This window comes from Sarcophilus harrisii, chromosome 6 (assembly GCF_902635505.1).
Source record: "Sarcophilus harrisii chromosome 6, mSarHar1.11, whole genome shotgun sequence".
In the NCBI taxonomy this organism is placed as follows: domain Eukaryota; kingdom Metazoa; phylum Chordata; class Mammalia; order Dasyuromorphia; family Dasyuridae; genus Sarcophilus; species Sarcophilus harrisii.
The window spans coordinates 81,825,326-81,969,504 of NC_045431.1; the positions used below are offsets into that span (position 1 = coordinate 81,825,326).

Consider the following 144,179-nt stretch of genomic DNA (forward strand, 5'->3'; position numbering starts at 1 on the left):
ACATCACATGGATAATAGACAAAGGCAGAATTTGCACCCATGTCCTTTGAATCCAGATCCATAGCTCTTGCTGTTGTACTACTATTGCTTCTACTTCCAACTGATTAAAAAGCATTTCATTTTTTCTTTTGTCCTCAATATTTTTATGACATTTTATTTTTCCCCAACTACATGTAAAAACATTTTTTTACTTTTTTTTTGAGTTTCAAAGTCTATCCTTTCCTTCCTTTTCTTCTCCCTCTCTGAGATGGTAAACAATCTGATAGAGATTATACATGTGCAGTTATGTAAAACATATTTCCATGTTAGTAATTTTGTGGAAGAAAACTCAAAGCAAAAAAAAAAAATGAAAGGAAGAAAATGAAAATCTGTATTCAACCTGCCTTTAGATTCTATCATTTCTTTCTTTGGAAGTGGGTAGCATATTTCATTATGATCATTATATTGCTGAGAGTAGTTAAACCATTCAGAGCTGATCACTACACAATATTGCTATTACTGTAGACAATGTTCTCCCATTTCTCTAAATACTTTAAATTATGATCTAGAAATTAAATAACTATTTTAAGTTGAATTATTGAATTCTCAGGAGTGAAAAGTTAGTTATTTTATATTTAAAGCTCACTCCAAAGACTGATTTTTGTATGAGAGCAATAATCTATAAAATCCTTTCTATATAATGATTAGTTAATTATGTTTAGGAAAAAAAGCCTTGCATTTTTCACAGAATGTGCGTTACAAAACTGACATTGACAAACTTGAGTTTCTGTTGGACCCATTCAGTACATTTTTGATGACTTTCTCTAGCAACATTTACTATCATGTAAATAGATAAAGGTGGAGGATGGATGTTTGTATATAAGAAGAAAATTAAGTAAGAATTAATATATAGATTTAGAGATTGGCATAGTGATCATGAAAGGTAGATCAAATGGGATAAGGGATTCTGGTATGATACAGAAATTTAAGACTGAACATGGAGTTTAGGCTGTGTGAAAGCAGAAGGAACTGAATGCTATATCTAAAAAGATGGCAAGAGATTGGAGGCCAGGATAAGAGAAAAGACAAAGCTCAATGAAAGAATATATATATATATATATATATATATATATACATCTCTGATTTTATTAATATAATGATTCTGAGATGAGAAAGCTCTCTCTGCTAATACAGATTGGCAATTACTTCAATTTGTAATATTAGAAAAGGTCTTTAGAGATATAACTTTCTCAGGATCATCCACCAAATGTGTGAAGGGCAGGACTTTTGCATAGGTCTGAGGTGTAGAACACTACATCTCAGGTTTTTGGGAGGAGTGTTTTATAGCTACTGTTTTTATTACACTATCTTAGTAAATGCTCTTGCTTAAGGCTAGTTGATTAATGATTGTTAAAATGAAGCATTTTAATGGGACTCATCAATTAGTAGTAAGAGTCTAGACCCCACAAATCCGTGGTCTATATACCATAGAACACGGGAAAACAATATCCTTTGGGGATTCAACATTTGAAAGGGTGTACAGGCAGGGAAAATAACATAGAGAGACTGCTGCATATTGGCTTTGGTTGCCTCTCCTTTATTAATCATTCTTCAGTTTACCAATCTAATTATTTTTTTCAAAAAGGAAGTGAGTTTATTTTCTGGTAAGTTTTTTTTTGTCTTTTTATGATAATTGTTTCCATTTCTAAAATTCTAATTTACTAAACCTTTATTAAAATAAGTTTTTGTAAGATTGTAAGAGAAACAGAAATTTAGTTCACTGCTCTATTGCTTTAAAATATTACCACCTTAATTTTATTTATTGTTGAAACTTACCACATTTGTTCTTTTTCCAGTCCTGTGCCCTCTTCTCAGTTTTTCAAAATCATTCAACCATTTCCCACATCACTTTAAGCAATCATAGCTAGTAAGTGTCAAAAATGGAATTATAACAAGGGTCTTTCCAGACTCCAACACTGTCCAACATTGAAAATAACCCGTTAGAATTTTCACATTTATAATAAACTGAAATTATAAGAAGTACTTTCCTCATAGTAGCTTGGGGAGGCAGAAGTACCTTTACTGTGTGACCCTGGACAAATCAGTTTACACTGTTCGCCTCATCTCCCCCCCAAAAAAATTAATTCTTGCTTTTGCTCTCTTACCAGTTTAAATCATGACTTGAAAATGATAGAATTATTCTCTTATAAGTTGAATTTATTGAACTTTTAGTAATTGAATGATCCACTGGTATATTCTCAATGTTGCAAACAAGGAAGGCTTCTAATATGCTGAATTGAGCTCAACACATGAGAGGCATTTTTCACATGATTGAGAGTAGTTTGTGTATTTTCTCTTGAAGACTATTTTTTTTTCACTTATCTACTTATCAACTTATCTAATAGGGTCTTCTTGTTTTTTAAATAGTTTTTTATTTTTATTTTTCCAATGACATGTAAAGATAATTTTTAACATTAATTTTTAAAAATTTTGAGTTCCAATTTTTTCTCCCTCCCCTCTCTTCTTAATAAAATGATAATCAATTTGATAGAGATAATATATGTGTGATCATATTTACACACTAGTCATGTTGTAAAAGAAGAAATGGAACAAAAGGCAAAAAGAAACCCAAGCTATGAAAAATAAAAAAAAAATAAAAATGGTATGCTTTGAACTACATTCAAATGCCATTGATTTTTCCTCTGTATGTGGATAGGATTTTCTTCTATTTTTTTTTTTTTTACAATTTAAATTTTTTTTCTATTTTTCCTCAGTTACATTTAAAATAATTTTTATTTGTTTTTTTTTGAAACTGGAGTTCCAGATTTTCTCCCTTATCCCCAGCCCAGCACTGTGAAATTATGCAAAACATTTCCATAAAAGTCAAGTTGTGAAAGAAAATATAAATCTCTTCTCCTTAAAAAAGAGAGAAAGCAAGTGCTATGAAATGACACCAAGTCTTTCCTTCCTTCCCTCCCTCTCTCCCTTCCTTCCTTCTTTTATCTTTTAACCTTTATGGTTCCAATAATTTCTTCTTTAATGGCTAGTTCCTCCCTAGTGATCAGAATCAGGTCCAGTATAACAGTTCTTTTTTTTTTTTTTTTTTAAATATTATAGCTTTTTATTTACAAAACATATGCATGGGTAACTTTTTCGACATTGAACCTTGCAAACTTGGAACTTCTTGAGTTTTTCCCTCTTTCCCCCCACCACCTCCCCTAGATGTCAGATAGTCTAAAACATGTTAAATATGTTAAGGTATATGTAAAATCCAATATATGTATACATATTTATACAGATATTTTGCCGCACAAGAAAAATCAGATCTAGAAAAGGAAAAAAAAAACTGAGAAGGAAAACAAAAATGCAAGGAAACAATAACAGAGAGAGTGAGAATGCCATGTTATGGTCAACACTTAGTTCCCATAGTCCTCTCTGTGGGAGTAGATGGCTCTCTTCATTACTGAACAATTGGAACTGGTTTGAATCATCTCATTGTTGAAGAGGACCATGTCCACAAGAATTGATCATCATATAGATTTCTTGTTGCCATGTATAATAATCTCCTGATTCTGCTTATTTCACTGAGCATAAATTCATGTAAGTCTCTCCAAGCCTCTCTGAAATCATCCTGCTGGTCATTTCTTACAGATCAATAATATTCCATAACATTCATATACCATAATTTATTTAGCCATTCTCCAATTGATGGGCATCCACTTAATTTCCAGTTTCTTGCCACTACAAAGAGGCTGCCAGAAACATTTTTGCACACATGGGTCCCTTTCCCTCCTTTAGGATCTCTTTGGGATATAATCCCAGCAGAAACACTGATGGGTCAAAGGGTATGCACAATTTGATAACTTTTTGGGCATAGTTCCAAATCACTCTCCAGAATGGTTGGTTTCATTCACAGTTCCACCAACAATGTATGAGTGGCTCTGTTTTCCCACTTCCCCTCCAATATTTGTCATTATCTTTTCCTGTCCTCTTAGCCAATCTGACAGGTGTGTAGTAGCATTTCAGAGTTGTCTTAACTTGCATTTTTCTGATCAGTAATGATTTGGACCATCTTTTCCTATGACTAGAAATAGTTTCCATTTCTTCATTTAAAATTGTCTGTTCATATCCTTTGACCATTTATCAATTGGAGAATGGCTTGATTTCCTATAAATTTGAGTCAATTCTCTATATATTTTAAAAATGAGGCCTTTATCAGAATTTTTGAATGTAAAAATGTTTTCCCAGTTTATTGTTTCCCTTCCAATCTTGGTTGCATTGGTTTTGTTTGTACAAAAACTTTTTAACTTAATATAATTAAAATCATCTCTTTTGTGATCAATAATGATCTCTAGTTCTTCTTTGGTCACAAATTCCTTCTTCCCCCACAGGTCTGAGAGGTTAAACTATCCTATATTCTTCTAATTTATTTATAATTTCATTCTTTATGTCTAAATCATAAATACATTTTGACCTTATCTTAGTATACAGTGTTACGTGTGGGTCAATGAATAGTTTCTGCCATACTAGTTTCCAATTTTTCCAGCAGCTGGGGACTTTGAGTTTGTAAAACACCAGATTGCTATAGTTATTGACTATATTCTAGTTTATACCCATTACATATGATGCTTAGGGATGTTTTTAAATAGATGCTACTGACTATTTTAAGAAAACGTCCATTTATTCTTATACTCTCAACTATTTTTAATAGGATGGATGTTGGATTTCATCAAATGCTTTTTCTGCATCTATTGAGATGATTATATGGTTTTTGTTAATTTGGTTATTGATATTGTCAATTATGCCTTTTGTTTTTCTAATATTGAATCAGCCCTGCATTCCTGGTATAAATCCTACTTGGTCATGGTGTATTATTTTGGGGATGATTTTTTGTAATCTTTTTGCTAATATTTTATTTAAGATTTTTGCATCAATATTCATTAGGGAGATTGGTCTTTAATTTTCTTTCTCTGTTTTCAACCTACCTGGTTTAGGTATTAGTACCATATTTGTGTCATAAAAGGAATTGGGTAGGAGCCCTTCATTCCCTATTTTTACAAATAGTTTATATAACATTGGAGTTAATTGTTCTTTAAATATTTGGTAGAATTCACATGGAAATCCATTGGGGATTTTTTCTTCAGGAGTTGATTAACAGCTTGTTCTATTTCTTTTTTCTAAAATGGGACTATTTAAGCAATTTACTTTCTCCTCTGTTAATTTGGGAAGCCTATATTTTTGAAGGTAGTAATCCATTTCACTTAGGTTGTCATTATTGGCGTAAAGTTGGGCTAAGTAGCTCCTAATTATTGCTCTAATTTCCTCTTCATTGGTGGAAAGTTCTCCCTTTTCATTTTTAAGACTAACAATTTCATTTTCCTCTTTCCTTTTTCTAATAAGATTTACCAAAGGTTTATCTATTTTATTTTTTTCATGAAACCAATTCTTAGTTTTATTTATTAATTCAATAAGTTTTTTTATTTTCAATTTTATCAATTTCTTTTAATTTTAGAATTTCAAGTTTAGTATTTGGGATTGAGATTTTTTAATTTGTTCTTTTTCTAGCTTTTTAAGTTGCAAGCCCAATACATTGGTCTTCTTGTTTTCTATTTTATACAAGTAAGCCTCTAAAGATATAAAATTTCCCCTTATTACCACTTTGGTTGCATCCCACAAATTTTGGTATGTTGTCTCATTGTTATCATTCTCTTGGGTGAAATTATTAATTGTGTCTATGATTTGCAGTTTCACTCATTCATTCTTTAGGATGAGATTATTTAGTTTCCAATTACTTTTTGGTCTATTTACCCTTAGCTTTTTGTTGAATGTAATTTTTATTGTATCATGATCTGAAAACTATGCAATTCCTATTTCTGCCTTTCTCCCTTTAATTTTGAGGTCTTTATGTCCTAATATATGGTCAATTTTTGTATAGGTTCCATGAATTTCTGAGAAGAAAGTGTATTCCTTTCTGTCTCCATTCAGTTTTCTCCAAAGATCTATCATACCTAACTTTTCTAACATTCTATTTATGTCTTTAACTTCTTTCTTATTTGTTTTGTGGTTTGATTTATCTAATTCTGAGAGTTCAAGGTTGAGATCTCCCATTATTATAGTTTTGTTTTCTATTTCTTCTTGCAACTCTCTTAACTTCTTCTTTAGGAATTTAGATGCTATACCACCTGGTACATATATGTTTAGTATTGATATTGCTTCTTTGTCTATGCTACCCTTTAACAAGATATAGTTTCCTTCCTTATCTCTTTTAATTAGATCAATTTTCGCTTTTGCTTGATCTGAGATCAGGATGGCTACTCCTGCTTTTTTGATTACACCTAAAGTATAATAGATTCTGCTCCCGCCTTTTACCTTTAATCTGTATGTATCCCGTTGCTTTAAATGTGTTTCCTGTAAACAACATATCATAGGGTTCTGGCTTTTGATCCAGTCTGCTATCCACCTCTGCTTAATGGCTCTCCCATTCATCCCATTCACAATTATGGTTAAAATTACTAATTCTCTATTTCCTGCCATTTTATTATCCACAGATTATGCTTTTCTTTTTCTTTCTCCCCTTACCCCCATCCCCAATATTTAATTTATGAGCACTACTTGCCTCAAGCAACACCCCCCTTTAGAGTCCCTCCCCCTTTAGAGTTCCCTCTCCTTTCTTATACCTTTCCCCTACTATTTGTTTTCCCTTCTATTTAATCTACCCTTTCCCTTTTCACCTTTCCCCTCCCAGTTTTCAGTAAGGTGAGAGAAGTTTCTCTGTTAACCAAGTTAATTTGGCTCTTTGAGCCAAATCTGATGAGAGTAAAATTCACACAATGTTCATTCCCATTCTTTCTTTCCCTTAAATATAATAGATTTCCTTTGCCTCTTCATGAGATGTAATTTCTCTCATTTAATCTTCTTTTCCCTTTTTTCTGGTATAATCCCCTTTCCACTTCTAGTTTTTTTTTTTAATATTTTAACAGTAAAATCATATTATACATGTACTCTCTATGTGTACCATAACAGAAATACAGTTCTCAAGAGTTCTTTTTTCATGCTTCTCTTGAGTCCTATATATAAAGGTCAAATTTTTTATTTAGCTCTGGTCTTTTCATCAAAAATAAATGGAATTCAGCTGTTTAGCTGAATACCCATCTTCTTCCCTGCAAGAAAATGCTTAATTTAGTAGGGTAGTTTTTTCTTGGCATTCCAAGTTCCTTTCCCTTTCAGAATATCCGATTCCAGGCCCTTCGATCCTTTGAGGTGGAAACTGCTAGATGGTGGGTAATCCTTATTGTGGATCCTTGGTATTTGAATTGTTTTGTTCTGCCTGCTTGTAATATTTTTTCCTTGATGTTATAGTTCTGAAATTTAGCTACAATATTACTTGGAGTTTAATTTTGGGGTCTCTTTCAGGAGGTGTTCAGTGAATTCTTTCAATGGCTATTTTACCTTTTGATTCCATGACATCAGGGCAGTTCTCTTTGATGATTTCCTGAAAAAATAGTTTCTAGGCTCTTTTTTTTTTATCATGGTTTTCAGGGAGTACTATAATCCTTAGATTTTCTCTCCTAGATCTATTTTCCAGATCAGTTGTTTTCCCAACTAGATATTTTAAAATTTTTTCTTTTTTTTTTTTTTTTTTGGTTTTCCTTGACTGATTCTTGATGTCTCTCATCAAGTCATTCACTTCCATTTGTCCAGTTTTGATTTTTAGTGAATTATTGTCTTCATTTACTTTTTTACTTTTTTTTTTTGTATTTGTCCAATTGAGTTTTTAAATGAGTTGTTTTGTTCTATGGAATTTTTTTTTTCATTTCACAAATTCTGTTTTCCTGGGAGCTATTTACCTTTTCTAATTCACAAATTCTGTTTTTCAGGGAGTTTTTTTCTTTTTCTATTTTGTCAAATCTATCTTTTAATAAGTTATGTGTCTTTTCTAAACCCTCTTGCAAAGTTTTCCTTTCCTTTCCCCATTTTTCTTCTAGCTTTCTTTTGAGATTTATTTTTTAATTTCTTTTTAATTCCTTCTAGGAGAGTCTTGTATGATGGGGATCAGGTTATACCACCCTTTGTAGCTTTATCTGGACATGATTTGCTTTTAGTCTCCTCAGGGTTTGAAATATGTTCCTTTTCACCATAAAAACTTTCTATGGTTAGAGTTCTCTTTGCCTTTTGACTTAATTTTTTTTTAAAGTTGGGATCTGCTTTTAGGGTAAGGGAGGTTTTCCAAGCTTCCTGTACAAGCCGCAAACCAGCCCTGGCTGTAATGGGTTTGTGCTGACTCCCTGCTGGTGCTCAATGGGTAGTGGCCAGGTCCCATGAGATTGTGGTGTTTCAGGATTCACTATTTACTTTTTGTGTCTTTGTTGGATGTTTTATAACTTTTATGCTGATCTACTGGCTTGTAGCCAGGACAGAGTGGCCAACACTGTTGTACATTCCTTGTAGATTCTCCACAGCCTGGAGTCTGTACTGCCCAATGGAGACCGTACCCCACCCTAGATCTGCACAATGGGCACTGGAGTCTGTGCTCTGCCTGCCTGCACCTGGCCACCTCTTTCTATGCCTTACCAAAATGGACCTTTTCTGGAGATCTTCAAAATTATCTTCTGCTGGTAATTTGCTGTACTCCCAATATTCATGGATTCTGCCAGTCCAGAACTAATTCAGAGGTTGGATTTGCTAATTAGTTGTGGGTTCTCAGAGAAGATCAGAAAGAAGTGTGTGTCGTTGCCACCATCTTGGCTTCACTCTTCCAGAAAACAGTTCATTGAAGGGATGATATTGTCTTTAGTATAAGTTGTTATGGGCCAGAACTTGAAACAAGGTGCTAAGTCAGTGGAATTGATAGAAACAATGGTTGTTAGCAGGGTGCTTAACAGTTCTCTAGAGGTACTTAGTACTTACTATAATTCCACAAGATTTACACCTTTAAGAGAGCATATATAAGCATATAACCTCAACCAGGATTCAGTTGGGAAGATTCAGAAGCCAGAGAAGGCTGCTCCCAGAAGCCCCCCAAGAAATCTGCTCCCAGAGAACCTTACATTTTAGAGACATCATACATTTCTTACCTGCATCAATTTATTGTCAATATATATTAGCTAATATTGTCAATATATATTACATCCTCTCCAATTATATATATATGTATATATATATATATATATATATATATATAAATTCCGTATATTTTCTTTCATCTTTTTTTTTGTATATTGTCTTAATATACAATGTCATTCTCTTCTCTTCTCCTATTTGCATGAGAAATAGAAAGGGCTATAGTAGAAAGAGTGCTGATTCTGGAGTCAGTGAACTTGGCTCCTACCAGAATCATTTTCCAGTTCTTATGGTAACTTTGAAATCAAATTTGCTTCCTTATATTTGGATCTCCAGTTCAAATTATTTATTTCCTTGACATTATGCCTTTTCATATAGATATCTGAAACCATGGGTTTTATTCCTGGCTTTTTTCTTAGAAATTGTATTGTTCTCTCCTGCAATTCTCCTCTTATCATATTTGGAATACATTAGTTCATATGAGTACTTTTTTTCCTTTCTTATTTTAAGGCTTTACCAATCAGATGCATAAGAATTCAGGTAAATATGTTTACATATGTGTGTATATTCACATATCATACACAGTAATTTATATATACTTATATATGTATATATTATTTATACATATTTATATATGCTCTCATATGTATGTGCTATATGCTTGCACTATATCTTTGACTGAGGGCATATCAGTTCTTTATTTTGAGCTGTATTCTCTAAATCCAAGTCCGCTTTTTAGGCACCATTGTCTTGATCTTTTTTTTTTTTTTTTAACCTAATGAAGCTTATTTGTCTAAATTCTATACTTTTATTTGTCAGTCTTGATGAAAACACTACCTGTACTCTTAAAGTTTTTGTTCTCTCCTACTATCTTTTTGACACTCTTCTCCCTCCCTTCCTGGATCTTCCTAACTTTTAACAATACTTTCTAGATTCCTCTAGTCACCTCATTTCTTCCTTACAAATCAACAAAAATGTGTAGTGTATGGTGTGACAAGTGACAGGTATAACAAGTAATGGGAAACTTCTTCCTGTTATAGTCATCATATTCCAGGAATATGTAAGTATTCTCCAGTCTCAGTTGAATAAATCTCTGGTGGACCTCAAAACTTCAGCAAGAATTCCCCAGCCATTATTTATCTTTTCTTCTTTGATAATTCTTGGAAAATCACTCATTTGATATCACTTATCAGTCCATATTATCATTTCTTGGAGTGCAAGATATTCCTTTTAGAGAATAAGGATTTTCTTGTGTTCCTTCTGTAGGAAGAAATTCATTCCTATTATATAGTGCCTGATGTGCAGGATCATTTCTTTGCTTCCTTCTCCAGGTCACATTTCCTAAGCAAGAACTTCCTGACAGGGGTCCTTTCTGCCACTTTATATTCTTTTTCATTTTTGTTTATTAATTAAAACAACTCTTTTATTCTTTTAAGTAGCACTTTATTTTCTACTATAACATGAACAGTAGAGAATTCTTTTATACTTACATGGTATAAGTAGATAAAGAGTTGATTATGAAGTAAGGAAGAGGCGAGTTCAAATCATGTGTGACAACTCCTACCTGTGTCTGTTTTCTCATCTATAAAATTGGAATAATAATAACACCTACCTCTTAGAATTGTTTTCATTTTTTAAAAAGATAATATATATGAAAAGTTTTGCAAACCTTAAAGACCCATCTATTATTATCATACAAATTTGTACCAGAGGTTTCATTTTCCTTATTTTCTCAGTTGGGGAGGGAAGAGAAGCTGGGAAAAAGAGAATGCGATTCTTCATAAAATTTAATAAAATTTAAATTTTATTTTAATAAAATAAATTATATTTATATATTTATAAAATAAGATCAAATTTAATTTCAAAATTGAAAAAAACTAGAAATACATTGTATTTATTTTACACTCTCTGCCAACTATACACATTAGAGACATTTCACTTCATACATTGCAAGTACTTTTTGGGAGAGACATGAAGATCAGCAGGAGAAACCTGCTGGTTTACTAAGGAAATCTTTTGTGTTTGTTTCTATTTTAAATGAATCTGCCTTGTTTTAGATTTTCTTCTTAGCCTTAACCTAAGAAAGAAGCTGAGAGTAATTTGATAAAAACACACATAAACCAGATATTGATGTTGATCTTTGAAAAGGGGTAAAATGTATTATAGGAATTATGATTTAGAAGACCTACAAGAATGAAACTTATTAGGTGTAACTGAAGCCACTACTAGTGGTTTAGTGATTTAGGCAAGATGCTCTGTCTAGTGTGTGTGTGTGTGTGTGTGTGTGTGTGTGTGTTAGTTTTGTTTTTGGTAGCTCTCTTGGCTAATCCTTGTAAATAAGTTGTCATGAGAGCATGGAGGAAATAGAGAATCAGGATATTGTAGACAAACACACTCAATTTTCTGTGCATATTTACACACTTGGGGAAAAATTCTAGGCATATGGAATTCAGTAAATCAATGTTGAGTGATTTGCATTTCTTATTTTTTGCATATATTCTGACATGTAAATTATAGCTACTTTGTTAGTTTTGGCTGTTTCTCCCTAAATGTCAGCCATCTGTTAAGCCTTCAAGGAATAATAAAATTAACCTTAAATTAGCTCTTTCACATTTCCAATATTCTTTTCAGGTGTTATTAAAATCTTCAAAAACTTGTAAGAATCTGTATATGGCAATTTTTGCCCAAGTCATAACAATAAAATTTTTGGTTATGATCAAATCAATTTAGGCTATCTTTTTCCTTTTTAATTGAATATAATACCAAATGGGAGTAATTTAAAATCCCCCCAGAATCTAAATCTAAAGTACACAATTTCTAATTTAGTAGCATAGGGATGGGGTCAAGATATAGTATAGATTTTAAAGTCATGGAATTTTGAAAGTAATTGAATTCCCATCCACCCTCCATAATTCATTTATATTATAAACTAAATCCCATATATTGACTCCCTTGATATCTAAATGATGTACCTCCATGAATCAAAACCCTTATTTAATCACTCAAAAAATTAAGAATATGCACAGATGATTTGACAGAACTGGAAATCATTAAAAAAGAGAAATGGGAAAAAATAGTGTAGAGAAGAAATGATTCTGGGAATAAATCATTTGTTTCCAAATATTTGAAGAATTATAATAAGAAAGAAAGCTAGAGTGGATGAAATTGCAATCATATTTGGATATAATTAAAAACTTTCTACTAAATAAATTTTCCTAATATGGAATGGTCTATCTTTGGAGGTTTTTAAGAGTTAGCTAGATGACTATTTATCAGGATTGCCAGGGAAGGAATTCCTGTGCAGATTAGCCTGGAAGACAGCTTTGCAAATCTTAAAATACCCTAAAGTGCTAATTATTATTATTATTATTTTCATTATTCATTCATTTATTTGTTTACTTGTTTATCTATCTTATTTATCCATTCATTCATTCTGTTATTTATCTTTTCATTCATTTGTTTATTTGTTTGTTTATTTGCAGCCCTCAGATTCTGGGATTCTGATAGAATTTATTAATGCTCTGAAAAGAGCAAGTGTTTTTTTCAGTGTTACTTGATTGCTTAGTCAGTGAGCAGCAATGGACATATTTCAGCCTGAATTTAACATTGGAAATATTTAATATCTAATATGATTATAATTGGGCAGCTAGGTGATATAATGGATAGAATGTCAACCCTAGAATCGGGAAGGCTCATCTTCGTGAAGTCAAATCTGGTCTAGGACACTTATTAGCTAGCTGTGTGACTCTGGGCAAGTCATTTAACCCTATTTGCCTCAGTTTCCTCATCTGTAAAATGACCTGGAGAAGAAAATAGTAAACTATTCCAGTATTTTTGCCAAGAAAACTTTAAATGGAAGTTATAAAGAGTCATACATCATTGCAATGACTGAACAACAGAAATATTTTTAATCACTTGACTAGCAACATCTTCCATTTTCCACAGGTTCACAACATTTATAAAATATCAACAAAATTATAATGGGATACTCTGCTGTAAATGCTGTTTCAAAATATATGGTATTACAATCATGTGTATAATTTTATAGAGCCAAGCATATAGAGTGAAGGCAGAGTGACAAAAATTAATACCTTGCTATTATTGATGTCAACATTCTTAGATTTTCAAATTTATAATCAGGAAGTTATATTGAAAACATCCAAAGAGAGATGCTTTAAAAATGGGATGATGAACAAATGCTAACATCAAATTCTGGTATAATAGTAGAAAAGAAGATACAGCTTAATTTTTAAAAGACATAAGTTTAGAACAAAAAAGAGAACTCTTATCTCCCAAAACATATGGATAACTACCTAGTATTTATTGATTTTTATTCAATACATATATTATTCATTACAAAGAATTGATAGAGTGAAAATTGAATAGCTTCCAAAAGAATTAGATAAATTCAAGAATGATAAATCCATATATTATAAAAAGTGAATATTCAGGAGACTATTCCTGCCTTTAAGGCATGGTCAAGAGAAAACTGAGGTCTGAACAAGTGTTGTGCTACATTCATATATAACAGAATACTATTGTGCTGTAAGAAATGATAAACAGATTTTAGAAAAACCTGGAAAGACTTACACAAACTGGTGAGAAATGAACAGAACCAGAACATTGTATATGATAACAACAGCCATGCACAAAAATCAAGTATGAACGACTTAGCTATTCTTAGACATATAATGATCTAAGACAATTTCAAAAGACTCATGATAGAAAATGCTATGCATATTCATGGAAAGAACTGATGGAGTCTGAATGCAGATTAAAATGTAATTTTTTCACTTTTTTTGGTAGTTTTTTTTTTCTTTTGTTCTGTTACTTCTTTCCAAAATGACTAATATGCAAATATGAAAAAAAAAACCCACAAAATTACTTTCTTTACAAATAAAAAGAAAACAAAAAGAACAGTCACAGGATCATCTTCAAGGACTGAGCTAAATGGATTATTTTTTAATTTTTAATAGATTTTTATTTACAAGATATATGCATGGGTAATTTTACAGCATTGACAATTGCCAACCTTTTGTTCCAATTTTTCCCCTCCTTCCCCTCACCCTCTCCCCCAGATGGCAGGATGACCAATACATGTTAAATATATTAAAGTATAAATTAAATACAAAATAAGTATACATGTCCAAGCCATTATTTTGCTGTAAAAAAAAGAATTGGACTCTGAAATATTGTACAATTAACCTGTGAAGGAAATCAAAAAATGCAGGCGGGCAAAAATATAGGGATTGGAAATTCAATGTAATAGTTCTTAGTCATCTCCTAGAGTTCTTTTGCTGGGTGTAGCTGGTTCAGTTCATTACTGCTCCATTAGAACTGATTTGTTTCATCTCATTGCTGAAGATGGCCAAGTCCACCAGAATTGATCATCATATAGTATTGTTGTTGAAGTATATAATGATCTCTTGGTCCTGCTCATTTCACTCAGCATCAGTTCATGTAAGTCTCTCCAGGCCTTTCTGAAATCATCCTGTGGGTCATTTCTTACAGAACAATAATATTCCATAATATTCATATACCACAATTTATTCAGCCATTCTCCAATTGATGGGCATCTACTCAGTTTCCAGTTTCTGGCCACTACAAAGAGGGCTGCCACAAACATTCTTGCACATACAGGTCCCTTTTTGTAGAGGCTGAAACTATTGAACAGATGCACTGAGATCAGGGCTGCCAAGCACTTGAGGCTAACTACCGATTGGAAGATACTCTATGGGCATATGCTTGGAAAATGGTCCTTTCCAACTATCCATGCTGGTTCAATGATTGGTGTATACAGAGGATTGTAGGAGGGACTAGGGGGTGGAGTAAGACTAGCCAGAGTGACACTTGGGTGGTAGACAAGGGAGAAGGCGGTTGCAGAGATTCGGCTTTCATCCTGTTCAATCCTGTGTCTAAGACCAAGAATAAAGACTAAGGACTTTTGCAGAATCAGCTGATTCTGGTGTATCCTGGGTGCTAGTGTGGTCATCACATTTGGCACCCAAGCATTAGGGCCTGAGGATCCTAACTTCACTGAAGAAGTCTTCAGTGACCAGGAAATAGGGTGAGTATATAAAATAGACAAACAGGGAACTTACTTTCTTAAGGGCTAAACTAGTAACCTTTTCTAGCTGAAATGGGACAGATATTGGGAAAAGATTCTCCTCAGCCCCAGCTCCAGCCCCAGCCCCACACCCACACCCACCCCAAGTGGGCACTATAGAAAGCATGCTTAAGCTGATCAAGGACAGGCAATAGTAGACAGGAGAAACAGAGACATTAAGACGGTCTCCAAAAACAAAAGAAAGGGGGAGCCACAGGTAACCCTAGAAAACTTCTAAATCTAGCTCTTTATACTATTAATTTCTTGATTTTTGACAAAGATGCACTGGCTCTGACAGACAGGTTTTATAACCTACCAGAAGGGCAGTGTCCAGTGTGAGCAGCTTCACTATCTTTAGATAATCACCAGGTGATGTGGAGAGACCCAGAAAGTGGTGACTGGAAGGGACCAGATAGGTTAACTGCTTGGGGGAGAGGGTTTGCTTGTATCTCCACAGATGGAGAAGGAATAAGATGGGTGCCAACAAACCATATTCACCTTGTCCATTGAGGAGAGACAGAGCAGACCCTTGAAACAAAGAAGAAGACCCAAGAAACATCGGATGGTTCCATTGCTGACTGTGCCCACCACTGAAAGGGCATGGCAGTTATGGTGTTTGACTCATGGACATCAAAAATTGTTAGATTTCAAAACCCTCAAAACTCATTGGATTCTCTGAGACATGATGAGATTGTTGTAGGACTTCAGAACCCTCAGGAATCATTATATTCTCTGAGACATGATAAGAGTGTTGTAGGACTTGAAAACTCTCAGGAATCATTAGATTTTCTGAGAAATGATAGGACTGTTTCAGGACTTCAAAATCTGCTGGAATCATTGGATTCCCTAACACATAAAAAGACTGTTGCAGGACTTCAAAAACTTGTGGGGATCATTGGATTCCCTGACACATGAAGCAATGGACAATAGATTGGTTTTGAACTATTTCTTGGCTGCTGAAGAAGGTGTATGTGTGACTGTTGTTTACATACCTTCCTTCTAGGACTTCTGGAAACCTCTTATAATGCCATATTGATTTATATTGTTTGTTATATCACCACTTGCATATACAATTCATGTTTGTTGCACCACATTGAGCCTGCACTGGTTGCGGGGAGAGTCATCACTAATAGCCTGTGCATTATTGCTATGTGCTTGTGTAATACTTCCCATGCTGATGGGTTTGCGCATACTTGTTTTTAATAAGAGCCAGAAACCCACTAGCAATCCCCACTTCCCTTTGATGCTGTTCATCTCCCTTCCTGAGATGTCAGGGAGGGTGTGATCATCTCCTTTTTAGTGCTTTTACCTCCCTTCCTGAGAAGTCGGGGGGGGGCGTGATCACCTCCTTTTCAGTATTTTCACCTCCTTTCCTGAGAAGTCAGGGAGAGCATAATCACCTCCTTTTGGGGGCTCTCACCATCCTGAGAAGTCAGGGATGGCATGACCACCTGTGTTCTAAAACAAAAGAAAGTGGGAAATGTAGAGGGCTGAAACTATTGAGTCAATGCACTGAGATCAGGACTGCCGAGCACTTGAGGCTAACTACCAATTGGACAATACTCTATGGGCATATGCTTGGAAAATGGTCCTTTTCACTATCCAGGCTGGTTCAATGATTGGTGTATACAGAGGATTGTAGGAGGGACTAGGGGGTGGAGTAAGACTAGCCAGAGTGACACTTGGGCAGTAGACGAGGGAGAAGGCAGTTGCGGAGATTCTGCTTCCATCCTGTTCAATCCTGCAATCTAAGACCAAGAATAAAGACTAAGGACTTTTGCTTATCGTGACTCTGGCTGATTCTGGGGTGTCCTGGGTGCTAGTGTGGTCCTCACACCTTTCCCTTCTTTAAGATCTCTTTGGGATATAAGCCCAGTAGTAACACTGCTGGATCAAAGGGTATGGACAGTTTGATAACTTTTTGAGCATAGTTCCAAATTGCTCTCCAGAATAGTTGGATGTATTCACAATTCCACCAACAATGTATTAATGTCCCTGTTTTCCCACATCCCCTCCAACATTGCACATTATCTTTCCCTGTCATTCTAGCCAGTCTGATAGGTGTATAGTGGTATCTCAGAGTTGTCTTAATTTGCATTTCAACTTGGAGCATCTTTTCATATGGCTAGAAATAGTTTCAATTTCTTCATCTGAGAATTGTATGTTCATATCCTTTGACCATTTATCAATTGGAGAATGGCTTGATTTCTTATAAATTGAGTCAATTCTGTATATATTTTAGAAATGAGGCCTTTATCAGAACCTTTGACTGTAAAAATATTTTCCCAGTTTATTGCTTCCCTTCTAATCTTGTCTGCATTGGTTTTGTTTGTACAAAAACTTTTCAATTTGATATAATCAAAATTTTCTATTTTGTGATCAGTAATGATCTCTAGTTCTTCTTTGGTCATAAATTCCTTCCTCTTCCACAGGTCTGAGAGGTAAACTATCCTGTGTTCCTCTAATTTATTTATAATCTCATTCTTTATGCCTAGGTCATGAACCCATTTGGATCTTGTCTTGGTGTATGGTGTTAAGTGTGGGCCAATGCCTAGTTTCTGCCATACTAGTTTCTAATTTTCCCAGCAATTTTTGTCAAACAGTGAGTTCTTATCCCCAAAGCTGGGGTCTTTGGGTATGTCAAACACTAGAGTATTAAAGTTATTGACTATTTTCTCCTTTGAACCTAACCTATTCCACTGATCAACTAATCTATTTCTTAGCCAATACCACATGGTTTTGGTAACTGCTGCTTTATAATATAATTTTAGATCTGGTACAGCTAGGCCACCTTCATCTGATTTTTTTTTTCATTAATCCCCTTGAAATTCTTGACCTTTTGTTTTTCCATATGAACTTTATTGCTATTTTTTCTAGGTCATTAAAATAGTTTTTTTGGGAGTCTGATTGGTATAGCGCTAAACAAATAGATTAGTTTAGGTAGTATTGTCATCTTTATTATATTTGCTAGCCCTATCCAAGAGCATTTAATATTTTTGCAATTGGTTAGATCAGACTTAATTTGTGTGGAAAGTGTTTTGTAGTTTTGCTCATAAAGTTTCTGATTTTCCCTTGGCAGATAGATTCCTAAGTATTTTATACTATCAGTAGTAACTTTAAATGGAATTTCTCTTTGTAACTCTGACTGTTGGATTTTGTTAGTGATAAGTAAGAATGCTGATGACTTATGTGGGTTTATTTTATATCCTGCAACTTTGCTAACGTTGTGGATTATTTCTAATAACTGTTTAGTAGAATCTCTGGGGTTCTCTAAGTATACCATTATATCATCAGCAAAGAGTGATAATTTGATTTCCTCATTACTTACTTTAATTCCTTTAATCTCTTTCTCAACTCTTATTGCCACAGCTAGCATTTCTAATACAATATTGAATAGTAATGGTGATAGGGGGCAATCTTATTTCACTCCTGATCTTATTGGGAATGGTCCAGTTTGTCCCCATTACATATGATGCTTACTGATGATTTTAAGTAGATGCTACTGATTGTTTTAAGGAAAAATCATAAATGGATTACTTTATCATAAAATCACAAGAAGGTAGATTTAGTGCTGGAAGTTCAGCCCCTCAGTTTTGGAGATGAGAAAATTGAGCAATAGTGACTTACAGAGGGTTATATAGCTTGATTCCAAGTCCAATGTTCCATGCTGCCTATAATCTTAGATTTTTAGCTCACCACTGACTTTAGCTAATTTTCCTTTCCATGTATCTTTTTTTTCCCTTTTTTTCTCTATGACATCACTGTAATATGCCATGTTCTAATGACCTTTTGCCAAAGTTAAAATAACAATATTTTATAGTTTCCTGCTTTCATCTTCTTCTCACTCTTAGTATTAGATTTTGTATTCTTACCATTATTTAATTTTAAGGCTTCATTTCTTTTTTTTTTTTTTTTTAAGTTTTCAACATTTATTTTTATAAGATTTTGAGTTCCAAATTTTATTTCCCTCCCTCTTTTTCCTTCATCCTCCACAAGATAAAAAACAATCTGATACAGATTATACATGTACAATTATGTTAAACATATTTCCATACTAGTTATATTGTGAAAGAAGAATCGAACAAAAGGGAAAAACAATGAGAAAGAAAAAAAAATAGAAATAGTATGCTTTCATCAGCACTCAGATTCCACAGTTCTTTCTCTGGATATGAATAGTGTTTCCTATCATGAATCTTTGGAATTGTCATAGATGACTGTATTGCTGAGAAGAGCTAAATCTATCATAGTTGATCATCTTACAATATTACTGTTTCTGTGTGCTATATTCTGTTTCTGCTCATTTCACTCAGCATCAGTTCATGTAATTCTCTCCAGGTTTTTCTGAAATCTGCCTGCTAATCATTTCTTATAGTACAATAGTATTCTATTACATTCATATATCACAACTTGTTCAGCTATTCCCCAACTGGAGGAACTATATATCAACTGATGTATATCACCTTAATTTATAATTCTTCATAAGGCTTCATTTCTAAAGAAGACAGGAAGTTTAAAACTCACAGTTGAGTTTTTAATTTAACTGACACTAAAAAAAGAAAATGATATGTTCAAAAGTTATATTTGGAAGGTGTAATTCATTCATTATAATGTCTGTAAAAAGATAAATGTGATATATATGTATAATTATGTGATAATAGTTAACTAGCTTTTATAGGATGTTTGCTATGTGCTGAGTGCTGTACTCAGTGTTTTACAAAGATTGTCACATTTATTTCTCATGACTACCCTGTGAGGTAGATACTGATATTATCTCCATTTTACAATTGAGGAAACTGAGGAAAACATAGATTAAGTGATTTGTTCAAGGTCATGCAGTTAGTCTCTGAGACTCATTTTGACTGTGAGTCTTCCTGACTCCAGCCTAAGTAGACTATCCATTGTACCACTTAGCTGTCATAAATTTGTGAAATTTCTTACAAATTTATGAAAATGTATGATACTTCTCCACACCCATGTTCTTCTTCTTTTTTAAAATAGCACCTTTGCCTTGAATTTGGGAATCTTCTTTGGAAACTTTAATCATCATTTATTTTTTGGCAAAAGCCAAATCTGACCATTTTGGTTAGTAATGTCCCCTAGTTATTTGCATGTTTACAAAATTTATAAAGTATTAACAAATGTATAATGGGACATTCTGCTGTGGGGTCTTACTGCTGAATGAATGGTAATTGCAATTGTAAAGAGTTAAACATAGAATCAAGACAAAATGGCAAAGAAAGGGAATTAGTATGAGAAGAAAAATTAAAAGTTCCAATTCTGGAATTTTGTAACAAGTTATATGGGAGTATACACATATCATACATGTGCATGTATATACAAACATGTACATATAGATTTCACATATATGTGTACATATATGTGTGTGTACACATAGAGATTCTAGAACCTGAATGTCATCTATTCCAAATCACTCATTTTATTTATTTTTTTCTTTTTATTTTCTCCAGTTACATGCAAAACTTTTCTTTTGGAAGGGGTTATACAGGTACATTTATTTTTATTTATTTTCATATGAATCTCCCTCATTTTACAAATAAAGAAACTGAGGGTTTAGAGAGGCTGATTTATTTAGGGTCATGCTGACTTAAGTAATAGAGGCTGGCTTTGGACTCAGATTCTCTGATTGTAGAACCAGAATTCTTTTCACTGCATAAGGTATAAAATGAATTGTTATAAAGGATATTTGTTCTTCAGATAAATATTATACTATACAACCTCTGAGGTCCCTTCCATTCTAAGCACATGATATGATATGCAATTACATAATTAATAAACCTATTTAGTTGGAGATGATGGTAAAGATGTATCATATTGAAATCATGACAATATGATAATAGAGTGACAGATTGCTGGATCTAGAGTCATAAAAACATGGATTTAGATCCCATCTCTGACACACAGTAACTGTGTAACTATGGGAACTATGGGAAAGTTATTTAACTTCTCTGAGCTTGGGGCAGTTCTTTAAGACAAAATTACAAAACCATGGTATATTAAAATATTAGAACCACATACTCGTTTTAATGTCCCATTGTATTTAATATAATTTCCTACAGGCAATGGTGTATTGGAACCAGACTGGTCTCTTAGAGCTGACTATTAAATTTTTAGTGTGAAGATTTGCATTTTTGGAAATGAAAAAGAAAATGCTCCAAATTAAGGCCCAAATAATTGTTTTGTTGATTGTCTAGAATGAAGAAAATGATAGAAAAAAACTAATAATTCAAATTAAGCTGAAAAGTCATACATATTTTTTCAATCACTTGTCACATTTATAACAACATACCTTTATCTGCCTGTAGATGATTCAAATGATTGTTGATGATTGATTAATTAATAGAAAAGTAATTAGGCAAACACCAACTCTAAATGCTCTTCTGTCATTTGGTTGGCCTACTAGGTATGTTTTGAAAAAGAATAATGTTAAGTAATTCACTTTGGTCTTTTTAAAGGGTCTATACTTTGAGAAGACAGCTCTGTGCTATGTTGATAGACTGCTAAGCATGGAATTTTATGTTACAAGAAGAACCAAATCATCCCTACCAGAATGGCAGAATTCAACAAAACATCTTGTTTTTCTAAAAATTCTTTACCACATTACAGGAAAAAAAATTCATCATCAAGCTCAAAACTTGTTGTTGTTTAGTTGTATCCAACTCTTTGTGATCATACAGTCCATAGGGTTTTTTTGGTAAAGATACTAGAATGTTTTGCTACTTCCTTCTTCAATGGATTGAGGCCAACAGGGGTTAAGACTTCCATAAATTTACTGTTTGCATTTTTGATTTTCTTCCCAGGTTATTTTTTTACCTTCTGAATCCAATTCTTCCTGTGCAACAAGAGAACTGTTCGTTTCTGCACACATATATTGTGTCTAGGCTATAAGGTGACATATTCAACATGTATAGGACTGCTTGTCATCTGGGGGAGGGGGTGAAGGGAGTGAGGGGGAAAGTCGGAACAGAAGTGAGTGCAAGGGATAATGTTATAAAAAAAAATTACCCAGGCATGGGTTCTATCAATAAAAAGTTATATAAAAAAAAACTTCCACAAATTTACACACCAGTAGGTGTCTGAGTCCAAATTTGGACTTGAGTTTTCTCAGTTCTAGCCTAGTCCTCTATCAACATGCTACATGGCTGTCTTCTATTCTTAAAGTACAGCCCTTAAAAAAGACCAAAATAAATTATTTAGCATTATTCTTTGTTAATACATGTCTAGTGGGCCAACCAAATGACAAAGAAGGTCTTACTAATTATTCTCCACTTCTAAACTCTACATGTGAGAGTGCCCTCCTCCAGATAATTCAACGTTTTCTACAGGAAAATACCTACTAAAACAAAGAAAAGGATCTCTGATCATGGCTACTACCTCCATTATGGCACAAGAGTATCATATTCTTGTCTTATGCAAATCTAAAGAGAGAACACACATATTCCCATGCCTAGAAACCATTATATGTTAGAAAAAGTGCTAGACTTGGAATCAGGGGACATTCAGGTTTGAATACTATTCTGACATTGTCAGTGACCAGGTACAACATACTAAGCCTAAATGTCCTTATCTGAAAAATGGGACTGATCAGCAATGATGAGCATGTAACAAAATCTTGTAAAATGCCTCATGCACTTTAATCACTTATTAGCCCATTAGAAATACCATTGCAATTTAGGTTACAGCTAGCTGGCACAGAGTATAGAATGCCAGACTTGGACTAAGAAGATAGGAGTTCAAATCTGCCCTTAGATACAAGCTTGATGATTTTGAGCAAGTCATTTCATCCTGTTTGCTTCAGTTTCCTCATCTATAAAATGAGCTGGAGAAATAAATACCAAACTACTTTGGTATCATTGCCAAGAAAACCCCACATGGGGTCCTGAAGAGTTAACACCAATAACAATGGAATCATAGAAACTTTTTTTTTTTAACAGAAGAGGAAACTGATGTCCAAGGAACTGCCTTGGTTAAGGCCACATTGCCATTCAGGTTACTTTATATATTCATAAGTACTTTGGCATTTTAAGCAAAACTACACTTTTAGGAGCTGAATTATCCCAAGAATTCCACCTGTATGATCCTGTTCTATCAATCAGTAAAACTACATTTTTAATCCCAAAGGGAGAACTAAAATTTGTTTCAAATTGAACAGTGACTTCTAGCTGGAAGGGACTGTCAACCTAAAATAAAGATTCTTGACTGTCAAAATAGCAAAAATGAGGGTCTTTTAACAGAGTCAAGGGAATTACAACCCAGGACTATCAAACAGCACCAAAGTACAGAGAGTGCCTAAGAGGGGAAGAGGAAGGGCAGAGTTAAATATATTTTAGCCCCAAGGGAGCTTTATGGGAAGCACAGACTGGAGCTGTTAAGTACGTTGTTGTGAAAATAGTAAGTAGAAAAGACTGAGGGAGTCTGGGGAGAAGGAGTGACTAAGTCAGAACAGCAGGGTCAGGCTCCAAGAGGAGCAACTAGGAGCAATCTGTTCCAATTACAGGGTCAGTTGGCACCAAAGTTAGGTAGTCTTATGATGTCTTCACATTTTTTAAAAATTGGCTTCTAGGATCAAGAAAGGTGAATAACTACATTCAATAGGGTCCAGTAGAATACTTGGGAGGTATGAATTAAGTATTTGCTTAATTAAAATGTGCTCCAAGAATTTTAAAGATGACTGCTAAGAGAAAACAAGTTTTATGAAGTTCTCTTTATATCTATATCTAGCATCATGTTAAATATATTCTTAATGGCAGAACATTCATTTTAAATCAGAATCCACAATGTTTTCCTACATTCAGTGCATTCTTCAGACACTTTGGATATAAGTAAAGAATCTTTCTGATTCCCACTGTAAAATGATATAATCTAAAAAAAAAAAGTAAAAAAAAAACAAAAAAACAAAAGGAGTGCTACAAACCCACTCTAGATCAACTATGGGGATGTTGCAGCTTTAAAATTGTGTGACTCTTCCTCAACTGCTGTAGTTATAAGTGGTAGGAGTGGACAAGCAGAGTGTGGAGAGATGATTGGCTGCTGCTGGGAGAGCAGGGTACATAAAAGACAGCCGTGATACAGCTGGGACATCAATCACAATATCATTCCAGAACTGAAACAATTAATTGCCTTTGAAAGACGAAATCATTACCATGAGTGGGTGTCCTTTTTTAGGAAACAGTATTGGGTGAGTATAAAGTGATACCAAGTACTCTGTGACCACTTTGAAGGGCTAAAGAAAATGAAGTGGGAAAGCTTAGATAAATAAGTTCTAGCTCAATTTTCTCATTTATGCGTGCTTTGGCTCTACAATCTTAAAAATCATGGTTGAATCAGTAAATCAGTGTTGATTTATTGAGTCAGTAAAAGTCCTTTTTCTCTTTTTTCTTTCTTTATCTCTGTTTCTCTTCCCTTTCTTTACCTTTCCTTCCTTTATCTTCCCTTCCTTTCTCTTTCCTTCCCTTCCCCTCTCTTCACTTTAACTTTCTTCCCTTCTCCTTTCTCCTCTTCTCTTCTCCTCTCTTCCCTTCTCCTTTCTTCTCTCCCCTCCTCTTCTGTTCTCTTCTCTTTCCTTCTCTTCTCTTGTCTTGTTTTCTCTTTCCTTCCTTCTTTTCTCCTCTCTTCTCTCTCCTCCTCTTTTCTTCCCTTCTCTTTCCTCCTCTTCTCTTCTTTTCTCTCCTCTCCTCTTCTTTTTTCTCCTTTCCTCTCCTCTTCTTTTCTCTTCTCCTCCCATTTCTTCTCTTCCCTTCTCTCTTCTCCTCTCATTTCTTCTCTTTTTTTCTTTTCTCTATTTTTCTTCTCCTCTCTTCTGCTCTCCTTTCTCTCCCCTTTTTTTCTTTCTTCTTTATTTATTGGGTTCCTAGATATGCTTGGAACAAGTTACACTTGGAAGACAAGGAAGAGGACAAATCACAGGCTGGGATTAATAAAGCCAGTAAAGGAGGACTTGTCTATGGAAACTACCTACATGTAAGTGCCAATTTTAGATATTCTACGTGGCTATGGCTGTTTGCTTGCCTTCCTATCTTAGCCACACTACATCCAGAACCATCTCCAGTCACACTGATCAACATTTTGCCACTGGATTCATTTGGCTACAGAAAAGACAGTGAGACTGGTGACTTTGCATAGCCCTCCCTCACTTCAATCCCACTCATTAGCATTTCATTGGACTTCCTCCCTGATGTCATGGTCCATTTTGAGAACTGAGGACAATCAACAATCTTAACCACCAAGTAACTAGACAGAAAATAGCCTTTAGAGCTAAGTCAGCACTGATACTTTTTCTTTAAATGGGTGCTTTTTTATACTCCAGATCTTAAAAACACATACACCCACACAAACACACACACCAAAGTCTAGAAACACATTTCAAAACTTTATCTAGAATGCAAACCAACAGTATAATAGCATGAAGTGATTGACCATTGGAGAACCAGGCATCTTATAACCACAAAAGTATCTACACTCACCTTACACAAATCTGAGATGCTATAGAAATGTAAAATTACATTAAGCATTCAAGTTTGTCAGTAAAGCTATCTATATTGCTAAATCACAGGAGTGTTGAGAATTATAAAGGGACAGATTGCTGAAGTACAGGGAACAGGTATTGCCCAATTTATGCAAACATGGCTTTGTCAATAAATCCCTGTCCAGTTTACAGAAACCATTTTCCCCTTGAGATTTTCTACCTGAAGGCAAAGAAAGTGAAGCTTGATCCAGTCTTCTCATTGTCTTCTAATTTTTAAGTAATGAGATTAAGCATCTGTTATGCATTAGGGAAAGTAAGAAGTAGGTAGGATAGTAAGGGGTAAGAATATTGGATTTGGTAAAAGAACCCAGATAAAAATGCTGACTCTGCTACTAAATACTAGCAGGACTTTGAAAAATTCCCTCACTTTTCTGTACCTCCATATCCTCAAATCTATAATGAGAAGTTGAGTTATATAGTCTCCATGGGGTGCCTCCCAACTCACTCCTATGATTTTACTTGTTAGATTTTGTCAGGATACAAAAGTAATAGACAAGAAGTGAATGAGCTTGGCTTCTATTTCCTCATTTATGGAGACTCTAATATCCTTTACAACTCCAATTTTCCATCATTCTTTTTTCCTATTCCTTTTAGGATATAGACAGGGACTTCTTATTTTTGTCCTTGTCTCCTAGGACCTAGCATAGGATCTGGAACAAATTAAGTACTTAATAAATGCTTGTGACTTGACAGATAAAGAAGTTAGCTATAAGTAATTTTGTCTGATGTTTTTCTTGGATGAGCAGATCTATTATTGCATAAGTCCAGTCTCCATATTTATAGGTTCAGCATGACTGTAAAACCCCTTTATCAAGCTGGAATCAGGGAACGGGAAAAAAACATACATTGAATTATCAAGCTTTTATCATGAAATATAGCTGAACAGATCAATTAATGGACTTCTTAATGATATTTTGCCATAATGAATATTATTAGGAAAAATGAAAATAAAGGCAAAGACATATTTATGCTACATTCATTTAAAAACAAAATTCAATTCAATTCCTTGCTTGATGAAGAGATCACTGTTCAATCATGCTCTATGAAGAGGAAAAAAAAGCTTCAATTCCTAAGGAGCAGTTGGATTTGTTGTATAAGTATTCTGCAAATACTTATATGCTTGTCATTACCATGTCTTTTAAAATTTGACCATGAACATGTTTAACACCAGATTCTCATGATCTTTGTATCATGATTCTTTCTGTTAAAGCTGGAAAAAATTTTGGATGCCCAAGAACTTCAGAGTGAAAAGAAAGGGAATAAGATTCATGATGAACATCTTTTCATTATCACTCATCAAGGTAAGCTACAACTTCATGATATATGGTCATTTCCATCACTCTAATTGCATCTGTGTTAAATAATACAAGTATTGTTTTATTGGTAGAAGAGGGAAGAAAACTGAGAGACTCTACAGATTTGACTCTTTCCAGTCTTAAATGTCTGGATATGCACTTCATTGTCATATAAATTCCTCAAGAATATCTTTCTGTGGATTTACAATACTCATTCATGTATGCTATTGGACAACCAAAAGAACTATTTATGAATGACTATTATTTTAATAGTAAAATCCCAACGGTAATAATTCACAAAGAATGAATTTTTATAATTTTCCAGCTCAGTAATTTGCAGAACTGTATTTTGAGGAAATGGTGATATATGACCTCAAATTTAATTAGGAAAAAACTATGAAATCATATGTAAGCTTGACTCTAGGCAAAATTTCAAAAGATGTAAAGCTACATTTTTAGCATTTTTCTTTCCTTCAGGTGCCTTTAATCATTTAAGGGATGCTGTGCCCTCATTCAATCCACTTCTGGCTTCTAACACTCAGCCCTCAGCCCCAGCTCCAAAGGTTGTGTTGAGATGCTCCACATGGAGTACACATTACAAATTTCAGACTTCATTTGTTATTTCATCAACATAGGAATCTCCCTCTACAGATAAAGATTTATACCTTCTCTGAAAGTTATAATTTTAGGGAATTTTTTGCAGTACTGAGAGACAACATCACTTTATGTCAGGTTTACCCAGCTAATTAATGTGCAACAGAAATGGTACTTGAGTATAGGTCTTCTTGTATTCAAAGTTAATTCTCTATCCCCTGTGACACTTCACTTTCATTTCAGATTTATTTCCTTTTTTTCCCTCCATAAAGTCCTTTGCCTCAATGGGTAATTTTAGATAACTGGCTGCTAAAAATCCAGACCAAAGGTTATTAATATGTTAATGATTGATATATTATATATTAATGATTAATATGTCATCCATATCTAAATAACAAGGCTTTCATCATTTTAGAATCAATAGAAGAAATACTGGGGTCTGGTCTGGGAGTGGAAATTTTTCTTGGTTAGCACCATGGAAGCTTCTGATTGCTCTGCTCACAAGAGCAAATATACAACTTCTTTTCCTCCTCATCCTTCTCCTTTTTAATATTGCTTTAGCAATTTCACTTTGATAGTAAAGATGATAGTTTAAAATTAAATATACTTCCTAGATGAAGACAGACTTCATACTGGATCAGTATGAATAAAGTTGTCAGAGAGGAGAGGATTAACGAAATTTTGTTTTTAGAGACATATTTAGTGTTATGTCCTATTTGACTCTTGTTCTCAGGCTTTTAGATAAGAATTAACCATTAATATTTTTTGTAACTTTTATTTTTACGTTGACAAGCATTTTTTTCTCTCTCTCTTATCCCACTACTCTTCCACTGGAAATAAAAAGGGGTAAAAACCTTACAATAAATACATACACTCAAGCAAGTTATATTCTCATACTGGCCATGTCCAGAAATGTATGCCCCGTTCTGCTTCTTTAGTCCATCTAAAAGGAAATAGATAATAGGTTGCATCATTTATCCTTAGGAATTGTAATTAATTGTTGCTTATCACATTGATCAGTATTATAAAGACTTTGAAAATTGTCTTTTAAAAATCTTGCTGTTATATAAATTGTTCTCCTGGTTCTGTCCACTTTATTCAGTATCAATTCATACAAGTTTTCCCAGGTTTTTTTGAAACTATCTTTTTCATAACAGTATTCATATATTTATATAACTATCTTTAATTTCCATTTATCCCCCCTCCAAACAAGCTGATAAAGTTTTTGATTGTGAGTGGGTTTTTATTGTTTGGTTGTTATTATTGTTTTATTTGTTTGCTTGTTTTCACAAAGAAACCCTTTTCCCCTTTCTCTGATTTCTGGGATATGGAAATAGTAGTACCAATGGGTTTGCACAACTTGATGATTTTTGAGGCACTGTTTTAAATAACAATAGTAGCTTTTAAAGAATTTGCATTTAAACATTTCAAAGCCCTCCACTGATCCTTATCTCTCTCTTAGATAGCTAAATCTACATTAGGCAACTTTCTTCCTAATTTTTCCCATAAGGACACTGTTAGAATTAGGAGAGATGGTTTTTGCCCCATGAACATGTAAAAGCCATAGAATAATTCTCTCTTTCTCTCTGTCACAGTTTCTGTCTCTCTCTCTCTCTCTCTGTCTCTGTCTCTCAGTGTGCGTCTGTGTGTGTCGTTCTCTCTTTCTCCACACGTCTTATACATATATATATGTGAAGAAGACAACAAATAATTTTGTCAGTAACCATGATTTTCTTATTACAGCATATGAACTGTGGTTTAAGCAGATCTTATGGGAATTAGATTCTGTCCGGGAGATTTTTCAACAGGGTCATGTAAGTCCAATTGATATTATACTATAATTTCAGTATGGCATTTCATTTCATTTTATTTTGTTTGGAATGGCTATGAAATATTTAGTAGGATGCAAAATTTAATCATTCTAATCTAACAAATACTTATATAATCACTTATTATATACAAAGCATTGATAAGAGAGGCTAACTTTAAAGAGCTTACATTCTATTACTTAACATGAAACTGTGGGATTAACTAAAAAGACCATCCATCCTTAACATCCTTAAATAAACAAGTCTGATTGTGGAGTCAAGTTGTCCTAGTGAGTATTCCATCTAGACTTAGAAGTTGCTTTATTCCTTTCTAGGGACTCTAAAAGCTTTACTTGGCCATACTGAGGTTTCAGTAAAATAAATATTACATAACCTCAAGGCGAACATTGTAGAACAACACCTAAACTACTTAGACTTTTGTCCTTGGCTTGTGACTTATTTTTGGAATACATTTTTCTATACATCAATGCCAGAAATGGTCTTTATGCTTCTAGGATGGCCCATAAAAGCTCAATGACTCATAAATAGTAGGTGTTAGATAAACATTCACTGACTCAAATGTTTGAGTTAGGTACAAAATATATTGAACCATATACAAATAGGACAAATCCTGGGGCTTAGGCCCTGGAAAGAGGAAATCAGTAGTTCTGAAAAAGGAGGAAGCAGAAAAGGAAAAGAAGGAAAGTTAAGAACTGGAAAGGAAAGGGAAGAAACAAACTTCTATCTACTTTCTTTCATATGTAAGAGATACATCTAGGCAAAATTCTTACTTGGTAAGCTTGACTTTAGTGCTACCTTACCTCTTTCCTTTCTGAATTCTTCTATCATCTTTTACTAAATTATGGTAGTATCTAACAGTCATGTCTCTAATTTTTTTCTCCATGCTCTAAAATTATTTAACTTTTCACATTTCCCTTCCTAGATCTTTCTGCTACTCCCAAACAAAACATATTCTTTCAATGCAGTTGATCTTTTCTAAATATTTCTTTCTTTTTTATTCTATTTTTTGGGAGTATGGACTGGACCTATAATGTCATAGATGTAGGGAATAGTAGATGATGAAACTCCTTTTATCAATGAAGACTGACTAATGTCCTGTGTTTTACAATTTTAGAGAACTTCCTAATAGCATAGAGAAGTGAAATAATTGGTATTATACCATCAATATATGTCAGAGTTGGAACTTAAACCTAAGCGTTCCTGATTCCAGGCTTTCTTGCTATCTGACCACTGTGATATCTGCCAAGTGTCTCCTTATTTGTGTTTACTTAAGGAAACAATTTTCTAATTTTTAGGTCTATTCCCAGGTGGGAAAAGGCTACTTTGAGTGGTTGTGGGGCCCCCCAACATTAAGCATCTGTGAGTAGATCTTGGATGATCACTTGTTAGGGATACAATAAAGGAGATGCCCTATCAGTTATGGATTAGATTAGTCTCCAAGATCACTTACAGCTCTGAGATTTCTTGAGAAGCTTGTGTTGAACATAAAAGTGTAAGACATATTTAAGATGGAATTTCACGTGATAATTGAAGAGTTGAATTCTAATGGTAGCAGAGCCAAACATGTGTTTTCAAAAAAATGAAAAGAAATTTGTCAGTGCAGTATAGATCTACCCTAATGAAAATTGAGGGAGTCAGACAAGATTAATGTATTCCTGCATAAGCTACCAGTGATAGATTTCTCTGCATTTCTGGACACTCTCAAATATTCACTCATTAGAACACACAAATATGTATGATACAAATTTTAGTGACAAGTTGTCTTGAAAGGAGAAACTCCAGGGATAGCATATGTATGATCACTTTGCTCCTAGGAATTTGCCCAGGTTTGGATCCCCTCAAACAAGAGCATACTTGATAGCTATCTGTGTACTTTGAAATGTGGGTGTTACATAAAGGAACTTGACCCTGCTTGAGTTAGCTAAATCAAACACAGGCCTGTCTAACTTTTAGATGTATTTTTGTTTTAATGATTATATTTGGTGATTTCAATAAAATGTGATATTTGAGTTTATTGGTTTGAAAAAAAGTCATTTTAAAGCCTAGCAGGCTAAGGGTAGAAGGAAATTCTCATATGGAAATTCTTCTACTAATGCAGAACCATAACCTGTCTCTAATTTATTGTCTTAAGGGATAGGCTAGAGAGCCTGGGGATATTGAAAAGTGAGGTGACTTGCTAAGAGTCACATAGTTATTGTGAATCAATAGTAGTTTATCCACATGGTGCAAATTGAATCTGAATTTTTTCTGAGCTATAAATAAATGTAAAAAAGGAAAAGTGAGGTAGCCTAGAACCCATTCCAGAACTTTCTACTGGGATGACTAAAATGAAGAAGAAAGTCTTTTTTCATTAAGTATCACCAGGTTTTTAGAAGACTTTAGAAGATATTAATGCTAAAGAAAGAAGGGCCAATTCACTTTTCAAATGATAATAGTGAGTCTGTGAAGAGTATCATAGTCATCTAGCTAAGGGTCTAAATCAGGCTTCAAACAAAAATCACCCAGTTCTAAACCCCATACTCAAAAACATGAAACCACTTATCATCATTACTATTTGATTTTCAATGTTATTATTTATTACCTAACTTTGCTCCCTACTCTTTGAGTTTAAGTTCCAAGGAAAATACTCTCTGTCACTGGAAGCTCTGCTTTCCTATTCAGTCACCAAGCAATTAAGCAACACAGGTTTTCCCTTCCCGTCCCTCCCTCCTTCCCCCCCCTCTCCTTTCCTCCCTCTCTCCCTCCTTCCTTTTCTCTTTCCCTACCTTTCTCCTTCCCTCTCTATTTCCCTCTCTCCTTCCTTCCCTCCCTCTCTCCCATATAAAATTTTTTCTCTTGGGATATTGTTCATTGACATTCACTAGAGTGTATTGGATCAGTGATGATTAAGTGGCTTTTTTTTTTTTTTCAATTGTATAGGGCATAATGTTGATAAGATTTACTTTAAAGATTATTTACCTCCACTTAATTTTCTGATATTTAAAGTTTTAAATTCATAATGAGTACTTCTATTTTAACAACTTAATGATATGCCTGTCATTTCACATACATTCTCTTCACACACACACACACACACACACACACACACACATAAACCTTTGGTTGCATTTTAAAATTCCAAAATTCTAAGTAGTCTTTTTATGAATGGAGAATAAGTTCATGAAAAATATACTCATTTTATATATTTTCTAGAAATTGCATTTGTTTTGTTTTCTCAATAACATTTTATTTTTCCAAATACATGTGAAGAGAGTTTTCAATATTCACTTCTGTAAGATTTCATATTCCAAATGTTTTCTCCCTCCTTACCTTACCTCTCTTTCCTCAAGACAGAAATAAATCTGATGTAGATTATATATGTACATTCCTTTAAAACATATTTCCATATTTGTCATATTGTATAAGGAAAATCAGACCAAAACTGGAAAAAATTATGAGAAAGGAAATGCTAGCAATCAAAAAAGATGAAAATACTATCCTTGGATTCCCATTCAGTCTTCATAATTCTTTCTCTGGATCTGGATGGCATTTTTAATCTCAAGTCTATTGGAATTATCTTGGATCATTGTATTGCTTAGAAGAGCTAAATTTATCATAGCTGATTATCACATAATCTTGCTGTTACTGTATACAATGTTCTGCTCATTTCACTCAGCATCAGTTCATACAAGTCTTTCTAGACTTTTCTGAAATCAGCTTACTCGTCATTTCTTATACAACAATAATACTCCATTATATGTATATACCATAACTTATTTAGGCATTCCCCTATTAATGGGCATCCACTCAGTTTCCATTTCCTTGCCATTACAAAAATAGCTGCTACAAATGTTTTTGTATTTATGGATCCTTTCCCTACTTTTATAAGCTCTTTGAAATACAGATCCAGTAGTGACACTGTTGGATCAAAGAGTATGCACAGTTTTATAGCCCTTTGGGCATAGTTCAAAATTGTTCTCCAGAATGGCTGGATCAGTTTCCCTCATCCCCTTCAACATTTATCATTGTCTTTTCTTGTCATCTTAGCCAAATTGATAGATGTGAGGTGGTACCTCAGAGTTGTCTTACTTTTCATTCCTCTAATCCAGAGTGATATGACTATAAATAGCTTTAATTTATTTCTCTAAAAATTGTCTATTCATATCCTTTGACCATTTATCAATTGGGAAATGATGTATAGAAATTGCATTTGTTTTAAATCTAATTTTATTCCTTAATTCTCAGGTAAGAGATGAAAGGAATATGCTTAAGGTTGTTACAAGAATATATCGAATTTCGGTGATATTGAAACTACTTGTACAACAATTTTCAGTTTTAGAAACTATGACGGCTTTGGACTTCAATGACTTCAGGTATGTGTTTCGTAAATTTTTTTTTTGTAAATTTTCTGGGTATTTGCCATTTAATCCATTCTGCATGAGAAGAGCATTTTGTGAAGATAGAATCATTGTATTTATGAGAGCACTGGATTTAGAATTAAAAAATGTTTTTTGAGGCCCAATTCTACCATCATTTTCTATGATAGTCACCATGTGTGTCTATAAAAATCTCTTTCATTCTCAATTTTCTCATTTAGAAATGGAAATGACTTTTACTGGTTTCATTGATGATCATCTTGGGAAATAGGGAGACTGTCTTCAAGTCAGGAAAACCTAGATTCAAATTTCACTTCAGTTACTTTGTGATCTGGGACAAGTTAATTAACCTTTCAAAGTCATAAGCCACTGTTTTGTGTTCCAAAAAAATTTTTTCCTTCCTACTCTTACCTCCATCCTCTTCAAGATAGCAAACAATCTGATATAGAGTATACATGTACAATTCTTTAAAACATAGTTACATATTTGTAAAATTGTGCAAGGAAATTCATACCAAAAGGGGAAAAAAGTGACAAGAAAGAAAAAGCAAATAAACAATAAAAAAAAAGATGAAAATACTATGCCTTGACTTCTCTTTGTAGAACAAGATATTTTCTGGGTTTTGGGGTCATTTCTGAGTTCTTATGTCATCAATTTTCTCCCAAAGGTTATTATTATTATGTACCTTCTTTTCATACACAGATAAATGAATATATCTACATTCATTCATCCATCTTTCTATCCATTTCATTCTCTCTTTCTCTCTCTCTCTATCTCTAAAGGATTGATAATAGCAGGATTTTTAAAAAATAATGTTTCATGGTTCCCGAAGTGTTTTATTTATATTGTCTGCCCCAGTCTCCCTAACCATCCCATAAAGAAATTAGTGTAATATTATTTTGATTGTATAGATAATGAAACCAAGGGCCAGATAACTTCTGACTTGTTTGAAGTCAGAATAGGTACTCCTTTTGGAGTAACAAGGTATTTTTGGAGTTTTTAGGATCTAGTTCTATGATCATTTTAGACTTTAAGCGCCATTAGATTTCCTCAAAATTTATTTGTTTTCCTTTCAGTTTGGGCTTGGACGAAGGACCACCAAATGAATAAATGTCAAAGCCATAATCTTACCTCCATCACTTAATACTTACTGTCTGTAAGACCCTGGGCAAGTCACTTAACTTCAATTGCCTCAGCAAAAATACAAAAGTTTTTAAAAAACAAAAAACTTAAAGATATAAAGAACCTAGCCTTTTTGACTCTATGTTCTGTACTTAGTCCCTTTTACCATATGGCTATTTTAGTTCCTTTTTTCTAGTAAGGACAGACAGTACCTACAATTCTCCAGATAGATGATGACACTAATTCTTGAAAATCTGTGACAGGAAATCTTTTTAAAAAATAATAAATTTTATTATTTCTTCCTAATTACATGTAAAAACAATTCTTAACATTCACTTTTTGAAAATTTTGAAATCCAAATTCTCTTCCTTTTTCCTCTTTCTACTTTCTATGATGGCAAGTCATTTGATATTAGCTTGTACATGCACAATCATGCAAAACATGTTTCCATATAAGTCAAGTTTGCAAACAAATACACAGACCAAAAACAAAACAAAACAAAAAAAATACCCAACAAAGTGAAAAATACTATGCTTTAATCTCCATTGAGATCCCATCAGTTCTTTCTCTGTAGGTAGATAGCATTTTTCATCATGAGTCCTTTGGAATTGTCTTAGATCATGGTAGTGCTGAGAATAGCTAAAGTTTACAGTTAGTTTTTGTACAATATTGCTATTACTGTGTACTGTATGCTATGTACATATTCTCCTGGTTCTATTCCTTTCCTTTTGCAACAGTTTGTATAATTTTTAAAAGTTTTTCTGAGATCATCCTGCTTGTCATTTATTGTAGCACAATATTATCCCATTACAAATTGCAATTGTATACCACAACTTGTTCAGCCATTGATAGACATCCCATATAAGAGGAAATCTGAAAACAGCTGATGAGAAACTATTTCAATGATTTGTAATGCCAGTCTATCAATTTGTTTCTCTCTCTTTTTTCTCCCTTCCAATTTGTTTACAAAGAGAGCACTTATCACCAGCATCAGGTTTCCAGAGCTTACAATTTCGCCTATTAGAAAATAAAATTGGTGTTCTTCAGAGTCTGAGAGTTCCTTATAATAGGAGACACTATCGGGATAACTTCAAGGGAGTGGATAATGAATTATTGCTGACGTCTGAACAGGAGAAAACTCTCCTACAACTGGTAGAGGTACATATTCAAACTTATCTTCCTTTGGAATTCAGAAACCAACACTCTAGGATTATTAATTGATAGTTAATACTAATTATTTGTGAAATTCAAACAGGAGTTTAATTGATAACCCTTTTCTTGGTAACCCTTTCCCATATCCAAATTAATAGAAAATAGAATTAGAAGAGAGTACAAATATTGAAGAGAACAGTCTTTCTAATAATTTCAGAAGTGTTCATTTTTGCAGACAGAATTGATTAATAAATTTTAAGTAATTGTTATGAATTTGTCAAAATAAGGCCTCTAAGGGCCACTAAAGCATGTGCTTTAGAAATAAGCAAAACTGCATTTTTTCATAAAGCCTCAAGTTTATTCATTAAATGGAACATTCTTTTTCACTATTCTGAATTAGGAAGATTTTACTACTTGTGAATTTCTCTTATACCAGGAATCCTTAAATTTCATAAATCATCTTAAAGAAATGCTATATTCATTTTCATGGTAAAAATTAGGGAAGAACAATTCTTTTAAAAGGATTTAAATCCTGGTCAGAAACTGCCTCATTCTGGAAGGTTCAGATATAAAAGACAGATTCATAGGAATTCATGTTTCCACTGAAAAGAATTCACTCTTTTACTCTCTAGTATTTTTGCATAGAGTAGAAAGCAAGGAGACACCTCAGAACAGTATCATAGAAGACAACAAATTACCAAAAATTGTGCTTTTTAAGTCCATCTGGTCTATACAAGCCAATGAACTTCAATTGCCATGAAAACTACAAAAGTTCCATTAGATAATAGTTGATGATGATCAATAACTACTTGTGGTTTCTAGTTATTTAATTATTAGAATATCATAGATTTCATCATGAGAAATATATACCACCACAAATAAACTTGATTGAGATACAAAATGATCAGGAATTCTAGGATAGCTTTCACTAACTTTCTCAGAGAAAGACTACATATAGATGTCTTCTTTAAGGTGTAATTAGCAAAGCTTTTAAGTAATAATTGATGAATAACTGATTTCATGTAGACTTAAAAAAGAGAGAAAAAAATAGTCTCTTCTTACTCAGAATCAGATCACAGAATCTTAAAAGCCTCCAAGGAAACAGGTATAACCCTTGATTTTTCTATAAGAAAAAGAATGGTGATTGGCCAAGTTAACAGAGTTTGAGGTAAATGAGATTGATTTAAGCAGGTCTTCTCTATGTAGGAATCAATTTTTTTGGTTCTAAAGAAAATGTCCCACAATCTTAAGTGCAGATTTAAGCCCAGTGAATCATCTCACAGATGAATGTCTAGAAACACAACAGTGTCAGGAAAAAAAAGGGAAAAATTTCACTAACATAACTAGGAAATAGTGAAGATGTATACCGTACCAGATATGTATAAATGGTCCTATATTAAGATTTTCAGGACAGTACAAAGGAAAGGTTTTTTTTTATTTTAGATTACTAAATAATATTCTTTCTGAAATTAAATTGATTTAAATAGATATGAATTAAAATATTGCTTTTAATTATCAATTAAATTAATATTTACTATTTAACATATTTTAAATATTAAGCACCTACTTAGTACTAGGAACTAAATTAAGAGCTGGGATACAAATGTTTTAAAGAATTAAAGCCTTATTTTTAAGGAATTTATACAGACTGAGGGAGAGTCAGAATCAATTTTCCTTCCTTACACAAATAAGTACAGCATAACTCAAAAAAGGGTATTTTAAAGAGGTAACAAAGGAGAAATATCTAGGAAAATATGAAAAGAGAGGGAATAGTTTCAGCACAGGGAAATCAGGAAACATTTCTTGGCATATTTGACGTAAACTTGAAAGCAAGAAAGGGATTATAAAAAATGGAAATGGGGCAGGAATTCATTTCAGTCAAGGAATAAAATTTAAGGTAGGGAGAGACAGCATATGGATAAGATAGGATGGCTTAGAAGTTTGTTGCTTGTTTGTTTTTTCTGGACCATAGAATGCATATTGTTAATAATGGGGATTAAGAGTGGCTGAATTCTGATGAATCATGATTAAAATAATCATTTTGGCCTAGGAGAATGAGGAAGTATATATATATATATATATATATATATATATATATATATATATATAAATAATATATAATGAGGAAGTATATATATATATATATATATATATATATATAATATATATATATATTGGGGTCTCTGTAATGTGCACAGAAAAGGACATATTTTATTACACACAGTTATTGTCTCACCTGGTTTTGTTGTTGTTATTCTTTGTTATAAGGGCTGGTTCAATGGGCATAGGGTACATCAGATGAAAAAGATTTTTTAAAAAAATTGAACTCCAGGTTCTTAGACAATAAACTGTTGTAATTGCAATCTTTATTGTACACTTACAAAAATGTTCAATTTTATTTAAGGCATGGCTAGAAAGAACACCAGGATTAGAAACTGATGGATTTAATTTTTGGGAAAAATTGGAAAAGAATATCATAAAAGGCCTGGAAGAGGAATTCATAATGATTCAGGTATTGTGTTTTTTTTGAAAACATAACCCATGAATGAGAAGAAAAACTGGTCATTCCATTTAAATCTTGCCTAGTTTTTCTTCTTATATTATCTCAGTCCTCAAAGCCTCAGACTTAAGTACTTTATACAAATCCTTTAATTCAAGGTTTCCTAATCATAGTAAAGCCTTCTTTACTATGTTTATATATATATATACATATATGTATATATACATACATACATACATATATGTATATATATGTAAATGCTTCTCAGAATAATTTTAAATAAAGCAAAAATATTTAGTTATAAAGAAAATCAATTTTATTGAATATATATATATATATACACACACATATCCATCCATACACACACACACACACACACATTTAAAGTTCACAAATACCAGATTAATAATTCCTAATTTAACTTGATCTCAATCCAAATGGAGTTGAAATGGTGTAAAACATTTTTTAAAGCCATCTATGTTTAACATGGAATGTGCTGGATCCATCCTAATGTGTTGGTAGCACTAACTCCATGGTGGAGTTCCCAAAGATTTAGATCCCATCAGGAATAGAGGCATACATAATCAGAACAAATTCCTGAGACCCTCTAGGACATTCTTCTAAACTGCCTTTGCAGTATTGCTTTTCAACTTCGAGGGTCCCTTTGTTTGGCAGATTTCAATTTCTGTGGGCATCAGATACATGTCTGTTCTATTCCCTATCCTCTGGAAAATCTCACCTGTCCTACCCAAGAAACTCTGATAGCTTGTTCAAGTCAGGGAAAAAGGAATTAAACATCTCTCTCACTGCCTTTCCTACCCCCTACTCCATTGTTTTCCATGGCTGGGCCTATAACTATGGTTGGTAGAGATAAGGGAAAGGATAATAAAAAAGTGAAAGGATGTGCCATTGATTACCAGTCCCTAAATTCCACCTTTGTTTCTTTATGACTAAGTGCAAGGTAGTCTGATTGGAAAGATGCTTTTTTTTTCCTTCAGCAAATATGATAAGACTGAAAAGGTTACTCTACCCTTTGGTTTATTTATATTTTTCACACAAAATTTAATTTCAAATTTCACACAAAATTGTTAATAATAAAAATGTGTTAAAACCTAGTTTCTTCAAATAAATATTATAATAAATAAAATAATGCCCCATTATGATTGAATATTCAATAGCTGTTCAATTAAAAAATATATGAATACTTTAAAACCTAATAAACATGCTGTGTTATCTAATTCTTTTAGGCATGATTAGGTCCCTAAAGAATAGTTTCTATATTATCTGTTCACTCCCACCCACCTCTCCCATCCCAACAACACATAAGTACATTGATAGCAGGGACTACTTTGTTTTTGCCTTTGTCTATCTAGCAATTAGTATAATGCCTGGCACACAGTAAGGATAAAAGTTTGTTAACTGAGTTGAATTGAAAATACAGTTGATCATGTTTAACATATAATTACAAATTTGATTAAGTAAAAAGTACATAGAACAGTTAGATGCAAGACAATAAAATTTTGTCAGCCATCTAACACCGACACACATATACAGGTTCCTACTACTCAATTTAGTCTATTAAGGAATCACAATTAATTAGAATGAAACCTTTGCCTTTATTCTGATCATTATTGTATAGTTTTTTTTTACAAAGTACAATTATTGAACTTCTTTTTTCAGTTATATTATTAATGTAATTTTATCATTGTTGATCTTGGTACTTATCTTAGAATTCCTTTGTCATCTTTCACTCTTTCATTTATTTATTCCAAGACCACAAAATTTTAGAGCTGGAAGAGTCCTTGGAAATCATTATTAAATCAGCCCCTTCTTTTTATAGATACAAAAAACTTAGAAAATCAGAAAGTTGAAATATCTTGCTCACAGTCACAAATTGTGTGGAGGAATTGGAAATAAATCTGAAGTTTTCTAATTCCATAGTCAGTGTTCTTTTTACTTTGCCAGGGCAAATAAACATTTGTAAGTAAAAACATCCTTTCACTGGACTATGTAGGTATGTTTAGCAAAGACTCCTCAACAATCTCTATCTGTTCATAAAAGGAATCACTTCAATCATTTTTATAAATTATCAAACTTAAATCACTTTTATATATAATCAATATTTCAATGGCAGGTGCCTTCTCAGTGAGAGGAACTTATTCTTTGCCATTTTATATATGAAATACAGGAGAAGCAATAGAAGGAAGAAAAAACAACTAACTGAATTATCAAAAAGAAAGCAAGAAATTAATAACCAAAATACCAATCTTTTGCCGACTGAAGAAGAGAGAAAAAAGATAGGGTCCATTTTACAAAGCATCTTAGCAAAAAAGGAATTTTGGGAAAGCCAATCATTTTGGATTACTTGCTTATCCTATCTACTATTTCTTTTCTTCCAAGACCAAAGAAGAATCAGAGGAAAAAGATGAACAGCTAGCTGAACTCCAAAAACAAAAAGAGGTGCTGATGTCATTATTTGATGAGAAACGACATGAGCATCTTCTTAGCAAAGGTGAGACTTCTATGCTTAAGGGACATTAGCAATGTGCTTGAATAAATAAATCCATAAAGTGAGAGGAATCTTTAATGATCCTGAGCTTGGAGTTCCAAGGATACAACAAATATATTGGCTGTAAAAAAGAACCTAGAAGGGCATTATGGTTTCGTGCATAAAAAGCCCAGTCCAAGTGCTATTTTGGAAATATTCTATGATACTGTCACAACTTCTTAGTACCCCAGACAACACTCTAAGACCATAAATCATAAAGGAATTGTGGATGATCTGCATGGGTAGAGGGAATTCTTTGAACAAACACATGTGGATGGTCCAAAATAATCTTTATTGTAACAGGTGTAAACATTTTTGGAGACTGCTGAAATCAGTTCTTTTATAAAACACAGTAATAATGGTTCAACTCTCTGAGCAAATCTTACCTTGAAAACTTAAAGATATAATTCAATTCCTCTACATTCAAAGGGAAACTGTTTACAGAAGGCAACAAAGTATAGTGCTAAGAATCAAAGACTAGAGTTTGAATCCCAACTTTAACATATATTAAGACTTTAGAGAGTTAAGCTTCTGAATCTCAGTTTTCTCTTTTATAAATGGGATAATTAATTGGTATTGCTATTTGTAAAGCACTTTATGCATGCCAGCTACTTTTTTTTTTATTTATGAGAAACATCAAATAAAAGTTGAGCAAACTTACTTGTAAGCTTAGAATTAGGGAAAACTGGGTTCAAGGTGTATTTCTGACATGTGCTAACTGTGATGGTCTTTTTTGGAGGACTGTGGAATGTTGGGAAAAGTAGCAAACTATAAAGCTAAATACAAGCAAAAAAGATGGATCGTCAACCATAAGGATGACAAAAGTATCTTGGAAAGTAAGTCATCAATATAAACATGCTGATGTATTTTGCAGGTGAAAGACGGCTGTCATACAAAGCTCTACAGGGAGCATTGATGATATATTTTTACAGGTAAGATGGCTTTAGAACAGGAGAAATCTTAGGTTATAATGCTAAAATTGAAAAAAATATGCAAGTAGTTGGGAATTCTAGCATCAGTTAGAAAATGCTTCCTTACTATTATTAAATGTCTAACAAACTGAGTAACTTCCAGCTAGGTTTTAATTAGTATTTATTCTCTTATATATTAAAAGATATACCTTATAACTGAGAATGTAAAAAAAAAACCTAGTAAATCAAATTTCTTCCTTCCTTCCTTCCTTCCTTCCTTCCTTCCTTCCTTCCTTCCTTCCTTCCTTCCTTCCTTCCTTCCTTCCTTCCTTCCTTCCCTTTCTCCCTTCCTCCCTTTCTCTCGCCCTTTTCCTCTCTCTTCCTCTTCCCTGTCCTTCCCTACCTTCCTTCCTCTCTTTATTTTTTTTTTCTCTTTGAACATAAAAGGAAATTCTGCCCCTGGTGGATGATTCTAATCACTTTAGAGGTGTGAGGAAACAATGATTTTATGTATCAAAGGGTTAGTTTGATTATCAATTTTAATCCATTTTTTAAAGAATGGCTTTAATGTTCATTCTATCCACCTTAATTAAGGGGAAGAGCATGAAAAGGGCTGAAGTAAGTAATTTTTCATGATCTTTTCAGTTGAATGAAGTTTTCAATATACTTCCACATACATAATGAGGAATTCTCAGTGAAAGCTAGTTCCTTTGTCACTGCATTAGAAGCCCCAAAGCCATGCTTGACGTTAAACTCTATTAATAATAACACTGACATTGATATAACATTTATTATGTATCAGACACTATGCTAAGCACTTTTACAATTATTAACACATTTGATCCCTATAACAAACATAGTAAGTAGGTGCTATTATTATACCCTTTCTGGAGATGAGGACACTGAGGTTAAGTGATTTGCCCAGAATCACACAGTTTCTGAAAGCATATATGAACACCTGACTCTTGGTTAGATGCTCTATCCACTGCACCATTCATCTGCCTTACAGATAAAGGCAACTTCTTGCCCTTATTACTTAGAGATAATATCAATCTAACTAACAAGACTATTGTATGGAAAATGCAACGTAGACTATTAAGCACCATATAAATAGGAATTGTTACAAGTATCCATAGCCCAATTCTCTCACTTCTGTTCCCAGAGAAGATACTTAATGTCAGATATTGTCACTCTTCTGCAACTGTTCAGGTTAGTTGGGATACATAGTGTAAGGCAAGTTGTTATGTGATAAAAGTGAAAAGCTGTGGGTCTGTTAATGATCTGGAAGTGAAAAAAGAAAGCTAGGGAAAATAATGAAGAAAAACAAATACCCTTTCCTCTCTAGCTTTGGAATATTTTTTTTTTCTAGCCAAGTTAAGGCCGCAGTAATAGAATAGCATTTGTTAAGGGACTGATAAAGAGAATGCCTTCAACAATACAAGTCACCATCTCCTCTGAAATTTAAAGAACTGCCTAGAACATAGATAGAGGTTAAATGTCTTGCTAACCATCTTATAACCTAGATGTGTCAAAGATGGGACTTGTCAGTCAAAGCTTACTAGTTCTGAGGTCAGCTCTGTATTCATCATAGCAGTTCTAAAATGCTTTGAAAATAGAATCCATTTCAGTTCTGAGTATGCTGTCTTTTCTTGTTTTCTTCATCAGGGAAGAACCCAGATTTCAGGTTCCCTTTCAACTGCTAACCTCTCTTATGGACATTGATACCCTCATGACCAAATGGAGATGTAAGCTTATTACTATTATTGTTATTATTATTTAAGTAGCTCTGTTACCATTTCTTCCAGTATCTTGTAATACTCTGCCTCTGTTGGTTTCCTTGGCATATTGACTCATACCTTACCAAGTATATGAGGGAGAGATAACATTTTCACAAAACAAAAGGGTGGGCCCAGGTTATCCTCAAATAAACACCTAACAAATATGAAGTGTGTGACGATCCATTACTCTTTGCCATATTGGCAACTAAAAAATAAATTTTAATTTATTTATTTTAAATATATATTTTTAAAAAGATTGAATTCCAAAATCTCTCGCTCCCTAAAACTCTTGCCCTATCCACTGAGAAGGCAAACAATATAATAACAATTATATGCATAAAATGGTGCAAAACATATTTCCTTATTAGCCATGTCACCAAAAAAAGCAAGGAAATTAAGGAAAATGAGAAAATTGTACTTCAATTTTTACTCCAGTTTCATTAGTTCTCTCTCTGGAGGTGGACAGTATTTTCCATCATGGTTCTTTCAGAACTGGGTGAACTAACAATTAAACATGAACGAAATTACTCCCACTTATAGTAGAGGAAGTAAATCTTTCCTAATCTCAAATTGTATGTTTGTCTAGATAATCACGTGTGTTTAGTACACAGAATGCTTGGCAGCAAGGCTGGCACTGGTGGATCCTCAGGTTACCAGTATTTACGCTCAACAGTGGGGTAAGTCTGTGAGAAAAATCACTTCATTTTGAATATTGATTAATGCTAATTCACTTAAAGTTGTTCCTTCACCATTGGCAAGTTTATACAAATGGATCACAATATCTTTTGTAGGTAGACCTGTTAGGTAACATAGTTTTATAAGCTATTAGAGAATCTTTTGCCAAAAATAAAATAAAACAAATAACAAAATAGAAAATAAGGCAATAGAAATTTATGATTTATGTCCTACAATGAGAGAAGACATATTGCTAATTCATAAGTGATCTTCCCCAGATATCCTGAGGGTGAGGGTGGTTTTAATTCAATTAACTTCAATTTGATAAGAATTTATTAAATATATGTGATGTGTCAAGCCCTAGATTGTGACTCAAAGTAGGGGAAAAAGCATTCCTTATCCCTAGGAATATGAAAAAATTTGTTCACAGGGATTTTACTCACCCTGACTGAACTCTACCATGATTGGGAACATTAATATAATTGGATAGACATGGCCTTTGAAAAACTATAGTTTTTGTTCTGAAAAATCAACAAAATGACTTTATCTTGCTTTTAAAGCAAATTATAAATCCTGCAAAAGTATAAAAAATGTTTTTCACTTTTAGAGAAAAGTCATAGTAGTGAATTAGTCTTTTATTTTCATTTAATATTTTTTCTGATTAAGTAATTTTTCTTCCAATTAAATATAGTTTTCATATGCATTTTTGTGAGATTTTGAATTCCAGTTTTTTTCTCCCTCCATCCCCTCTCCCCTCCCCAAGACAGAAAACAATTTGATATAGTTTTGTCTTTTTTTGTATCTCCCAACTCTGATACCTGAGATATACCTATGATATTTGAATACCTGATACATAGGAAATGATTAATAATTAGTTTCTGATGAAATGATAGTCCAAATGTCCAAAATATATCTTAATCATTTTGAAACATCCCTTCTGAAGCTGTCATCAGAATTGCTGGCAAGCTCCTAAACAGATTGTATTAAGATTCATGTGCTTTCCTTGTCCCTGCTGCAAGTGGTAGTTAAAAATACACACTAGTATATTTTTATGTATATATGTTTGTATATGCATAAATATTTTATTTTTCCAATTTTATATAAAGACAATTTTAAACATTCATTTAAATTTTTAAAAATATTAAGTAATTTGATATAGATTATATATGTGTAATCATGTAAATTAATATTTCTATATTAGTCACGTTACGAGAAAAGAACCAGACAAAAAGGAAAAAATAAACTGTTAAAATTTCTAAAAGAATGAAAAGAGGAAGGGAACTAGATAATTATCAAACTAAACTAAAATTAGCAAAGGATCTTGCAAACATTTTCTGATTTGATCCTTCCAATCCAATGATTTAAAAATTATGAGTACTATTATTTTCATTTTATAGATTAAGAAAACTGAATCTAAGGGAAGGGAAGGTACTTGCAGTTAGTTAAGCTTCAAGGTAGCATTTAAGCACTAGTTTTTTTTGACTTTCCTTCAAGGGTAGGCTGGACAAATCCGAGTAGAATTTAAGTCAATTCCTGTGACTCTCATAATTTGGAAGGGAGAAGAAGGACTCTTTGCAAAGTTGAAATTGTTATACAGATGCCAGATATCATGCTATTTTTCAGTATTTGTAGCATTTGAGATCTACCATTGACATTATTAAGTATAATACTTAATGAAATATTTTCATAGCTAAAAGGTATTTGTGGGGGGATGGATAGAGAAGTTGTCTACGAGGCAGAAGGAGCATGATTTGAGTTTTGCTTTTGAAAAATATAAGTGACCCTGGACAAGTCACTTACTCTTATGATGTTCTAGGCAAGTGGTGTTAAACTCTCCCCTGCAGACTACACATTGATTTAGAAAACTACAAATTAATATATCTATATTCTATTCAATTTTATTTTGTTAAACACTTTCTAATTATGTTTTAATCTGATTCATCTTTCAGCTGCTTGCACCCATAAATGCAAGCATAAGTTTGACAAACTGTTTTATATCAATGAGATCATAGCTCCAGCTCCTATTGCTAACTACTGTTGTTAAAGGATTATTTCACTAATTGTTTCTTCACCTCTTAGAGGAAGGCACCTGGAGAAACTTTATATCCTAAATAGAATCCTTTACCTCATTATCTTAACCAGTAATCTGAGAAGAAAAAAAAAAGAAAGGCTTGAGCAAATATTCTAGCAGGTATATAAATCAAAGGCATCTGGACAATTATGGCATGTTACTTCCATAGCCTTAAGAGACTTGGATTAAAACTAGACATTCCCTTTCTTGCTGTGTGACCTTGGGCAAGTAACTTAACCCTAATTGCCTGAGGAAAAAACAAAACAAAACAATTTAGACATCCTGAGTGGAAAATCTTATTACTTTACTTACTACACTATAACACTGATGTAAAAACTCTCTGTGTATGTGCTTCTAGTGACAGGTACAAAGTATTCGTAGACCTGTTTAACCTCTCAACATACTTGGTACCAAGACACTGGATACCCAAGATGAACCCGGTCATTCACAAATTCCTTTACATGGCTGAATACTGTGACAGCTCTTACTTCAGCAGTGATGATTCAGAGGATTAAAGCCAACTTGGAGAGCACATCAATAAGCCACTTTGCAGCCAGGAAGGCACAAACAGATCTAATGTACCATATGTATATATTTAAGCACTTCAATGTCACATTCAAAGCTTTCTGATTAGTTTCTTCATCTATAAAATGAGGCCACTGGAAAAGACTCTCTCTCTAAGGTCCTTTTCAGCTCTAAACCAAAGTGAATACACTGGGGAAATACTTGTTACTTTGGTTTTGTGATGATTTAATGAAGATGCTTGTTGATTTAGCTACCAGACCTTAGAAAACAGCCAGCTCATCATCCTCATCTGCAAGATTAGGAAACTCAGATCTACAGAGTTTGTGATCTGTTTGGGGATCCTGGGGGCCAGGAACAAGATTTGGATGTAGGCTACAAAGTCAGCATTATTTCCACTATTCTTTGAGATCACAACAAAATCAGCTAACATATAGCATTGTATACATGCAAATGTATAAAATATCTACGATTTCATCAATATAAGGCACTGCTGCTATAGAAAACTCTCTCCATCCATAGAGATTACAACCATTTTATAGCAATAAATGTCTACACTGGGATTTTTTTTAATATTAAGAAAAGATTCAAATAGAACACAGTGCTCATTAGGGTGTAAATATTTTATCGTTGCTTAAATCCTTTTGTAAATTGGAAAACTTCATGTACTATTTCAAATCATTTTTGTATCTTTGTATTGTATCTGATTCTTCATACATATAAAGTCCCAGAATTGACCATAATAAAAATAATTAAAAAAAACTCCCTCTTTACTCTGTTTTTGTTTTCCGGGGGTATAATAATGCTTAGGAAAAGTGATAACTTAGGAGTGTTGGACTAGAAACAGACATTCTTTTATTATCTCAAGCAGTGCTAAGTTATCAGCCCAGATCAATGCATTTATGACCATAGGAATGTTATATAGGTATGTTCACCAAGAAAATATGACAGTGTACAGCAACCCTGACCTATGGTGATAACCTTTCTGTTTCAGAAGGTAAATACAAATAAATAGCTAGTGTGCATGCTTAATCAATATCTTTCCTCAGGTATACAGTTCTGTCTGTAGTTTCTTTTTCTCATATTGAAACAAATCTATTTAGAGAGCAATTTCCAACTTCTGAGCCCTATGGAAGGGATAGGATAATCAAAAGTGATCTTTCTATTCAGATTTGAATTCATAGATAAGCAAACATATCTTCTGGAAAATGAGTAAACAGCATGATTTATAGATATGTGTATTTACTATTTTTCAAATGTATATGGATATAAATAATATTGATATTGCTATGAATTATAAAATACAAATTTATTTAAAAATAATGCCAGTCATAGTAGTTTTTTTGTTAAATAGTTTCTAAATCAAAAGATAAAAATAGTATCATTATTACACGGGGGCCTGTGATATAAAAAACAGTTTCTCTTGAAAAGATTGGAGACCACTATATTAGAGAACAAAATAAATGCTATAATTATTTGACTCAACTACTAGCAAACTTAAGTTTTTCAAAAAAAATCATACAATTGAGGTAAAAAAAACATCTTTCCAGTTACTCATAGATGCAACCATGGAGTTATCCACACTCTCCCTCATATCATATATTCAGTTGCCAAATTTTGTTAATTTTAATTCCACAACATGTCTTAAATCCAACTCCCTCAGTGTAGATCCTCTCACCTGGACTACTAAAATAGCCTCCTAATTGGTTTGTTTCCTTCCTCTCCAATCCATTTTACACATAATTATTAAAGCAAAGGTATGACCATATGACTCTGCAACTCAATAAAATTCAGTGGCTTCCTATTACCCTCTAGGATCAATCTCCTTAGCTTGGCATTAAGAGCACTTTGCAATGAGTTCCCACTTATCTTCCAGATTTGATATACATTGGTTTTTGTTTGTTTTTCATGCATTCTTTCCTGCTGCACAGCATTCTTGCTAATAGTAGACTTTCCTGCTATTATTCTTCACAAATACTTTATTTTCTATTCATTGTACAAGTCATCCAATCCTAGAATACATTTGCCCCTTACCTCTACCTCTGAGAATGTCTAGTGTTTTTCAAAGTTCAACTCAAAACACATCCTTTACATTGCATTTTAACAAGTGACTTTGTTCAGTTGCTAGTTTCTTCTATTAATTAAACTATTCTTTATTTTGAATATATCTATTTAAAAATTAATTAATTTTATTTTCATTTTATGGAATAAAATGAGCATTTCCATAATGCAGTATCATAAAAGATGATTGAACATGAAATTGTAAAACTGTTATATAAAACCTGTTATTTCTTTAAAGCATATAATAAAGTTATGATGTAACTTCCTTTTTTTCCTCTCCCCTCTATTTTGTATATATCTTAAATATGGAAAGAGGCTTGACAGATTGTCTTGAAGAGAGGATCCTGAAAATCTAAAAATTCTTAAAGGAGAAAATCTCCTTCAACTCTGCCTCAGTGAGGGATGCTGCCCTGAGGGACAAACAGTTTCATCTTTGTTATCTGGGTAGGGTTGGTTTAGGCCTGAAACTCATTGAATTCAATTCAAATTCCAGCTCAAGCTGAAACCCAGCAGTGAGCCAACTTAGGACTCCACCCCTGAGTTCCCTTCAGCTAAAGCTCTCATTATAAAAGAGCCAAACTAAAACCCTCTCTTTGTAAAGGTTCCAAACATGCCATGCTAGGCTATCCCATGCTATGCCAAGAAAACCTCTGCCCACTGGAATCATATTCTTTTCCAATGTTATCCTCTCTTTATCCTCACCTGTTTCCTAACCAGACTTTATGACTCTCCGTCAGGATTTCTAACCTTAGTTCCAATCCCCATAATAAACTCTTTTATCAATCTAGGTTTTCGGGTCTGTAAATTCTTTTACAGAGAACCTCTGCGCCACCAGAAGGGAGTCCCCAAAACTCCCCACCCTTGTGCCAAATCCCAATGGGTTGCAGGGGAACCAAACCTCTCCATTTGGTTCCCTGACCCCTGAACCTGCCACTAGACCTTATCATTTAACTCCCTGACCACCAGAAACCCTAATCTCATTTTGGTTCCCTAAATTTAAACCTTATCAGTCTGTCATGGAAAGACCCTAATTACCTAACCCTTTCCCACCTGAGTGAGAGAAGCTTCTTTTGGTTGGCTGCATCTTTAAAAGGAGCAGACTGGAACTGTCTCTCTTTCCTATAAGCTTCTTCCACCTGGATCCAGACAGCATGGATATCTTGAACTAAACCTGACAAGACGATACCTTCCTCCCCTCTTTTTTTTACTCCAGCTCTGAAATATGGGCTTGAGGATGTTTGTTTCTATTCTGTTCCATTGTCCTTCTCAGTTTTGTGCCAGTGGTAATCTACACTGGAGCTGGGAGTTTGACTTATGGCATCTTTGGGACCAAGATTGAAGGAGGGATAGATACTTTAGCTAGCTAGCCTGATGGAGAAGCCTTGAGAAACAGGGTGTTTGAGAATCAAGTCCAAGGTGGGGTTTTGGACTTGAAACTGATTGTACTGTATAGCAGGAACTGAGCTAAAATATGAATCTACTCCTGTTACTCCTCTTTAGAGACTGAGGGAAATGCAAGAGGGAAGGAGGAATTAAGCTCCCCTTTGAATACTGATTATATATTTGTAATTATACCTCTGTGTTTCTTTGTAGAAGCTAGTATGACCGTTGGGTAGTTAAATAGAACTGGGGAACAGGGGATCACACTTGGGGTAACATCACTGGTGTGTGTGTGGGGGTTGAGTCATTTGTAGAGAGCCAAATAGTCTAATCCTTCTTCAAAGTGACAGCCCTTAAAATATGTGAAGATGCCTAATAAGTTCTTCCCTTTTCCCAAATATATTAATTTTGATCTTACAATGGTTAAGTGCACAACTTACTCCTGAGCTCATGAGTTATGTTTGGTATTGTATAAATCTAAGCAAGAACTATAATTGTAAATATCTAAATGTATCTTTAAAAATGTTTTCTTTAAAATAACATTTTTATTCATTATTTAGTTCTCTCATCCTTTTTTTTTGTGGCAGGAAATTTATAGAACAACATTTATTTGAATTCTCATTGGACAGACCACCAATGTTTCTAATTTTTGCTCTCTCTCTTTACCCTCAATCTCTCTCTTCCAATTACATTAAAACAATTTTAAAAAAAGTTTTGAGTTCCAAATTCTATCCTTTCCTCCTTCCCATCCATCCCCTCTTCTCCTTAAGATAGTAAGTAATCAGATATATCTTACACATGTGCAATCATGTAAAACATTTATATATTAATCATTTTGTACAAGACTCCCAAGAAAAAGAATGAAAGTGAAAAATAGCATGCTTCACTCTCTATTCAAAAGGTAGTAGTTCTTTCATCATTAATCCTTTGGGATTGTTTTGGAAGAACCAAGTCATTGACACTTTTCACTGAATAATATGGCTATTCCTGTGTATAACATTCTCTGTTCACTTCTTTCCAGGTTTTTCTGAAATCATCCTGCTTGTCATTTTTTTATAGCACAATGATATTCCATTATAATTATATACCACAACTTGTTTAGTCATTCCACAATTGATGGACATTTTGATTTTCAATTCTTAACCATCATAAAAAGAGCTGCTATAAATATTTTTGTGCAAATAGGCCCATTTTTGGGATATAGACCTAACAGTAGTATTGCTGGAACAAAGTATTGAAGTTGGGAAGGGGGATCCCAACTTTGGAGTCACAGACTACTATCTCAAGGTGTCTCAAAAGAATTTGCAGGCTTGAACCCCTCTCCTTAGAAAAGGGGCAAAGTTTTGTTGTAATAGTAACGCCATTACAAGACTGAATTGTAAAGGAATTCAGCAGAGAAACAGAAGCAAGGAGACACATTTATTCAGCTTTTTAGCATTGATATGCTAATTCTACAGCTCATAGATAGGAAGGAATTTGGTTCTAATTGACCAGATTATCAGTCAGCAATGATTTGAGGAGTAGTTTTATTCATTATTGTCTCAGGAGTTTGATCTGTGGAACTATCTTGAGGCCAGAAACTGTCTAAGGAGTGGTCAGAACAATAACTTTCCTAGATTGGGTGTGGGGGGGCCAAAACCAGAGGACTTTAGTATCAGATAGATTTCCAGAACAGAAACCCCCTCAAATCAGGGGACCTCAAAAATCATATTACATCAAAAGGGTATGCATAGTTTTATACCTCTTTTGTTATAGTTCCAAACTGTTCTCCTAAATGGTTGGAACAGTTTACAACTCCACTACCAGTGTATTAGTGCCCCAGTTTTCCCACATGCCCTCCAACATCCATCATTTTTCTTTTTTGTTATTTTAGCCATTGTTACAGGGATAAGGTAGTACCTCAAAGTTCTTATAATCTGCATTTCTCTAACTAATACTGATTTAGAATATATTTTATATGACATATTTCTCTCTTTATAGTAGACTGGTATTCAGATGACCTGAATTTTTATGGAATTGTTTCCATTTATGCTAAGAGTGACTTTGAACAAGGGGCCATGATTAGCTAGATGTATAACCCAAAAACCAAACAAAGAAAAAAAAAACTTCAATTAATACAGCCACATTTGTGATAAAATTCAACTGGTAAGTTTTCCAAATAAGTAGTAGTTTGAATATCACTTTTTTTCAATCTGGTTTGTGTATAGAAATCTAACTTGAAAGTACAGGTAATATGATAAAGTAGAGGAATCAGAAATTTATCAGTATAGCTATCAAAGGGCCATGATATTTTTAATAACTTTATTTCATTATTTTTATTGGTTTCTGTTGTTTTTTGAATCCAGACTTGCACATTCATCAATGTAAGAACCCCCAGTGTGAGGAGCCCATTCCACTGATGTAGACTGGCAACTTACCATAGTTTATCTTAAGAGAGTTTAATCATGGATCTTAGAAGTTATGTAGTAGTATTAAGTATCTCCAGTTTGAAAGTTCTTTTTCTAGGAAGCCTTGGGTGGTTCTGATTGCTGGTCAGAAAACCAAGATTTTCATACTTTATTTAGAGTCATTTTGGATTTTTGCTTCCTTTCTTCAATCTCCCTTTAACTAAGTCAGTTGGGTCTTGGAACTTGAAACCCTCAGTCTCATTCTTTTTCTTTCTTTTTTTTTTTTTTTTGCTGAGGTAATTTGGGTTAAGTGACTTGCCCAGGGTCACACAGCTAGGAAGTGTTATGTCTGAGGCTCAGATTTGAACTCAGATCTTCCTGACTTCAAGGGTGGTGCTCTATCCACTGCGTCACTTAGCTGCCCCCCGCCCCAATCTATAAGAGTTTATTGCTGCCATCACACAAAGCATCTAGTGGGATGCCTCTCAATGTCTCTCAGTGGGAAAAATATCTTAGATTACAGTGTCAATCAAATCCATGCTGGTGTTTTCCTTTAAGCTTGCTTTAAATAGCTCAGAGTATTAGCAGGAGAGAAAATTTGCTTTTGAATTGATCTGTATGAATGTAATTCATAATATGCAAAAATGCTGATTTAAAATAGATTGCAAATGTTAGGTCCCCTCATCAATATAAATGCCCACTGTGATCATTTTTTATGGCGTTCACGTTCACTACTTTCCAGGTAGGCAGATAAGCACAGAGATAACCATCTTCATAAATACAAGCGTTTGCATACCTTTGTCTCAGAATATAAACCAGTCATTAAAATAAATTATCATATTTTAACCTTTATTACAAAGATAATCAAAACTGTGAATCCAAAAAAATTCCCAAGTAGTTCCTTACTTAAAAATTATTATCTCCAAAATTTTAAAAATCCAGAACTTTATAAATGCCCATAAAAATAAAAAAGAAGCAACAATAACAAAACATTAACAAATCAGTTGTATATTATAATACATGTGTGCTGTGCTGAATCAAGAAATGTTTTCCTGGTTTACCTGAATTGTAAAGGATTTCTACTAAAGAACCCCTGAATTTTAGAGGTCTAAGAGTGCTTGGAGATATCTAGTCCAAACTTTTTGGATAGTTTTTCTCTTTTAGTATAAAAAATTGAGCACAAACCCCCAATATGTATACTGCTGTAGTAATTATGTATACATAAAACTTATACAAAAGTAGAAATTTTTAAAGTATGAGATAAAGATTTTTTTTGAAAAACTGATTCTGCAGTCAACAGGAAACCAATGGAATTTACTAGGGAGGTGAGAGCTATGCCACTTTTGCAACTCTATAGAAGAGAAAGACTTGAAGCAGGGAGATTTATTAGGAATCTATTGTAAAGAGTCCAGGCAAGAGGTAATGATGGTCTGAACTTAGGTGGTAGCTATGTTAGCTATGTTAAGTAGAGAGAGGGGAAGAAATGCAAGAGAGATCATAGAGGTAGAAGAGACATGATTTGGTAGCTAGTTGGAAGAAATAAGAGTAACAAATGGAATGAGACACCAAAGTTGCAAATCTACAGGAAAGATGGTGGTGCTTTTGATAGCAAGAGAACTTCAAAAAAGGAGTGGATTTGGCTAGAAGGAAGAACTAATGAAATATGATTTCCAGTGCACCAAAAATGCCTGCTCATCCTATGTGACTCGGCAATTCACTGAAAATGAAAGGGATACTGGTAGTGGTAGGGTCATATTCATTGGCTGAAAAGAAGAATTGATGAAATACGATTTCCAGTGCACCAAAAATGGCTGCTCATCCTGTGTGACTCGGCAATCCACTGAAAATGAAAGGGATACTGGTAGTGGTAGGCTCTTATTCATTGGCTGGTATTTGAAGCAAAGAGTCAAAGGCTGAGGGATGCCTTCCCCTGGCCCAAGTTTATTTAGAGGACAAGGGATAAGAATAGAGGGAGTTGGGGGGAAAAGTAGAGAATCTAGATTGGCAACTATAATCCCACCCTCTACTGAGTTAATCAGTACTGAGTTAATCTCACTGAGTTAATAACAACGTTATACAACAGTCCCCTTAGTCTACTCTGGAGATTCCTGAGCTTATGCAAATTCTTCTATATAGAGAAAACTGGGATAATTATGTCAAGTCACAGTTTATTATTGGCAGGTTTAAAACCCATCTCTTGGCTAACAGTCCAAACCCCAATTATTTTTCACAATTCATCATTTCCCAAGACTAATAATTCTCCTGGCTGATTCTTGAGAGTATACCAATAAACAAACATATTCTTCCAAGGCCACTTTTGGCTAATGCAAGAAAAGAAGGACTGCCGAACCCTGATGATTTAGATTAAGGGAAGAAAAAACATTCTAAGGATGCAAAAAGAAGAAAGGATGAAATGTCTCTGTTTGAAAGTTATTGCTATTTAGAAAGTTTCATGTTGAAAGTTCTCTTATATTAAAGACTGATAGGGATTTATAGAAAAATACTTAGGGCACTTTAAAAGAGATAAGACTTTTTTCCTTTTCTTTTCCCAAAGGAAGATAAGGAATTAAGCATGGACTAGCTCAGGTGTCAGTGAGAGAAGACTCTGCTCTCACAGCACTACCAGGAAATACTACTATTTCAAATTAAAATTAGTATAGCTCAGTCAGCTAACAGACTCATGAAAAACTAATTACTGGATGAGAAGGACAATGACAAAATAGCAGGTACAAATGATCTACCAATGACCCTATGGAAGAAGGACATCACAAAGGGAAAGCCCAAGACTTCACAGGGTCAAAGAATGTCAGAGCAAGAAAAGATTGAAAGATCTAACTCCCTCATTTTATCTCTCTTTGAATCTTAAAACACTGCCATTGATGTTCCTACATCCTTATCACAGCCCATTTCTCATCATATTTCTATCTTGTTGGACTTTCTTCATCTCTGTAACTAATGCTTAATACTTGGACTTGCATGCTGAAGCCACAAAATAATGATTTGTTGAACTGAATGAATTGATTCACAGAATCTATATGTTGCAAGTCCACATAGTTTAACCTCCCACAAACTGCAGCAGGTAGAACATCGACCTGGTGTTTTCCCCTTGACTTCAGCAGGCCTGGTATTTACAAAGACACTCAGTCAATGACCACGGCTTTGAAAAACTAGTTTCTCTTAGTCCCTGTGTAGCTGAGTAACAGGACTTGAGAGTTTCTGAAGACAAAAATGTTCAGTAGTGAGGATTTCATTTTTGTGTTTCTTCCATGTATCACACAAACACTGCAGATACTGAATCTGCAATACCTAAAGGAGAAAAAAAAAGTCCTATTAGACAAACTGATTGATGAAAACAATTCTGCCTCTAAACTAACCTCTGGAATTAAATGTTTACTCAGGGATTTTTAAAAACTGGATTTGACCTTTTTTACACCAACCCACATCAGACTCTAACTGAAGCACTGGTAGATGATTAACTACTGTTATTTAAGAAAAATGACATAGCTTATTGCAATTTTGTGACTACATGTATTGAAACAAGTTGGTAGAACTCTGAGGAACAGCAAGGTCAAAATCAGGAATGTGTGTGTGTGTGTTATAAACACACACCCAAATAACAATAAAATACTTAAACAAATAGGTTTGACTAATTAAAAGATATATGGTTCACATTATCATTTAGATAATAGGACAATGAAAACAATTTAGAGGCAGCTAGTGAAGGCCTCAGTTTAAATCTGACCTCAGCTTAGCAGCTGTATGACCCTGGGCAAGTTGACCAATTTAAAAAAATAATACATTTTTATTTTTTCCAAATAATATAAAGAAAGTTTTCAAACATTCACCCTTGCAAAACTTTGTGTTCCAATTTTTTCTCCTTCCCTCTTCCCCTTCTCCCTTCTTTAGACAGTAAGTTAAATATATGCAAGCCTTCTAAACATATTTCCATATTCATAATGCAGCACACAAAAAAAATCAGAGCAAAAGGGGGAAAACACATGAAAAAGGAAAAACAAACAAACAAGCACATAAACAACAACAACAAAAGTGAAAACACTAAGCTTTGATCCACATTCAGTCTCCATAGTTTTCTCTTTGGATATGGATGGTTATTTCCATCAGTCTATTGGAATTGCCCTGAATCAACTCATTATTGAAAAGAATCACTTCCATCACAGTGATTATCATTTAATCTTCTTGTTGCTATGTACAATGTTCTTTTGGTTCTATTCTCTTCACTTAGTATCAGTTCATGATACTTTCCAGGCTTTTCTGAAATCATCCTGCTTATCATTTCTTATAAAACCATCATATTCATATACTATAATTTATTCAGATATTCTCCAATTGATGGGCATATATTCAGTTTCTAGTTCCTTGCCACTAAAAAAAGGGCTGCTGCAAATATTTTTTGCACATGTGGGTCCTTTTTCCTTTTTTTGATGTCTTTGTGATGTGATACAGACCCAATAGAGACACTGCTGGATTAAAGACTTTATTGCTCTTTGAACACAATTCCAAATTGCTCTCCAGAATGGTTACATGACTTTTCAACTCCAGCAGCAATGTATTAGTGTTTCAATTCTCCCATGCCCTCCAACATTCATCATTATCTTTTCCTACATCTTAGCCAATCTAAAGTGTGAAATAGTATTTCAGAGTTGTCTTAATGACATTTTCTTTAATCAACAGTGATTTATAGCATTTTTCAGATCACTAGAAATAGTTTTAATTTCTTCATTTGAAAATTATCTATTCATAGTCTTTGAATTTTAGTCAATTTTCTATATATTTTAGAAATGAGGCTTTTATCAGAAATGTTGGATATAAAAATCCTCCTACCCCCATCTTTCTGCTTACCTTCTAATCTTGTTTGCATTGGCTTTGTTTATGCAAAAACTTTTAAATTTAATGTAACCAAAATTATTCATTTTGCATTACATATTATTCTCTAGTTTTCCTTTGGCCATAAATTCCTCCTTTTTCCACAGATCTGAGACACAGACTATCCCTTGTTCTCCTAATTTGCTCATAATATTACCCTTTATGTCTAAATTGAACCGCATTTTAACTTATCTTTGTATAAGATGTTAGATGCTGGTTAATGCCTAGTTTCTGACGTACTATTTTCTAGTTTCCCCAGCAATTTTTGTCACATATTGAGTCCTTATCCCAGAAGTTGGAGTCTCTGGTTAATCAAACACTAAATTACTATAGTCATTGAATATTGTGTCTTGTGAACTTAAACCTATTATGCTGGTCCATTCACTACTCTGTTTCTTAGCCAGTACTGAATGGCTTTAGTGACTGCTGCTTTATAATAGTTTTAGGTTTGATACAGTTAGCCATCTTCATTTGCATATTTTTCATTAATTCTCTTGAAATTCTTGACCTTTTGTTCTTCCAGAAGAATTTTGTTATTTTTTTTCTAGCTTTATAAAGTATTTTCTTGGCAGTTTGATTGCTATGGCACTGAAGAAGTAAATTAACAAATAGAATTGTTGTTTTTATTATATTAACTCAGCCTACCCATGAGCATTTGATATTCTTCCAATTGTTTAGATCCAATTGTTTATTTTTGTGAAGTGTTTTGTAATTGTGTTCATATAATTCCTGACTTTATCTTGACATATAGAGTCCCAAATATTTTGTTATCTACAATTATTTTAAATGGAATTTCTCTATCTCTTGCTGCTGGACTTTGTTGGTAACATACAGAAATGTTGATGATTTATGTGGGTTTATTTTATAGGCTGTAACTTTGATAAAGTAGTTAATTGTTTCTAAGTAATTTCCTGTTATGAAACAAGGTGCTAAGTCAGTGGAATTGATAGAGACAATGGTTATTTAGCATGGTGTTTAACAGTTCTCTAGTTCAGTACATGTACTTAGTACTTACTATAGTTCTACAAGATTCACACTTTTGATAAGAGACCATATAAGCTTGGACAAACTCAGCCAGAATGAGAACGAGGGAAGACAGAGAAGTGGTGGTAGGCTGTCCTCCTTTGCTTCTCCACTGAAACCAAGCTTAGGAAGGCTCTCCAGAAAGCTGCCCAGCCCCAGGAAAGAGATAATAAAGGATCTGAACTATAAGAAAGCTCACTGGGCTCCGGGAAAGGAGACAAGACTTGGAAAGAGACAATAAAGGACTTTAACCTCTGGCTACTTGTATGGTGATTACTGAACTGAAACAAAGGCTGCTCCCAGAGAACCCCAAGAAAATCCCAACAAGAGAATATTACATTTTACAGACAACATTACAATTTTTTAGTTTATTCTCTAGAATTCTTTAAGTATATCATCATATCATCTACAAAGTGATAATTTTGTTTCCTCTTTACCTATTCTAATTCTTTCAATTTCTTTTTCTTCTCTTATTGCTAAAGCCAACATTTCTAGTACAATCGTATTGGCAAATACTGAGTTCTTATCCCAGAAGCTAGACTCTTTGGGTTTACTTATGAGGAATGCTTCTAGTTTATCCCCATTACATATAATGCTTGCTGATGGTTTTAGATAGATGCTACTTCTCATTTTAAGGAAAACTCCATTTATTCCTATGGTCTCTAGTGTTTTTAATAGGAATGGATGTTGTATTTTGTCGAACACTTTTTTTCTGTATCTATTGAGGTAATCATATGATTTCTGTTAATTTGATATGGTCAATTATGTTGATAGTTTTTCTGATGTTGAGCCATGCATTCCTGGTTTAAATCCTACTTGATCACATTGTATTAACTTGATGATAAGTTGCTGTATTCTCTTTGATAATATTTTATTTAAGAATTTTTGCATCAATATACACTGAAGAAATTGGTCTATAATTTTCTTTCTCTCTTTTGGCCCTCCCTGGTTTAGGTATCAGCACCATATATATGTATGTTATAAAAGGAATTTGGTAGGACTCGTTCTTCCCCTATATTTCCAGATAGTTTATATAGTATTGGAATTAATTGTTCTTTAAATGTTCAGTGAAATTCATCTGGCCCTGGAGATTTTTTTCCTTAGGAAGTTCATTAATGGCTTGTTCAATTTCTTTTTCTAAAGTGAAACTATTTTAAGTACTTTATTTCCTCATGTGTTAATCTGGGCAATCTAAATTTTTGTAAATATTCATCCATTTCACTTAGATTATCAGTTTTACTGACATACAATTAGATAAAATATCTTTTAATTATTGCTTTAATTTTTTCTTCATTAGTGTTAAGTTCACCATTTTCATTTTTGATATTGGTAATTTGGTTTTCTTCTTTCCTTTTTTCTAATCAAATTAACCAAAGATTTTTCTATTCTGTTGTTGTTGTTTTTCACTAACTCTTAGTTTTGTTTATTAGTTCAATACTTTTTTACTTTCAATTTTATTATTAATCTCTTTTGATTTTAAGAATTTCTAATTTGGTATTTAATTAGGGGTTTTAAATTTGTTCTTTTTTTCTAGCTTTTTTAGTTGCACACCCAATTCATTGATCTTCCATATAAAATTTCCCCTAAACAAGTCAAAACATTTTCAGCCTCAGTTTCCTCATCTGTAAAATGAGAATAATGTAGTAGGACCTACTTCTCAGGGTTATTGTGATGATAAAATGAAATGATATTTGTAAAGTGATTTGCAAACCTTTAAGTATTACACAAGTACTAACTATTATTATTATTAGTGGGTTGTCTTTTTAGTAAAATTTTTACGTTTATTCTTTTGAATTTGAATTGAAGCAAAATTTTAATAGTGACAAATCTACTTCTCTCCCCCAACAACCAAGAACATTGAATTAGACATGATCTGATGAACCTACAACCAATTTGAATGATTTACAAGGAAAAAAAAAAGTTTGCAATTAAATATATATAAATATATATATAACATACACACATATATATGTACATACACATAAAGGAATGATTTGCAATAAATATAGGTCTATATGTTTACATCTAGACAAATATATCCATCTGTTTGTATATATATATTTGAATAATGTTTATTTATTTGTTTTACCACCTGAGTGCTATTGCTTCTGCAAATGTACACAAAAGTTTATTTGTATATGAAGTATAAATACAAATATTAATACTTAAGTAATAATACAATTTTAAAACATGTAAATTCAATTCAATAAGCAAATATCACATGCCTAACATCAGGCCCTGAGCCAGTGAGGATACAGATAGAACAATCACTATCTGTCTCAAGAAGGATCAAAATTTTTGCAGATGATGAAATACAAGATAATTTGTGGCGGGAGGGCAGTGACAACTGTAAAGATTCAGAACACTTTTGTGATGACAGTGGTACTTGAGTCAGGAAGATTCCAAAAGGAACAGGTGAAGAGGGAGGCCATACTTGGGAAACAAGCACCAGAATTCTGCATGCAGCATTTATTCTTAACTGTAAAGGGAAAAAGCCTACCAGACCTAGTGTTTCATGGGGTAAGCTTTTGGCTGCTAACTCTGCACTGCTGAAGAAAAGAGGCAGGGACACAAAATACAAGATAAATAAGGTCCCAGATTCAGTTTTCAAAACTGGAGACTTTTTCTTGAGAACGGCATCTATTCTGGTTCTGATTCTCTGGAAGTCACCAAAGGTATTAGTGAATAAGTGGCCAGTTGTAAATGGCTACCACATGAATTATGACTCGTCTCTGGCAAACTCACAAAAGCCAATAAGAGGTCTTCTTATAAGAAGACCCTGAAAAGTTTGATCCACTCTGCATTTAGTTGGATTACATTGTGTTACTTTGAATAATTTAGTAACTATTTATTTAATGTTGACTATTTTAAATGGGGAATGATTAACATGACAAAACCACTGCTGTGGAAAGTTCAACTCAGTAGGATGAACTAGAAAGGGTTAAGACAGAAGCAAAATTCTCTAAACTGGAATAGAAATGATGGAGCAATGGGGAGAAGTGTCCATTTTGTTAAAGACTTTGCAAAAAATGAAAAGGAAGATCAAGTGATTTTGGTAAGACATTTCAAAGGCTTCAAAGTAAAAATAATAATAGCATCTTGGAGATTAAAAATTAATAGAGGGAAGTCAGAGTAGGAAGTTTAAGAAACTCTCAAGATGGAACTTTTTAAGGAAAATCTAAGAATTTGGCCCAGAACATTGAGAGTTTAAATAACTTGTCTTATGCCACAAAACCTGACACAGTTTATGTCAGAGATAAGAATTCATGACTCTAAAGGCAGTTGTCAATCTATAACACTGTGCTGTCTATCCCAAATATGTATAAAAATATAAAAGGTATCTATGTACTATTATTTTGAGAATATGGTTTAAATCAGAGATCCTTAAAGCAAAGACTGGAAACCTCTATTTGCTTTTTAAGATTTGAAAATGATTTCATTATAATCAGTTTTCTGATAAAAATTTTATTGTGATAAGAGCTTTTTCATGAGTTTCCACTAGACTGACCAAAGGCTCTATGATACATATTAAAAAGATTAAGAAGTCTTGTCTTAAATCAAAAGTCAAAGAAAAAAACTAGTAATATATTATATATTTAATACATTGCATTGTACACTATATATTATACACATATATATGTATATATGTACATAACATATGTGTATATAACATTTATAAATATTTTATATAAATATATGATTAGGCAAGTAATAAGCTAGAAATAATTTCTATATATGTATATATACATTCATATGTTATATACTTAGATATTTATACATTACTTTTACATATTGTTTATATGCTTATTTATATATTTATTTATATTACATATATTTATCATTAATATATTTATATATATTATATATATTTATAAATATTTCTGCAAGAAATAAGCTAGTAAAATTTCATATGCATACACATGTGTGTATATGTACATACACATATATTTATATATATGCTACAAAATATATAAATGTATACATTTGGGTAGGGAATACATTAGTAATCTTTTATATAAGCATATGTACACATATAATTATGTGTTATAAATAAATTTAAGCAAGGAATAAGTTAACAATTTATATATATATACATATGTATACATGTGATATATTTATATGTTGCATAATATATAGATATATATTAGGCAAAAGCTAGTAATAATTCATCTATATATATACACACACCCACATATAGATATGTATATCTACAAAGAGACAGAGACAGACAGAGAGAGAAAGAGAGAAAGTGTGTGTGAGAGAGTGAGAAAGTGTGTGACTGAGAAGAAGAGACAGAGAGAGAGAAAGAAAGAGAGGGAAGGAGGAAAGGAGGGAGGAAGGAGAAGAGGGAGAAAGGGAGGGAAGGAGAGGGAGAGACAGAGACTGACACTGAAAGAAAGTGACAGGGAGAGACAGAAAGAGACAGAGAGTGCAATTTAAACAGGTTAAATGACTAGACACAAAGATAGGGGGAGGAGAGGTAAAGACAAAGACAGTCAGACAGCAGAGCAGCGTTTTGGGGAAGTTCCTCCACACTTCACTCTAAAGTTAGATCTCCACAAGCACAGAACACTGAACATAGTAGCTATTTTTAAAACAGCTGCTGGATTGAATTAAAATGAAAATGTGGTCAGTGTGTATGAGTGATAACTCCTCCATTGCTTTGAGAGTAAACATGACATGACTGAAAATTCTGTTTAAAATTAACCATAGTAACTTATGATAGTGGTATTAAGGGAAAGATGGTTTCATCTTCCTCCCTGAACTTCCTTTTAAAGTCATTCAATAAACACTTGTTAAACACTTGCCTTGTACCAAGTACTGGGAATATAAGAAGCAAAAGACAGTCCTGGTCTCAAGAAGCTTACAGTTTAAAGGGTGAGACATAAGCAAATAAATATGTACAATCAAGCTATATACAGGATATTTAGGGAATAACTAACAGAGGGAAAGCACTAGAATTGAGAGATTGGGCAACATAGATCATGAGATTTTGTCTGAACCTTGAAGGAAGTTAGGAAGGTAGGAAGTGGAGACAAGAAGGGAAAGTATTCTAGGTGTGGGGGACAGTATTGAGAGATGGAGTATCTTGTTCTTTCTGACCTTTCCAACTATAGGAAAGATTTTACCAACTCTGAAAAACATACAATATTCATATTACAAATGCCTTATCTAGAACCTAGCTTCTTAAACTTTGGGTTATGATTCTATATGGAGTCTCATAACTGAATGTAGAAGTCACAAAATTATGATTTACTATCAACAAATTCTGATTTGTATACCTATATATTTGGGGTCACATAAAAATTTCTTGGGCAATAAGGGGTTGCAAGTGGAAAAAGTTTAAGAAACTCTGATCAAGAGGAAGGTTTTTGGGTAGAATAAATCCCTCTTCCCTTTCCCTCTCTCCTTTTTTCCCTCCCTCCCTCCTTCCTTCCCTCCTCTCCCCTCTATTTCTCTCCCTCTCTCTCCCTTCTTTCCTTGCCTCTCTCTCTCTCTCTGTATCACTGTCTCTGCTCTTCTCTTGTCCCTTAATTATCTGGTTAATGTATACAAATTAACATTCCTTAAAGTCTAATAAAATTAAAAAAATAAAATTTTGTAAACCAGAGTTTAATTAAAGAATGGATTCCAGCTTGTGATACAAGGGAAAACTTACTAATTAGAACTATCCAAATATGAAATGGGATGCTTTGGGGGAATTCATGTAAAGTCCATAGGATTACTTGATGGGTATTCTATAGAAGCAACACTTCAACTTATGGGATGGACACTAGAATTTGGTGCTCAGGATAAATTCATTTGAGAGAGAGGGAAGAGTTCAGATCTTAATTAGATGATCTCTGAAATCTCTCCCCATGGACAATTTATAGTTTCTATCCATTCAATAGATATAAAGACTCTGTCTTATCATTTAGTTTGAATTTGAGGGCATAAACATGAGACTTACCACAAATATTAGCTCCCATTTTAACAAAGGCATAACCATCTACTCCCCAGGAAGTACCCCATGAGTTCCGTACTATCCAATAAGGAGTATTTCCTATAAAAACAAGAAAGGAGAAACAATGCAAAAAAATGACTAAAACATTTTTAGGACAATAAAAGTGTTTTAAGGGTGGATAACTATATCAGAGCAAAACTTAAAGATATTAGTTAATGCTAATTTAGTGTTTTTTTCTCTAAAACATTTAGGATTAAGTAATTTGCCCAGAGTCACACAACTAGCATTGTAAATACTTTATAATAGTGGATGCTTAATAAATATCTTGAATTTTTTTCATTCATTTTTATTTCATTTTTCTCAATTACATGTAAACAAAAATTATAACATTCATTAATTTTTTTTAAAGTTCTGAATTCTCTCTCTCTTTTCCTTTCCTTAAAGATAGACAATTTGATATAGATTACATACACGAGATCATGAAAAACATTTCCACATTAGCCAAGATGTAAAAGAAAATGCAAAATGTCTTGAACTGTTAATAATGGCTTATGGTACTTTAAAGTTTACAAAGCACTTTACACATGCAATTTAATTTGATCTTCACAACAACATTATGAGGCAGTTGTTCTTTTTATCCCATTTTACAGATGAGGAGACTGAGGCTGAAAGTGTTTAAATAATTTGCTCAGAGTTCCATAGCTAACAACCTTCAAATTCAGATCTTACTGATTCCAGGTCTACTACTATATTCACTGTACTTCCTAGTCATCTACTGAAAATAGAATAAAGTGAAAAAGGAAAAAAAAAGAAAATTAGAGAGACCCAGGAAAGGGGAAAATCAGGCATTGCAAAGGATGTAACACAATACTGAGGGACTTGAGTATTATTATTGATATATTTCTATGAAGAATTACTAATTGAAAGCAGTTTTTAATAAGGAATTAACTTGGAGTTAGCGTCACTGTAAAGAATATACCCCTAATAAGAAACAGTTTATAGAAAACTGGGAAATTTCTGCTTCCTAAGAAAAGACATGTCAGATAGAAAGATATACCTGTTTTGTCAAAACCAGTTATGAGAACGGCATGATTGGCTTCTCCACTGGAACAGTGATGCTGGATTATTCCTCCGAGATAATCCTGCCAACTTATTGCATCCACTATCACAGCTAAGGGGCCATAGGCAAGGAGTACTTTGGCCATTTCATCCTCTTTATCACTAGGAAGGAAGAGAAACTATGGTACTAGTAGGTTTAATATGTCTCAAGATTGAAGATTTTTAATTCAAGATAACCATGAAAAAAGAATGCTGGATTTGATATTCAAAGATCTGAGTTTTAACAATGGCTGTATCATAAGAAATAACAACCGTAATAATGATTGCTTCTAACATTTACAAATTTGCAAAACATTTTATATATGTTACCTTACTTCAGCTTCACTACAATCAAGTGAGGTAGAAATTATTATTCCTCGTTTTGGTCATGTATACTTATTGTGTATCTAATTTATATTTTAATGTATTTAACATCTACTGGTCATCCTGTCATCTGGGGGAGGGGGTGGGGGGGTAAGAGGTAAAAAATTGGAACAAGAGGTTTGGCAATTGTTAATGCTGTAAAGTTACCCATGCATATCTCCTGTAAATAAAAGGCTATTAAATTAAAAAAAAAGAGGTTATTATTATTCCTAATTTACAAATAGGGAAAGTGAGGCTGAGAGATCAAGCAACTTATCTAGAATCATCTAGCTGGTACATTCTGTGGCAAGATTTCAACTACCATATAATAAAAATGATAATACATAAATTAACACATTTTGTCCTAAACCAACCAGTCTAACAAGGGGACACTAGACAAAGTAGACAAAATAATAAAACTCATTTGTTGAAGAAAACAAAAAAGAATTTATGAGAGAATAATGTATGTGTGTGTGTCAGTATGAATAAAGGGGAGAAAAACACTTTTAGTCCTCAAATTATACTATAAAGTAGTAACCATCAAAACCATTTGGTACTGGTTAATGGTAGAAAAATAACTCAGCAAACAGAATAGGTTAAGAAATATCAGAAAAAATTTGTTGTTTGCTATTTTTTCCCTTTCTTGTGGTTTTTTCTTTTGATCTGATTTTTTTTTCTTTTTTGCACAGCATCGTAAATATAGAAATATGTTTAGAAGAATTGAATGTTTAATCTTTATCAGATTGCTTGCTATCTTGGGGAGGGGAGAGAGGAGGAGAGGGAGAAAAAATTGAAATACAAGGTTTTGGAAAGAAAGAAAAGAAGAAAAAAAAATATCACAAACAAATTGTACCCTAGTGCTCAACAAAACCAGGAACATAAATGACTTGTTAAAAAGAACTTTTTACTTGTAAAGACTCTAGGAAAACTATAAAGAAGTTTGGAATAAATTAAGTTTAGATTAATCCCACATACTATATATCACAATAGACTCAAAAATGGATAATTAATCAATTAAAATATCTTATCAAGAGTAAAAAGAAAATTAAAATAATCAAATCAGGAACTTTTCAGAGTTATGGCTAGGGAAAGAATTTGTTTTAAAATTTTTACTTGGTATCTTTTGCTTTTATACTATTTTCACCATAAAGCAATTCCTTTTAAGGAGTAAAAAAATCAGTTCAGTAAAACCAATCCATACATTAATCAAATATGACTTTTTATCAGCCAGTGTAGTTACCTATATCTCTGGAAGAAAAGGAGGTATATTACTCAAATCTTTCATTGAGTTTTGAGTTTATTTTTTCAATTTATGTTGTAGTAGCTATGTATATTATTTTTCTAGTTCTGCTTACTTATTTTGCATCACTTAATATAAGTCTTCTGGTGCATCCCTATAGTTTTTTTTTAATTGATCTTTCTTTTATATCATAGTAATATTTCATTGTCTTTTTATTTTTTCTAAAACTATGATTTGTTTACTTATTTCCCAAGAATTAGTCACCTTTTTTATTTCTTGGTCCTTCAGACCAAAACAAGCAAACAAACTCATATTGCTATAAATTTTTTGATAATTATTTGACCTTTCTCCCCCCCTCCCATTATTACTTTTTTTGACCTTCTTTGGATAATAGTGCAGTCAAAAACTAGGGACATTTTAGTCATTTTTAATAGCATGATTCCAAATTAACGTCCATTTTTTGGGCCATTCATAGTGTCCAACTCTTAAGATAATGGAATGGTTTGCTATTTCCTTCTCCAGCTCATTTTACAGATAAGGAAACTAAGGCAATCAGGATTAAGAGATTTGCCCAGCTATGGTCACACATCTAGTAATTGAGAATAGATCTGAACTCATGAAAATGAGTCTTCCTAATTCCAAGTCCAGTGCTCTACCCACTGTACCACCCAACTGCCCCCAAATTACCATCCAGCATGTACTAATTCATTCCTTTTCCAATAACACCTAACTAAGTCTTTCCACAGTTGCTACAACATTGTCAACTCTCATCTTTTGCCTTGTTTGTCATTCTAGTGGGGATGTTAAGTCAAACCTCAAAGCAGTTTGATTTGTATTTCTCTTGTTATTAGTGATATGAAACAGGTAAGCTTTCATATAGTTCTTAGTAGCTTCCAATTCTTTTAAAAATTGTTTGTTCATATCCTTTGAGACAACTAAGTGGCACAGTGGATAATACTGGGCCTGGAATCAGGAGGACCTGAGTTCAAATTTGTATTTATCTAATAATAGTAAGAGATATGAAAGTGATATGAAACAGGCAATGGATCTGAGTTCAAATCCATCCTCACTTAGTTTGTGTCCCCAAACTTAATCTGTTTGCTTCAGTTTCCTCATCTGCAAAATGGGGATAATAATAGCACCTACCTCCTAGATTTGCCTTGAGAATCAACTGAGATATTAATTTCAAAGTGGTTAGCGCAGTGTCTGGCATGTAGTAAGTACTATTGTATGTATTTTATGGTTCAGTCAGTTTAGTCATGTTTTTCTTGGCAAAGATACTGGAACACTTTGCTGTGTCCTTTTCCAGATCATTTTACAGATGAGAAAACTGAGGTAAAAAGGGTTAAGTGAGTGCTCAGGGTCTCAAAATTGGTCTTTAAAAGGTAAAAGGGAAGAGATAATTTTCACTCTTTGTCTTTTGCATTCTACAGAAAATATGACAACTTTGTGGCATTTTCTCTTGAAGTTATTTCAGGAGCAAGGGAGACCTCTCCCCAGTAACCTATGATGGCTGGGCTGTTCCCGTATGGTCTCTTTCTTCTGCTCCATTTCTTCCTCTCAGGATGTTACTGAAGGACAATCAATAGTTCAGTCTTGGGAGTAATCTTCTGGGTTTGAGAAGTTTGAGTTTTTTCAGTAAAAACTGCCTGGAAGTTTTCCTCAACAAAATCATTCTTGGAGAAGATAATCACTGAGAGAAAGGTGGGCCCAAGGCTGGGCTTGACTTGGCAGATGATGTGGATCTTTAGAGAATTATTCAGATTGTGCAGAGCCAAGGTCTACTCAGCAGTCCTAGAAAACGTTTCATACTTTGGAGTTTTAACTTCTAAAGTACTCCTGGGAGATCATAAGAGTAATTATATTTTAATATATCAAGTTTTAAGTCTTTAACAACATTACATTTTTGAATCTTTTATGTCTTAAATATGGAATGACGGAAATGGGAGAAATAAAGACCAGCTTCTTTGTTGTTATTGTTGGTAATAGTTAGCTAGGTAACTCTGGATAGTAAAGGGCCTGGAGTCAGGAACATAATTTATATACAGACTCACTAACTATGTGATCCTGGGCAACTCACTTAACCCCATATATCTCAGTTTCCTCATCTGTAAAATGAATTGGAGAAGAAAATGACAAATCACTCTAGAATCTCTGCTGAGAAAACCCCAAATGGGGTCATAAAGAGTTGGGCATGAATGAAACTAGTGAACAATAAAATTAGGGGCTGGATCCAGGTTGTTTTTATGTATTTAAAGAAAAACTAGATCAGTTTGATGTAGAGAAGACTGGATAGAGGAGGTTGGGAGATATTTTGGAGGCTACTGCAATAGTTCAGGTAGGTAATAATGACAGTCTGGATAATCATAATAGGATAACTGAGGAGAGGATAGATGTAAGAGTATGAAAATGAAAAAAAGTATAAAAATGATAGTATGAATAGAACTTGATAACTATCAGTATGAATAGAACTAACTCATGAGAGAAACGGAAGTGTCAAAGACAACTCTAAAATTTTGCAGCTGAGAGAATAGTGATTCCAGTGCCAGAAATAGTTATGTAAAATAGAAAAATCTGTTTTGAAGATAAAGATCTTAGGCATGGACAGCCAAGTTATTAGGATGTATCAGATATAGTAATATGTTTTACAGAATTAATATAACAGAGATAAGTTACATGTACCTTTGTTGAATACAAGGAACAAAAAACAAAATACAACTGGGAATAGTTACCTGAAGTCATAAGAAGAGTAACCTTTGATGGAAACACCCGCATGTGATCCAGAAAAGTAATGACATAATCCAGTTTGAGCTTTAAAAGAATATTCTGAATCTCTCACCAATCTTACCTGAGTCTAAAAGAAAAAAAATCACAATAAATGATTGTCTTGAAACCTAAAATGATATGAACTTTGATCATAATTATTATAAAAATAATAAATCATGAGATTGAGAGCTACAAGGAATTTAGACTTCTAACTTCTTTATTTTATAGATGTTGAAAGTGATACCAAAAGGTGAGCTGACTAAGGTCACACAGGTATCAAGATGCAGATTCTTAGACTGCAAATTCAGTACTATATTTCAAATTTAGATACATTACATTTGTCAAAATAATTGAATTTCAACTTTGCCACTGTGAGCTTTTTACTGTTACTCTGATCTTTAGTTCTTTTTTTTGGCTGGGGTGTAGGTGGGAGAAGGAGAAAGGAAAAGAAATTAATCTGATCAGACTATTTTCTTGGTCTACCTATGATAAATTAATATTTTTTTCTAATTATTTAGATTGGACTTTATTTGTGCAAAAAAGTGTTTTGTAATTGTTTTCCTGTAGTTCCTGGGTTTTTCTTGGTAGATAGACTACCATGTATTTTATATTATTTACTTCTTTTTATACTTAATCTACAGTTAAAAGGAATTTCTCTTTCTATCTCTCAATGTTGGGATTTTTTTTGGTAATTGATAGAAATGTTGATCATTTATGTGGGTTTATTTTACATCTTGCAACTCTGTTAGTTATTTCAATCAGTTTTTTTTTTTTTAGTGACTTCTCTAGGATTTTCTAAATATACCATTATATCATCTGCAAAGAGTGACAGCTTTGTTTCCTTACTGCCTATTTTAATTTCTCCAATTTCTTTTTTTCTCTTTTTGCTACAGCTAACATTTTTAGTGCAATGCTGAATAATAGTGGTGATAATGGGAATTATTTTTCACATTGAATTTATTGAGAAGGGTTTTAGCTTATTCCCATTACAGACAAAGCTTGCTGATGATTTTAGATAGATACAATTTATAATTTTAAGGAAAGTTCCATTTATTACTATGCTCTCTAGTGGTTGTTTTTTTCTTTTAAACAGGAGTGGGTTTTATTTGGTCAAAACCTATTTCTCCATCTACTGAGATAATTGTATGATTTCTGTTTATTTTTGCTATTTATATAATCAATTATGTTGATAGTTTTTCTAAAACTGAATCAGTTCTTTCTTGTGTAAATACTACCTTATCATGATGTAAGATTTTAGTGATATGCTGCTATAATCTCATTGCTAGTATTTTATTTAAAATTTTTGCATCAGTATTCATTAGGGATATTAGTTTATGCTTGTCTTTCTCTGTTTTGGCTTTTCCTGGTTTAGGTATCAGTACCATATTTGTATTCATAGGAGGAATTTGGTAGAATTCCTTTTCCTATTTTTCCAAATAGTTTACATACTATTGGAATTAATTGTTCTTTAAATATTTGGTAGAATTCATTTTTGAATCATCAAGCCCCATGGACATTTTCTTGGTAAGTTTACTAATGGCTTGTTCAATTTCTGTTTCTCAGATGGGTTTTTTTAAGTTTTCTATTTTCTTTTCTGTTAATCTGAGGAATTTATATTTTTTATAAAAATTCATCCATTTCAGATTCAGATTGCCAGATTTATTGATATGCAATTGGACAAAATGCCCCTAATTATTACTTTTATTTCCTCTTCATTAGTGGTGAATTCACCCTTTTCAATTTTGATACTGGTAAATTAGTTTTTTGATCATTTATTTTGAAAATTTGAATTCCAAATTGTCTCTCTTCCTTGCTTTCTACCTACCTCTCAGTGAGAAGGCAAGCAATTTCAACATAGGCTATTTATGTGCATTCATGCAAAACATTTCCATATTAGCAATGTTATGAAAGAAAATATAGACAAAATAAACCCTCAAGAAAAATAAAGTTAAAAAAAAGTATGCTTCAATCTGTATTAGATACCATCAGTTCTTTCTCTGAAGATGGAAAGCATTTTTCACCTTAAGTCTTATCAAAGTTTTTTGGATCATTATATTGCTGAGAATAGGCAAGTCATTCACTGCTGGTCATCCTATAATATTAATCCTATAATACTGACCATCATATGTGTGGTACATTTCACTTTTTTTTTGCTAAGGTGACTGGGGCTAAGTGATTTGCTCAGGGTCACACAGCCTGGAAGTGTTAAGTGCCTGAGACCAGATTTGAACTCAGGTCCTCCTGACTTCAGGGCTGGTACTCTCCATTGCACCACCTAGCTGCCCCAGTACATTTCACTTTGTATCAACTCATGGAAACCTTTCCAGGTTTTTCTGTTTCTCTTTTTAAATCAATTTAGCCAATGGTTTATCTATTTATCTATCTATTTATTTACTAATAAAACCAGCTCCTACTTTTATTTATTAGTTCAATACATTCAATTTTATTAATATCTCTTTTGATTTTTAGGATTTCTAATTTGATATTTAATTGAGGATTTTAAATTAATTTTTTGTGGTTTTTTTTAGTTGCATGTCTAACTTATTTATCTGTTCTTTCTCTGTTTTAAAGATATAAGAATTTAGAGTTATAAATTTTCTCTACATGCTGCTTTGGCTACTTTCCATAAATTTTGGTATCTTGTCTCATTGCTGACATTTTCTCTAATGAAATTGTTGATTGTTTCTATGATTTATTATTTGACCTACTACTTTAAAATTAGATCATTTAGTTTCCAATTAATTTTAATCAATCTTTCCAAGGCCCTTTAATAAATCTAATTTTAACTGCATCATGATCTGAAAAGGATACATTATTTCTGTCTGTTTGCTTTTGTTTCTAAAGTTTTTATGCCTTATTATATGATCTTTTTTGTGTGTGCAGGTGCCATATCTTTTTCAATCAGATTTATTTTTGCTTTTTCTTTGAGATCATGACTGATAATCACCCCTTCTTTTTTTTTTTTTTTAACTTCAACTGAAACATAGTACATTCTGTTCCAGTCTTTTATCTTTCCTCTGTATGTGTATATTGGCTTCAAATGTGTTTCTTGTAAACAATATATTACAGGATTATGGTTTTTAATTTAGTCTGCTATCTGCTTCTATTTTATAGGTAAACTCATCCCATTTCCATCCCCTACCTCCCTCAATCTGCCCTCCATTCTATCAACTTCTCATCCTTCTTTTGTTCCCCTCCCCTTCTACTTCCCTATAGGGTAAGATAAATTTCTATACCCAAGTGAATGTGTATGTTATTCCCTCTTTTAGTCAAATCAGATGAAAAAAAGATTCAAACAATGCTTACCCTACTGCCTTCTTTCCTTCCTTTGTAAAGGTCTTTTGTGCTTCTTCATGTGAGATAATTTATCCTATTCTACCTTTCCCTTCCCTCTTTTCCCATCTCAATCTTTAATTTTTCTTTTGTATCATCCCATCTAAATCAATTTATATCTATACCCTCTGTCTATCTATATTCCCTCTAATTGTCCTAATAGTGACACAGGTCTTAAGAGTTACACATATCATCTTCCCACATGTGGATATAAATAGTTTAGCTTTATTGAATAACTTACGTTTTCTATTTTCTGTTAACCTTTTTTTATTCTCTTGACTCTTATATTTGAAAAGCAAACTTCCTATTTAGCTCTGGTATTTTCAAAAATTTGAAAGTCCTTTATTGACTATCCATTTTTCCCCCTGAAGGATTATGCTTAGTTTTTCTGGTAAGCAATTCTTGGATGATATTCAAGATTCTTTGGCTTTTGGAATATCACGGTCTAAAATTTCTATCCTTTTTGCAGAAGTGCTAGATCCTATGTAATTCTGACCATGTGGCTCCTTGATATCTAAATTGTTTCATCCTGGCTGCTTGCAATATCTTCTTGAGCTGAGAGTTCTGAAATTTGGCTCTTTATATATATATATGTATCAAGGAAAACTGTCCTTATACCCTAGAGCCACAGGATAAAATAGTAATATAATTAAATATAATTAATTTAGTAATATCTTTAAGTGTAGATCTATGTATATGTATATAGACATATGAATATTTGTATGTATATAGCTATATAGGCAGATTTTTTAAAAGATGTCATCCAGACTCTTATTTTGATCACTGCTCATGCTTTAATTTTCCAGATTAATTGTTCTTCCAATGAGATATTTCACTTTTTCTTTTATTTTTTCACACTTTGATTTGGTTTGGTTGATTCTTGATATCTAATAGGGTCATTAGCTTCCACTTACCCAATTCTAATTTTTAAGGAACTATTTTCTTATACTTTCTTTTCAATTTGGTCAATTCTATTTTTTAAGGAGTTGTTTTCTTTGGTGAATTTTTTCCATTTTTTTTCTAGCTTATTACCTAGCTGTTCTCTCTCTTTTTTTTTTCATGATTTTCTTGTATCACTCTCATTTCTTTTCACATTTTACCTTTCTTATTTAATTTTTGAAGTCCTTTATTGAGTTCTTTTTGGGAGTTCTCTTTGGACCTAAGACCAATTCATATTTCTCTATGAAGCTTTGCATATAGGCATTTTGACATTGCTGTTATCTTTTTAGTTTTTGTTATGATCTTTTTTCTACGCTCAAGGTTTGTTTGTTTGATCTGTTTTGATTTTTGCTCATTTTCTCAGCTTATTTCTTGACTTTTAAAGTTATTTGAAAGGAATTTTGGGAAAGTTCAGGTAAATTCTCCTTTTCTCCACTATCTTGTCTCCACCCAAAACCCTCATTTTATAGATGAAAAAACTGAGTTTGAGAGAGATTAAGTGACTTCCCAGGTATAGTATCAAGCCTTATTGATTCAATGTCCAGCATTCTATCCATGTTTCCTTTCTGATTACTACATAAAGGGCCTTAACCAATCACAATCTTCTGGACAATGTCCAATTATGCCCATCCTAAAATGTGGTAGGGATTGAAGTGAGCAGGGCTGGACTGTGGTCCTTATCTGGACGTAGTCTGATCAGGGAACAGGTCAGCAGGACTATCCTTTCATGTGCTTTAGAACCAATGACTCAAGTTTAGCAGAGCCCATATGCAAATTCTGTAAATTAAGTTAATGACGTGACTATATGCAAATTGTATTTCTATATGTTCAACAAATAAAGTATAGCAGTAGGTAATAATCAGGAAGAAGTGAAAAATGGCATACCTTATTTAGCCAGTTTAAGGCATTAACAGTAGACCCACCACTGCAGCCAAAATTATTATACGAACAGTCAATGACTTGTTGGACACTTAAGTCTTCCAATGATTCCCCTTTGATTGCATAGGCAGATTCGATTCCACCCACGACACTAAAGGCCCAACATCCTCCACACTATTAAAAAAAAAGAGTATTATTTATTACCAGCTCAACCCATATTCTGAGCAAAATTAAAATTTAAGTCGAACTACAGAAATCTGTCTCAAGTTCTGTCCATGGTGGCCATATGCTGAAGAAGACCTTGGATACATACAGGTGATAATGTATTTGAATGAGAGCACAGCAGCTAGACTAGGGTTCAGAACAGATTGGTTCTGTCACTATTTGTGTGATCTTGGAAAGTGGGTTTACTTCTTCCTTTTTTCTTTTCTTTCTTTTTCCTTTTCAATAGTATTTTATTTTTCCAAATACATGTAAAGATAGTTTTCAACATTCATTTTTATAAGACTCTGTGTTCCAAATTTTTCTCCTTATTTCTCCTCTCCCCAAGCCAGCAAGCAATCAGATAAAAGTTAAATGTGTGCAATCCTTTTAAACATATTTCCATGTTTGTCATATTGTACAAGAAAAATCTTATTTAACTTCTTCATGGCTATTATTTCCTCCTCAGCCAAATGGCGGTAATATTTGTCCCATCAACCTCACAGAATTGACAAACAAAGAGAATTGAGAAATGTAAAAACTTACGAAAAGATTGCTGGGTCTTTCCACTATAGTACTACCTGTGTTCTCCAAGTTGATGCTGATTGAATAAAAACTCATACAGATTCTCCCAAGTTAGAAGGGTTTTGAATATGAACTTAGCAACGGAACAATCTGGCTAACCTCAGAAAGGAGGTGATCTACATTACAAGGAGTACCACAGATTATTTTTTTTAGTACTAAAGCTCAACATATTGTTTGCATTATTAATATTTGAGCAGATACTGCCAAAAACAATAACAAATCAACTAACCATTGGGAAATCAAATCTTTACACATTTTGCAGAAGAAACTGTTTTTTATCTTTGTAGTCATGCGTTTACACTTAGAATTATTCAGATATAGATACATACATCTATGATAACTCACTTTTTTGGAAGTCATATAGAAAACTTTCTTCATAACAGTCCAAAGAAACAGAGCAAGTAATATTTGCTTTATTATATAGAGAACAGACTAATTATACCAGACCCACAAGTTAGAATAATGAACATACTGTTTTGAAACAACCAAGCTACACATAAACACTGTCATATCAGCCACAAACCAGAGAATTAGTCTTTCAATTAGAATCTTTCAGATTATCAAATCTTCTCCTCTAAGGTTTTTTCCATTAAAAAACTTACAGCAAATGTTTTGGAAGGAGGAAGAAATCATTCTGAATATCCTTAAAATCATAAGCTGGTATCTTCCAACTCTACCCAGAAATAAAAAGAATTGTGAAATTCATCAAGATACTTTCTTCTTTTTCTTTCTCCATTCTTTACTTTAGAGAAGAGGCTGATGACAAAGGTTCTAGGACAATTAAAATAATAGATGTGGTGCAGAAGAAAGAAAATTGGCTCTGAAGTTAACACTTAATAATCTTAACCTATTCTGACTTCCATGTTTCCAGTTGTAAATATAAGGGCATTGATTTACATGGCCTCTGAAGTAACTTCCAGCTCTAGATTTTTTCTCTGCCTATGACATAATATCTTGATGGTTTAGCTTCTTTTACTGTGTGTCTCCTTTCTATCAAGTTGAACACTTTCAGATCTTCTGGTTATATGCAAATTCTTATATATTCTATGTTTTGACAGATATTCTATACTGAATAATTTCAGTAGTAACCAAGATTTTGTTGTTGTTGGTACTTCCCCACAAGCATGAATACACATGTATGTATATATTTCATATGTTTCATTTTTGCATACATGTGTGTATTTGCATGTGCCTATATGTAGCACACATCCATATATGTATATATATACATAAAAGTATTTATATGAAACAACAAGGTGGCTCAATGGATAGAGAGCTGGGCCTGGAACTGGGAAGACCTAAGTTTAAATTAAGTCTCAGATAGATACTCACTCTGTCTTAATCCACTGGAGAAGGAAATTGTGACTCAATCCAGTAACATTGTCGAGAAAGCCTTGTGAACAGCACTGGTGTGTTATGGCTTATGGGGTCATGAAAGTTTGGATGCAATTGAATAATAATTAATAATAATTAACTATAGAGAAGCTCATCACCAAAAGATCAGTCCCTCAGTCCTAAACCATTAAATCCATAGCAATCTAGGAAACAAAGAAAAATATAAAATGGTCCCTAATGCTAGGTGGTTCTCTTCTGTTTCTGCAATGACAATGGCAGTTTGGTAGAAAAGGCTGCTAAGCTGCTAGTGTTGAGGTGTAGACCAAATGTTGAGGTCTAGATTTGGGGTACCTAAATGAAATTAGGGTTTAGTTAAGGTCTAGTGGCAGGTTTGGGGTACAGAGAGTCAAACAGAATTCCCCTGCAACCCCCTTGAATTCGGCGCAAGGATAAGGCGGTATACAGGTCTAGTAGCAGCACGGAATTCCCAATAAAAGCATTTATTGGCCCGGAGAGTTAGATTGATAAAAGAGGTTTATTATTGAGTTTAGAAGTAGGAGATAGGTGAAGGTAGAGATAAGGAGGGCACTGGACAGAGGGTCCAGTGGACAGAGGGTCCTCACATGGCGACCATGTTTGGAATCTCTGCAAAGAGGGGTTCCCAGTGTGGCCCTTTTAAGTTGAAGACTTAGCTCGAGGGGCTTTGGGGTGTAGCCCCAAAGTTGGCTCAGATCTGGATGGGGCTGGGACAGGTCCGGATCTTCTATTGGAATTCAAAGGGACCAGGATTTGTGAGTCAAAGGGTAATTTACATTAACTGGGGGGGGTTGGGAATCAAAGATTGGAATCTTTCCCCCATCACTAGGAATGATAGCCTTCAGGCTTCAGCCTATATAGAAGGCTTTTTAGGAGGCTTAGATCCTCAGAAAATGTAGATAAGACTATATCATTACCTCTCTACTCCCCCATCCCCACATAAACTCAATCAATTCCAATGATTACCCCTTACTTCCACTATCTAAAACAAAACACTGTTTGACAATCAAAGTCAGTTGGCAATCAGTAAGAATTTAAGTGCTTACAGGCACTATGATAAACTCTGAGGACATAAAAAAGATAAAAAACAACCTCTACTTCTCCCTATGGGAGAGGTAGCATGCAAACAAATGGGTACAAAAAAGCTATATATAGGATTTACAGAAATAAATCCATAGAGGGAGTTACTCTAGAATTAAGGGGTTGGGAAAGGCTTTCTGGGGGATTTTCGTTAGGACTTGAAAGAAGTCAGGGAACGTATGGATGAAGAGGAGAAAGCACATTCTAGATATGGGAAATAACTACAGTATATTGTCCAGGTAAAAACAATGTGAAATGGTGGAGAGAAAAGTGAATTTACAGAAAGTTTGACTTGATTGAGCCAAATCATCCCACAATAATAATGGAGGAGAATTATGTAACATGACATTTATTGGGGCATTTTATATACATTATCTCATTTGAATCTCATAGCAACCTTTTGCTATGTTAATATATTATCACAAGAACATTGAGTTATTTAAGGGTCCCGAGAGGAAACTCACACGGCAGAATCAGGAAGTAGAGACCTTAATGGCTGAGATATCCAGATGTGGTTTCTGTGAACAGTGTGGACCGCCTCATGAGCAGAAACTCTGGTCCCACCAAGATTGCATCATCAACGGGAAATGTCTCCTCTTATAGGCTGTGTGTGTGACCTCACAGACCCGATATAAGGAGTGGGGACCAGGAAGTAAGGGAGGGGCAGGATGTGAATACGTGGAATAAAGATCTTGAGCTTGTGAGCTGCTGTCTTTGGGTGTTCTGTTGGACGTGAGAATCACCGCTCAGAGAGGCCGTTTCCAGAGATCTCTGAAGACCTCTGATTGGGTAAGAGAATTAGTCATGACTAATAACCAGTAATCTCTGGGTGGGAGTGCTGGCTCAATGTGGGCAGCCCTCTAAGGATATTAGACCCCATAATTGGGAAGGTCCAACAGCCTCGCCTAGATGGGAAGGTGGGAAGCGTGATGGCTCTGAGTCTAAGTCTACCCATGACCAAGCCTGAGAGTACAGTTGTGTCCGCACCTCAAGCACACAAGTTAGAAAATCTTTAACAAAAAACATGCCCAATGAGGAGCGGGATTGCTCCCCAATGCTGAGGCATTTATACCCTTCATTATGCCCTCAGGTGACCAAGATAGCAAAGATGAAAAGAATACATTAAGAATTTAACAACAGGAAATTTGCTTCCCACAGCCATTAGGTACAGCTCAGCAAGAAGAGATGCACAAGGAGATTAAACAGATAGAACAAATGATGCAGGAACTCCCCCTGAAGGTAGAGCTGGAGGACAAACCAAACACTACCTTATGACAGAACAGGAAGTGCAATAGCTCTACCTAAAGATTGAGGAAGAAAACAGACAAAAGATTATTTCACAGCAGAGAGAACAAGAAATGCAAGAGCTCGGCCTACAGGCTGAGTCGGAGAACAGACAAAAGACCTGTTGTTTTTATAATAGAGCACAGAAAGAACCACTCCCACATGGCTTTATAAGAAGCTTTGATAAGGGCAGATGCTGAGGGGGAGGATGTAACTCCATGGGATTCCTATTGGGGCCTCCAAGCCTGCCCAATGGAGGATGACTTCTGGAGGTCGGACACATGTCCCAATCCCATTGAAAATATTGAAGGAAGTGAAACAAGCTTGTGTTAATTATGGCCCGAATGCTCCCTATACCATACAAATGTTACAGCTGTTATCAAGTAGGTATGCCCTCACCCTGAATGACTGGAAATCCACGGCATCTGCCTGTTTTACTCCTGGCCAATCAGTTACATGATTATCAAAAGTTGCTAAAACGGCTTGGAAGTCTGCTGTGGCCAGTGATCATCAGGACCCAGAAGAGTCTGTGCTTCTAATTGTAAGCACTGGCCGCGGTTCCACAACTCAGGCTCAGACATTATACAATGTGACTGTATTTCCACCTATTGCACAGTGTGCTATCCACAGAATGGATAAGGAGGGGCTGGTACAGCAACATCTTACTTAATAAAACAGGGCCCTGAGGACCTATTCAAGATTATGTGTCCTGATTAAGAACAGCAGTTGACAGTTATGGGGAAAGGTGGCACTTCTGACCTTCTTTTCAGGTAACTGTTAAAAGAGAGAATGAATAAAGTGTGCAGCCATATAATGGCTGGACTTTCTAAAGAAACTCCTATCTCCGAGATTATACCAGGGGTCCTCAAATCAGATCAGCAGCTCAGGACGATTATCCCCCTCACCCAGGGCTGTGAAGTTTCTTTATTTAAAGGTCCACAAAGTTTTTGTTTTTACTACAGTCAGGTCCTCCAACAGTCTGAGGGACAGTGAACTGGTCCCCGATTTAAAAAGTTTGAGGACCCCTGTAAATATAGACAAATGTTATGAAGCAGATTATGAGGCTGTTAATTCAGATGCTATGACCTCAGCTATAGCCCGGGGAATCACACAGGGGATGAACAGGAAGAATGATGGAAAGAAATGTTACACCTGTAGCAAAAAAGGACATTTCCAAGCTCCATGCCATAAACAGCCATTAGGGAGTGGAAAATCCCTTTGCTTTGTTTGTGGCAAGATAGGCCATGTTGCAAAATTTTGTAGAACCAAGATGTGAAATAATTCTGCAGTCCAGGAAAACGGGTGCAGGGGCCCCAAAGACATACCTGATAGATCAGGAACCTACCCAGAGAGGAGATACAGGGTTCTAAGAGACTTACTTATCAAGCCCTGATGAGGAACATGGACAGCACTTGGTGAATGTAGTTGAGGGTTTTGATATTGACCCATGGACCAATGCATATGTTGAGATACAACCCAAGGCTATGTGCCTGTGATTGTACATACTGTGATATTAAAACATATGGAACCATTTATCTTGGTCACCCATTCTCACCCATATCCTGTGAACTTAAAGGGAAATCATCCAATTGCCAAAGCACTTCCATTATGCCCCTTTGGAGAGGTGAATTTTACTCCGATGATTGGGCGAGGAAAATCCATGTGTACTATTTATATAGAAAATAGGTCATTTCAAGGAATGATTGATACAGGGGCTGATATATCCATTATAACAAAACTTGATTGGCCTCCTGAATGACTGCTACAAACCCAAACAGTAACAGTTAATGGGGTAGGCAGCACGCTTCCCAGTCTAGTAAGAAACTTCACTGGGAATTTGAGAATCAGAAAGGCGTCTTTAGACCTCTTGTCATCACTGGGCTCAGAATCTCCTTGTGGGGAAGAGACTTACTGAAAGTCCTTTGGACAACATTACACATTGAGGAAAACTAACGGGGGCCACTGAGAAGACCCTGGCAGTGCTACCCTTAAGATGGAAACATGATATCATAATGTGGTCATCATTAAACTGTGCAGTAGGTAGAATGCTGGATTTGGAGAAAGGAAGATCTCAAAATCCTGCTTTAAACGTTAACTGCATGATAATAGACATGATACCTGCCTCACTTTCTTGATCTGCAAAATGGGGTTAATAAACTGTATCTATTTCATGTGGGTGTTGTAAAGATTAAATGAGATAATATATGTAAAAGTGCTTTGCAAAGTTTAAAGCTTAAGAAAATACAAGTTGTTATTATTATCACAACTAACATTTATATATCACCTTAAGATTTGCCCAGCATTTTTGTAATTTGGTATTATGACACTTGGTACAAGAATTATTTTTCCATTTTTTACAATTGAGAAAATTGAGACTGAGAGATTAAGTGATTTACTTGATGTGTCACACAGTTAACAGAGGCTGGATTTAAACTCAATTCTCCACCTCAAAATCGTTGTACTAGACAATACGGGCTCCTTCTATGAGACTAAAGTCCTAATTCTACTGTGACTAGCTGTGAGACCTAAGGCAAGCCACTTTACCCCTCTGAGTGCTACTTCTCTCATCTATAGAAAAGAAATAACATATTTGCAGTAATTCATAGTCTTGTGGTGAGGAAAATATCTTTTAAATTTAAGCTCAAAAAATTAATTCCTTTTTTCGGAGAAAAAACTATATTATTAGTTCTAAATAAATAGCTTGGTGAAAAGAGCACTTCATTTGGTCTTAGAAGTCCTGGAACCATATCTTAGTTCTTCAAATCAATGTTAGCATGAGCTTAGGTAATTAATTCATTTTATCTTAGTTTTCTCACTTATTAAATTTATTGTTGTTTTCCATGATTAACTCTCTATGATCCTACTTGGCATTTTATTGGCAAAGATACAAAAGTAGTTTTGTCATTTCCCTCTTCAGCATATTTTACAGATGAGGAAACCAGGGCAAAGTGCATTAAGTGATTGCCCAAGTCATACAGCTAGTATAAGGTCATATTTGAACTCAGGTCTTTTTTATTTCATCCCTGGTACTCTATCCACTGGATCATGTTGCTGCTTTTGTAGAATGAAGTTATCCTGAATGACTTCTAAGAATCCCTTCTAACTAGATTTAATAAGCATCAATGTATTAGGCATTAGGAAGATATAGACAGAAAATGTAATCCTTGCCTCAAAGGTATTTAACCATTTTTAATGGGGCTCTGAATCTGAAATAATCCACAAAGGAAAGTATTAGCATTAAAGAAACCTGGGAAAGACTGCTTGCAGAAGATAGAATTTTAGCAGAAATCTGAAGGAAGTCATAAAGCTAGGAGGAGGAGATATGGAGGAAGATTATTTGCTCTAGGTATGAGGGACAGCTCCTAAAAATGTTCTGAGTTGGAACACAGAGTGTTTAGTTAGATGAACAAGGAGATCAAGCCTCAATGGAGTGCTGACTCTGTGGAGGAGAATAAGGAAGATGTAAGAAGACTGGGAATCTAGGAAGAAGTTAAGTTACCTTGAAGGCAAACAGGATTTTATACTTGAACCTGGAGGGAAAAGGGAATGAGGATCATTAGGAACTCTCTGCTAAACTATGTTATAGAACAATAGATACAATACCCATGTGTTGAGACCAAAATTAAGAATACCAAAACCTGCCAGTTGGCAGAAGTGAGAGGTAGGAAAGAAGAGAGAGCAATTCATGAAGAAGGATAGAATAGAAAGAGCAGAATTTGGAGTCTGAAGGCGTGAGTTCAAATCTTGCTTTTGTCACTTATGATCTGTGTAGCTGTAGGCAAGTTATCAAACTTTGTGAGCTTCAGTTTCCTCACTTATAAAATGAAAGGACTGTATTAGATAGCACGGAAGGTGCCTTCCAGCCCTAAATGTACGATCTAATGATGATCTTATATACCCAATCAGAATGACCACATTAAATAAAATCTAAAAATCATAACATTTATTAACAATATTTAATTTTTATAATAAATATACCAAGGGAAGAAGAAACTAGTACTCACCATCTGTTGATTTCTTACTTTTGTTACAACATTTTTATCTCTCCAGTCGAATCTTATTGGCAGAGGCATATGTGTGGCTGGCATCTTTAGTTCTTTATGATATAATGGAAGTTGGGAGGGTTTGCTTCTCAAATAGATAGCTGTAAAAGAAAAGCAGGAATTGGGAATGGGAATCTTGTAAATTTCTCTGATAAAAGTCTTGTTTCCAATAAGAAATGGAGTCAAATTTACAAGAAAAAAAGCCATTTCCCAATTGGTAACTGGTCAAAGGATAAGAATAGGCAGTTTTCAAAAAAAGAAATTCAAGTTAATAGGAAAAAACCAAATCTCATAAATAATTCTATAACTACAAATAAAACAACTCTGAAATACTATTTTACAATCAACAGATTGGCTAACTTGGCAAACAAAGAATATGACAAATGGTGGAGGAGCTATAGGGAAAACATGTACACTAATTCAATGCTGGTGAAAGTGTGAACTAATCCAGTCAGTTTGGAGAATAATTTGGATCTGTTTCTTTTGGCCCAGAAATAGCACTACTAGGTCTACTGTGAGAACTACAAACTTTATATTGATTGATGTTATATGTACATAATAGAATTCCAATTTGGCAACTCTTAGGCTAAGGAGTTCTAATGTGTCAGAAGCACATACAGTTTGCACCTTTCCACTGTTAACTCTGTGTCAGATAAGGTTTGCAGCTTTTTAATTAGATGAATTCTTGGCTCGTTCTAAGAAGCTTGAGTCATTGTTTTTTGCTGCTTTTGAAAATAAACATAAAAAAAGAAACTCCTCTATTTGAACTTCACTAAAAATTGGTATTGATATGACTTGGATAACTTTTCCATCACATCAGGCACTAAGAAATGCCTCCTCCAACATCTGGCATTGATTATCCCTTCTCAACTGCACCCATTCTCATGGAATATAATCTTACTATCTGAAGCCTAAGTTTGATTATGTTCTGCCTCAAGGCACATCTTCTTTATTCTGAGGCTGAGTTCTTTCCATGGGAAAGAAACTTCTGTCTTTTATATTTTCATATTCTGTTGTTCTTGAGTCATTTCAGTCACGTCTACTTTTCATGATTCCATTAAGGGTTTCTTGACAAAGATACTTCAGAGATTTGCTGTTTCCTTCTCTAGCTCATTTTATAGATTTGGAAACTGAAAGGGTTAATTAAGCTATTGGTCCAGATGACAGTTAGTACGTATCTGAGGCTGAATTTGTTCCCATGTTTTCCAGAGTCCAGGGGCAGCACTCTACCCATTGTATCAGTTAGCTATTCCTGTTTCTGGATAGTATATGTGTATAAATAAGTTTTGTTTGCTTGCATGCTATGCTACATAACAAAAAAAAAAAGCTCACGACTGAATCACTTTCCTGAGTACCAATTTTCTAGAAATTCTCAAACTCAGGCATTTGCTTTAAGCAGAACAGTGAGACACCAAAAAAGTACATGTACCCCAAAGAGATCAAAGAAAGAGGGAAAGGACTTACATGAATTAAAATATTCATAGAAGATTTTTGGTTTTGGAAATCCAAAAATTGGAAACTGAGAGTATACCCATCAACTGGGAAATGATTGAACAAGTCATGGTGTATGATTGTGATGCAATACTATTATGCTAAAAAAAAAAATGAAGGGGATAGTTTTTTGGGGAAAAAAACAAACTAGAAAGACCTTTATGAATTGATGCAAAGTGAAGTGAGTAAAACAGGAGAATAACTTATACAGAAACAGCAATATTATAATCAACTTTAAAAGACTTAGTAACTCTGATCAACACAATGAGCAACCATGATTCCAAAGGCACATGATGAAACATACTATCCACAAACTGAGGTTTTATAGATCGATCTTCTGTTTCTTTTCCCTTCTTGATTTTGGACACAGCTAATGCAATAATTTGTTTTGTATGACTATGAAAAATATATTTGTGAAGGTTTCATTTTCCTTGCCTTCTCAATAAGTGGAGGATAAGAAAAAAGGAGGGAAGATAGTTCAGAACTGAAAATTGAATTTTAAAAATCAAATAGTTAGTTGAATGCCCAAAATCAAATGGAGTTAATATAAATATTACTTTTCCTGTTCGATTTACTTGGGATTTCTCCACCTACTGAGACATTAGCTTTCTCATTAATTGTTCTAAAACTCTTCTTTATTAAATTCTATAAAAGATGGTTTGAGCACAGCAAAAGATACACAAACACATGATATTCATGGATATGCTTGTGTGTGTATTTCTCTGTTTCTCTGTATGTACACACATCAGTAGCACTACTTGTGATAAAAAAGCTGGAAATAAAACATACAAACTAGCTATGAACAAAATATGGTGGACAAATGTAATGGAATATTCTTTCACTGTAAGGAATAATGCATCCGAAGAATTCTGAGAAAGTAATACTATTATCTATGAAGTAACACATTAGGAAAACAGTACTAACAGAATGTTTATTGCAGAATGTAAAGCTTCTCAATTTTGAAAAGCTACAGCATCCCAATCATATATAATGATCAATGTTATGCTTTTAAAAATCAAAGGCTGTATTCTTTTATGAATCAATTAACTAAAATTTTGGGGAAGGGGGAATGTGCTTTGTTAGAGACCCTCATTGGCTGTTTGTTGGAAAATGTTGTGTCAAAACAAATATATCTGGCAACTTTAAAAGTAAAAATGTAACATTACAAATACTTCCTGGGTGACTTAAAGATAAAATGGTTATTTAATTATATAAAATTCTTTACTAAATATAGCTTGATACCAAATTATGTGAAAAAGCTGGATAATTTTATTGGACTTCAAACTCATCATGAACCAACAAGGACTCTTGAGGCCCTAGCACTTTTTTAAAAACACATCCAAGGCTTTGTTATACTTATCATTAGTAAGAAAGTAAAAAATTCACACATACAGCTATGTATAAGTACTATAAGCTTGCTTTCATAGAGATAATCTAATCAAACTCTCTTATTTTATAGATAAGGACCTGAGGCTCAGTGAAATAAAAGTGTCACATAGACAAAGAGAATAATAATAATAAGATAAAGGTGAAAAGGAATGTAAGCCATAAAACCAGCTAGTGGCAGTGTCAGAATGAGAACATGGGTTGCCTCACTTGCTACCCAATATTCTTTCTACCATGATACTCAAACTTTCAAGTTCTTTTTAAAAAAATATTTTTTAGTATTTTATTTTTCTCCATTTACTTGTAAAAACAATTTTCAACATTTGCTTTTTTAAAATTTTGAGTTGCAAAGTCTCTTCCCCCCTCTACTCTCCTTACTGAGAGGGCAAGCAATTTGGTATAGCTCATGTATGTTGTAAAAGAAAACATAGACCAAATTTAAAAACTCAAGAAAAATAAAATAAAATAAAGGAAATTTAGAGCAGGGGTACTGGATTTCAAAGAGTCTATGAACTTGAATAGAAAAAACTTGAATATGTTAAACATGTGCAATTCTTCTATACATAGTTCCACAATCATCATGCTGCACAAGAAAAATCAGATCAAAAAGAAAAAAAAACAAGAGAAAACAAAATGCAAAATGCAGTACTTTGATTTCAGTAATCTCGACCGAAATCTAGAATTTTATTTAATTATGAATTTAGGTAACATATTATTTTGAAAATGTGTTGACAGACTTCTCCAGACTGCCAAAAGAATTTCTGACACACATATAAAAATTAAGCACCTCTGATCTAGAAGTTAGAACTATACTTATCCAAGATAGTAATGTAAAAATGACAATGATAATTCTACCACTCTCCTTCCTGGTAGAATATAAACTCCTTGAGGTCAGGTATTATTTATTTTTTGTTTTGTTTTATCCCCAAAGCTTAGCATAGTGTCTAGCACATAAAAGGTCCTTATGAAAAGCTTTTTGAATTGAACAAAAAGATAATAGAAATCTTCCACCTAATTTCACTTTATAAACCTGAGACTGAAATAATTCAAAGACATAAAAATTCATCATAATTAAGTGTTAAGGGCCACAGACAGTAGAGGGATTCCTGGCAAGGTTTAAAATCCTTTTGTCCTTGGAGAATTCTGCTTACACGCTGGCTCAGCTTCTCCATCCTCTGCCCCTCTCCCCCCCGCAGGTGGAATGTCTCCTGAGAAGTCAGGGATGTGTCTGACCTTGGTGATTCTTGGTATCAGGGCCTTGGAGGAGGATATGATTACTGACTTCTAAGAAATGTGTCTGGAAGATATCTGCCAGACATCCTTATCTGTTATCTAAATACCTTTATGTATGATGTATTAACTACTGTTAGAATACAGATGTAGTGATCTAACTGAACACTTGGCATTTGTAACTGATCACATAAACCTTAGGTATAGAAGCACTGATATAATGTTGAATAAATGGACTCCTGTTTGACGACCCTCCTGAGTCCCCCTTCTTTATCCTTGTCCAAGAATCAGGACATGAGGCTGGCCCCATAGCTTTCCCATGAGAGGATCCGGACAATTAAGAAGTAAATAATACTATTAGACAATACCTCTAAATTCTTCAGGAAACAAATGAGAAAACTGATTTATTCCATAGATGGCAGAAGTATTGGCCCTGGATGAAAATGAATTCAAGTAGCGATGTCTTTTAAGACTTTCCTAGATGTCAGAGATGAGAAAAAAAAAGGAATTAACAAAAACCAAAGATTAAAATAGAATTTTAAAAATAAATTCAGCCCTTCCTTTTCTGATTGTATCTTCAAACAACTCAGTTTGCCTACTAAAATCCTTTAATTTGTGCCTTATAGAACTTTCAAAGGCTTTTCATAACTTTCTTTAGCTCATTTTTGTACATAAAATCTTCTTGTGAGTTCAGACATAAATTATCACTTTGATCATAGAGGAAATACTAAGACTTTACAAATAATTAGGAAAATATTCTGGGGTAACAAGTATAGTTATATACATTAATTAGTGTCAATTGACCTTCATTGGTAAACCTGAGACTTTTTTATTATTTATTATTTTAATAGCCTTTTATTTACAAGTTATATGTATGGGTAATTTTACAGCATTGGCAATTGCCAAACCTTTTGTTCCAATTTTTCCCCTCTTTCCCCCCATCCCTCTCCCAGATGGCAGGATGACCAGTAAATGTTAAATATAAATTTGAGACTTTTAACCTGAAAAACCATGAAAAATTTATACCAAGAGAACCAAGAAAAACAAGGAGGGAAAGTGTATTGGGATATCTCTCTCTGGAAAAGAAAAATATCATTAAGTATAGACTCTGTTAATTTAATTCAAAATAATCCCATTTGAGCTGAGCAGAAGCTTTAAGATCAGATTTAGAATTGGGAGGGACTTTGGAAATCATTGAGTCCATTGCTGCATTTTACAGATGAAGAAACTGAGACCCACATGAATTCAGTGATATGTCCCAAGTGAATAGAAGTAGTAAGTGATAGAGATAAGATTTGAAACCAGGTCCTCTGGCTCTAAATCCTGGGTTCTTGCAATGGATCATCCTACCACGTGTTCATAAAAAAGCATTCACTAGAGAAGCTAAACTTTTTCTTTTCAACATGCATTTAAAAAAAAAAAATGAGTTCCAAAATCCATTCCTCCTCTGAACTTCTCCCACAGCTAAAGAGTAGCAACAAGTTAAAAATATCAATGTGATTTTAAACTACTTTAATAAGACTTGTTTAAACTATTTTATAACACAAGCTAGACTGGACCCTAGCCAGATTACCCATTTGCATACACTGATGTTCAGTCTTTTCAGTCTGTACAAATTGTTGTGACCACTTTGGGGTTTTCTTGGCAGAGATACTGGAATAATTTGTCATTTTCTTCTCTAGCTCATTTTATTGATGAGGAAAGTGAGGCAAACAGCATTCAGTGACTTGCCCAGAGTCCCACAACTACTAAGTGTCTGTGACCAGTTCTGAACTCAGGTCTTTCTTGTTGCAGTCTGGTGTTCTTTCCATTGCACAACTTAGCCACTGCATACACTGGGTTTCTACTAATTTAAGTGAAGATTATTTGATTAAGCTCTGAAGTCTTGTACAGAATTCTAACTAAGCAGCTAAAAAGTTATTGAGATCCATGTGTAATCTAAGCAGATAAAACAGTCATGTCCTTTAGGAGCTTGACATCCTTTTAGGTAGATGACAAAGACATATAAATATGCAACTCACCTTGCAATTTAGGAGAGCTAGCCAAGGGGACAGGAATGAAGAATGGTTAGATTTTGAAATACTAAACGCTGGAACAATAGCTTTTTTTAAAAAGGTAATTCCTGTGATATTTCATATTACTTTTTTGGATTTTATTTTTTATTAAAGCATTTTTTTTCAAAATATATGCATAGATAATTTTCAACATTCACCTTTGCAAAACCTTGTGTTCCAATTTTTTTTTTCCTTCCCTTTCCTCTACCCCCTCCCTCCCTTAGGTAGCAAGTAATCCAATATGTTAAACATGTGCAATTCTTCTATACATAGTTCCACAATCATCATGCTGCACAAGAAAAATCAGATCAAAAAGAAAAAAAAAACAAAAGAGAAAACAAAGTGCAAGCAAACAAAAAGAAAAAGTGAAAATACTATCTCATGATCCACACTGAATCCCCACAGTCTCTCTCTGGGTGCAGATGGCTCTCTTCATCACGAGACCATTGGAACCGGCCTGAATCACCTTGCTGTTGAAAAGAGCCATATGCATCAGAATTGATCTTTGTATAATCTTCCTGTTGCCATATACAATGTTCTCCTGGTTCTGCCACTTTAGCATCAGTTCATAAAAGTCTCTCCAGGTCTCTCTAAAGTCATCCTGCTGATTGTTCCTTACAGAACAATAATATTCTATAACATTCATATACCACAATTTATTAAGCCATTCTCCAATTGATGGGCATCCACTCAGTTTCCAGTTCCCTGCCACTACAAAAATGGCTGCTGCAAACATTTTTGCAAATTTCTTTTTTTTAATGATCTCTTTACTATAACGACACTGCAGGATCAAAGGGTATAGACAGTTTGGTAGCTCTTTGAGCATAATTTCGAATGTCGAGCAATACTTTTTAAAAAATTTAGGCAGGTATGGCCAAGGAGACAGATGACCTGTTCAGAGCAGAGGCTACAGTCATCCTCCATATAGCAAGACAACTTGCTGGTGCTGGTTATTACTTCACATATATGTGCTTGTCCTCTACCATTACCTTCACCTTGGGTTTAAGCTTGGGACAGAGTGCTTTCTGAAAGATCTCCAAGACTTTCTGATGTTGTCCAAACATTGGCATCCTGCCCACAACTCCCAAATATGTGAGTCTGTAATCCCTTTAGGGGTTTCTAAAGAATGGGCTCATCTAAGTCTGGAGAGCAGCTATTGCTTTGGAAAAGTTTATTTTTGACATAGAGGATAGGAATTTCATTGGGTGTTGCTATTAATTTATTGCCATTTTTGTAACCTGCTTTATAGTAAACTTAAGAAAAAAGAGGGGGAAAGGGGAAGGAAATGAAAATATATTATTTAAATATTTATTAAAAAATTCAAGGAGGTTTTGTCTTTTGGAAGGATGTAGTGGCAACAACATTAGCTAATATTTACATAGGTTTTAAAGTTTGCAAAGTACTTGATCTTATAAGAGTGTTATTGTCATTACCCTAATTTTATAGATGAGGAAGTTCCTCATTAAGTGAATTGTCCAGGGTCATATCACTCCTGAGTGTCTGAGGCAGGGTTTGAATGTAGGCCTTTGTAGTGAAGTTCCACATTCTATCCTTTGAACCAGCTAACTGATTCACACATAAGGGTCTCTTTTCAAGGATATAGTTTATTTTTCTAGTTTGCTTGCTATAATGTGGAGAACTCCTATTGTGGGGTCTACTTCTGCCAATGCAGTCTGCAACTAGTCTTTGAGAATTGTTTGGGGACACAAACAAAAATAGGGCCTAAAGCCAGGTCTTTATGGTGCAAAGACTAGTCTGTATTATGTCATAATTTTCATCTTCACAAATAGATATGATTACTAAAGATAATGGTCCAATCCTATTTCATAGCTCTTAGAGTCAATTATTACTGGTAGTCATTACAGTTTATATTTCTCCTCAGATTTCAGTCATCTGTGTTTCAAAAAGAATTATCTTGTATCCAATTTTGAAGACCAGGCTATTCTGTGTGATGATGTAATTATACAATGAAGTGTAAAACTCCCATATGTGTAAATGATTTTATCTATATGGAGTTTCAAGTTGTAATGGACAAAAACAATAAAAATTAGCGAGTTCTGTTTTTAGGACCATGGTCAAGGACATCAGAGAAACTTTGTCACACCTGAGCTAAGGTTCATTGCCTTTATGGATATATGGATCAAGGCATAGAGTGGAAGGCAGAAAGAGGAAGGAGAATTTACCTTACTGGTAAACTGGCCATTATTTTGGAACAGTATTTGTTGTTTCTGTAAAGAGACTGAAATATTCCTTATTCTTACTACTCCTCACCCACCTATCCCACTTTGTAAAATGAGTTGGTTACATTAACAGAATATCAAAATTCACATGTTTTCCTAAAGTTAAGTGTGTTTCTATACACCTTTGTAAGGATGGTGACTTTTGTGAAAGCAGCCAAGGGAATGATCTATATGTCTGTTTTGCTTCCTCCTCAATCCTGGATGTTTTGCATACTCTGGTTATACTTCCTGTTGGCTAGGTAGAAGCTATCTAATGTTGGAGAAGTTTGAGATAACCTTATTAAGAAAGCATGAAATGTATCTGACAAATCAACTTTATGAAATTGTTTCACAAATTATAGGGGTTGGGTGATTTCCCAGACATATTCAGTACAGCAATACCAATACCACTATTTCTACTTCTTTTTCTATCACATTGGAAAGTTTGGGGAAAGGGTAGAAAATCATTTTGATGTTGCATAGATGATAAATTGGAAAGAGAAATAACTGGAAGCCCAGATTCCCAGTGAGAAGAGGATGTTGCATGAGTCTAGGTGAGAGAATTGACACTAATTTATATGATGAAAATAGTTTTCTCAGTAGACAAATGGGTAAAAGAAATGAAACATTTTGCAAGAGGAAATAGAAACTACCAATAATCTTCTCACAATTATTCATAATCACCAATAATTAAAGAAATAAAAAGTAAAATAATTGTGAAGTGTCATTTTATAACCACCAATTTGGAAAAAATGCTAAAAAAAATTCCCAATTTCAGTACTGGTAAGGATTTGTAACCTGTGACTTGGCCTAAAATGAAAAGAAAAAGGAGTGAGATTTTTCAAAGAACGTCTCTAAGTCTTTATATTCTTTAACCAAGAGATCACATTTCTGTGTTTATATCCCAATAAAGTTAATGTCAGCAATGACTGCTATATATGAAAACATTCATAGTAACAGCAAAACACGAGAAACAAAATATATCTAATGGCTGGACAATGGCTAAGCTATACATGAATGTAATGAAATGTGATTACATTGTAAGAAAATTAGATTCTTAGAAAAGAGAAGATTCATTAAAGATATTAGTTGCTTCATTCATTAGAAGGACTGCCTCCTAGAATGGTAAGATTAAACTTGTTTAACTTGGCTCCAGTGGGAAAAACTAGGAATGAAGGATAGAAATTGGAAAGAGTTAAATTTTAGTTTGATGTAGGGGAAAACTCTCTTATAATTAGGACTATCTAAGAGTAGAATGGGCTGTTGCAAGATAAATGGGTTTCAAAGGGCTATCAAACTATGCATCCCTTTGATCCATCACTGTCTTTATGGGGTCTGTATCCCAAAGAGAACAAAAAAAGGGAAAGAACCCATATGTGCAAAAATGTGCATAGTAACTCTTTCTGTAGTGGCAGGGAACTGGAAACTGAGTGGATGCCCATCAGTTGGAGAATGGCTGAATATGAGTGTTAAGGAATATTATTGTTCTATGAGAAATGATTAGCAGGATGATTTCAGAAAGGCTTGGAGAGACTTACATGAACTAATGCTAAGTGATGTGAATAGAATCAAGAGAACATTCATTGCCCACAGTAACAACAAGAGTATGTTATGATCATTTCTGATGGATGTGGATCTTTTCAACAATGAGGTGATTCAGGCTGATTTGTGATGGAGAGAAACAATTGCACCCAGAGAGAGGATTATGGCGACTGAATGTGGATCACAACATAGTATTTTCACCATTTTTGTTGTTTGCTTGTTTTTTTTTTCTTTCTCATTTTTTCCCTTTTGATCTGATTTTTCTTGTGCAACATGGTAAATGTGGAAAAATGTATAATAGAATTGCATGTTTAACAATTGCACATGTTTAATATTGGATAACTTGACATCTAGGGGAAGATGGGGGGAAGGGAGGGAGAAAAATTTAGAACACAAGGTTTTGCAAGGATGAATGTTGAAAACTATTTTTGCATATATTTTGAAAATAAAAAGTTATTATTAAAAAAGATAAAATAGGCTTACCTTCACTAAGTCTTCAAAAAAGGCCACATAATTGACATATATATATATATATATATATATATATATATATATTTTTTTTTTTTATAAGTATTCTTTTTCAGGTATGATTTAATCTAAATCACTACTAAGGTCCCATCAACTCTGAAATTCTGCAGTATTATATTTGGGGAAAGAATTCCTGCATAATACCTCAAAGTACTAGATTTGTACTTTGAGAACCTGGTTTTGAATCCTACAGCTGCAATTTACCCTAAGTGGGGCAAATCATTTAACCTTTCTGTTCCTCAACTTTTTCATTTGTAAAATCAGAAGTTTGGACTAGACAAATCTGTATTCCCCTCCAGGTTCAAATCCAATGTTCCTGAGGGCTACCAAGAGGAAGAATTTGATTTTCTCTGTGGAGTTCTAAAGTATAATTTTGGCAGAACCAAGGCATGAAACTTGCAGAGACTCAGATTCTAGTTATATGTAAGGAAAACTTCCTAACAATTACAGTGATCTCAGGTGGCGTAGATTGCTTCAGTTTTCCATCACTAAAGCTCTTGAATCACAGGTTGCTTGTAAAGAAAGTTATTAAAGTGATTTGTGAACATGTAAAGCCTAGACTTAATAATGACCTTTAAAATTCCTTCTAGTCCAAAATTCTTTTAGAAAGGGAAAAACATTATGAAATAATAATGGGATTTGTAGATAGAGTCCTAGATTTGGAACTAAGAAGACCCAGGTTCAAATGTCACCTCTGATATTTTACTTGCTATATGTCCATAGTAAAGTAATTTAATTGCTTTTAAGCTTCAGTATCCTTATCTGTAAAGAAAGGACAATACCTAAATCTAATTCACTGGATTGTTATAAGACTCTAAAAAGATAACAAATACAAAGTACTTTATAAACTTATAAAGCATTATATAAAAATAGTTATTGTTAGAAGGGTTTTCAGGGAAGTTATTTCTAGAAAAGTAAAATGCTCATAACAGAAGTGGATAGTTGGTTCTCTGATGCTCATATCCTTTGAGGATTTTTAGGAAGCTGAATTCTTAATTTGAATAAAGAAGGAACTGCTCCCAAGAGAGCTTTGTATTCTTTCAACTCCCTTTTAATGGCTGTTTTAAAAAAGATATAAAAATAACACTTTATAAGGGTAAGAAATTAGTATGTTTTGGCTTATGCAGTAAGTCCTTTGTGGAGGACTCTTGGGGTTAATTGAACTTATTCAGTAACAGACAAACCTAACAGATAAAAATGCCTCCTATTTTTTATTCCCTTTTTCCCTCTCTACTCCTCTATCACCTATCAGTGCTTATTGGATTCCTGGCATGATTTTGGAATAGACAATTTTTGTCATTCCCTTATTCCCTTTTGTCTTCTGTATTATTCCAAATCCTCACCTTGTTATCATATTCAGGTGCCACTGGATGACACCTGTGAATAGTGAGGAAAAAGACTTGAAGGTATGCATAGAGGGAAATGAAAAATGCGAAAGAAAGGAAGATGCAAAGAGAAATAAAGTCAGCCAAGCTGACTGAAGCATCCTCAGCCTCAGGCTTTTGTTAACAAAGAATGAGAAGCTGAAATAGTGTCAGAGTGGCTGTTTTTATAATTTCTTCCTCCTACTTTAAGTGATTTTCTTCCCCCCTCAGTAGTATTTTACTTTTCCAAATACATGTAAAGATAGTTTTCAGCATTCATTTTTGTAAGACTTTACATTGTGTAATGTAATGTAAAAAAAAATTTAAATTGTGTTCCAATTTTTCTCCTCTCACCTCTGCCCTCTCAAGACAAGCAATCTGATGCAAATTAAATCTGTGCAATCCTTTTTAAACATATTTCCATATTTGTCATGTTGTGCAAGAAAAATCAGACCAAAAATGAAAAAAAAAAACCTTGAGAAAGAAAAGTGTAAAAAAAAGGGTGAAAGTACTGTGCTGTGATCCACATTCAGTTCTCCCTCTGGATGTGGATGGCATTTTTCATCCCAAATCTATTGGAATTGTTTTGAATCACTGAATTGTTGAGAAGAGCCACGTCCATCACAGTTGATCATCACATAATCTTATTGTTATTGTGTTCAATGTTCTCTTGGTTCTGCTCATTTCTAAATGATATTCAATAGCACTTTTTTTGACATTTATTGTTGCTTCATTAATTGACGATATTGCATATCCAGGAGTGTAAATTCAAAATCTTAAAAACTTAAAATCTCACTCTGAATAGCAGCTATTGAACATGGCTTGATAGTGAGGAAAAATAAGATTCATGGTTTCTGTCAGTAATCTGCAGGGTGGTACCATGAAAAACTGAAAGACTCATCAGATCCAGTCTGGACTCATCAAGTCCAGTCTCATCTTCCATCCCCACCCATTTTGTCTATGAGGAAAACAACCAAGTTTTCTTAGAATTCCAGAGTTGGTTCTCTTTCTATGGTGCCATAGACCAGACAATGAGTCAAAATTTCTATTTACTGTGCTTTGAAACAGAATAGCATTATATTAGAAAGGTTCCATGAAATATGTCAGTATATTTCAAATCATATTATTTTGGATTTGCTTTTTACAATAGATTTTTTTTTTAATTATTGATCCTTCCCTTTCTCAGGTGTGTCCTGATCCCTACCAAAGACCTGGCTATCAGATCAGTGTTTTGGTGAGAAATGAAGCTCCCTGCCAAAAAAAAAAGTGCTTCTTGTCTTTTTTTGAAAAAGGGAATTCTAACTGGTGGTATTCTTTACACTTTGCAGAGAAATAGAGACAGAGTCAAAAACAGAGAGAGAGAGAGGGAGACAAAGAGAGACAGACAGAGACAGGGAAAGAGAGATAGATGAAGAGACAGAGGGAGAGAGACAGGAAGAAACAGAGAATGACAGAAAGGGAGAAAGGGGGAGAAGAAAAAGAGAAAGGGGGGAAGAGAGAGAGAGAGACAAAGAGAGAGGGGGAAAGCCCACAGGCAAACTGTTCAAAGAATTCCATGCTTCTAGGGGCTGTCTGACTAAGGAGGCTAGTTAGTGAGGGTGACAGGGGGAATAAAATCTTTGTTGCATGTGGTAATTGGATTCCATAATAATGTTATTAGAGTATTGTATACCAGGCTAAATTGTATGATAAACTTAATTACATATTAAATTAAGAATTTAAAATGCTTTGACTGGTTACCCTCATGGAGATGGTACTGTAAATAGCCCTGGAGATGTCACCACTAGATAGTGCAATGGATAAAATAAAGGGCCTAGAGTTGCATAAATGTGAGATATAATCCAGCTTAAGGTCACTAACTTGTAGTGCCTAACTATGAGCAAATCACTCCTTACCTGTAAGATAGAGATGCTAATAGCACTTCCCCCCAGGGTTGTTGTCAATAATTATAAACTAGTTTGCAAAGCTTAAAACACTATATACATACTCCTGTTATTATTATCATTGTAATTATTTATGATTGACAACATGTACACGTGAGAATATGTAAAATAAATATAAACTAATTTTGGAGGGAGGACACCAACAGATAGGGAGAAGGAGAGCATTTATTTGGTGAAAAGGGCAGCGTAGAAAATCCATTAGGAGCTGAGGCCTTTCTAAGAACAGGAGACCTCCAAAGCAGCAATGTATTAAGTGACTGAATCCACAGCTGCTCTGCCCTTGGCTTAAAGAAGGAAGCAGGCAGAGGAAGATGAGATTTTAAAAATAAAAACAGCAACAGAAATTTGCTATGTTTATGCCTTAGGTTTATCAATTTGTTTCCTGATGTCTATGGAGCTATGACTACAAATTTCTGGCTCTGACATCTGGAGGGATCTTGATATCCTGGGCTCAGCAACGTTCCCCCTTCCTGGGGGACTAATAATTCTCCCACCTGCTAATCCCTCTCAAAAACACCCAGAAGGTCCTGGCTGGGGTCTGTAGTCCTTCTGCACTTCATCTTGCTATGGTTTTTCTATCCCTTACCAGAACTTGTAATTATTACGCAGTTCCTTCTGGAGTGGACTTGCTTAAAAGTGCCAAAATGCAAGCTCTATGCAAATGGCCTGAATATCAAACACACAGACTCACTTTGTTCTATTGATATTGACACAATATATTGATATTGACATGACATATTAATATTGATTAATATTGACATAAATCATGCTTGTACAAATGTTGTTCTAAGAGAAGAAAAAGCCAAGATGGTGGAGTAGAAGCAATCCAGCCAAACTCTTTCAACATTCTCCACCAAAAACTTACAAATCAAGATTTGGAGAGACAGACTCAACAAAAGGACAAGGTGAGGCATTTTTCCAGCCCACAAAACTTAGGAGATTTTTAAAAAAGGTCTTTGATTTTGGGTGGAAGCCCACCAGAAAGTACACAAGCAGACACAGAAATAGCAAAAGCAAGGGTAGCAGCAGCTTAGAGAGGTCTCATCCCAGAGGCAATAAGGTGGTCCAATAACTGGTCAGAAGGAGATTTTAGGGGACCCTTTGCTTGCCCTAGGAAGAGCTGGCACTGATTGGAAACTCTATTCCCCATATGCAGTTCTGGGTCACAATTCCAGAACAGAGAGGAATACTGGGGGGTCTGTCAGAAAGGAAGCAAGGTCTCTGGTCGCAGTACTAAAGCAGAGAGAAATGCTAGTGTTTGATGCTTCAGGGAGCAGGGGCCCTTCTTGCGTAAAGACTAGAACCTACTCTGGCCTACGTCCTCTCAGAGCACACCACCTTGAAAGCACCAAAAACATGCAGACACCCAAAACTAGCTCTGAAAACAGTGGCCTGAAGAAATCTGAAGCTGAGAACTTTGCTTCCTCACATCCAGGTGGGCAGAATCACGTAAAGCTCAAAATCAAGAAATAGACTGGAAAAATAAGTAAACAACAACAAAAGAATTTAACCCCCCCCCAAAAAAGCTACTACATTGGCAGGGAAAACTCAGAAGAAAACAATGTGATAACAGCTATAAGCAAAGCCATAAGGAAAAATGCTATCTGGACCAAAGTCCAACGAGGATTCTTGGAAGAGTAAAAGTAAAAGATAAGAATGGTAGAGGAAAATTGGGGGAAAAAATGAAGGTGATACTAGAAAATTATGTAAAGAGAATTAACAACTTGATAAAAGAGGCACAAAAATGTTGAAGAAAATAATACCTTAAAACATAATTGGCCTAATATAAAAGGGGCACAGACATTCACTGAAGAAAGAAATTTCTTAAAAAGCAAAATTGGTCAGTTGGAAAAACAGTAAAAATCTAACTGAAGAAAATTATTTCTTAAAAATTAGAATGGGCAAATGAAAGTTAATTCTGAGATATAAAAAAAGAAAGTTAAAACAATGAAAAAATGAAGAAAATGTGAAATCTTTAATTTAAAAAAGAACTTGGGAAATACATTGAAAAGATTTTTAAAAAATTATTGGACTACATGTAAACCATGATCAAAGAAAGGGTCTACACATCACTTCAAGAAATTATCAAAGGAAAAGGCCCCAATATCTTAGATCCAGAGGATAAAATAGAAATGGAAAGAACTTACCAATCACCTCCTGGAAAAGATCCCAAAATGAAAACTCCAAAGAATATTATAGTCAAATTCCAGAGCTTCCAGTTCAAAGAAAAAATACTTCAAGCACCCAACAAGAAACAATTAAAATATTATGGAGCCACAGTCAGGATTACACAAGATTTAGTGGCTTCCATGCTGAAGGAATGGAGGGCTTGGAATATGACATTACTGAAAGTATAGGAGCTAGAATTACAATGAAGAATTATCTACCTAGCAAAAATGAATATAATTCTTCAGAGGGAAAATGAATATTGAATGAAACTGAGGACTTTCAAGCATTCTTGATGAAAGGACTGGAACTGAATAAAAAGTGTGACAATCAGGAAGATTACTTAAGAAAAGTAAAAAACATAAACATGAAAGAATAATTTTAAAGATCTTAATAAAGTTAAACTGTTTATATGTTCATAAAAGATGACATTATACAATTCCTAAGAATATTATCATTATTAGAGCAGTTAAAAGGAGTTTATACAGATAGAAACACGGATGTAAATTGATTATGTTGGACTGATCTCAAAAAAAAAAAAAAAGATGAAGGGATTGGAAAAAGGGATGCACTAAAAGACAGAAGTGAAAGGAAGAACAGGGAAATTTTTCTCACATAAAAGAGACATGCAAGAAAGCTTTTACCATGAAGGGAAAATGGGAGGTGGTGATAGGTAAGGCTTGAACCTCACTCTCATTGGAATTGGTTTAAAGGAAAGGACTATATATAAACACTTGATTTGATATAGAAAATGTAACTACTCAACAGGAAAAATGCAGGAAAAGGGGATAAGAGAAAAGAGAGGGGATGATAAATAGGAGAGAAGTTTAAGGGAGGCATTGGTTGGAAGCAAAATAGACTTTTGTGAAGGAACAGGATAAAGAGAGAAAAGAAAGAGAAGAAAATGGATAGTGTGTGGGGGGTAATAATTAGCAATCATAACTTTGAATGTGAATGGAATGAGTTCATCCATAAAATGGAAGTAGGTAGCAAAATGAATTAGAAACCAGAATCTGAAAATGGATTGCTTATAAGGGACACACTTGAAACAGAAAGACACACCAAGGGTTCAAAATAGCAGTCTGGGATCAGAAGCTAATATGGCTTAACTGAACCAAAAAAGCAGAGGTAGGTATCATGATCTCAGACAAAGCAAAAGCAACAATAAACCTAGTTAAAAATGATAGTAAGGGGGGGCAGAGCCAAGATGGCGGAGAAGACACACGCGACTTTCTAAGCTCTTCTCTTACCCTCTTTATCAATATTATATCAAGCCTCAAAAATAGTCTTGACTGCTACAATTCGTAAAGATAAGAAGTAGAACAACCACCGCCAAGAAAATCTGCAGTCTTGCCAAAAAGGTTGGTTCCGGGGCCAGGGGAGATTCAGCAGACGGGAGAGAAATTAGGTCCAGGAGAGTCTCAAACCGAGGGTGAAGGCACAGATCTCAGTACAAGCGGCAGCCCCAACCGCAGTAGGGCTTTCCTTGGGCAGTTGGATCCTGCACGCAGGAGGAGCAGCCGGTTAGCCTCCAATCTGCAGTGGGGAGCCTCGGCTAGGCCAAGAGCTTTCCAGGGCCAATTGCATTGGGCAGAGACACTGGGCAGAGTTCCTGGCGGTCTGCGGTCTGGGTCAGCTGCTACACTCAGAGTCCCACAAGAGGCCTCCGCCTGGGGCAGTGACACTTTCACCCTTAGTCTCTAGCCAGGGCAATCGCTAACCCACTCAGCCCTACTAAGCAGTTTGATAGCTCGCCAGTGCTGAATCCACTTCCTGTTGGGGAAGGGAAACTCTCACCAGAGCACTCCCATACCTGGAGCGAAATCGGTTTACATCTTTCCCTGCTCTGCAGAGGAAGCTGGTACCCCTTGCCTAGGAGACTACCCTAAAGGCTTTAAAACATGAATAAAAAGATGAAAAGAAATCGACAGCTTCTATGCAGAAAAGAGCAGGTCAGCAAACCTGAAGAGACCTCAAAAGCAAAATGCATCAGACTGTCCTCCTTACATGATGCTCTCTAGAAGAGACCATTAAAAAGTCCAAAAGAGAGTTAGAAGATAAATGGGGAAAGGAAAGAGAAGCCTTACAAGAGAGCAACAACTCCTGAAATACTAATTGAAAAAGTAAAAATCTCAGGAAAGTAAGAATTGTGAATTGGAAAAAAAGAATTCACTAGAAAGTAGGATTTGTGAATTGAAAAGGCAAAGAACTCGCAAGAAAGTAGGATCTGCAGAACTTGAAAAGAAAATAAATTCACTAAAAAAAAATTAGTGAAATGGAAAAAATTCACAGACCAAAACAATACATTCAAAACCAATTGGACATATACAGAAAGAAGTAAAAAAGCTAATGAAGAAAATAATTTTTAAAAATTAGAACTGAACAAATAGAAACTAATGATTCATTGAGACAGCAAGAATCAGTCAAGCAAAACAAAAAAAATGACAAACTGGAAAAACTATGAATTATCTACTTGCAAAATGACAGACTTGGAAAATAGATCTAGGAGAGATAATCTGAGGATTATTGTACTTTCTGAAAACTATGATGAAAAAAGAGCCTAGATACTATTTTACAAGAAATCATCAAAGAGAACTGCCCAGATGTAATAGAATCAGAAGGTAAAATAGGCATTGAAAGAATTCATCAACACCTTCTGAAAGAAACCCAAAATAAAAACCCCAAGGAATATTGTGGCAAAATTTCAAAACTATCAGATTAAGGAAAAATTTTACAAGCAGCCAAAAAAAAAACATTTAAATACCGAGGTGCCACAATAAGGATCACCCAAGATCTGGCTGCCTCTACATTAAAGGAAAGAAGGGCCTGAATATGATATTCAAAGGCACAAGAACTTGAGATGCAGCCAAGAATAAACTACCCAGCTAAGCTGAGCATTTTCTTCCAGGGAAGAAGATGGAATTTAATGAAACAAATGAATTCCATTTGTTTCTGAAGAAAAACCAAAACTAAACAAAAATTTGATCTCCAAGCATAGAACTCAAGAGATGCAGAAAAGGTAAAAATAACTCTTGAGAATTGTATTTTGTTGTGGATATACAAAAGAATACATGTATAATTTGATTGTACTGATATAACATAAAAAGGGAAGTAGATATGGAAAAGGGATGATGGCAGAATAAGGTGGAAGGAGGGATAAAAAGAGGGAAACCACATCCCACAAAGAGGCTAAGGAAACTTATCATATCTGAGGGAATTTAGAGAGGGGAGGAACATTGTGTGAATCTTACTCTCATCAGAGTTGGCTCAAAGAAAAATAATTGACATTTGTTTTAGAGAAAATTCTCTCGCCTCATTAAAAACGGGGAGAGGAAAAGGAAAAGAAAAGAGTAATAAGGGAAGGAAGGGGAAAGACTCAAAGGGGGAGGGAGGGATTATAAAGAGGATAAGTATCGTGATACAAGAGGGGTACATAAGTTGAAAAGGGGAAAGAGGGTTGGGGAGGCAAGAATAAGTAAAGCACAGTCTGGGGTTATTAGGATGGCAGGAAATACAGATTTAGTAATTCTAACCGTAAATGTGAATGGGATGAACTCCCCCATAAAGAGGAGGCAGATAGCAGACTGGATCAAAAGTCAGAACCCTACAATATGTTGTTTACAAGAAACACATTTAAAGCAGGGGATACATATAGAGTAAAGGTAAAAGGCTGGAGCAAAATCTATTATGCTTCAGGTGAAGTCAAAATAGGGTAGCCATCCTTATCTCAGATCAAGCAAAAGTAAAATTGATCTAATTAAAAGAGATAAGGAAGGAAACTACATCCTGCTAAAGGTAGCATAAACAACGAAGCAATATCAATATTAAACATATATGCACCAAGTGGTATGGCACTAACTTCCTAAAGGAGAAGTTAAGAGAGTTGCAAGAAGAAATAGACAACAAAACTGTAATAGTAGGAGATCCTCAACCTTGCACCTCAGAATTAGACAAATCAAACCACAAAACAAATAAGAAAGAAATTAAAGAAGTAAATAGAATATTAGAAAAATTAGGTATGTTGGATCTTTGGAGAAAACTTGAATGGAGATAGAAGGGAATATACTTTCTTCTCAGCAGTTCATGGAACCTATTCAAAACTTGACCATATATTAGGACATAAAGACCTCAAATTAAATGCAAGAAAGCAGAAATAGTAAATGCTTCTTTCAGATCATGATGCAATAAAACTACATTCAACAAAAAGTTAGGGAAAAGACCAAAAAGTAATTGAAACTAAACAATCTCATCTTAAAGAATGATTGGGTGAAGCAGCAAATTATAGATACAATTAATAATTTCACTCAAGATAATGACAATGATGAGACATCATACCAAAATTTGTGGGATGCAGCCAAAGTGGTAATAAGAGGGAATTTTATATCCTTAGGCTTACTTGAATAAAACAGAGAAAGAAAAGATTAATGAATTGGCTTGCAATAAAAAACTAAAAAGACCAAATTAAAACCCCTAATCAAATACTAAATTGAAATTTAAAATTAAAAGGAGAAATTAAAAATATTGAAAGTAAAAAAACTATTGAACTAATTAATAAAACTAAGAGTTGGTTATATGAAAAAGCCAATAAAATAGATAAGCCTTTGGTAAATCTGATTAGAAAAAGGAGGGAGGAAAATGAAATTAGTAGTCTTAAAATGAAAAGGGAGAACTTTACACCAATGAAGAGGAAATTAGAGAAATAATAAGAGTTATTTTGTCAACTTTATGCCAATAAATTTGATAACCTAAGTGAAATGGATGACTACCTCCAAAAATACAGACTTCCAGACTAACAGAGGAGGAAGTAAATTGTTGAATAGTCCCATTTCAGAAAAAGAAATAGAACAGGCAATTAAACAACTCCCTAAGAAAAATCCCCAGGCCAGATGGATTTAATGTGAATTTTACCAAACATTTAAAGAACAATTGGCTCCTAATGCTATATATAAATTATTTGATAAAATAGGGAATGAAGGAGTCCTACCAAATTCCTTCTATGACACAGACATGGTACTGATACCTAAACCAGGTAGGCTGAAAACAGAGCAAGAAAATTATAGACCAATCTCCCTAATGAATATTGATGCTAAAATCTTAAATAAGATATTAGCAAAAGACTACAGAAAATCATCTCCAAGATAATACACTATGATCAAGTAGGATTTATACAGGAATGCAGGGCTGGTTCAATATTAGGAAAACTATAATATAATTGGCCATGTAATAACCAAATTAACAAAACCATATGATCATCTCAATAGATGCAGAAAAGCATTTGATAAAATCCAACATCCATTCCTATTAAAAACACTTGAGAGTATAGGAATAAATGGACTTTCCTTAAAATAATCAGCAGCATCTATTTAAAACCATCAGTAAGCATCATATGTAATGGAGACAAACTGCAACCATTCCCAATAAGATCTGGAGTGAAACAAGGTTGCCCACTATTACCATTACTATTTAATATTGTATTAGAAACGCTAGCTATAGCAATAAGAGCTGAGAAAGAGATTAAAGGAATAAGAATAGGCAATGAGGAAGCCAAATTATCACTCTTTGCCAATGACATGATGGTATACTTAGAGAACCCCAGAGATTCTGCTAAAAAGTTATTAGAAATAATCCACAACTTTAGCAAAGTTGCTGGTTATAAAATAAACCCACAAAGTCATCAGCATTCTTATATATCATAACAAAATCCAACAGTCAGAGTTACAAAGAGAAATTCCATTTAAAGTAACTACTGATAATATAAAATATTTAGGAATCTATCTGCCAAGGGAAAATCAGAAACTTTATGAGCAAAATTACAGACCACTTTTACACAAATTAAGTCTGATCTAACCAATTGAAAAATATTAAATGCTCTTGGATAGGGCAGCAAATATAATAAAGATGACAATATTACCTAAACTAATCTATTTATTTACGCTATACCAATCAGACTCCCAAAAACTATTTTAATGACCTAGAAAAATAACAACAAAGTTCATATGGAAAAACAAAAGGTCAAGAATTTCAAGGAATTAATGAAAAAAATCAAATGATGGTGGCTTAGCTGTACCAGTTCTAAAATTATATTATAGAGCAGCAGTTACCAAAACTATTTGGTATTGGCTAAGGAATAGATTAGTTGATCAGTGGAATAGATTAGGTTCAAGGGATAAAACAGTCAACAAATATAGCAACCTAGTCTTTGACAAAAATGATAGTAAGGGAAACTACATTATGCTAAAAGGTACCACAGACAAAAGATAAAACATTTTATGGCTTCATTTCTCAAATATATACTGAATACAGAATTGAATCAAATTAAAAAAAAAATAAGAGCCATTCCCCAATTGATAGTCAAAGGATATGAATAAACAGCTTTCAGAAAAAGAAATCAATGCTATCCACAGTAATATGAAAACAAATTCTAAATCACTACAGATTAAAAATGCAAATTATCCCTGAAATACTACCTCACACCTAACAGAAAAGACACTTGCTAGAGGGCAGAAGGGAAAAATTGGTACACTAATGAACTAACTAGTAGAATAGTGAACTAATCCAACCATTCTGGAGAATAAATTTGAACCAGGTCTGGGATGGGGGAGGGCCAGAAGGGGGAAGCCGGGGCAATAGCCTTTGACACAGAAATACCCCTACTGGGTCTGTATCCCAAAGAAATCTAAATAAAAGGAAATGGACCTATATGTATAAAACACATTTTCAGCACTCTTTTATGGTGGCAAAGAATAGGAAATAAAAGCATGTTCATCAACTAGGGAATAGCTAAACAAGTTGTGGCATATGATTGTGATGGAGTTCTACTGTGTTATGGAAAATGATGAAGGGGGTGGTTTCAGAAAGAAAAAAAACATAGGAAGCCCAATACAAACTGAAGCAAAGTGAAGTGAAAAGAACTAGGAGATCATTATGCACAGTATTAGCAATGCTGTAAAAATGATGAACTGTGAAAGACTTAGCTACTCTGAACACATCATAATTATACAAAACCATTTCAAACTACTCATGATGAAAAAGCTATCCACTTCTAAAGAAAGATGAATGAATACAAACTGAAGTATAATTTTCTTTATTTTTCTTTTTTTAAAAAAGTATGAAATATATGAAATGCTTTTTTGGAAAGATGGAATAATAAGGAAATGTTTTTCATGATTTCACATATATAATCGATATCATATTGCTTGTCTTAGTGGGGAGAAGAGGGGTAGGAGAGAGGGAGGAAATTTGATTTCAAAATTTAAAAGGAAAAGAATATTAAAAATAAATATTTGTTTAAAAAATTAACATTAAAAAAATTACCCTTTCCATTTTTTGAGCTGCTTTAATTACTTTTAGTTCTAAAACCAAGACCTAGGTTTCTTTGGTCACTAAAAAGTAAGATTCTTTCTCTTAGTGACTGGGGAAGAGGAAAGAGAGGGGAATTATATCTTATTTTCACTAATCTCTAATTAAAATTAGCATTTCCTTTAAATATTTAAAAAGATTACTTCAAGAATGGGTCCATAGGTTTTGTCAGACTGCCAAGGAAGTCCATAACACAAATAAGGTCTTTCCTAGAGCGTGGTCATTTTAAAGCATTGAATTTCTTATAATAACCTCTTCTCAGTGACAATATTAATACAAATGTGAGCACATCTGGTTCAATTATATCCTTATCATATATAGTTTATATCATATATAAATGTTTTTATGTCTATCTACTGTATGTCTATTAATCAGAGCATTTGATGATTTGGATTAACTGGGGGAGTTAGACAGGTCTCTGTGTCAATGAGATCCTAAGTCCAGTCCAAAAATGTTTTATGTATATGCTATGACACAACACAGAATAATATGATAAAACATGCAAATATCATGTGTATATAAAAGGTTAATAGAATTCTCTCCACCTAAATCATCAAATGAGTACATTCTGACTGTAATTTCACATATACATATATTTGTATGTATGTGTGTACACACATATATACACACACCAATGTACACATACATGTGTGATGCAGATATAAAACATTTATGCATTATATTTTATACATCACATTAACCTATTTTATATACAGATATTTGTATGTAGTGTATAAAATATAATGCATATATTTTTATATCTATATCACACATATACATGTATACATACAAATGCATGCATGCATACACATAAATGTATATGTATCTATGAAATTACTTACGGAGGCAGAGAAAGCACTCATCTGATTGATGAATTAGGTAGAATTTCTTCATCAGAGAGTTTTATATCAATAAAACAACAGATTCACTCTCTTCCCTTACCATGTATAAGCATATTTTGCTAAGTATATACACCTGTGACTCCATCAGTGTGTGGACCTCCCAGTGTGGCAATTCCCTCAACCCATAAAGATAGATTCCTCTACAGGCTATAGTACTACAGACTTTTCTGTACCAAAAATTTTAAAAGGTTAAATGACTTGACTGTGATCATACATCTAGGATATGTTTCAGAGGCAGAATTTGAATCCAGGTCTTTCTGACCATTGAATCTTCATCTCTATGATTTTATTAGAATTAGTACTAAATACATAAATGCTTGGAAACAATTTTAAATTATAAATATCCAGTGCTTTTCAGGACTTTTGAATCCTAATCTCCAAGAAGTATGTATTTTTAATTCTGTTGTCATATAGCTAAATGAAAAATTCTTTTCCAAAGGGTGATGATAGTAAAAGTGAGCTCCAAAAAGAATTTCTTCCTTGGCAGCTAAATCAAGATTCTACCTCCCTGGAATATTTACTGCCTCTTGATGGAGAGTGGGAAATGAGGTTCCTAGGGGGTAGGCAGGAGGAAAGGGATGATAAGAGAAGAAAACTTTTTGCTTCTTATAACCCATAACATATACTAAAAGTACCCTCTTGAGACCTGAATTAACATTAGTTGTAATCATTTTCAATGAGAATATCTTGGTAAGTTATCAAAATGGTATGGAACACAATTCCAATGAGGATCATTACCTAATCTACACTATGCATGGCAGAATCATAATTCATATTCTGATAGTAATTTAAATGATGACAAGGAATCTTGAAATGATTGTGGTATTATAAGTGACTACTACAGGAAATGTCAAACACACTTAAGTATATTCTGGTTCCTTCCCCTTGGTATTCTTTACTCTTAAAAATCACCCTTTTCTTTGTGTCTATCTGCAGCAAATTACCTCCATTCTATTCTGCCAGGCTCTTGTAAAATCTAACTTTCACCTAAAAATCTGATTACCTTGAATCAAGGGTGATGCACTTATTCATTTTGATTTCAAACCCAAAATCAATGAGAGAAAAATATTTGAGATGTAAGATTTGTACCAAGAAACTGGGAAATCAGACAAGGGGACATGACTCACAGAAGAGATTTTCCACTTATGTACATGCACAGTCCTCCTATATAATGTATAAACATCTGTTCATAGAAGAACAGAAGGAAATTTGCTCTAGATTTCAATACTATTATTAGAAGTACTCTGCAGAAGTGTCCCTCTCACTCCATCCCTCCATTCTTCTGGGCTACAAGATCAAGCTGAAGAAGCCTAGTGCCTGCATGAATATAGACCACCTCACATAATATCAGGGCAGAAATTCATCTCAGTACTCAACTACTTTAGAGTGATGTCATGGAAATTATGGTAATTTGAGAGTTAAAGCCCCGAGTTCAAATTTAGACTCTGCTGCTTAAAGTCTGGGTAAAGCCTTTCCCACTTTTGTGGGTTTCCTCACGCAGACGAAGGGCATTAGGCGGTGCCACAGTGCACAGACCTGGGGATCTGGCTTCAGGAAGACTCATCATCTTCCTCAGTTTAAATCTGGTCTCAGGCTTGTACTAGTTGCAAGGCACCTAACCCTGCTTGCCTCAGGTCTTCTCATCTGTAAAACAAGTTGGAGAAGGAAATGGCACAAGGAAATCCCAAACGTAGCCGGGAGAAGTTGGACTGACAAAAAAAAGAAAATGCTAAACAATAGCTGTTATTGGATACCTTTAAAATCTAAGATCATTTACACTAGAGAGTTGAAATGTTTGCCTAAGATAAGAGAGCTAGCGGCAAGACTTTTAATTTTAGTCATGGGAAACATGCTATTTCTCTCATTAAAAATTTAGTAGTCTGGAGACTACTTGAGGGATATCTCTATTAGCACAAAGCCCAATTTTGGCTCCTATTTTTATATTTATAATTCCCCTGATGAACACTTTATAATTTCAGAGAATAACAAGTTGATGCCGGTGGCCCTAGGCTTGAATCCCAGCTACAGGCGTGATAGCCCTGTGGCAATGGGCAAATTGCATCACCGTTCTGGGATTCAGTTCCCTTTTCTGCCAAATTAGGTATTAAGTGGCTGATCGCTAAAGCCATTGCGAGTCCTTGAAACCATTAAAAAAATATAAAATAAGATACTTTCCTGGGGAAAGGGAGGAAGAAAGATAAAGGGAGAGCGAAGTACATAGAGAGAGCAGAAAAAGTAGAGTTTTCTGTCTAGGTGCCAAAGTTGAGAAAGAGACAGTTGGTAAGAGATTGAGTGAGAGAGAAAGAGAAGGTGACAGAGACAGAGGGGAGTGGAGAGGCATAAGATGATGGAGAGAGAAAGGGGAAAAGAAGGAAAAGGAGGAGGAAGAGGAGAAAGATGGAAAGAGAAAAGAAGAAAGGAGACAAAAGAAGAGAAGGAGAAAGGAAAGGAGGAAGAGGAGAGATGGAAAGAGGAGAAAAGGAAGAGAAGGAAAGGAAGAAAAAGGAGAAAGAGGAAGAGAGGAGAGAGACAGACACATTGTTTCCCAAGGAACGAATCTCAGCGCAGGCTGGGGAGTCAGTCCTCTCTGTGGAACCCTGCCCTCTCCATTCCTCCCCTCATCCCTCCCTACAAGACGCTGTCTCTCTTTGCTGCCCTCCCCGGCTGCCCAAACAAAATGAAACTGAGAAAGGAAGTGGGCAGGAGAGGTGGTAAAAGGAGGAGAGAGGAGGAGGAAGATGGCTGGGGAAGATCGGTACCCGGAAGGCTGCAGAGCGCTTCTCGCTGCGCTCTGGGGAGTCGAGGCGGGAGCGGCTGCTGTTCGCGGCAGCTGCAGCGCCTGGGAGGGCTCCCCTGGGGAGCCCGGGGGGAGCCGAGCCGAGGGAGCAGCTGCAGCCCCAGAAAAGCCAGAGCCACTGCAGCCCCGCCGGCTTCATGGGTTCGGAGGAGGGCGGTCTCCGGGCACCGCAGGCCTGCTTTCTCTTTCGCTTCGGAAGCTCCTCCCTCTCCAGCTGGGGCCGGGGAATGGGCTGCGGGGGCGGCGCTCCGAGCTGTGTGGAACCGGCTCGGCGCTGGTCCAGCCTTGGGGCCAGAGCTCCTCGCTGGATGTCTCCCGCCGCTGCAGACCCATCCTTGGAGTTCAGGCTCCCCATCCCCGTCCTTCCCACATGGATGAAATCTCATTTAATTTATTTACATTAAATTAACATGTTGATACAATATGTATTTCTATAATCAAGTGCAGCACATTTATTTATTTAATATTTCTACTAAGCAAATATTAGTAAACAAATTTTAATAGTGAATAATGTGATCATCACAAACATTTATGTGAAATAGATTTTGCTAATGAAAATGTAATTTTTTACATGTATAGATTTAAGAACATATAAATTGATGTATGTAATATGTGTATTCGATATAATGGTATTTATTTCAATAAACATATTATGTAAATATAATGCATAAATAATACTTAAATATATTATTTATTCATGGGGCAGCTGTGTCATTGTATGCAAGTGTATTGTATTTAAGTGAGGGAGGACTGAGAAAATTCACCTGCCCCACTTTCCCCTCCAGAGCCATCTATATGGCCATATATATGGTCAGATTTAGATCAGGATGACTGGAGATGACCCTAGATGGTAAATAAGACTGTGGAGAGAGAGCTAGGACAGGAGTTAGAAAGAGTAAGAGTTTAAATTTGATCTCAGATACTTGGTAGTTGTGAGGCCTGAGCAAATCACTTAAGTCCAGTCTACATAAAACTATAGAAGGAAATAGCAAACCACTGTCATGGACAGGATAGACATGACATCAGAAAATGAGCCTCCTCAGGTTGGAAGGACCTGCCATGCTATGACTTATGGGGGGAAGGAGTGTCACAAAGAGTTGGACACTACTGAATAACAAAAATATATATTGCTATCTTTAAATTACATTTATTCATTATGAATCGACTATTATATAATATGAATAGAAAATATAAATAATTTTATAATATAAATATTTTCTATTTTTTGCTATAAATTTTATTTTAACATATTGGTTTACTTAATAAATATTCATAATATTAATAACAAACACATAAAATATAACTAATATGTAAATAAATATATTTACATTATAAATTATATATGATACAGTTACATTTTGTATATAAATATCATATCCAATCATATGATAGATAAATATAAATGTAATAAATGTGGTTATATAATATGTAAAAATAATGTAATGGACATAAATTTAAATATTTATATTATGTATATCATATAATCATTATATATAGTATGTTATATAGGATTTATAGCATAAAATACAAATACATAAGTACATATTTGAATAAAATATTAAATGTTAAAATGAAAATAAATATACAACTATATTATATATTTGAATTTATTTATATAGCCTTTTGTTACATATATGTACATATTTATTTTATATAACACTTATGTAATATAAATGTTATATACATAAACAACTTACAATTCAACATATTATTTATAATTTAGAAATTATTTAATATTTATTTGAATATATATTTATATAATGTATGTGTCTATTGTAAAATTAATTTTGTTATTCATTATATATAAAATTTGTATTTTATTTACCAATCAACAAAATCTTTTTTCCATGATTAAAATAAAAGAAAAAGAACATCCTTTTGACAAATATGGATTGTTAGCAAAACAAATTCCAACATAGGCTACATCCAAAAAATGTATGTCACATTTTAAACCCTGAGTCCATCACTTTTCTTCTAGGTAATTTTGTCATTTTATTCAAAAGACCAGAATAAAAGGATGGTCATTTGGGCATCTCTCAGACCAAGACTCTTTAAAGGCAGTGAGGTCACAGTATATATAAGGTCACAGCTTATGGACTCAGGGTTTAAAATGTGACATACATTTTTTGGATGTAGCCTATGCTTAAAAAAAAAAATATATATATATATATATATATATTATATATACATATGTACATACACACTTTGAAGAGAAGATGTTCCTGGGGATGCCTAATCACCTCTGATTGGCTAATCAAATAGAAGGTAGGTTATCTTGACTTTACTTACATCACTCAAATTTTTATCAAAAAGACATCAATTTCCCTATCACCTGTCTTGAAAATAGGAAGAATCAGCATTCTCCCTGGATCTCTAAGAGTAAAAACAATGAGCAGGAAACCATTAGCCTAAACTTAGAATTTCTTTTATTGCCTGATTAGACCTTAGTTCAGATAAATCTCTAAGAGAGATTTTCCACATCGGTTGGGTTTTAGATGAGGAACTAGAAAAGAAGAAAAACTTGTTTCTAATACAATGATTAGTTATTAAATTTAGGAGAGAAATATTCATTTCCCATATTAAGTACATATTAATGTGCTATCAATACACATATAGTAAAGAATAGAACAATCTCTACTTACAAAGTGCTTACATTCTTTTTCTTTTTTTTAATTTAGTATTTTATTTTTCCCTAGTTAGATATAAAAACATTTTTTAAACATTTAATTTTAAAACTTTGAATTCCAGATTCTCTCCCTTTCTCCCTTCTCCCCATTGAGGATACAAGCAAATCAATATGGGTTATCATATGTAATCATGTACAACATTTCCATAATCATTGTGTTGTGAAAGAAAACAAAGACCAGTAAAAAAAATCTCAAAAAAAAAAGTTTAAAAAACTACGCTTCAATCTACATTCACATATCACCATTGCTTTCTTTGGGGATGGATAACATTTTTCATCATTAACTCCTTGTCTTGGATCTTTGTATTGCTATTATTGTCATTGCCATTATGTCATTCACAGCTGATCATCTTACAATACTGCTGTTACTTTTGTACTCAATACATTTCACTTTGCATCAGCTCATGTACATCTTTTCAGGTTTTTCTGAGAGCATCTTATTCATCATTCTTATAGAACAATAGTATTCCATTATAATCACATAACACAATTTGTTCAATTGATGAATTCCCAATTCCCCAATTGATGAATTCCAATTCTTTGCTCCAGGAAATAGCTAAAATGCTTACATTCTAAAGTAAGAGAAAAAATATATAAAACATAAATATAAAATTAAAACTGCAATTATATGCAGTTAAATACAAAACATTGGGGATGGAGAATATGAATAGTTACAGGGATCAAGAAAGGCATCATGCAGAAAGAAAAAAAATTACTTAAATTCTTCATTGTAAAGAAAAGGGGGATCCATGAGGCAGAAGTAAAGATGGGGTGGATTCCAGGAATAGGAGATGGCCAGTACAAATATATGGGATAGGAAATCAAGTATTATATCCAAGAGAAGGCCAATTTGACTAGAATGCAGAATGTAGAAAGAATAATAAAGCTAGGAATGAAAACCTTGTGTAAGATTGTATAGGGACTTGTGTAAGATTGTATAAGGGCTTTGAAAAATAAACTAAAATGTTGGTAACCTAGAGGTAAAAGGACATCAGCACGGTGGCACATTGGGTAGAGCATTGGGATTGGAACCAGGAAGGCTCATCTTTCTTAGCTCTGTAACTTTACCCTATTTACCTCGGTTTCTTCTTCTGTAAAATGAGCTGAAGCATGAAATGACAAACGCTTCTACTGTCTTTGTCAAAAAAAACCCCCAAACAAACAAAAAAACAACAACAACACACAAAAGCTATCAAAAAAGGAGTGGATATAATGAAGATGACTCAACAATGGCAAAAGGTAACGGTAAAATGGAACTGGTAAAGTAAAATAGTTATCTGGTTTGATCTTCAGTTAAGTAAAATTACTTTGTCAGCAGTATATAGGGGGAGACTTGACTCAGGAAGATTCTTTTAGAAACAATCCAGACAAGAAATGATGAGAGCCTAAGAGTGAATGGAGAAAAGGGGATATTTCTCTCTCTCTCTCTCTTCTCTCTGTTTCTCTCTCTCTCTCTCTCTCTCTCTCTCTCTCTCTCTCTCTCTCTCCCTCTCTCCATTCACTTCCAGGTGAATGTCTCCCTCTCTCTCCCCTCTCTTTAGCTAGATATAGAGATGTATATATGTATATACATCTGAAAACTTAATGACTTGAGGTTCCCTAAACTAGAGAACCTCTAGAGAATGAGCATTTATACCACTAGCACTGGCTAGAAGGAGTTTAGAGGACAGTAAATTTGGCCAATGAGGGAGCTGAGGCTCAGTGACACTAAGTAACTTATCTAATAATAAATATGGAAGGGAGGACTTGAACTCAGGTTTTTACTTCCAAAACACTGCTACTTCCATAATAGCCACAGAAGAATTAAATGACCATGGTTGTGCTTTTAACTTATCCAAAAATAAAGCTTAGGTTTGGGTCTCTAACATAGATCAAAAATGAAGAATTTTATGTCATAAGGAGGCAAAACACAACCAAAATATATAGCTTCTCTTGAGAAATAGTAAGTAGCAAAAATCCGTCCTCTGTGTATCTATGGCAAGTATAAGTGTTTGTTCCTTTATTAGATATAAAAATTAAATATGCTTTTATTTGTGAATGGGATAGCAGCAGAAGAAAATAATATTTATTAAAAAAAACACTAACCTTAAAGGAAAGAATGAATATGGAATAGAAAAATGTGGCAAGGCAATAACTGGATTGTCCCACAAAAGTTCTTTCCACTATTGAATAGTAAAGTTGGTTTAATGAAAAAATTTGTCAAGATAATTTATTGAAATGATATAGATTCTCTTTATTTGAAAAATAAATTTCCAAGAAACAGTGAGGCTAAAATTCACGTGGGGAGATTTGTGAGTGGATTCTCAATAAAGAAGAGTGATGAGAAATGAAAATTTTGAAGGAGATCCATGGAAATATTTTTTAAAGTGACCAAAACCTTTTTGAGAGAAGCAAATGGTTGCTGAGAAAATGGCAATAATTTTTCACAAAGTCTATAAAGTAATGACATCATACATGCCATTCAAAATGCATTTCTTGGATTAACATTTGGACTTTTCCATAGAAAACCTAGTGCTATGAGTGAACATTTCCATCAATAAATCTTTACAATGGAAAAACAGCACAAGAGCAAGTGGAGTCTAAGTATGCTGAATCAATACTATTAATTATTGAAAAGGGATGATCCACAGATGAAATACAACACATAAGTAGCTACATTTTATGTAAAATAGATGAATGTCATTTTTTACTTTGAAATGATTTTATCTATGTATCCATGTACTATACATGTACACATATGTGTACATTATAGACATTGTATATATAAGCATATATATGATTCCTGTTTAAACAATGGGGAATACTTTATATCAGTATGAAAAATATGAGATTCGACGATTTTTAAGAGTATAACAAAAAGTTCCCCATTTTATTGGTTGTAGTGTTTATTTATTTATTTATATATTATCTTTTTAAATTTTTGAAGATACTTATTACTATGCAAATTTTTTGTCTTTAATAAATTATAAAAATTATATATATCAAAGAATTGTTTTAAAAAAACTTCTTTATGATTTATTATCAGTAAATATTTAATTTGTATACTATATATATATATATATATATATATATATATATATATATATATATATCCAGGGACACATGAAAATTTCTTGGGCAAAAAGGGGTCATGAGTGGAAAACTTTTATGAAGCCCTGCCTTATAGGATATGGTTGCAAGTTCTTTCACAATTATGGGGGTCTTCCCTTGGACACACTTAGGTGTTTTAGCGAGTTCCAACATAAATTGTCTCCAAAACTGAATATAATATTCCAGATTCAGACTGACCAAGGTAAACATTGGTACAATAATTTCCCTTGTTCCAAATAATGTATTTATCTTAATACAGAGATGACATTATTTGGATTTAGCATCACATGTCCGGTTCATTTAACTTTTCCTTTTGTATACATCCTAGTTTTTAGAGCATCATCTAATTATGCTGTATTCTCTGGCTTTTTATTATTTGGGCTTTGTCTTGCCAATTCCTTTCTTAGGTCTCTTTACCTTTCAAATAATTTAATCTTGTACAATGTTAGTATGTTTGATAAAGGTTTGCTGGAGAAAGGAGAAATTATCCCTGGGTCTTACTTTAGCTATTTTTCTTCCAATTTCTAAAGCTAGTCAGACAAATTTTTGATATTAGATAGAATTTACCATAGAAATATTTCTATACTAATACTCCTCTATCTCTTTCTATTGGGAAAAAATTAAAAGTCTAAGGCATTCCCTGAGAGTAAAGGAAAAATTCCTTTACTCTTGGGGAAACTCAGACTTTGTCTATTTTCTTAGGAGAGTATAATCTGAATGATATTGCCTATGTTATTCATCATTAATCATGACTTATTTACTTACACATAACATTTTTGTTTCTCTATATTGAGTACACATTTAATTTAGATTGTAAATTCACCGGATAGGGTTCATGTCAACCTCTATCATTCTTCAAAATCTAAGTTTTTGCTAACAATAAAAAAAATCTCCTCTTCATGCTTGCTGATTTTCTTAAAAATATTAAGTCTTTGGCTTCAGGATTCCCATCATTTATCATGCATAATGTTAGGGCATTCATGAGTTTGCTTATATTGTACACAAAACATTATAAAATTCATAGAAAGGCATGAAGTCTTGATAATACTCTTGAACAATTATATACATTTCTAATAGAATAGAAACATACACACATGCAAGAATAAATTTTTTCCCTTGCATATGAACTGTAGTTCTCCTAGGTAATTAAATGACATATATACATTAATAGGTTTAATTATGCATATTCTAAGTCTAGACTTTTACAATTGACACTTTTATTATTATGAAATTATCTTTTTAAATGACTTAGCAGTCACTATAATACAGAACAAAAGAGATTAGAATACTTCATTCCAGAAGGCAAAAGATAAAGACTTATAAGCAAGAATTATCCAGCAAAACTGAGCATAATCCTATAGGGGAAAAATAGATTTTTAGTGAATTAAGAACACTTCTAAGAATTCCTGCTAAAAAGACCAGTTATATAAAAACTTTGATTTTATCTATCCATGTATCAATGTACTATACATGTACACATATGTATATGTCATAGGCATTGTATATGTAAGCATATAAATATTTTGATTCCTGTTTAAACAAGGAAATACTTTATATTGGTATGAAAAATATGAGATTCAACAATTTTTAAGAGTGTAACAAAAAATCTCCCATTTTATTGGTTATAGTGTTTATTTATTTATTTATAGATTATCTTTTTAAATATTTGAAGATACCTTTTGTTTATTGTAATCTCTTAAAAGAAACTAAAGGGCCTAAAAATCATAAAAAAATCAACACAAAAATAAAGAATTAAACTAAAATAAACTGCTTACATTCTAATATGTGAAGATGATACATGTGTCCTTTATAAACCTTACAGCCATCAGGGGTCATAGATGGAGTTTAATTAGACACAGGGCCTGGGAGTAGTAATGGTGTATCCTGATGATCTTAAAAGAAGAAAGGAAAAAGAAATGAAGGATAATACACTTAGGTGGAATGTAGAGGAAAAGCCTTTTTAAGGAAAATTATCTCACATGATGAAGACATGCAAGAAAATGCATTTCATTCAACAGGGAAATGAGAGGGATGTAAGGGAATGAGAGGAAGGTTGTGGTGTATATTTGTGATAGAATATTATTGTGCTAAAGGAAATATGAGGGGTATGAGGGGAGAGAGAGACCTGGGGAGACTGGCAAAGTGATGCAAAGGGCAGTGAGGGGAATCAGGAGAGCAATTTGTACTTAGACGACAATATGGTAAGGACAAATAACTTTAGAAGAATTGGGAGCTCTGCTCAGTCTGGTAACTGGTCATATTTCTAGAGGACTTGATAAAACATATGTGTAATACATACATACATATATACATATATATATATGACATACTTAGTGGGCAACTTTATTTTGCTTGACTATACATGTTGGTAATGGGTTTTAGATTTGTCCTTGTTATTCTTAGTTGTTGGGGGGACAGTGTGAGGAAGAAAAAATGAATTTTCACTGATTGAAAAATAAAATATAATTTAAAAAATATCACCAGCATAGGATTTGCCATTAACCTTCTGTGGCAGTGGAACTCCATGATTGATGATATAAACCAAGAATAAGTAATTGTGCTGTTTAAATTGCCATGTAAGAGGCTTGTAAATTTACTTTCTTGGCCAAAGGAGGTGACATGTTGCCCACATAGCCATTGCTAGTGCCCGAAATTTGTTTAAGATTTAGAAGAAGTTGTTTGTTCAGTTTCCCAGCTGGAGGTAAAGTGCTGGGGTCATAGCTGCCAGGAAATGGAAGCAAAACAAAGGCGAATGTGGTAAGTTCCCAGACAAACTGCTAATAGGGAGGCAAGACAATGGAATTAATGAAAAGCCATAAAATATGACTTCATTATCTGTGCAGTCTATAGAAGAAAATGCATGGAGAAACACCTGAAATGTTGAGTGGTTTCTATGGTAATCTCAATCCATTTCTTTTCTGGTGACATTTGAATAAATGTGAACGAGCTAACATTTAAGCCCTGCAGTGTTTCATCTACCATGAAGGCACAACTAATGTGTGTATTTTAGAATCATTATTAACTACTTGGAAAAAATTGTGTTAGCATTCTGTTCATAGCCATATACAATCCACCATTTTAAGGGCCTGAGAAAATCCTAGACAGATTAGTTTAACACTATAATTTCCACATTAATTTAACAGCAGCCAGGCAACAAATTTTGCTGTGATTCAATTTTTTTTCCAGAAAATACAAATTTTTCATTATCATGATTTGTAAGCTATGAAAGCAAAGGTTGAATGCCTTTTCTTTCTTCTTGAGTGTTACATTAATAATGATGATAATGATATTGATGAGGAAGAGGACAATGATGGTAGTGATAGGGACTCAGAGTTGGCATGGAATAGTAAACAAAAAAGTGGCCTTAATTAAAGAAGATCTGCATTCCTTTCCTGGCTCTGACATTCATAGGCAAGTTGCTGAAATTCTCAGGGTCTCAGCCAAATCTCTCAAACAAAATTACAAATCAGTTGACAATCTGCATCTATTAGGGGTTTTTCCACATTATATGTTTATTACATTAGAGATTTCACAGGTTTGGACCAATAATAAAGATGATGAGGAAAATAACCCTTGTACTATATACTATTGGAGTTGTATTAAGTATCCTTTCAATGAGCTTACAGAGCATGAGTTTATGACCTAATGTTTTTCTTCAGCTACAAAAATAATTATTTAATCTAATGGTACAAAGATATGAAATATAATAGAATGCTAGCAGCAAATTTTCTTGTTACTGTTCTTAAATGAACTCCATTGAAAAAGATGAGAAGAGATAAAGATAACAATAGATAAGAATACCAGTAACCCCTCTAAAAATAGGCTAATTACTTGTATGTGTGTTCTCCAAAGCAGTCACAGCTTGTACAGCTAAGTAATTCTACAAACATATACAAATAAATCTAATATGTTGTTTGAGGTGCAAAAAGAGTATATAAAAAGTATCTGACATATAAAGAGAAACTTATAATTAAATAATTAGTAAACAAGCTCTCTGAAAGCACAGTAATATTTATAGTGCCTTTATTTATCAGAAAGCTTCTGATAAAAGTTCTTCATTAATGGATTATTCATATGTTATTCACTTATAAAATAGACCTTAATGTAGATTTTCTATATGGAAATCTATATGTCACTAATACAGTAATGTCAAGAAAGATTGGTATGAAAAATGGAATTTTTCAAGGATATAGTATAAGACCATTATGGTTCTTGCCTATTCCTAAATCCATTATCTCTCTCCTAAATAAAATTAAGTTTGACATCCAAATTAAAGAGTGACTTGAGCCAAAACACCTCATTAATCACTTGATATATATATCATCAGCCTATATAGCTACACACATTAAGTAGCTATTTCATCATATGGATGGTATCACAATGTCATTTGGACTTGATACATATTTATACGTGGTTTAATTTTAATTCTTAATATACACCAAGGAAGAATAGAGACTGAAAGTTTTATGCTAAAATTCTAAAATTCATAGGCCAAATTCAACCAATAGTTACAAACTATTTGGCTTTTTCAAGGCAAATTCCATCTAGCATAAGTCTGTTAATGGGAAAGCTGAAGTTATATGTTATAAATTAGAGAGGAGTCTTGAAATCATAGTTTAGCAGGAAGAATCTATTTAATTTGTACCTATGGAATAGCACTCTTAAAATATACTTTTGACATGATAAAATGGCCAGCAATGGATCTAGCAGGTAACTAAAATTTAAAAACCCATGCAATGTTAATGAGAGGCAAAGTTTATCACTTCAAGGTAGCTATAGAAAAGATGAACACTTTCTCACCTAAAGGAAAACAGGTTTGAGAGATATTCTCAGAACACACAAAAATTTAATTTAGATGAAAAATGTACAAAAATACTTTTAGAACAAACAGAATATTTCAGAAAATAATTAGCAAAAATGATAACAGTTATGCACTATTAGATTTGTCAAATGTGGTTTAGCATAGGAAATGGCTAAGATCTGTGGGAGGAGCAGAACTGGTTCTATGGTACAGCTGCCTTTTAAGGTATAATGCATTAACTCTAGGGATTATAGCATTTTTGCTTTTTATTATTAGGAAAGTCATTTTTTTCCTGTTTATGGTTTCCCAAATGTCTCATTGCATTCTAATTTTAAATTTGGATCACTGGACTGGTCTGAATTCAGGCCAGCCCAAAAGAAGATCCAAGAGTAGAGTAAGAAGGCATTTCATGAATGATATCCTCATTCAGTCAACCAATATTATGTCAACTGAAAAGCAGTGAACAAATAGAAGTCGTGAATTTATTTATAAAAATGGAGAGAGATTTAGAATCAGGACATTGCTATTAGACACCTCCAAAAAGGAAGCTGATAGACATAGATTATATACACAATAGTGGAAAATGTATAACACATCATTACAAGTTGTAGCATTTATCAGATACCAAGAAAGCCTACACTTTGTTATAAATCAAGAGATGACAAATCTTATTACAAAGAGAATCAACAAATAATCTGTATTGGAACCAGATTATTATTAGAGACAGAATGAATTTTTATAACTTCCCAGATATTGGAATAATCTTTATTAAGATTAACTTTGATAAATATAAACTAAAGAATAATTTAATTGATATCAACATGATAAATATTTATAATGTTCAAACTACATGTAGTGGATAAACTTTAAAAATATAAATTACAATGAAAGAAATCAAAACAATGTGAGAAAAAGACTTTATTGTATAGCTCCTTCCAAATCCACATGTAAATTTATCTGTCTAATGTTCTCTTGTTTCCTTCATTTGTAATTAAGACTTCTACTTAATTCTATTCTTTTCCTCAGAAATTCTTAAAAGTCTTTTATTTAAGATCCATTTTACTTTATTGGATTGTCCTTAATTTTACAAGTTGTTATTCTTGGTTGAAAACTGTGTATTTTACTTTTCAGAATATTGTTTTCTAAGATTATTCTCTTTAAACTAGCTGTCATGTCTTGTGATCCTAGCTCTGGTTTCTTGCTATTTTAGCCTTTTATTTCCCCCTAGTTGTCTGCAGAATGTTTTCTCTGGTTCTGGAATTTGGCTGTGATAATCCTGGGAGCCTTTTTCTTAAGGTTATCTGTGGATTATTTCTATTTTCATTTTGGACTTTTGTTCTCATCTGTTTTATTAGATTGTAATCTTCATGAGTGCAGATAATGTTGTTTTCCTCTTTTTTTGTATCCCCAGAACTTAACACAATGCCCCAGAATGTTGTAGTTATTTAATACATGTTTGTTATAAATGATAGCTATTTTTCATATATGATTTGTTGAAATGTGTTTTTCTGACTTTTTTTTTGGTAATAATTTTCATGTAATCTGATGATTCTTAGATTATTTTTCCTTTGTTTCCCTGGTTATTTGTTTTTGATGGTATACATCTTTACATTTTCTTCTTTTTTTAAAAAAATTTTCTCCTTTAATCTTTTGACTTTGTTTTAATATTAATTGGTATATTAGGGAGTCATTGTTCTCTGTTAGGACCATTTTAATTTTTGGGCAATCCATTTCTTAAATAAATTTTGTAACCGTCTGTTCTAAGTCAGGAATCAACAAACTATGGCCCATGGGGCCAAATACTTTCTATTCCAGTTTCTATGTGATCCACGACTTAAGTGTGGTTTTAACATTTAAAGGTAACATTAGTTACATACAAATAATAACTTGCCAATTTCTCTTTTAAGCTGTTAATCCTCCTTTTTCTTGTTTCAATAGTTCTCATTTAATTTAACAATTCAGTTTGTAACTCTTGCTTCATGTCTTCTTGGTACTTTTGTAATCTTTGTGACTAAACCAGTTTTTTCTCTAAAGTCCTGCTTTGAACTTGTGGAGTTATTCTCTTCTGGGTTTACCTTTTGGATTTCTCTTAATCATAGTCTTTCTTCATTGCCTTCAGCAATGTCTTCTATTTAGTTACAACTCTAGTTTCATTTTTTGGATTAGAATTTTGTGTTTTTATCAGCCTTTTCCCCCTCAGGCATTTGGATAGAGGGCAGTACTTGCTTAGTGCTGGAGGTTGTCTTGGCCCTTCTACCATTATTCTTTTTTTTCCCTTCCAAAGTTTTCTTCCCTTTATTTTGTATAATAATAGTTTTCTATTTTTTAAATTACATGCAAAAATAGTTTTCAACATTTATCCTTATAACAGTTTGTGCTCCAAATTTTTCTCCCTCCTAGACAGCAAATAATTCAAGATAGGTTAAATATGTACAATTCTTCCAAACATATTTTCACATTTATCATGCTGCGCAAGAAAAATCAGACCAAAAGGAAATAATGAGAAAAAAGACAAGAAAACAAACAATAACAATGACAAAAAATGAAAATACTGTTATGAGCCACATTCAATTCCCACAGTCCTCTCTCTAGATGGAGCTGGTTCTTTCCATCACAAGTCTATTGGAATTGGCCTGAATCACCTTATTGTTGAAAAGAGCCATGTCCATCAGAATTGATCATTAAGTAATTTTGTTGTTGCTGTGTATGATGTTGTCTTGGTTCTGCTTATTTCACTTAGCATCAGTTCATGTAATTCTCTCCAGGCCTTTCTGAAATCAGACTTCTGATCATTTCTTATAGAACAATAATATTCCATAACATTCATTTGCCATCTAGTATTTATCCATTCCCCAACTAATGGGCATCCATTCAGTTTCCAGTTCCTTGCCACAACAAAAAGGGTTGCCACAAACAATTTTGCACATGTGGGTCCTTTTCCCTTTTTATGATCTTTTTGGGACACAAACTGCTGGATCAAAGGGTATGCAGAGTTTGATAGCCCTTTGTGCATAGTTCTAACTTGCTCTCCGGAATGGTTGGATCACTTCACAATTCCACCAACAATGTATGTGTCCCAGTTTTCCCCACATTCTTGAAACATTTATCATTAACTGTTCTTGTCATCTTAGCCAATCTGAGAAGTATGAAGTGGTTCTACAATTATTCTTGCTGTGATTTCAGAAATGGCTACCTGGATGCTGGTCTGGCCTTATCTCCTGCTGTGATTTTCCTGAGCTATATGGTGTCTAAGTCTGGGACAGACTGATTTGATGTTGTGGCTTCATTCCCCTGGCTCCATTTGATGTTCTGGGTTGGTGGGATCTGGTCCTGACTTTCGTGCTGTGCAAGCTCTATCTTACCCAGGTTTGCCTTTTGCAAAACCGTTGAGTTTCTTGGACCCTCTTGTCTAATTTTGTTTGTCTCTGCTTGAAGTTTTCTTCTATAATCATGGACTGAAAAAGTCTGTTTCTCTTTGGCATTTTGTCCATTGAATGCCCCTTTCTATGTACTTGACCCATCCTTTTATCCTTGATATCTCTGATAGCAGTAACACTTGTCCTGAGTTATTTCTTATTTCCAAAATATTGTAGTTCAGGTATTCTCACTACAAATTTCTAAATTTTCTATCAGAAGATATTTAACTTTAATTCTTCAGATAAATTGAATGAAAAACTGAGCCTAAGGAAAAAATCATGAAACAGGAAAACATATTGGTGTTGAAAAGAGCTGTCTTTGTTTCAGAAAGGGAATTGACAAAACAACCCACACAATAATACAGAAACAGTTAAAATTAAATAAATTGACTTTGGCAGTTTGGAATTTATTCATTTTAATTCAATTTAGTGCATTTATTTTCTCCAAATTCCCCTTTAAAGAGTGACTTAAATGAATATCATTTTTAGCCACATGAGGGCAGCATGAGACCTTTTAAATTGGAGGTTGTCTGATTTCAAACAATAATCTTGCATTTTAGTTTATGGGAAATTTTCAATTTGACGTTTTAGAAAACCAACTATCAGTGCCTACTATGTGCTAGATATCAGTGCTAAGTGCTAGGTATATCACATGTAAAAAGACAATATCTAAATTATTTAGTGGGTAATTTTGATGAGCAATTGTCATAGTTCATAGGTCATTAAAAGAATGTTCAGTAAATCTGAATGTTTTTGGTGACAGTTTTAGGAGGAAAACATATATTTCTGATTATTATGTAACACTGGAAGAAATTTCAACAAAGAAATAATTCTTTTTTTTAAATACTATTTTTTCCCAAATAGAGTAGAATATTGTGTTTCTAGGTCAGTTCAAGGGTGAGCTGACTTAAAAGAAAGGCTGTGAACTAGCTGACCTCCCAAGAGTGCCATGAAGTGCTGGCTGCCCTCCTTTTTACCTCTTGAGAGAGCGGTAGAAGGTTTAATCCATTATTTTTATCAGGTATAGGGTAACTCAACCACAGATGGATTTTCAAGTGGAATCTCAGTCCCTGGAATCCAAAAGAACAATCAACTAGCATTTATCCAGTGTCAACAATGCTAAATCTTAGGATATAAAGGAGGAAAAAAGTCTCCACTCTTAAGGACATAACTTCTATCAAGATCAAAGGCTTTAGAGCTAGAAGGAATCTAAAAAAATCATCTAATCCCACATATTACAAACGATAAAACTGGGCAGGAGAAGTTAAACACAAAATCTACTCCCTGTTTTAAATCCTAGTTTCCATCTCCTCATTCTCATTTTTATAGAACATATCTGTCATTGTATATATATTGGATTTAACATACATTAACATATATTGGATTACTCACCATCTAGGGAAGTGGGTGGGGGGAAGGAAGGGAAAATTTTTTTTTAACACAATGCTATGCAAGGATCAATGTTGAAAAATTATCTATCCATATGTTTTGAAAATAAAAAGCTTTAATAAAAAAAAGAACATATCTGTCTGTGACTAGTAACTATGTAGGCTAGAAACTATCAGTTTTAGGAAAATTTTCTTTCTATATAGAGAATGATTCTATACTTGCCTCTCCCTGAAAACTGAGAAACCTTCCTACCTCACCCATACCCCTTTATCACCTCCTCCACACACAAAACACTTAGACCTAACAATATCAATAATATACACATTCCTGCTTGGAAAAAAACTAGGTCAGAAGAAATGAAATTAGGAATATATTGCAAATAGAAGAACTAAATGCAAAACCAGAATAGGTCTTTGCTTACTTTGCTTCAAGCAGGCCATTTATAAGTTTACAGACCATTTACAAAGTTTTAGCACTGTGATAAGCACTTTACAATTATTACATAATCTTATCCTCACAATAATCCAGAGAAGTAGGTATTATTATTATTATCATACTTATTTTATAGTTGAGGAATGTAATGGTAATAAAATTAAATGATTTACTCAGAGTCACTCAGCTAGTCACTGTCTGAGGCTGGGTTTTAATAATAATAGAATTATATAGAATTTACTATGTGCCTCTCATTGTGCTAAAAACTTTATAATTATTACCTCATTTGAGTATCACAGCAACCTTGGGAGGTACATGCTAAGAGTATCAATATTTTACAGGGTCACACAGCAAGTGGGTATCAAAAGTAGGGCTTGAATTCATGTCTACATGTTTCTAAGATTGACTTTTTTTTCCTACTCTGTCATATTGTCTCTGTATCAAGTCAGCTGCTTTTTAAAAATGAGCAAATAAAGCAAGATCTCATCAAAACTTCAGAGTAAATTGTGTGGCTGAAAATGTGTCCTGTTGTAACAACAACAAATCATAATAAGGTGCTAGTCATCTGTTATGTCATTTGATCTTGACATCAAGATGAAGAAACTGAGGCAGAGGAGTTAAATGATTGTCTAGGGCTTCAAAACTGACTATATTTGTAGATCCTGCTTGCTTCTTTTGAAGTCCTTTCCCAGGACACTCTGTTGTTTACACAGAGTATTTACACATATATCTATATATCTATATCTATATCGATATAGATATATAGATATATATGTATTTTAAGTTGACAGAAGCTTTGAAAGCATGGACTCCATTGACAAAGCTTGTGAAGACCAAGAGCAATTTTACATACCAATAATGCATGAGATATAAAGACTCCGATGTATTGTTAATCAATTATTTCCATTATGTCCAACTCTTCATGACTCCATTTGGGGTTTTCTTGGCAAAGATAGTGGAGCAGTTCTCCATTTACGTCTTCAGCTCATTTTACAGATGAGGAACCTGAGGCAAACAGGGTTAAGTGACTTGCAAAAACATTCCCCTTCACCTCATATATCCATTCACTTGCCAAGCCTTGCCAATTTTTCCTCCTCAATATCGCTAACATTTATACTTTGTTTTTTTAAATTCAGGGCAGCCTTTAGATGCTTTGCCAAGAAGTTTTGTACCCAAGTAATGTCTTTTGCTACTGCTGCTGTTAGGTAAGTTCTTCTTCTAATCCAATTCTTTTTGAATAAAACCTCAGTCCACAAACTGTGAACACTTAAATTGTATGTGTTTGTACTGATCCTACCCCAAAATGAATGTAAATAGCAATTCTTTCTATTTTGTCCAGAAACTCTGAGTATCTTCCCCTCCCAGATTGATTTTTATTTTCTTTTTACTAGGTAAAAGAGGCTATTTTCTGCCTCATTTCTTACCTAGCCTTAATAACTGACTGGGCATTGCTTCAGTCAAATTTAGATCTGTTGAAGACCTCTTAGCTTAAAAAGGCTAAAGTCTCCCATTTCATCCAAGGCCATCTCCAGTTATCCTGTTATATATCTGGTCATTGTACCCAGATGGCTCTGGAGGGGAAAGTGAGGCAGATGACCTTACACAGCTCTCCCGCACTCAAATCCAATTCTGTTGCATTTCATGGCATCAATTCCCTGATGTCATGATACTCTTTAAGAACAAAGAACAAACAATAACAGCCTCTGTGAGCTGACAAGTCACATTCATGGAGATCTACATGGAACCTTTGAAGTCCCAGATATTAAGGTGGAATGTGTGTGTTTGTGTGTGTGTGTGTGTGTGTGTGTGTGTGTGTGTGTGTGAAAGGAATGGAGGAAGATCCTTCAGTGTTTCAGACCTATTACTTCCATTTGCTCAATATTCTCTCCATCATTAGCTTAGAATAACCACAGGGTTTTTCATGTTGTGCTCACAAAAATGCTTAGTAGAGTTAATTACTCCAGGTTGCTAGGAAACCACTTGATGTAGAGAAAGGAGAGATGATAACTAATTAAACTGAGGGACATCAAGCATATTTAACTTACACTTGGGAAGATTATATCCTTGGCAAAAGGTAGATTGATAGTCTGGATCTTTGATTGGATTAGAAGAGGCAATGTTTCCAGTGCAGATCAATACCTTCTCTGTAATTTCTAGTCTAGAGCACTGAGAGATAAGGGACTTGATGAGGGTCACAGAACCAATAATGTGTCAGAGGTAGTAGCATTTGAACCCAGGTCTTCCTGACTGTAAGACTGTCCTTTTATATACTATGCTCTGGTGTGTGTGTGTGTGTGTGTGTGTGTGTGAGAGAGAGAGAGACAGAGAGAGAGAGACACAGAGAGAGAGAAACAGAGAGAGAGACAAAAAGAGTGAAACAGAGACAGAGACAGAGAAAGATAAAGAGACAGAGTAAGGCAGAAAGACAGAGGAAGAGAAAGACACAGAGACACACACAGAGATATATAGAGGGACACCGAGAGACAGAGGGAGAGAGACAGAAGAAGAGAGACAAAGACACAGAGATCCAGAGAGACAAAGAAAGGGAGAGACTGAAAAAGACACACAGAGATAGAGTCAGAAATAGAGAGACGAAAGACAAAGACAGACAGGAGGAGATAGAGAGGCAGAGACACAGAGAGATCAGATCATTAAGAATATTTTAATGCTTTTTTCTCTCATTTGTTTATAGTAATTAAAAATGATCACTTTAAAATTACCCAATAACTAGTTATTGTTTGAAACAACAGTCTTGAAAATATATGTAGCCCTTTATACTTATTTCTTGTACTTCTTCTTGTCTTTCATGAACAACATCTGCTTCTCAGACTGGATTTTAGAGTGTAACACAACTATTCCAGGCTCTTCCTCACCTTGTATCTCCCCTAAATTCTTGTCACGTCTTCATCCACAGCATATCCACCATTTGTATTTTGCTTTCCTCTCCCTAAGGCACCCAGTTGTGACTCTTTAAGATTATGTTATATATGGTATTCCAATCTGTTTGAGAAAAAGAAGCTCTTTACTATTAGCTCAGCAATGAAATCATAACTTGACACAACAACAAAAATGCCTTTACTTAGTTGTGTATATGTTACAGGAGAATTCATTATGGGAACTATCCTCTTTTTATTTCTAATTCCCTGATGCCTAATGCAGTGTTTTGCACATGCTGTTATTCAGGTGTGTCAGACTCTTCATAAACTCATGGATCATACTCTCCAGGATTTTTCTTGGCAAAAGATACCAGACTGGTTTGCCATTTCCTCGTCCAGTGAAATAAGGCAAAGAGAGTGACTTGTTTAGGGTCATACAGCTATTAAGTGTCTGAGGTAACATTTGAACTCAGGTTTTCCTGACTTCAGGCCTAGTAATCTATCTACTGAACCATCTAGCTGCCCCAATTTGCATATAGTTGGTAATTAATAAATCTTTTGTTGAACTGAATTGAGTTAAATTGATGTGAGAAAAATAATTGATATTTAAAAAAGAGAGAATTGAGTTTATCAGAACCTTAATTTCCATAGAACCAAAATTTTGTTTTTCTAAAATGCTATAAAATGATGGTTTGAAATATAATTCAATAGAGAAAAAAAATGAAGCATACCTTTTAAATAGGTGAGGAATGTTTTTTTTTGTCAAATAAAGATTTGACTAAATAGGATGGTCATAAATGATAAAGTAGACAATTTTCTTTTCATAGAACTGAAAAAATTTTTGTACAAACAAAATCAGGTAATTAGAAGGGAAATAATTAAATGAGAAAAAAAAGAAAAAAAGAGGAAAAATGAGGAAAATGAGGTCACTGTACACAAAAAAAAGAAAAAAAGAGGAAAAATGAGGAAAATGAGGTCACATGAATACACTGTTGATGGAATTTTCCCAACCAACAATTTGGAAAAAAAAAATTGAAACTATACCTAAAAGATCATTTAATAATGTATACTTTTGGAAAACAATGTACAATACATTTCCTTTGCTTGGATAAGTACTACTATGTATATACCCTACAAGTATTACTTGGTATATAATAATGACAGATGTCAATAACCTTCATGTACAGAAAACAATTTGTAGCAAAACATGGGTGCCTATCAATTGGGAAATATCTGAACACATTATTGTATATCAAAGTAATGAGATTATTGAACTACAAGAAATGATCAAAGGAACGGATTCAAAGAAACCTGGGATAAATTATGTGCAATTATGCAAAAGGAATAGCATCAGAAAGTAAATTTATGCAATACTTACAATTATGTTAAAAAAAACAACTTTGAAAGATGTAGATGTGGGCTAGAGTTGCAGAATGATTTTTTTTTTTCAGACATGGCTAGTTTGTGAATTTGTTTTGCTTGATCATAAATATTTATTATGAGAGAGGCATTTTGTTGTTAGAAGTTGTTAGAAGAGAACATAGATAGTAATGATAACAAGACAAAAATAATGAAAAAATTGAAAATTAAAAAAAATGAAAAAAAAGACAAAATTTCAATGAAATTATCAATACGGAGAAGAGCAGGTAGAAGTTTTAAAGGGGACAAAGAGAAACAGGACAATGTTGATGCCCTTGTGTTAAATCACTACTTAGTCATATGGTTTCTTTACAATCCTCTTTTTATGTTCTTTGTATATTGAGATGTTCATATTTGTTAAATTCACTATATATGTACATACATATACATATTATATATGTATATATATTCAGAAGCTAAAAAGAAAGCAAGCAAGTAGATTTTTATATTAATTTTCTTCAGTCATAGATTATACAACAGTTATTTCAGTGAATCCCCAATAGACATATCAATGTAATTGCAAACTATTTGTGTGTGTGTCTGTGAGAAAGACATATAATTTAATAAAATCTATATGCCTACTGAGTTAATAATTAAATTTCAGAGCCATGATGAATGTTGAGAAAACCTTATCTAGTAGATTTACACTAAGAATTGGGATTTGAAATTCCCAGAGTTAAAATGAGATGACTCAGAAGTCTGATTTAGAGATGTAGGCTTCATAAATTGTAGTTTTGTCAAAAACAGATGCATGGGAGGTAATTGTCAGTAATTTAATTTTATTATAGCTTATTTTCTCTAATATACTTAGAAAGACAACAAAACATACAATTTATGTTAAATACAAATTATAGTCTAATAATAATAATTTTTTTCTTTTAATCTTATTGATTAAATGTATGTTCATTTTCATAGTATTCTTCCATTGATTTCTAACTTTAGCATTTTGGAAAAATACTTGTATTTCTAAAAAGGAAGTTGTATATAGTCAGGAATGCAAGGGTAGACTAAAGAAGACTGGCTCATTACTTGAGTAATAAAGTATTACTTTAGTTTCTTATTTTCCTTTTGATTGGCCTGTCCTTTAATTCTGACCCCACCCCATCCCTACACCCACACCTAGTAAAGAAGAATTAACAATATAATTTAAGTCTTCATAGAAAAAATGTTAATAAAGTATAAGCTTCTATTATTATTAATGCTTAAGCCTATGTGTAGCTTTGGGCTACACTGTTTCAAGTAGGAAGACTGGTAAAGTTGGCTACAGGTGTTAGTCTCTTTGAACTGAAGTCTTAGAATTAAACTATTCTACTGAAGTGGTTTGAGAAAAATTTTAGAGGAAAAGCTTGTAATAAATTATTTGGTGCATTTGCTCAATCCATATGTCTGATGTGTGTTTACTTCTTTTAAAGAAGAAAGGAAGCAAGTATTAAGTACTTACTATGGGGCATTGTGCCAAGTGCTTTACACATTTTATCACATTTGAGCCTCACAACCAATATGGGAGATGGATGCTATTAATCCCATGTTATGGTTTAGAAAACTGAGACAGATAATTGACTTGTTCAGAGTACAAATAAGTTGTATTGTTCTAGTGCTCTACCTATGTATTTCAGTTTTCTTTCCCCAGCATGATGAGAAAAGCTAATAGCTGCTCCCCATTCCTCTCTTCCATTAGAATCTTATTGTATTTTAAGTGTGTATGTTTGTGTGCGTGCAGACATATGTGCAATGGGTGCTTCATGCTACATATAATAATATATATTAATATTATATATGTTTTATATACACCTATATAGATACAAACATATAGCTAGTAAGCTCCATTTAAACTTTATGAACTTTAAACTTCATGAAGTCAAAAGTTGTTGGTCATTTATACTGAAACTTCCCCAGAGCCCAATGCCATCCTCTACTCACAGTGGGGACTTAATAAATGTTGATAATTGCCACAATTCTTCACTTCACTTTGCTACTGTAAACTTGGCCAGAGACCTTTTCTTCAAATAAATGTCATCTTTGTTTTGAGCTTGGAAGAAGTGAGTATAACTTTAAAACAACTAATAAATGTGCACCACATATTAAATAAAACTTCATGTTATTATACTAATTAACTCAAAGCCAATATTAAAGACCAAATTATTTTATTGACCCAAAAGGCAAAAAGCCCAGAGGTTCAGAGGCATTTTTTCCTTCACCACATTAAATGTAGTCATTTTCCACATCAGAATCTGACAATTTTTATTTTCAAAGTAGCAAATATAATTCAAGGCTAGGTAATTTTTAGTAACGGTAAAAATAAGCCAATTAAATCATCATAAACCTATTTTGGTAGGTGTTTTTGGACATAAAACACTTTTTAAAAAAGCACTTCAAGGGAAACTTTGAAGTAATGAGTCCATGCCTCTTTTCAAGGTTAAAAACAATAGAGCTTGTATTTTAGTATAGAAGAAGTTGGGAGATACTAACCTTATTTTTATTTTTAAAGTTATTGTGCAATAGAATTCTTTGTACAAAGCACTTTTAGTTTGATTGTGTCATCTCCTAGATGCTGTTTATAATTATTATTTTTCAGGAAATCAAGTTACAGTATATCCATTTAAAAAAACCCAGATTATGTTATGCATCCTTTTCACAAAGAAGCAAAATTCTATACATCACTTAGGGATATTTACTTACTGCTTTCCATATTTTGGGAATGATTTTTATAATCTTTATTATGCTTTTAGGTAGGTTCTCATAACATGCACATTATATTCATGCCCCATTAGATGGTGAAAACCTTCTTGCCAACTTTTCAATGATTTGTGACCATTTTTCATCATCCTGTTCTTCAAGGAGAACATGACTTTCATTTTAAAGCATTTTAATATTCTTTTGTTCTCATTAAACTGAAGCTCCTAAAAATAGCAGAGTTTCTACATTTGATAACTGTATCGATAAGATCTCTATTACTTAAATCTTCTGTTCAGTTATGAGCAATTCAATCTTCTTTTAACAGAGATCTCCATTATCGGATTTTGACATTCAAGTATACAAAACAGTCTTGTGAACCTATTTTCTTCCATTAAATGGTGTATAAACCTACAGAAACCACATAAATCCAATCAGATCATTTAAAACTAATTTTTGTCCTATTTTTATATGATTTTGTTCAGTGCTCTTCCTTGATTTTTGTTTACATGATTGGAATGAGCAGGGCTATACTGCTTCCCTTTCTTGTGGCATCTTTTCAACTTCCTACTATTGGGATACTTAATATTATTCCTTCCTCATTTTTTCTCTTCTTTCACTTACCATTCACCATTGTTGATTAATTTTCTAAAATATTCATATGCAAGAGAAAAACAGTAGGCTGAGAAGGTCAAGTATATGTTGTAAGGGTAGTTGGAAAAATTAGCAAGTTCATAAGAATCTGTGTCCCACTCTGGTCACACAATAGTAAATTAGAAGAAAGAAAACACATAGGAACAAACCTTTTAGTATTGTGGATAGATACACTTTACTCTGTATATAATATTTTTCTACTGTAAATCTATAGTGATAGGACTCTGGTGAAGTAATTCCTTTGGGATAAAAGGTTATTTGAATAAACCGCTAAATGAGTGAGCCAAGGTGATATCTGATCTTGATCAGTTATTGGATTCAGGCTAAGTCATTTAACATTACCAAGTTTAACTAAAATTCTATTCATTTCCTTAACTTCTTTCTTTTTTTTGTTAGATTTATCTAGTTCTGAGAGAGGAAGATTAAAATCCTTTGTTATTATAGTACTACTATCTCCACCTGTAATTCATATAATTTTTCTTTAAAAATTTAGATATTGTAGTATTTGGTGCATATAGCTTCAGTATTGATATTGCTTTATTGTCTGTGGTACTTTTTTTTAATCAAAATGTTTACCCTACTTATCTCTTTTAATGAAATCTATTTTAGCTATAACTTTAAGATCCTAATTGCTATCCATGCCTTTTTTGCATCAGATGAAGCATAATAAAATTTACCCCAAACCTGTATTTTTTAAAAATATAATTCTGTATGTATCACATTTTTAAAAGTGTTTATGACAGCACTGCTAATGAGGTGAGAATAAAGATGGTCCCTGATCACAATCAGAACTTCAGGGGATGCTCATTAGGCAATCAAAAATGAGGAAAGTAGTTGTCACTTTCTAGGGACTGAACAGAACTGAAGAGTGACTTATGGTATACACATGATGAATGTAAGGAAGATATTGATAGGTTTCATATGAAGCATTTGTTTTCAGAATTCATATGACTATATAAAAAGGTCTTAGAAGCTTTTTAGAGGGTTTTCTTATTTTCTATAGTTTCTTATATGGATTCTATTTATTCATTTAAATCTGTAAATAAACCTTTACATATTTTTAGCCTTGTGAATCTGTTTGCTTATGTGGAGTGTTGGTTACAATACAAAATAGAGATAGGGAGTAGAATGTCAGATACTGAAGTTCAAAGATTATTTGTAGGATGGCAATGAGCCAGAGAAGTGAGAGCTCCCTCAAATATAACAGGGCCCCTATGTCAGGAGGAAACTTTCAACACATGGGTTAAATTATAATCTTGTAAACATTCTCTTTTTGTTTATGATTTTAAATGTCATCTGTTTTCCTGTAGTTGCTAACTGTAAAAACCCAGAAAAAAATTGAGTAAGGTTGTGTATTTATTTTAGACACAACAGATTAGAGGAAAAAGTTGGAAAAGTATATTCCTTTGTACAGGGATAGTAGGATTATATTATATTCTTCAGGAGAAACAAGAAAGAGTATTGGGAATACCACGTGATAATGTGGGCCAGTTTCTAGAGCTTGGGGGGGGGGGGAAATGGGACTCTAGGAATTAGTCCAGGATGGAGGACACTCTAGTAATAAACCTGCTATGATAAATCACATAAGGTCAGAAGAACCTCTGAAATAGTTTGACATGGAGGAAATGAGAAAATAAATGTTTGTCTGGCTTTCCTCCTACCCTTCTATCTTCTCTCTTGTTCAGAAGTTTCAGATTTTGTGTGTGTGAAGGGGAAAAATAAAAGAAAGAAGTTTATGCTACCTGGAAGGACTCTAAGCTTAAATAGAGAAGTTGAGAGTCAGGCAGTTCCATTGTGTAGTACAGATTCTGACTCTCTGGAACCCTGTTTGGAGTTTTCTTGGCAAAAGTACTCAAGTTCATTTTACAGATGAGGAAACTGAGTCAAACAGGATTGAATGACTTGCCCAATATCACATTACTAGTAACTATTTGAGGTTAGATTTGATCTCAGGAAGATGAGTTTTCCTGACTCCAACCCTGGTACTTACCACTGTGCCACCTATTTGCTCTGCTTCCATCCATTTACAAAATTTTCAATAGCTTCTCACAGTTTATTTATAATGTTGATCACAAAGAAAATAAATAACCTTATCCATGACTTTATGTGATGTTATAAATGAAGAATTCTGAATTATTTTAAAGCATGTTGATGGAAAATCTTCTTCACTGACCAGCTGATCATAGATGCATGCTCTATAGTATTTCAAATGATTACCCCCCCCCCCAAAAAAAAGGAAAGTAAATTTTTAGGGATTTAATAACTGATTTTGTCAACTATATAGATACTTCAACAAATATATCTAATCAAATGATAATTCTTTATCAAAATAATGTATAGTCTTTATTATGATTTTTATTTTATCTAGTATGTTATGGTAACATAAGTATGATTTTCAGAAACAGATGTTGACAGACAGATGTATAAGCACTGTACATTCTTGTTTCCTGCTTAAAATGAAGTTTTCAGATCATTTTTCATGGTATATAGTCATCTGGTTTCAACTCAAACTTTCTTTATTTTGTTGACAAGTTACTATTTGAATGACTAGCTTCTTTTCTTCTTGCATTTGCTTCTAGTATTAAATTTTTTTGGTTACATTTCATTGTCAGTGTCCCAAGGTGAAAGGTATATTAACAAGGGGGCAGTATAAAATGCTAGATCAGCAGAGTAACTGCACTTTTTTCTCATGTTAGATCAAATGTGACTTTGTAAGAACAAGTCTAAAACTGGTATTGGCTTCATGGTTTATTATGGCTGTTCATTTTGAGAAACAAAAGATGCAGAATATAGATTGATTTTAAAATTCACCCACTTACTTCCATGACTAGCCAAAACAATTATATTATTCCATTATGATAATTCATAATTTGGCTTTAAGCATCATATTTGATTAAATCCTATGAGCACCTCCATGTTCAGCTTAAGTTTACTCAAAGTAATTAATTTTATCATTATGACAAGAAATGAATTGAAGCCCATTCCCATTTGTCACTGTGTAATTTAAACTATTCTTCTCTTGTTTTATTATTGCACATAGCAGAATTCTATATAATTCCACAGTTTTCAAGTCTTAAAACTACTTGTGCTTTTTAAATTTTTTTTATTTCTTCTGCTTCTTATATTATCATACTTACAACTAGTATCCCATTTTCTTTCCCTTACATGGAGTCATATCATCTAACAATTTTTTTGAAGATGAAAAATCCCCAAGCACATCTGATTGATATATTGAAGTCCAAAAACATGTGCTTTGTGTCACAACTATGAACCTTCTATCTCCACAGAGGGGCAAATTAGGGATATCTTCTCACCGTTTGATCTTTATAATTCACCAGTATTTTTAACCATAACAATTTGTTCTCTTGTAGTTGATTTATTTCAAACTTAAGAGACAAATTTGTAGAATTGAATATCATTCTATCCAGTTGGCTGCATATTGTCCAACCATAACCTTTCAACAGCTCATGGAAAGATCTGGCTGAAATGGCCATTGTGAACACTTTATGAGACATTGTAGACAGTGGGATTACTTCTTCATTGAGAGATAACAATTTTTTCTGTTCTAAGAGAAGCAGAGTCATGGAATCATAAAAATGTGAAATTGAAAGAGACCTTAATGATCAAAAAGTTCAATGCCATCATTCTGCAGGAGGAAAGACTGACATTCAAAGAAATAAAATTATTTGTAAGGTCATACATCTATTTTTATAACCAATATGTCAAATGTACAATGTATCAAATCAATAACCAATGGACCAAAAGTACAAAAGATAGATCAATATAATGGCTAAGAAGGTTGAGGAATTGGTTGTCAGGATCAGGATTCTATTACTAGAAACTAGGAAAGCCAAAATAAGGATAGGGCATCCCAGGTATCTTATGGCCATGCTAGATTCAAGATCAAAGATCTGGGATATAAAGATAGAAAAGACACAATTCAACATGTCTATTTCCATGCAAAGATAACGGGTGTATAAATCAGGAGCTCAAAGTAAGAGTGTGAAGGAGTGACCAGGTCTTATCAGGCAAGGCAGATGAGCCTGGAATCCAAGAAATTTTACTGAATTAGACAATGGTATCTCTATTCAATTTGAAAAGCACTCACTCCTGCTTATTTAGCAGACATCCACTAGACAGGCACAGGGTGTATAGAATGCTCCGCTATGTGGAACAATGCTAAAAAGTATCTATAACATGAGTGAATTGTAAGACTTTCTAAGAATGCAAATCACAACTTGTCCATGCTTGTCCATATTAGACTGCTCTTGCTCATGTTCTTCCATAAGCTTGTTGCTTAAGGTCCAGTCCTTTCACTCTCTTTTCACATGGGTAGCAGAGGAATATCTTGACTTTTCCTGGCCATCCTTTGGCCTTACCAAACCAACAGCCTATCTTCTCTTCCTGTTATTTTGGTGGCATCTTTTACTAGGGATTGCCTTTGAAATTTCTCATTGGTTGTGTGTGATAGTTTGCTCATATGTACCATATATATCTCTGTTGCGTTCTGCAAGATATTCTTTTTTAATTCTTCAGAGGGGCATATTATTATTAAAAAGATGGGCCCTTACTTTCACATGAAGCTTAGAACCATTAGGAGAGGTTTGTAATATCCTAAAGACAATCCTCGCTTTCTCTCCTTCTCTTGTTCAACTCTGGATTCAATTCATTAAATATCTGTACTGTCTGTGCTACACTAACTAATGGATAAGCTCTATCAGTTCTTTATACAAATGTGTGTTGTAACCTGGACTTTATTGATATTGCTCAGGGGTAGAGAGATACAAAAATTAAATGACTTCTGAATTCACGGAGTTTCTATTCTGTGACTGTTAGTTTTGGACAACTAGTGAACAGAGGAATACAGATGTATAGCTGACAACATTCTTACATTTCCTGGGTATGCATCCTGTTATGTAGAGTTTTGAGTATTCCTATTTTTTCAAGCAAACAGAGAAAGAAGATAAACTCCCAAATGATCTCTGTTTTCACTGCCAAAAATTTTGCAAACCCTGTGGACTTAAATTATTTTCATTAGGAAGGGAGATGGGGCCGCCAGGTGAATTGACATATCTAGGAGACAATCATAATTGTAGGCCCAGAAATGCCAACCTTATATATATTTTTTTCTTTCTCCCTTTTATCCCTCTGATGGCATTTGAGCAAGAAGAGGATGTATCACAAACATGCAAAGTCTCAAAAATTGAGTGCTCAAAATAGTAGATCAAGGTTATCTTAAGTAGACCTCGGATGTTGGAAATGTGATTGGGAATATCTTAGTAATTAGAATTTTGGGGTTTATCATATATATTAAGTATATAATTATTTTTTAAAAAATTTTAGGCTTTTAAGACTCAGATTTTAAGACACAGATTAACATTTGTGGAATGTTAATAAGGACAAAATCTATAGAGCCAAATTGGAAGACATTGTAGTGACCATTTAATCCAACTTCGTAATATAAATATTGTCAAATAACATCCCCAACAAAGGGGTCATTTCGTCTTCATTTAAATATATGCAATGAAAAGGAGTTCAGTACACCACAATTTGCTCTAGGGATAGATGTCAGAGGACTTTACCAGTAGAACTCCAAAACCTTTAAAGATACTCCAAAGCATCTAAAGAGCATAGATTTTATATTGTTAGAAAGCCTAGACTTCAACTAACTCAATTTCTATTTTACAAATGAAAAAACCAAAGTCTAAATGCTCTCTCCAAAGTCATACAGCTAGTATGTGGCAGAATCAGGACATGAACTTGAGTCTTCTGATTACAAATTAATCACTCTCATTCTCCTTCCATTTCTGGACTTCTCTCATTACTGTTTTTTTTTTTTTTTTTTTTTTTGATTCACTGTGATTTCGACTGATTGTTCCTAGATTTCAAGAAACAGGATTTAGAACTGAAAGAGGTCTTAAAGTCTTGCAGTCAAAGACTCACAATTCTGGTAAAGGTGAATTCGTTTCATAGGTAATGATAAGGAACAACTTCTGTTAGCTCTGATCATTTTAATCACTTGTTCAAGAATCTTCAGTAGTTTCCCTTAGCTTCTAGGATAAAACAATATCCCATCTGGGTGGCATTTAAAGTCCTTCATAATCTGTTTCTAATCAATCTTTCCAGGTTAGTTACATATAGATCTCCTTTATGCATTTATTTTAACCAAAATGGCCTTCTTTCCGTAAGTTGTGCACACCATTCCATTTCTGACCCACATGTCTTTGCATGGGTTGTTCTAAATGGAATATAGGACTTTCACTTCTTAGAATTCTATGTCCCTTCAAGACTCAGCTAAAGAGTCAACCTCTAAATTTCCAATTCCTCCAATTATTAGTATACTTACAATGTAGGGTCCTCAAGGGAAGGGATTTTTTTTGTTTGTTTTGTTTTTGTCTCTGTATCCCTAGAATTGAGTCCAGTTCTTAACACACAAGAGGCACTGAAAATATACTCATTGAATGAAGAGTGAATTGAACATGTCAATAATATAACGAATCTTTTCATCCAAATGGAATGTGAATGCAAGTAAATGGTTACTGGCAAATATCCAAGTATTATATTTTAAATTCATTTTCATTTTGAGTTAATTGAGAACATCAGAATGCCCATTCAACTTTCCCACTCCTCGATGTTAATTAAGTTTGACAATCCAAATCCAGTGATTCAGATATATCTCATTGTCTGGATGGCAGATGCTCAAATGGCAACTCATGTCTTACTGGTTCCTAACTTTTAAGATTTTGTCAAAGCTTATTTTGTTCAGATATCGATGTAATCTATATATAGTTACTATGAAAAAAGATCTAGGGCATAAGAGCCACATGGATAAAGTTTACTTCTTGTTTCTTGTTTGTTTTTGTCTTTTTAATAGTCATTCTTCCTGGTTTACTTTCTAATACACAAGGATATTCCTCATGGACCTCCTCTCCATACAGTTTGCATATTTATAACAGTACACTGCTGTAATACTCTATTCCTGGAATGTATTTCCTTCTTAAGCTGACCTCACAGAATCCTTTCCCTTTTTCAAAACTTAGCTCAAACACCAACTTTTTCGTGAAACCTCAATTAATTCTCCCACAATCACCCACTATGCCTTTTCTCCCTCACTTCCTAAAACATTTTGAATTTAATCTGTTTTTATTTATTTTATTTATACTCATTTAGCCACCTTGGCTTTAACAAGGAGATATGATTGCTGGACATGGGTTCCTGCTGATCAGATTGAAAATTCCCAAGAATTCAAATAAAAACATGAATGAATGAATAAATAAATGGGTACAATTTTCAGATGAAGAAATTGAAACTATTTCTAGTCATATGAAAAGGTGCTCTATATTATTGATCAGAGAATTGCAAATTAAGACAACTCTAAGATACCATTACACACCTCTCAGATTGGTTAAGATAACAGGAAAAAATAATGATGAATGTTGGAGGGGATGTGGAAAAACTGGGACACTGATACATTGTTGGTGGAATTGTGAATGGATCCATCAATTCTGAAGAGCAATTTGGAACTATGCTCAAAAAGTTATCAAACTGTGCATACCCTGCATACCAGTGTCTCTACTGGGCTCATATCCCAGAGAGATTTCAAGGAAGGAAAGGGACCCATATGTACAAAAATGTTTGTGGCAGCAATGTTTGTAGTGGCAAGAAACTGGAAATGGAGTAGATGCCCATCAATTGGAGAAAGACTGAATAAATTGTGGCATATGAATGTTATGGAATATTATTGTTCTGTAAGAAATGTCCAGCAGGATGATTTCAGAGAGACTTGGAGAGACTTACATGAACTGATGCTGAGTGAAATGAGCATCATTTATACATGGCAACAAGACTATACAATGATAAATTCTGATGGATGTGGCTCTCTTCAACAATGAGATCATTTAAACCAGTTCCAATTGTTCAATGATGAAGAGAGCCATCTACACCCAGAGAGAGGCCTCTGGGAACTGAATGTGGCTCACCACATAGCATTTTCACTCTTTTTGTTGTTGTTTGCTTGCATTTTATTTTGCTTTACTTTTTCTTTTTTTCTTTTTTTGGTTTGATTTGATTTTTCTTGTGCAGCATGATAATTGTTTAAAAATGTATGCATATATTGGATTTAATGTATATTTCTACCATGTTTAACATATGTTGAACTACTTGCCATCTGGGGAGGGCTGGGGGGAAAGAAGGGAAAATTTTAACACAAGATTTTGCAAGGGCTAATGTTGAAGAATTGTACATGAATATGTTTTGAAAAATAAAAAGCTTTAATAACAATAAATAAATAAATGAATAAATGAGAGAGACAGTGAGACAGAAATGGAGATGGAGACAGATTCAAAGAGAGAGAGAGAGAGAGAGAGAGAGAGAGAGAGAGAGAGAAGAGAGACAGAGAGAGAAGAGAGAGAGGAGAGGAGGAGAGGAGGAGAGGAGAGAAGAGGAGAGAGAGAGAGAGAGAGAGAGAGAGAGAGAGAGAGAACTTGTCAAAATAGCCCAGAAGGCAGGAGAACAAAGCACCTGCCAATCCCCTGCAACTGCTTATGGTCTGAGAAAGGCTGCAGTCTGCATGGGGAGAAAGAGGATGTATATATATATATTTTTTTTTTAAACCTGTGTAAGCATGACTATACTTATGTAAATTCTTATTTGTCAACATCACCCAAAGGCTTTCTTGAAGTACCTACCTGACCTTAATATTGTGCAGCTTCTCCGAAATCCCAGTCCATAATCACTTTGATATGCTTCAAGCATGGCAACTGCACAGGGGAGAGACTGGGAAAGCACATTGTATAAAATTAGACCTAGGCTGTTTGAGCCCTTACAACATGCTCATCATGATGCAGACTTACATTATAAGTCTCCTGAAGCATAAAACTCATTCCACGTCGTAAAAGCTTGATAGCAGATTGTTACCCTGTAGTTCAAAGTCCGTACCCAACATGCTTCATCAAATAATTCCAGCTTTATTGCTAAGAAATTCCCATTTATTGGCTTATTCTTTTGCAAAATCTCATTCGTTATTCATTGTCTGATAAAAGGATTCAGAGAGACTCGGGGGTACTAGGGGGTATTTGGGGAATTTGTGGTATTGTAGATAGATCCAAAGCCCAGCTAAACACAGGATGTTACTTGGAACCATCATGAATACAACAATCTTTTAAGTTTTGCCCTCTAGCAAAGGACAACAAAGCATACTGCTAATCATCTAGAACAGAGATTCTTAATATTTTATTGTGTCACGAAATTTCCTCCACTCTCATGGAAGACCCTTCTCAAAATAAGCCTAGGGACTTTATCTCAGAATAATATTTTTAAATGCTTAAAATAAAACATAGGATCACAAACAAAACCAATTATATTGATACTCAATTGTCAATATTAAGCAAACATGTACAAAACAAGTTCAGATTATCTGGTTAAGAACCTTTGGAAGTTTTGTTCCAATTGAGTGGTAGGTTGGGTCCAGTCTGGGTACACCAGGAGGCTGGGGGTAATGAATGAGTTAATGAACAATTATTTAAATACTTACTATATGCTAGGCACTCTGTTAAGCCCCAGGTATGGGCTTATTTTTCTGCAAAATCTCTCTCTCTCTCTCTCTCCATCCATCTACTTCCCCACCAATCCAGCTATTCTTCTTTCTTTCTTCCTTCCTCCCTCCCTCTCCCTCCCTCTCTTCCTTCCTTCCTTCCTTTCTTTCTTTCTTTCTTTCTTTCTTTCTTTCTTTCTTTCTTTCTTTCTTTCCTTTCTTCTTTCTTTCTTTCTTTCTTTCTTCCTTTCTTCTTTCCTTCCTTTTTTCTTTCTTTCTTTCTTGTTCTTTTTTCCTTCCTTTTTCTTCTTCCCTCCCTCCCTCCCTTC

At 33.8% G+C, this 144,179-nt stretch overlaps 2 protein-coding genes across 2 annotated transcripts; one reads left to right on the forward strand and one right to left on the reverse strand.

Moving 5' to 3' along the window:
- Positions 1 to 24,228: 24,228 nt before the first annotated feature.
- Positions 24,229 to 48,263, forward strand: TDO2 (tryptophan 2,3-dioxygenase). Its single transcript, XM_003774282.4, has 12 exons — positions 24,229 to 24,341; positions 25,018 to 25,123; positions 26,899 to 26,989; positions 29,321 to 29,391; positions 33,631 to 33,758; positions 35,855 to 36,041; positions 38,440 to 38,547; positions 40,936 to 41,047; positions 41,958 to 42,015; positions 43,660 to 43,739; positions 44,359 to 44,449; positions 46,877 to 48,263. The coding sequence occupies exons 1-12, from the start codon at positions 24,307 to 24,309 to the stop codon at positions 47,031 to 47,033; spliced, it is 1,224 nt and encodes a 407-aa protein (XP_003774330.1). The 5' UTR covers positions 24,229 to 24,306; the 3' UTR covers positions 47,034 to 48,263.
- Positions 48,264 to 53,700: 5,437 nt separating this feature from the next.
- CTSO (cathepsin O) lies at positions 53,701 to 111,252 on the reverse strand. The gene is made up of 8 exons (XM_003773114.4): positions 110,845 to 111,252; positions 88,377 to 88,485; positions 83,863 to 84,002; positions 75,344 to 75,511; positions 70,153 to 70,274; positions 65,777 to 65,940; positions 64,726 to 64,818; positions 53,701 to 56,174 (listed from the first exon to the last, which is right to left on the reverse strand). The coding sequence occupies exons 1-8, from the start codon at positions 111,235 to 111,237 to the stop codon at positions 56,140 to 56,142; spliced, it is 1,224 nt and encodes a 407-aa protein (XP_003773162.4). The 5' UTR covers positions 111,238 to 111,252; the 3' UTR covers positions 53,701 to 56,139.
- Positions 111,253 to 144,179: the final 32,927 nt, after the last annotated feature.

What these genes read in the sequence shown, in the direction of transcription:
- CTSO (XM_003773114.4), bottom strand. Translation starts at nt 111,237, where the DNA reads ATGGGGAGCCTGAACTCCAAGGATGGGTCTGCAGCGGCGGGAGACATC. An exon ending in GTTTCCTGAAGAATTTAGAG is followed by an intron (nt 84,003 to 88,376) that starts GTATTGTCTAAT and finishes TTTCTTTTACAG; the next exon opens with CTATCTATTTGAGAAGCAAA. An exon ending in AATGGGAGCTAATATTTGTG is followed by an intron (nt 56,175 to 64,725) that starts GTAAGTCTCATG and finishes TTTCTCCTTTAG; the next exon opens with GTATTGCAGATTCAGTATCT.
- TDO2 (XM_003774282.4), top strand. Translation starts at nt 24,307, where the DNA reads ATGAGTGGGTGTCCTTTTTTAGGAAACAGTATTGG. An exon ending in TTGGACTTCAATGACTTCAG is followed by an intron (nt 33,759 to 35,854) that starts GTATGTGTTTCG and finishes TTGTTTACAAAG; the next exon opens with AGAGCACTTATCACCAGCAT. An exon ending in CCTCATGACCAAATGGAGAT is followed by an intron (nt 43,740 to 44,358) that starts GTAAGCTTATTA and finishes ATGTTTGTCTAG; the next exon opens with ATAATCACGTGTGTTTAGTA.